The sequence below is a fragment of the Aphis gossypii genome, chromosome X (assembly GCF_020184175.1).
Source record: "Aphis gossypii isolate Hap1 chromosome X, ASM2018417v2, whole genome shotgun sequence".
NCBI classification, from domain to species: Eukaryota; Metazoa; Arthropoda; class Insecta; order Hemiptera; family Aphididae; genus Aphis; species Aphis gossypii.
This window is the reverse complement of record NC_065533.1, coordinates 39,489,723-39,630,082: the sequence shown is the minus strand read 5'-3', so window position 1 is coordinate 39,630,082 and position 140,360 is coordinate 39,489,723. Positions and strand designations below refer to the sequence as shown.

General features: G+C 26.0%; 5 protein-coding genes, 2 long non-coding RNA genes and 1 pseudogene across 8 annotated transcripts; 4 read left to right on the top strand and 4 right to left on the bottom strand.

Annotated features, from left to right (window-relative positions):
• Positions 1–19,812: 19,812 nt before the first annotated feature.
• LOC126552897 (uncharacterized) lies at positions 19,813–20,540 on the bottom strand. Its single transcript, XR_007606353.1, has 3 exons — positions 20,486–20,540; positions 20,171–20,383; positions 19,813–20,060 (listed from the first exon to the last, which is right to left on the bottom strand). It is a non-coding gene; the product is annotated as an uncharacterized LOC126552897 (long non-coding RNA).
• A 9,229-nt stretch (positions 20,541–29,769) lies between these two features.
• On the top strand, positions 29,770–80,040 carry LOC114127160 (cytosolic carboxypeptidase 6-like). The gene is made up of 13 exons (XM_027991309.2): positions 29,770–29,879; positions 32,194–32,310; positions 38,654–38,778; positions 39,357–39,451; positions 47,177–47,393; positions 51,368–51,497; positions 51,566–51,680; positions 52,105–52,216; positions 54,248–54,339; positions 58,195–58,305; positions 76,243–76,352; positions 78,599–79,036; positions 79,109–80,040. The coding sequence occupies exons 1-12, from the start codon at positions 29,861–29,863 to the stop codon at positions 79,033–79,035; spliced, it is 1,680 nt and encodes a 559-aa protein (XP_027847110.1). The 5' UTR covers positions 29,770–29,860; the 3' UTR covers position 79,036; positions 79,109–80,040.
• A 6,948-nt stretch (positions 80,041–86,988) lies between these two features.
• On the bottom strand, positions 86,989–91,841 carry LOC114127161 (protein cornichon-like). Its single transcript, XM_027991310.2, has 5 exons — positions 91,309–91,841; positions 90,414–90,482; positions 88,395–88,507; positions 88,159–88,302; positions 86,989–88,087 (listed from the first exon to the last, which is right to left on the bottom strand). The coding sequence occupies exons 1-5, from the start codon at positions 91,387–91,389 to the stop codon at positions 88,060–88,062; spliced, it is 435 nt and encodes a 144-aa protein (XP_027847111.1). The 5' UTR covers positions 91,390–91,841; the 3' UTR covers positions 86,989–88,059.
• A 6,461-nt stretch (positions 91,842–98,302) lies between these two features.
• LOC114127158 (lachesin-like) lies at positions 98,303–104,181 on the top strand. Its single transcript, XM_050206060.1, has 6 exons — positions 98,303–98,698; positions 100,895–101,136; positions 101,328–101,584; positions 101,656–101,919; positions 101,996–102,135; positions 103,158–104,181. The coding sequence occupies exons 1-6, from the start codon at positions 98,653–98,655 to the stop codon at positions 103,292–103,294; spliced, it is 1,086 nt and encodes a 361-aa protein (XP_050062017.1). The 5' UTR covers positions 98,303–98,652; the 3' UTR covers positions 103,295–104,181.
• Positions 104,182–109,567: 5,386 nt separating this feature from the next.
• LOC114127159 (E3 SUMO-protein ligase PIAS4-A-like) lies at positions 109,568–128,251 on the bottom strand. Its single transcript, XM_027991306.2, has 2 exons — positions 128,108–128,251; positions 109,568–111,221 (listed from the first exon to the last, which is right to left on the bottom strand). The coding sequence occupies exon 2, from the start codon at positions 111,195–111,197 to the stop codon at positions 110,025–110,027; it is 1,173 nt and encodes a 390-aa protein (XP_027847107.2). The 5' UTR covers positions 111,198–111,221; positions 128,108–128,251; the 3' UTR covers positions 109,568–110,024.
• On the bottom strand, positions 115,380–121,195 carry LOC114127157 (lachesin-like). Of its 2 annotated transcripts, XM_050206852.1 has the most exons (7): positions 119,518–121,195; positions 119,107–119,240; positions 116,695–116,942; positions 116,375–116,613; positions 115,991–116,254; positions 115,789–115,928; positions 115,380–115,554 (listed from the first exon to the last, which is right to left on the bottom strand). In XM_050206852.1, the coding sequence occupies exons 2-7, from the start codon at positions 119,150–119,152 to the stop codon at positions 115,520–115,522; spliced, it is 972 nt and encodes a 323-aa protein (XP_050062809.1). In that variant the 5' UTR covers positions 119,153–119,240; positions 119,518–121,195; the 3' UTR covers positions 115,380–115,519. The 2 variants fall into 2 exon arrangements, with proteins under 2 accessions (XP_050062809.1, XP_027847105.1); XM_027991304.2 differs by having other exon boundaries at positions 119,107–121,195.
• Positions 128,252–134,093: 5,842 nt separating the features above from the next.
• On the top strand, positions 134,094–134,665 carry LOC126552943 (uncharacterized; annotated as a pseudogene).
• Positions 134,666–136,265: 1,600 nt separating this feature from the next.
• Positions 136,266–137,880, top strand: LOC126552025 (uncharacterized). Its single transcript, XR_007605881.1, has 3 exons — positions 136,266–136,456; positions 136,716–136,809; positions 137,087–137,880. It is a non-coding gene; the product is annotated as an uncharacterized LOC126552025 (long non-coding RNA).
• Positions 137,881–140,360: the final 2,480 nt, after the last annotated feature.

Sequence of the window (140,360 nt, the reverse complement as noted above, 5' to 3'; positions counted from 1 at the left end):
ATTGACAGATTTCTACGACATAGTTACAACTCGCGAGATTAATTTAATATTTTATTTCGACCGTTTTTTTATTTTTGACGTTATGATAAGAAATATTATTTATTTGTTTATAAATATACGTACTTCAATTATGAAATGATGTATGTGTACTATATACATCATGTTGAATATATATATATATATTATATATTAATGACATGTCCATTGTGTTATGTTTTTCTTGTGGAATAAAAAATGTATGAAATCAATTTATTCATATATTATGCAATTTGAAACGCGTTCATTTGGCTCTCGTGAAATTTCTCTCTGACTAAAACTTGAGCGCATAAGACTTCCCTCCGACACCGCCGCCGTCACCTTAACGACCGTGCATAGACTCCCGATCCAAATCCCAAGGTGTATTTTATTCCGTATTGTTCGTACGGTGTACCCAAAGCCGCCATCACACAGCATGGCTTTACTTATAATCTTATACAAGGTTCCATAGCTACGTCTATGTTTATGATGCAAAATTCTTCGATATAAACTCGATAGTGCAACCGCTACACTGTTATTGTTGGTCGTGGTAGGTCAAAATTCAAATTTAATCTTATTGATTAAACATAATCGTGGTTATTTTTTAAAACAATGTGTTTTGCATAAAAATTTAAAACTGCTAGTATGGAGGTCGTAAGTTAATGTTTATAAAATTAATTAATTAATTAATTAATTTACAATTAAGCTAGTATATATAAATACACATATATTATTATATTATGTTTAATAATATAACTCCTAAACACCAAAACTGATTAATGCGTTAAAAAATGATGTTAAAAAGATGCGTAATATACAAATGTAATTTTTTAATAATTTTGTTATCATAATAAATATTTTTTTATAATTACATTCGAATCATGATGATGCAGACGTCTTAAATCTTAAATTTCGAAAACTCAAAAACTTGACATTCAATTTTTATAATATTCTTTTTGAAATTTGAGTGACACTCATAGTATATTAGTATCGTTAACTCGAAGATAAAATAATTGTAATAAATAGCTAAGCCAAATTAATATATCTGAGTATTTATGTGTGACGAAGTCACGGGGATATAATATTATGTTTGGGAAATAATGAGGTAGATATATTATTGACTGATCGTAGTAGAAAAACTTAATAATAACCAAAAAACTAAATTTCAAACATTCAAATGTTGAAACGTATTTATTAATCGGTTTTAATGTTGTAATCGACAGACTATTTACAGATAACGAAATTATAGGTATAAGTATATCAAATACGTTGTAGTAATGATTTCGAAAATTATAAAAATTATATTTAATCCGGCGCCAACCTTATAAACCAGGAGTGGCCAGCGAGAAGATACTCTCGAGCCACCAATTGTAATAATAAATATGGAAGAGCCAAAATGTATAAAAAAGGTCATATTATCATATAATACATAAATTCATATGAAAAAAATTTTTTTGTTAAGCTGTTACGATAAGATGCGTGCCGCAAAAGTCTATGTGGCGAGACGCGATTTGGCCATCCCTGTTTTAAGCTATTATACAATTTTCTGAATCTATTAAAGGCGTTACTCGTATGTATTTGAAGTAGTAAGAAAATTAAAAAAATTAATAAACAGCCTAAACGTCAAATATCAATAATCATATAATTTTTTTTTCTAATAAAAATATTTTATTATAGCACAGTAGTGTATGTTTTAATTTTTATAAAGGTACCTATCATAATTTCATTAAATAATATTTTTAATGTACTTTATATATATATATTTTTTGCAATTTTTAAACTTTTAATTATGTTATTCGAAGTTTTGACTTAATTTTGATAAATTCTATTTAATTATTTCGAACAATATAGCGATTTTTATCTCCCTTAAACTTCGAGTTACAGCAACTTAACTGTATATATTCAAATAAACTTAATTACTAAATGTGAAAAACAATTAGAGAATTCTATTGAAACGAGTAACACATTAAAATATACTAAATAGTAACACCAAACACATCTACATTCTATAAACAAAAAATAAACCTATATAGGTGGTAAAATATAAAAGTAACGGTTCCCGGGAATAGTAAAATTTTAAAACACATTATTCTTTGTGTTCAAATTCATATTTGTCATGTCATCTGTGTCTTTGCATCCCTAAACATGATATAATCTAATTTTTAAGTTTTTATACGTGATTCGTCAAGACTAATACCATTGAGTATAGATACTATACTATCTATACTCAATGCTAATACACTTCATCCGAATTTCCCGTGTTTATGAGTCGTGACCATCATAACGCTGAGCTTCAGATAAGTACAATGTTTTGATACTAATACTAGTCTTTAGTATGATAAATTATGTTACTTTAATAAACTAACCATTCCGAGGATTTTGAATACAAATGGAGGATATTTTAGATATTCAATACATACGAATTAATGATTGTAACAGTAGATGAATAAAATATAGGTAACTGGAATCACATATTATTATGTAAGATTTATTCAAATTTCATTCAAAATATATTCTCGATGATGTGAATTAAAACTAAGATAATAATTTGCCATCATTCTAAAATTATAACTTTCTAAAACGAGACAGACACAAATATTATAGTTATTACAAAATTTAGAATGAAAAGGGTGGGATTAAACATTTTTAAACATATTAATAAAAACAAATTGTGTTGATAACATGGAAATTACTACTTTTAATATAAGTATTAAATCTGTAGATAAATAAAATATACCTATTGTATTTCATAGTATCATGCCTTTATAAATCATAAAAAAAAAACTAATTAGACCTAAATCAAATTTTAAATTATTTCAGGAATAAAAAAATTAGGTAAGAAATATTTTGTTTTTATTTTATCGAAGAAGATAAAACAAAATTTATATTTGCGTATTAAGTTTAAAAATGTTTTAGATCGAAGTTTAATGATAATACTGCACGTAAAAAATTAGACCTTGTTTGAAAAAAAATAATTCTTTACAACTACAAAGGAATGGAGATAAAGAACGCAAAGTAATTGTAGTAGATAATTGCATTTTATTTCAAAATCCTGAATCATGTTACATAATAACGAAACGTCATAAACACTACAAATAATAATAAAAAAAAATATAAAATCTTTTGGTCACATTAAAAATAAAATTCAAAATATTGAAATTATAATGTATTGTCAATTTATTAGGTAAGTATAAAAAATTATGTAGGAACCAACTGTAAAGAATTAAAATTGATAGTCACATTCAAAATAATTACGGATTAAAATAATAAAATATTATGTTAGTGATGTTCAATGTTTACACATGTGTTCCATTGTAGATGAAAAAGAAAACATATTTTTTTTAATTTTTATAAATTTCATATTAATGAAATAATTTTCATATTAGTTACCAAATAAGTTATAAAAAGTATATCAACATAAATTATATTTGAATTATATTTTTAAACGCGTTTTTAATCATGTTTCGTTTATTTCTATAATCCTATAGGTATGCATATTTTATTAATTTTAAATCCAAAGACTTGTATTTTAATTGTAAATATTTTAATAAACATATTAAAATATAAACATTTTTGCATTAGAATTTTTATTTTACGATTTTCATCATGAATTGTTTTTTAAATGATTTTTTTTAACAATAATTAATTATAACATAAGTATAAAATACATTAGGTAGGTACATTTAAGATTATAACCTATAGCGATGAATAGTAGTTTTTTATTGATTTTAAAATTATGTTTATTTTTTTTTTTGTTTTGTTTTTCTTAATTATTAATAGTTTATTTATTTAGTCATTTCCCATTCGGCTCTCGTTTTACAAAAAGATCAATTTCCAACACAAATTCATTTTCATTTTATACAGACTAAAACTGCTTAAAAGAGGTGTGGTTAAACATCTGATGGTTTAATCTATAAATAAATTATAAAAATTAATTAAAAAATCATAAAATATTATTATATTGGGAATTTTTATTAAAATAACATTAAATTTTAACGTTAAAAAAATAAATAAATGCATATTTAAGTAGAATTATTTAAAAAACCATACATTGGGTAATTTTTTTTTATATTATCCATATATGTGTTATTTCTTTAGATGAAAATTCATCAATAATGTTCCTAATGAACTCTTATTTTTTTTAAAAAAATTTAGGTGTACTGGCGTGACTTAAAAGCTTTAATTTAATTTTTAATTTTTTTCTATGAGCCGTTTAAGAATTTGTCAATTTGTTAAATCTTTTTTGACGGGAGGCGTTTGGAAATAAGTAAACAATAGACGTGAGCCGTTTGAGATCTAGCGATTTATGTACTATATATTTATTATCTATTATCTTTTAAAATGGTTATAAATATATTAGATTTTCTACTTTGAGGTTGGATTCTGAAAGTAAATTTAATTTAATTTAAGTTTGGATGAATTAAATTGATGAATCAAAGAAAAACATTAAGTTGTACACAATAGCTATTGGTTTTTGGTTTTTTTTTGTTATAACTAGCTCTTTTTTTCATCAAAAATTATCAACGGATAAGACACGTCTATTTAATGTTTTTTTCGAATACATCATACTATCATAAGTTTTACATCGTAGTAACGACGGTAAATTGCATTAAAGGCAAGATATCCGTACTTTTTAGTAAATACTATCTTTATCTCACGGAATAAATAATTATTGATACATTAGAATGTATAGGAATAGTTGTATTTTACGAGTAGTTATAAGCATAAAATATAATACAGAAAATACTGCACTGTAACTTTTCGTAATGACAAAATTTTTAAATTTTTTGTTTCGGAAACAATAACCCTCGTCCGTCGGAAAAAAAAAGTTTGGAAAAAGTGGTTTCAGGGGAAAAAAAATTCATTCGAAAATTTCGATTCTGGGTAGCGGCGGGTACCGCAGTAACCTGTAGGTGATTAATGAGTAACTGTAATAGCAGTGTATTCAATTTTAATTGAATATGATATATTTATTAATATTTCTATTAATGTAATTTATTTTATTATTAGTACAGTAGGTTGATTCAGCTTTTGACAAAATTTAAAAATATTATTGTTTGTATAATAATAAGTATTGTCCCCGTGATTTATTTATTTTTTTTTAATTTAACAAAAAAAAGAATATCGTTATTCATTATTTAAATATGTATTTTATCTATAAATTTATAAAATACAATATAAATTTTTTAGATTTTTTAGTTTCAGTAAATCAATTACTGTATCATTTACTAATAAATGTTTACAAAATGTTTAGATTAATTAATTATTTATTGAATTTCAACCTGTTTAAAGTACTAACTAGATCCAATTTTCTATCTGAAACCACCCACAAAATTGAACATCAAAACATCAATTTGACTACTTATCGTACATAAAAATACACTAAAAACACACATCATTGTAAAATTAATATTTAATATAAATTAATGTTTGTAATTGCTTTTTTCAATGTAAAAATAAAAATCGTAAAAACATAATAACTCAACTTTAACTTACTTAAATTATATTTTTTATACTCAATTAGTCTTAAATAATTTAGATTCATTTTTAATTATTTATAGGGGTGTGTTTTTTTCTTGATAAAAAGTTTAAGCACAGCCAAGAAGCTTTAAAATATATTAAACATAATTCACATTAAATTGTTCTTGGAACAATTTAAAATTATTAAAAATATAACGGCACGATTTTATTGAAAATAATTTAAAGTTATTATTTTTTTTTATTTAACAAAAAAAAGAATATCGTTATTCATTATTTAAATATGTATTTTATCTATAAATTTATAAAATACAATATAAATTTTTTAGATTTTTTAGTTTCAGTAAATCAATTACTGTATCATTTACTAATAAATGTTTACAAAATGTTTAGATTAATTAATTATTTATTGAATTTCAACCTGTTTAAAGTACTAACTAGATCCAATTTTCTATCTGAAACCACCCACAAAATTGAACATCAAAGCATCAATTTGACTACTTATCGTACATAAAAATACACTAAAAACACACATCATTGTAAAATTAATATTTAATATAAATTAATGTTTGTAATTGCTTTTTTCAATGTAAAAATAAAAATCGTAAAAACATAATAACTCAACTTTAACTTACTTAAATTATATTTTTTATACACAATTAGTCTTAAATAATTTAGATTCATTTTTAATTATTTATAGGGGTGTGTTTTTTTCTTGATAAAAAGTTTAAGCACAACCAAGAAGCTTTAAAATATATTAAACATAATTCACATTAAATTGTTCTTGGAACAATTTAAAATTATTAAAAATATAACGGCACGATTTTATTGAAAATAATTTTAAGTTATTATTTTTTTTTATTGATATTTCATACACGAATTTCGTCAAATTGGATATTTAAACTAATAAATAACGATTTTAGTTTTTATGACGTAATTTGAAAAGTATTGATTGTACATTTTTTTTTGGTAAGTTTATATCAACTAATATATACCTATATGAAATAATATTATAATAAAATTAGTGATTATTGTATAACATATAAATATATGTGATTTGTTTTAGACAGAAATTAATTAATATTTAAACCTACCTATAAATTAAAGAAAAAAAAATTAGCTTTAAACATATAATATACTTAATGAAATATTCTTAGAAATATAGATGAACGCTAAAATCATTTTTCGTTATTATTTATGATTTAATTCAAATTGAACTTGACCTACTCAATTATAATGTATACTCAACATCTCCAACTATATAAAATAGTGAGTGTACCAATTTTTTTTTTTTTATATACCTATAATACCTACTATAGTATAATTAAAACCAGATAACTTGCTCTATTTTATTACAGTACAATATAGTATTTGTTTCGTGTACTTCATCATTGAATAAGACACTGTATAATTCCATTCAACTAAACGATCTGAGCGAAGCTTCGATATATAACACTTACATATAGTAACATACACATAATATACCTACATAACTAATGTACATATTAAAATTTTATTTAAAATTTTAGAGCTCGAATTTTTATGTTCTGAAAATGTGTTTTAAATGTCTAAATATTGTATGCATCCAAAATACATTTATTTTTTTTTATTCTTGAATTAACATAGTTTCAAGTAGAATTAATTCACGTTGAGAACTATATTATACATTTATTTTAAATTATACGTAAGTCTGATGTAATATTTTTTACTCTTTACATCTAAAATTAAACAATGTTAAGTGTATAAATGTATAATGCCTATTACCTACCTATGTTATAATATTTATGTAAATAAAACAAATACAGGCTTTAAAGTCTGAATATTGTAAGTTGTGAATTCATGATATAGTTACAACATTAAATCGTATATCGAGTCTTTTATTTTCTTCATTTGCGCAATCAAGTATTATAGATATTATTTAAAATTGCATTTGTGTACATTCTACAAAGTACAAACATGTCCTAAAACCATACTGAAATGTGCGATATACCTAGTATAAACGTTTAATATTATTGATTTGTATAAAGTAATTAAATTAATGTTTGTTAGCTTAGATACTCATAAATAAATCTCACGACTTACGAGCCAAAACCTAAAACATTTAAATGGAACAAATTTTGAGCCCTGTATACCTGATTATTGAAAAAGTACGTTAGTATAATATTATATTACATCAAGTCACACAAAAAAAATTATTTAATACACCAGATATATAACACATGTCTTGTATTTATCGATTGTCTATTATTTGCGATACGTTTCATACAATATATACCTATATATTCACATGGATACCCACGACCATAAATAAATGATTAGATCCATAAAATCGTTTTGTACAAGGGGCGCACAAATGTCCATACCTATGTGTGCATTATAGATACGCACCTTCAATATAATGTGATGTTGTTTCCTGTAAATACATTTTTTATACATGAGAAATATTTTTACATTTTTTGATCACTGAACGCGTTTCAAAGGTCACGATTTAATGAACTAAGCGACATAATAATATATTATACGTGTATTACAGTGTGAGCAGTGTGTCTGTTCCAGTACACACTGCACAGTATGCGTAAGTTCTGTTTTTTGTAGTTTTGTTTTCCGAAACCATAAACGATCACGACAAAACAAATCAGTGTAATAGATTATATGAACCTATACATCATTTTGATGTATAAATCAGTTATGTATGATAAGTTCAAAATATATATATATACATTATACAGGTTGATTCACTGAGTGTGTTCACCTTTTTTCTTCTTCAGTATAACGTAGTTATTCAAAATATAATTTATTTAATAGATAGTTTTTCTGAAAATGTTGACATATCAAAAATAAAATTATATCGAGTAGTCTTTATGTTCTTTAACTTTGTGTACCTATATTAAATATAATATTTCAATGATAATGGTTATAGAAAGATATGACAGCTATGCTAAATTAAAAATTGCATTGACTTATATTAATATTAATAATAATGTATAAACATAGTTCATGTATAATTAATATTAGATCCAATATAATATATCATCTAGATGTATAAGTATTACACCAAGTATTTAATATTTTAGTAAGAATAATTTTAAAAAACTTTTATTCTTAGTATAAACATTTAAGTACTTGATTTAATTATGAATTAGATATGTACATTAAAATTAAAAAATAAAATTACTCACTAAATAATTTACAGTAAAAAGAGCATTTTCATAAAAAAAAAAATAAAAATAAACAGAAATTTGTATTACCACAAAACGTACCGTAGGCTACCTTAAGTAACATATATTTTTTCAGAGTATAATATAGTCTTTAAATATATTTTAAAATCGGAATTTTAATTAATGCATTATTAAATAAAAAAAAATGGTGAAAAGTATACTTAATGAATCATTCTCTATAACATACATTTTGTGTTATATCTATTTGTTAATGCAAAGATACAAAGAAAACCCATATGCAGTTATTATAACGTTTTACTACTATTCCTATACTATTTTTCGTTATTTTCCTAAAAACTGCATTGTTAAAGATAAATATAATACAGCCCCATTGTAGTTTTGAATATTTTAGTGTGAAAACATTACAATAAACCGATGGTAATACTTAATAAAGATTACATGTAAAATTTAAAATTTATGAATTTCAATAAATCAACATAATTTAATAATTTAATTTTTATTACTGAATAATTATTTATTATTGATCTAAAAATTAATACAATTTAAATATTGAAAAAAAAATCTAGTAGATGAAATTAGTTATACATGGATCTTTATAATTCAAAAGGTAATCATTATCCACAATTAATTTTGATAAGCTATATTTGTATTTTGTACTATAATAATTGTTATAAAATGAATTTAAAATGATTATTTTATTGTAGGGTGACTCGTAGAGATCTTATTAAAATTTATAATATTTAAGTTATACATAACTATTTTTTTTTTACTTCTAAGTTTGACAACTGGTCATTTTACTGTAATTTTAAATCTAAATGCACAAAATTGAAATATATTGTAGTATGGTGTGAGTTACTTAAGCGTGCATGCACAGCACATGTGATTAAGAAATTTAATTTAATTTAATTAGTTTTTTTTTTTTTTAATTAGTGTCATTTATGTTAATATTTGTATAATAATTTATTTAATTGGACATTTTTTAAACTACTAAATAAGTAATTAATACTAAGTATTTATTTAGTACGTTTTAATTATATATTTGTTTTTCAGTTTTTCAAATTTTAGAAGTATTATTTATATTGTCTATAAAAGAGTGGTGTAACTAATTTATGAACATTTTTCAGCACAGTATAAATTTTAATACTTATTTGCTTTTGATTTTGATCTAGAAACACGAATATTTCACAAAATTGGATATTTAAATGAAAAATAACAAGTATTCCAATCATTTAATTATAATTAAAAAAAAATATTAATTCATCGTAGGAATATAAAAATGTCTAGCTTTCACCATTATAGACATGGATATTATTATTAAATATTGTAATTAGCAACGAAAAATATTTTACACCACGTGCTCCAGTAAAAGATTAAACTCTAATGAAAATTATCTAATAACTTTGTTGACGATTTCAATGACACTTATCTGGAATTACGGATATTAATATTCAATTTAACGATACCCTCTTTACTTGTATATATACATTTATATATTTTATATACCTATAATGTGGATACGGATGGCGCGTACACTTTAAACTGTAAAAGTTTAAATTGGATGGAAGTATTAAGTGCTGGCATAAAGTTTTTAATTGTATTACATTTATTTGGACACAGACAATTGCGTATTGAGAATAAGGAGCATTCTTAATGTTGTGACGCATGTTTTAGTGTTTCTCGACAATTTACCTACCAATTGCACCCACTTTAATGTTGGGTTGTAAATTAAAATTCTTGCGATGCCATTAAAAATTTAGGTGACTGTAAAACACACATAATCATATATTATATCATATATCCATAAGAGATTAATTGAGGGCTCAAAATATATTATAGTAAATAGTTGCTACTGTAATTAAAGTCTATACTCTATAATATACAAACGCTAAAGTCATTAATGTGGAAACACTAATTGGGATCTATTAAGCAGCATATACTATTTATGAAATTGTGTTTGTTGAAAAAGTTTGTTTGCTAAAAATTTTCCCATACTCACACACATAGGTCATTAAATTCCACAATAAATATATTATGCGCACAAACCGTGAAAAACACGAAAACTTCGCGACGACGATGATGAGTCATAGTGAGATGAATGCCCACTGGTATGTTATACTGTTTGTGCAGAGAGTGTCGTTTTTCCGAGTGTGAGCAAGAATCATAGTGGTGTGAGGCAACAGAAAAGTTCATATTTTATTTCACAAAACAATACTAACTGTTTAACGTGTTGTTTGGAAAATTTTGCTCGTTTTCCGCGTCATATAATTTACGAATGTTTTATGGTCGTCGCTTCCTGCAGTAACATATTGTTATAATATATATTATTAAAAGTAAAATATTATGTTCACAAAAGATTAAAACTTGCGATTTAATATCAAATACTCATTAGTTAAAATACACCGTAGAGTAATTGTAACAATGAGCAAAACGAATAGTTGCAAATTTGTGGGTTTGGAAGATAAGCTTGAAATAAGTATCATATTATAGAATTATTAAGGGATTAAAAACCGTTAACCTCTCTTTATTCGAATTAAAATAACTATACTTTAGAAGTATAACTACATATATATTTTTTGTAATATAATAGTATTTTAATTTACAATAAAAAAATATATACCTCTCAGGTAATCAGTTACCTTACCCTCGATATGCTGACCAGTTATACTAACTGGTAACTATAGTGTGATTCATAATGATATTATTGGTAAGTAGGTAATATAAGTTAACTATAAATACTTCATATAATTTCATTTGTAGATAATTGTAGTCATCCTCGAATAAAAATAAATAAATATTTGAATATATTATTAGTTTTTTTTCGGTCCAACTTGTCTATTGTTTAATTATATTAAATCAACTTCTTCAGTAGTTTGTACATTTTTTAATTTTGTTCCTTCATGAATATTTTTAAAAGGGTTTTTATTATTTTTTGAAAGGCTTGAGTAACACCATTTTCTCTCATTTAAACCTTTGGTTTTCTCACAGACTCTTAGATGTATACCTCTCTGATCCAGTAACAACCATCCATTATTGTTACATAGAGTTATTCGCCAAGAATATTCATTGCTCACCACCATTTTATCCTTAAATATTCCATTTATTTAAATTTTAATATTTAGAGTTTTTAAGTAGGTATATACTTTATACTCTATATACTTAGACCATATTTTAAGACACTTAGAATATTTATACTGTTTAAAGAGCGTCTGAAAGAGTGTTTGTAGTGATACAAAATTAGTTTTTCAAGTAAATATTATCCTTTTGACTGTGAATTTATAGTTACATGATTTATTTTTAACTTATACAAATTTGTTTTATTAAAACTTAAACAAGTATAGCTAAAATACACAGAATAATAATTCATAGTACATTTTATACATAAACTTAATTGATCATTATTTTGTTTTATCTTATATCATATACAATTAATTTATACCTAATAAAGTTTTCTCCAGCATAAGCTTAGCTATTTAACTATTAAAAGGTTCTTAAATATTTAAACTATTTTAAATATTGTATGGGATATAAATCGATTATTATTGTTGCAAAATAAATATTATCATTTTATTATTATTAAATTTATTAAATATAAAATAGATGTAATAAGTACCTATTCGGTTTAGTATAACGGTATAAGTTTTATTATACTTGGACAATTTTAACAAGTATAACATGCTAATAAATAATAATATTAAATCCTATAATTCTTAAAAGATTATAGCTTTCATCTAAGGCTAATAAAATTAACAATAAAGTATTCTTAGCACAAAACGTTTAATAACTCAGAAGTTACTATATAATTAAAATTTTGATTTATATAATATACAAACCAAAATTTATATTTACCAATATATATATATATATCAATATTTTCAAAAAAAATAATCTTTTTAATAACAATTTACAGCAACAAAGGATTGTTTTAATATGAAAAAAAATGTTTCAATACGAAACAATCCTTAAATGGATTATAAAATTCAAATACTTATTTAAAACAACCGATGTTTAAGTAGACAAGATACTTGAAAAACTCATAATTGTAATAAATGTATCATTGAATGAAAAATCAAGTAAAATGTTACTCTCCTAATATGCTTGCTAAAAGACCATACTGCAATAATATACAAACACATAAAATGTATATGTGTTGTTTACATAACGGAGATACGTGTATCCACATGCAATATACTAATTTAACACTTATTCATTTATATCGCTTAAAATTGTATAACATAACATTTATACAGCAAATATGAGTATTTTTTTTTTCATAATGCTTTTTTTAATGACAACTTAATAAACATTTTTAATTTCATAATCGGTAGCAACAAAATTCTTGTTGTGACATAAAAACAGGATATCGAAAAATATATCATGATATTAAAGCCAATAATAGGCTAAATGTTGTCATATTATTCTCCACAGTACATATTTGAGCTGTATAATATTATAAAGAAAATAAATTTACATAGATGTTTATTTTTTTAAGTGGACAACTTTTTAACCAGAAGATGAAATTGATACATGTGTACTTATTATCTAGTAGCATATTTTAGTATTATGAAGATTTTGCTATTTCCATAAATAATTCTTAAATTTACATTTAATACATAATTTAGCCTGCAGGTACTACTATCGTATGATACATTTTTTTGCAATTTTAAATAACCCATGTTTTATACACTAAATATTATTTATTTCTACGTTTGTGCATTTATGATAAAACATAAGCGCTGGAAGTAATGACTTGATGTAAATCCATCAATATTTATGCACTATGCATTTCGAATTCTAATCATAATAATGAGTTATATTAAATTTATATTAATATTTATTAGTTATTTGTTACTATTTACTAACATTTTTATTGATTTATCAACTCAATTAACTATTATAAGTACACGTTATGTGAGACAATTATAATTTATTATAATAATATGATTATATAATCAATACGTGAAATAAAAATGAATCATTTAGAATTTTCAAACGACATTATCATCATAGTAATGAAAAATTAGACTAAACAAGAGTTATTAGAATATAATCTGAGTATTCTTTTTTTTTTTTACAAAATTTATTTACAGTTTTTTTTTTTATTTTATTTACTAGGTATTTGGTTAGTGAATTTAAAATCGAAAACCTTGACCTGTTCCCCAAGATTGCTCTCCAAACAACGACTTAATCATCATAAAATTCTTCCAGCGTAACCGATACATTTCATTCGAATCCAATACAAATGCATTATTCTAATTTCAAAGCTCGAAGTTTTAATATATTTTTATACATTACACAATATTATTACCTCGATTCAGAGACGTATACATAGTTTTATCATGGAGGCGGGGTATATGTATTATGTACAGGTAAATCATGACAAACCAACCAATAAGGATCTTTGTAAAGTATATTTTTTATTTTTTCTATCACATAAAACAAATATTAATATAATTTTCAATAGTTGTAGAAATGTGTGCATATTTAACCGCTTATTTTTGTGATTGTTATTTTATTTATACTACATTAATATTAGTATAAATACTCATTTGAGGCTAAAATATTCTTAAAATAGTTGATAATTTTAGACATTTTAATACTTAACTTACTCTATGATTTAGATGTATTATGGAAAAAACTATAGGAAACTAGAACAAAGTTAGATAGGTATATCTACTTGAAAAGTATTTCAAAAACATTGTAAAACAAAAAGGAAAATCAGACATAAGAAATAAACTAACAATAATACAAAATGTGTTAAACAGTTTGATAAGAAAACTTTGTTATATCATACAATACATTCTTCAAAGACCGTGGTTGTATACTACAAAAGTTCTAAACAAAAGATAAATACTTTTTTCATTTTAATTTACGAACGTGCTATCTTTTCGGAGATATCCAATGACCAAATTACGTGTGGACTTTTAAACTTTTAATACCCAATAGACAAATATATAAAATTGATTACGATTGATATTGCACTATAACGGCCGATTAGATAAGATTGATATCAAGATTTGTTGTCTAGAAATTTTTCGAAAAAAAATAAGTTAATTCATCGCAGATTTTAACAGAATAATCATATTAAAGAATAATAATTATATTTATAATCAATGATTTTATATTTTAATATAAATAATTCCCCTTTTGTCTCCGTCATGGTAGCTAGAACGATAAAGTAAAAACGTATAATAATATAAAGTACCGGGTTTTTATGTATTTTCTCCGTAACTGTTATAAAAAATAAAATATTTCTGGTTCATAAACAATTAAAGAGGTGTGGGAGTGTAGCTTAAAAATCTTAGAATCTCTTCTGGGAAAAAAAATCAAACTCAATTTTCTCCCGTGATGTGTAGGTACCTATTCCTTTGCTTGATTTTGAACTTAAAAACAATCAGTGGTACTACGTTATTCTTGCAGTACACCGTTTGTTGATCTCACAGCCACGGGTTGATCTGCTGCAGACGGTTTATTATATTATGTACGGCGGCGTGCGATTGACTTGTACAAATATTAACAGGTAGGTATAAAGTCATTGCACGCTTAGAACTTTTTTATTTGCTGATCGCTTCTCTACGCTGTAAACGCTCGGTTTTTATATGATTTACTTTGGCTTACGGCGCTTATACGCACTCGTCAACAACATTCATTTTCGTTTTTCTAGCAACCATGCCATCGCAATAAATTATGTACCTCGTCGTCGTCACTGTTTAAATATTAAATTTTTTTAACAAGCTATTGCGATGGATGTATTCATAATACCGAGTAAACATACCTGTCTAATGGATATTATGTTCGATGTTGAGGAGCCTCGTTTAGTAAGATATTGTCTAATCGATTAAAAATCTTAAATAGTTAAAAGTTCCTATTAAAATAACTTAGACGTTTCCAATTAATAAAAAAATAAAAATAAAAACGATAACATATTTATATAATATATTTTATCTACCAATATTATAATACTGTGTTTAAATTTAAAAATCAATCTAATATGTTTTTTGTTTAACTTCACTGTACCTATGCAATTATTTTAAAGTACAAATATACCAATTGTAAAATAAGATTCGATTAAATACAATACGAAGTACTACTGTGATATTAACAAAATAAATTATACTAATATTATTTATAAAACTAATTATTTTGCCAACAAATGTATAGTAAATAATAATAATGTGATGTGTGTTATCTTAGGATTATATAATCATAATATGGCTGACACAATATATTAAATGAAACAGTTTACTTTTTGGTCATAACCAATTCATTTAACGATAAAATCCATTGGTTTTAACACTTCAGTTAAAATATATTATTAAAATATGGTTTTTAAATAATTATCGTCCATAGAATATGTCTATATTATGCTGCTGTATAATGTCAATGAGTTGTTTGTGCGACAATTTCGCTGAGCGGTTAAAAACAACGAACTGGATTATTACACAGTAAAATTCCCATAAAACGAACTTTCAGTTTAACGACGTATTCTGCTTAAAGAAATATTTATAAGAACCATAACCGAATTTAGAACTTAATTTATCAGATTCTATTTAACAGTTGATTTTTTTTTTTGCCATTACGAAAATTCTCAATACGGAAATTTCACTGTAAGTTACTGTGAATAGCTATGCATTCGAATCATGATTCACGAAACCATTAAAAAAATAATTATATTCAGTTATTGTGTGTATATTATTTAACGTAAATTTTCGCGTGTGTATAACGTGTCAAAACACGTGTTATTCTGCGAAATAATATACGTATTTACAAAATAAACTGACGTGCTCTACAACGTATATAATGTTTTAAATTATATGAAAACGTTTTAAAGTTCTTTCACAGACGTACGTTTTACATTACGTTTAATACACTTTAGTATATGTTTTCATTGCTGTATGACGTTAGACGATTTTCAGTCTTAAATACAAATTATGCGATTGTGATACAATTGTGTATTACATACATATTATTATGTAAAAAGCAGGACACTTTTCAGTGAATTTCACGAAGTCGTGTGCACACAAATCGGCGCAGGTCCTAAGTATAGTGTTGTATTATCACTTTAAATTTTGAAAGGAATGATTGATCGCTGTTTCAGAAAAATATATCATAATAGAATATTAATTATTTATAGTGCACTCAAAGCCTCAAACTTTATGTAGAAAAATTCATTTCTCCGAATATTTTAAATATAAGTAGGTGTATCAATTTGAGAATTTATAAACTTAAAAAATAATTGACAGTAGATTTATAGATATATATTATTTAATATTATTATAGTATTATTTCTATGTATAAATTCAAAATTAATAAATGAATTATTGGATTATAACACTATACAATTTAAAAACAATACAACTACTAAATAATTAAGTTATATTATTCATGAAAATATTAGCTGATGTGGTCATAAGAAAACTTTTACTGTTGAAAAAAAATATATATCATCGTAAAAGTACTGTTTTTCAATTAAAATCTCGTATATTATGATGAGGTGTATAATATATTAATAGTAGTCAATATTGTCTTTGAGTATCGTGTTTTACATAATATTGTTACTGCTTATACATTTAAAATACCTATAGATATGCATTTTGTATGAAAATTTGTATTTTCTCGGTACACTTATCAAGTCTGGCTATGTTTTTTTTTTGTTTACATTTTTTATCTCCTTTTTCCCGTTGAATAAAATATTTGTTTTTCTCAAAACTAGGCGTCAAAAACGCCCTTGCCGATTGGTCACGTGCGTCGTATCCGAATACAATATACACACCACCTTCAATGATCAATCGTTCGGCTGCCAAATCAAAATTGTTAATATTTACCGCAGTTATACAGCCGTAGAAGGGTATACATTACAACCGTATATGCCATAATATACTGCATGATGTGTAAAGTATACCATACTCACGCGTTGGACCGGATAAAAGGGGAGAAGAAATTATAAATAAATTCACCAGAGGCAGAAAACTATAAAACCTAACCAAACGTTTTTAAAATTGGAAGAATTAATATTCGTTTTCACTATACCTAATACAATTCCTTCAATAGTTCAATGTCATCATAACAATATTATTATCACCGCGTCGTTTTTTTTTTTTATTGTTTTACACATTGATGCAAATTATTACAATTAATAAACAAAATTGCATTAAAAATAGAAAAATACTCAAAATTTATTTTATTTTATTTTTCATCTATGGATTTGAATTCTATATATATATATATATATTGGTGCATATGATTATTTGTATGTCGATAACACAACATTTATGGAAAATTTTGAAATTTTATTTTTTATAATTAAAAGGGTTGAAAGACAGGCCTGTAGTTTGGTTGCTATTATTATATTTTAGTTATAGTTATTTAAACAGTATTTGGCTAATCAATAATCGCTTGTTGATAAAATCCAACAACGGAAAAATGAATGAGTACCAGGTACCTGTTTTAGTTAATATGTGACTAAATAATTTGATTTTAATTAATATTAACTCATTTTGAATATTTTAATTCCATATTTTTTATGGCAATAAGCGCATATTGCATACACAGTATATAAAATGCTTATTTAATTTAATGTCAAGCCCTTATAATAACATTCTCACTGCACAACATTTTAAAGTATGACACATTACAGCAAACACCGGTATATAATTAGATCGTTTGAAAGTAGTTATATTGTTTTTTTAATTTAATTTCTGTTTGTCAAAACGCTAAATAAAATGATTTCCAATATTTTATGAATTCGAATCTATATTATTGACCATTCTGTATTATAGCTTATGGGGGCATATTATGGTCAGTTATCTTTTTAGAGAAATCTAAATTGAGTTTCTGGTCTAACTCTTGTAATATCGATGCACGCCAAAGTATATATAAAAAAAAAAATGGATTTTGAGGATTAGAAAGGATTGTGCACAAACACCTGTGCTTGGGAAAATCGTAACGAATCGGCCACTAAAGTGTTAGTACGGTCGAAAAGTCGTTTAATTCGGGTTGATACTTCAAATTTACAGTCGCCAGTCTGCGCTGTTAACGAGTTGTATTTCACTCACACAATCAACGCACGAACAGACGGTTGATTATCGGTGAAATTGAAAGGTTTAGTTTTTAATCGAATTTTTTATTTTTATTTTTAAGTTATATATATTTATACGTCATGGTTCAAATAGAAAAATAGTCATTGTAACTACTGCCTAGGGATTGTATATTATGTTGCCCTAGTTTTTCAAGTCATGTGCTATCTACATACATAGACCAACATTGTATACAATGAACATTACTGAGTGTCAAGTGAAAAAATGCATAGTAAAATATATTATGCTTGACTACATATTATTTATTGAAGTTTGTTGACATTGATAATGTTATTCGGATAAACGATTATTGTTCAACAAATTAATAAAATTTAATATTGAAATGTTATATCTATGTATTATGAAAACTAATTTACTTTTACAGGTCTTACCGTTATGGTAGGTATTTACAATTCCTTCAGTTTTACACTTCCATCTCCATAGTCTTTGTTTCGTATTTTTGGACACAAATGTAATGGTCATAACCCTAGTCTTCTGACTCCTAGATTAGATAACAGCCAAGCTACTTACTAAATTTTAACTGATATAGAATACCTACCAAACAAACTTCTTGCAATTTTTAATTATTAAACTTAATATGTCCACGCAAATTTTAGCATTGTAAACAATAACTAGACATTAATTACAGGAAATACATATTTATAATTAAATGTGACTAAATATTGTATTAATTTTATATATACAATAATACCCATGACATTATGACATACTTATTCACCAAGACCGACAGGACCTTAACATACTATATATTAAGTGTACGCCATAACACGATTGTAATGATAACATTATTCTCATACATCACTGTAATGAGTTAAATTAAATCTAATAAATAACATTCCATTTATCGTGTTAAGGCTGAACGGTCATCCCCAGTTTAAAATGTGTACAGCACTAACGTAATGCGGTCAGCATCTGGAGGCCAACTCGTATTCATAATAACCTTCATCTATGCTGCCAGAGGGAACGAGTAGCAAAAAAAAGGATCTGATTTTTAAAACAAAGATAGTCCTATTGAATATATAAAATCCTTTATTATTTAAGCCTCCTACTCACTCTCCTCATTCTCTAGTCAGCATGATGGTATCATCCGATTTTCAGTGCAGGTGTACCAGCTATCTTAGCAACAACTCGTTTCTGAATACCAAATCCCGCGAACAACATCTGGTCTTATTTTAAATAGCAGTAATTAGTGTGTCTTTTTATTTTGATTCACATAACTTGAGTATTTGAGTACGGACTTCGTGCCTCCTATAGTCCTATTACAGCATAGCTTATAGCTGCTGTGTTTCTCAACCTAGAAAATATACAAAACATGATTTTATCCGTATATTTATTAAGAATTCTTAAATTGTGATGGTTTTTTAATACCTCTACAAATAATAATAATTTGAAGTATATACTTACAGTAGCTAATGTTAGATATGGTCACACGATTATCCGTCATATTTATAATAACTTTTAGTTTTGTATCATTTTATTGCTATAGTGGAAAATTTGTTTTCTTATCAGTAATTACTTTAATGACTGTCGATTATATTGTAGCTGTAGCATAGATGTGGCCGATGTTCATAATATGTCAATTTTCCATACTGTTTAGTAGTACTTCCGACTTCGATACTATGAGAACATAAGCTTATATTAGTATTATATTATGTCGATTTATATTTATTTTTTTTTCTATGAAGAGTATTTATACTAAAATATTTTGATTTTAAAAACCTTAATATTCATCATTTAGTGTTTCAGACACTGTTCTATAGGTAGGTGCAACTCTGCAAGTCAAATAAAACACATATTAAATGTATATTACATTATATATATATTAGTTACTAGATATAATTTTATTGAACAGTGCATTTGATTAAATTCTAGATTATAATATAACCTCGAAAGCTCCAAAAGTAAAGGTAATAGAATAGAATATTTTTAATATTTATACTTGATAAAATTTTCCGGAACTTAAGAGTGTAGGGAATAATCCCGGTTTTTACATAATTTAAATAAGCTTTATAAACTTATTGTTATGTTATTAGACGATAGTGATTCGCTTACCACTTCTTCCAACACCAAAAAATCTACAGTCGAAAATCACTTAGTTAGAAAGCGTCGTACCTGAAGTGGTGCCATGTTGTTAAAACTGAGTTTTACGAACGTATTATTGTATTTTTACCATTCAAAAAAAAGTAAAATCCCCGGAGAACGTGATGCGATCCATCATTTGTTGTCCCCAAGTATGGAGTCGCGTCATAGGATATCATAAAATACATTATTTTTATAATATTACACCCATAATTACATATATAAATGCAATTATAATAAAAGCACTCGCTACACGTATTTTATGTACACTAAAAACCACTAAATCACCATTATCTAGTTGTAATGCAAAAAACAAAAGGAATTATTGACAACTGTGGCTTGGGATTTTGAGATGTCAATTTTCAAAAAAAGATTTCTGTCTCTAATTTCACAAATTCTTTAGTCACTTATTTTTGATAATTATTATAATATTGCTGCCGGGTTCTGGTCTGAGCTTATACTATTGTTATTGATTCTAAGAGTTATAGTTCTAGTTTTAGTGATAACTGATAATATATATATCTAATTTGATAAAAAAAAATATTTTTAAGTGGAAATAAAATAATCGATAAGATCTAATACTATTTAAATAATAAAAATTAAAAACTGTAATAATTATAATAATACAAAAGTTAGCATTATAATTAGGTATAAACTATGAAAATCATTATACAATTCTAATTAATATACTAATATATTATAATAATAAAAACAATAAAATCAAATTTGATTATACCACATTACAACATGGACATATTTAGTATTGAATATCGCTACTGATTTTGATTTCATTATAGGCACATGTTGATGAATAATTAAATACTTATATAAGTACAATATATTATATACTCAATATTTAATGTAATTTTATAATCTATAAAATGATATTATTATTTATTGTATTGTTTAGTAATGTTATTATTATGCATTTAGCGTGACGAATTATGCAAAAAATCTCGAAAAATTTCTTAGCAGACACTAAATCATAAAACATTATCATATTAAGCAATATCATGAAGTAGGTACTCTCTGTGTAATTTAATGGTATAGGTACAGCGTGCGGCCTATGACGTGAAAACGATCTAACGAAACACGCCAGCTGCAGACTAATATACTTATTGCTGTGTTATTACTTATTACGTAGGTATATTACATTAACCAATACGAACCAAGTGCGATCTCAAGAGAGGAAAATAACTTTTTCGGAAGTAATTTTACTATATTACATAGAATCAGAGTTGACCACCATATACAGCACATGAATAGTTACGGAAACGTATGAAAAAAAAGGGCGTGGCAGTATATCGGTTGTATTTGCGGCAGTTATCGTCCCATTCGTTCCCCTTCCTAAATAATAAAGAGAGAGCATTGTCACTTCGGTTTAAACATAAAATTTTATACATACATTTAAAAAAAATAAGCTTTCTTATAATGTTTTTTTTTGTTTTGTTATTCTTTAAATTTTTGTCTGGGAAAATTACCATTATTGAAAACAACTGAAATATTTCGAAAAATGTTCATATAAGTTATACCTATTATAGGTTATATAATATAGCACGTTTTTTACTATACATTTTTTTTTAAACTTTTATGTTTAACTTAATTTAATATTCTAATTATTAATTATTCAGCTATTAAAATGTTTACGTAAAGGATAATATTCCATTAAAAAGATTTACAAAAATATGAAATAAGTTTAATTCTGATTTTGATAAGAAGATACATAAAATTTAAAAATTATGTGTTAAATAATTTACAGTACAAAAGGGAGGTTATCATTTGAAAAGCAAATGATGAGGAAAAATATGTTCCTCGTTCCTCCACGATACTCTTAAAGCAGTAAGAATTTAAAAATATGATCACTAAGCATATTTAAAAATTCCAAAAATCAGATTTTTAATAACTACGGTTTTAAATAAGTAAAAGAGGGTGAGCATGTTTAGCGAATCACTATGTTTATATTTAAATATTTTATATCATGTCTAACATAATAATATTTTAATATAAAAGTAAAATTATTTCTCAAAATATTTGACCGTTTTCTTTTTAAAGACTATTAAACAATATAAAACATGGATGTTATGTGATGTTTTTTCCCTGTTTTAGTTTTATAACAATAAAATGTAAAATGTATACATTATTAAAACTAATAAGTTAAACAGTTAAATATAAAATTAACCATTATTTTACTTACATTGTTTCAATTAATAAATTATCTATGTCATGAACTATTATAATGAATAGCTTATAAAAATGGTCTGTCAACTGCACTATATAGAACACACAACTTTACTATGAACGTTCTTTAAACTCGCTAAAATAAAATACATAATTTAATACATGTCATTAGTGTAAAACTGCATAATACTAATCACGTTCATAAGTGGATTGACGTACAATGTTTTCCATTTATGATAATTTTAAACGATATACAATTTATATATATATTTTTGATTCAAATCTTAAAATAAATCCATGTATTCTTTTTAAATGTAGTCACAAAATTACTATTTTGTTTAAATTGAGTTTTAAACCAATAATATAATATGTACGTTTTTATATTTCATTAACTTATGTGTTAAACATTTTTAAATCACTCCAAAGCTTTAAAATTAAATTACTTTATTATTATTTGTCCTTAAAAAACTTTAAGAGAATTATTATAATTATTATACTGTGCGAAGCTTCACCTCTCACTGTTCAGTAAATTTTGTTTATTGATTATCCAAGATTAAATTGGTCAAATTCCTGGGAAACTATACGGACGTTTGATGGAACTTTACTTTTGACTGTGCTTACAAACTATAAAAATTAAAAGAATTCCTGTTTACTGTTAAAAACAAATATATTGAATGATATTAATGTTGACGATACTACTGACATTTTTGAAAATAAAAAATAACATGTAATTTCTTTTTTAAACTTAATTTTATATTCTGTTTTATTTAAGTGTAAAATATAAATTATATAGTTTAATAATAACTGTTTTGAGGGCAACATGGTCTATAAAACTTTAAAAAAAGTTTTCATTTATACTCTAATAAATTACTAAATTTATTGAGGACGAGACAAACATAAAGTAATTTCAAATAGTTTTTCCGGTTAGAATTTTTTTCATACGTGCAGTCCGTCACAGTATAAAATACATACATGTTTTATTTAACAGACCCAAGGGTGTCGAAGTTCCCTCAAGTTACTAGAAGGTTTGCACATAGGCAGACTAAATTTACTGGTAATTGAGTTATCTAGGGCATTGTCGGTGCAAACAGTATAAGGATAGGGTAGATATGACTCAAATAAACCAGGTAAAGGTTAACTGGCTTACCCCGGTTCCCGAGTGGTTTGCTCGTATGATCTTATTCCAGAATTTCAGAACCCACGGACTCCATCTTACTAAACTTTTATACAACTTGTGTACCCAACCCAACTACGTGAAACTACGGCAACTACGTGGAACACAAATTCACTTAATTTTTGACCTGTTGATAATTATAAATCTTTGAAAAATGTATGTGTTTAATTCATAGCTAAGGCCTTACAGAGATTCGATTCCATCTATATTTTCTACCAACATAGATCTATCTTTACCAACTATATCAACGATCTTATTCATGGAATACAATTTCTGATTAATTTGTAATAAATTTGAACTTAAAAATGATTTATATATTTTTTTAATTGATCTCGTAACCCCTTTAAAATTAGGTTTCTAAATGTTGAACCATTAAAATATCAACAATATCGAATAAAAATAATAATTTTAAAACAAAAGAAAGTCGTTTTTAAGTAGGTAAGTCTCATGACGAATTCAAACATGTTTTAAAAAATGTTATTGACTCAATTAAATTGAAAAAATAATGATAACTTTAACAAAAAAAAAAAATAATAATAATATTTGTGTAGTGCTTTATAGACACTATGTGCGTGAAGGGAATTCGATACCAATCATTTTTAAAGGAATTTAATATAGATAATATTCTATGCGGGTCGTGGAAATGTGTACGTAGTAAGTTATCATTTATGTATGCGTGTGTGTGACTGTGTCTAAATCAAATAATGGATCACTTTCGCACGTGCACACATATTTTCATAATGCACTACACGAATATCAATAAATTAGTTTTATTTTTTTGTTTTTGATAGAAAGTAAGAAGTATTAATATCGCCAATCGCATTAACTGCTATTTTTTATTTAATTAAAACTTCTAAAAACATAATGGAATATTCATCATGAAATTCGCTTGTAAACAACTTTCTTGCATTTTAAAATTAATTTTTCTTCTTCGATATTATTAACATAATAATAACACATTTTTAAGAGTTTAGAAGTTAAATTTCAAAAAAGTATAAAAGTCGTTTTCAAGTAAACTTCATGACGAATTCAAATATATTTTCAAAAGTTTTATTCCGTGACTAAAATAGTCGATAAAATGTACATCATACAAATCTATTGGAATAGAAAACAGACCGAATTTCCCTATTGTTATTTGTCATTATATTGGGTTTATATATGGGGTTATAACTGTATAAATCTTCAAAAAATATTTTTTTTACAACCATATCTATAACAGGAGGGGGGCATACATAAACGTATTTATGAGCCACATGGATAAATATAATTATGCCAAGAGCCTGAAGAGCCAAAATGTTTATAAATAAATTTTATATAACTTGATAAATTTTAATAAACTTATCAAAAAATTAAAATGTATAACAATATAAAGTAAATTTTGATTTTATAAATAAAACGCGAGCCACATTTTGACCATCCTCAATCTATAAACTACGTACAATTAAATATCGGGTTTTATCAGATATGGTTTAAAAATATAAAAATTATACAATCAATCTTCTTCAGAGTTATGAGATTGGGTAATTTTTTAAATAAATATTATCGATTGTTTTTATTATTGGGACACCTGATACACGTTATAGTATAATAATACTATTTTATTTTTTTAATTATATGAGCGATACCCAATTTCTATTTATTTAACTACGTTTTAAAAACCCTCGATCTGAATAAACCTGTTTAATAAAAATAATTGTTAATGTAAACATTTTAAACGACTGAACTAAAATCACAAAAGCTTAACAATTATGGTACACTCACGAGTTATGTGATATCCGTAAAAAAAACAAATGCGCCAATCTAAGCAGCAAACTATGAAGCGGAAATACATTTAAAAACCATACGTATTCGATATATTATCATACGTTGTGTATATACCTATATCAAAATTCTGTGTACGATAAATCCAATTAATCCGTAAATGTATTGCATTCATTTAAATTGTTGATGATTAAGTTGATTAACCAATCAGACCACTCGAACAGATTATAAGTAGTATAAAAAAATTACGATAATTCGTGTATATAATAAATGCATTTATTGTCGATATAATTTTATTTCGTCCGAACCGCCAAGGATTATTTTATAAATAAATAAAAACAATACCGTTGGTACCTATAGATATATTTGAAAATTATTTGTCTATTATTTTAATAAATTTTACAATATACGAGTATAAGCACTTAAAAATAATAACTTTCAACTTCCATACTTTCATAAACTGTATTACTGTAATGGTTATTCAAATATTAAAAATAATTATCATTATAAATGTGGCCTTCTAAGGCGTCGGTTGCGGCGCAGCCGGTCGCTGGTTCGATCCGCGGTCACCGGGCGGCATTTTTCTTCGGGCAAGTCACGGTGTCCGGAGAATAAGTGCCGCCATCCCCCACCCCGGGGCATGGCAGAAACCTACGGGTGCCCCATTAGAAATTCTGCCACAGCACACACACGTGTTTCTCTCTACCGTCCCCAACCTTACAGTAAAAATCCGATTAAAAAACCTAACCCATCCCCAATGGCCTAAAGTTGCCGCGGGTGTATTAAAAAAAAAAAAAAAAAAAAAATAAATGTGGCCTACAGATAAACAAAATAATTGAAATAGTGTTATTAACTTAAGTACATATAATACTAAGTTTAAAAAGAATATTTTTGAAATCCAAAGACAGTTTAAATTGTATTTTAATATTTATTGAAGATGATAAAAATAGTAAATAATAATTATAATAATAACCAGTAAGTAAATATTTATGGTCTAAAAGCATTTTTTACGATTTAAATTATTTTATATACTGACATAAATAAAAATACTTTTGATAACCAAATTACATATTTCATGGTAATCGTAATTAACTATTTTTTGTAAATTGTGTACATAGCATTTATAACTGGTTCTAAACTTCAACCCGTAAATATGTTTAATTTATTAGAACTGTAAACGGTTAAAATTAGAACGTTTTTAACGATTTCCTAATACTTTTGTTCCAGAATCCTTATATAGTCATACTTAAAACTAAATAGTCTCGTGGTATTAAACGATAAAATATATATTGTTCTAAACAAAAACAAATATGAGTATAGGTATCATAGGTATCAACTATATTACCTACATAGGATTAAAGGAATTGTATTAGTGGATGGGTGGACAAGAGGGTTGCAGGCCATTAAGCCGAACGACACCATTATTTTTATAGATCACCTCAAGACTGTAACTAATAGGGTAAGATCCAACGACTATAACTTTGCGTAATAGGAGATGTTGAACTTGAGTGTTCACTAAGCGTGAAATAAAAAAAAAAGTGTAGCACCAAACTATATGTTATTATTTGTTTGTATTTCATCAATTAAATTACTTTTTTACGAATAGAATCAAAAATGGATACTTAAAATATATGTACTGAAAATTCAAGATTGAATCGTTTAAATCCCAACTATAAATTATTGATGATGATAGTTATCGATTATTGACAATTGACATAAAATAAACGAATAATTTAATCTGTTGATATATTATAAAATTAAACAGTCAAACTGAGGCATAGTTTTATAGGTATATAATCTGCCAAGAGGAGGACGAATATTCCCAAAGACATATTGTAATGTATCAACCAAGTTGCAGGTATTAAAAATAGTGTAGAGATAAAAATTTTAAATTTATAGTCTTCAGAAAAATTATATATTTTTTATATAGAAGTGGAATAAATTATTCTAATGGATATCACCTTATGATAATCAAGTGTTTTAAAAAAAAAAAACTATTTTTAATGCAGTTTCTTTCAACAATATAATATGACAATAGCTTTTTATAAAAATTAGATTTTATCTATGCTCGGTGTACATGAATGGCTTTCTTCTTAAATTTTAAGATAAAATAATTTTTCCATGAACAGTCAGCTACTAATTTCGTTTCATCAATTTGTGTAGCCTATTTACATCGTATATATTATACTTCGTTCAGAATGGATTACACAAGTCAAAATTGAATTACTATACAATTTCACTACCTACCTATACTTTATTTTCAAACCAATTGGCTATAGACACCGTTAAGTTAAGTTGATTGTATCGAACTTAATCAATAATTATCATTAAATGGTGTAATATTATTAATATTATACATAAGCAACAGCCAACAATGCACTCGAATAGTTGACAAGGAATACTAAATTTTAAATTAAACCTGACTATGTATTATATTATAATTAATATAATTTATATATTATGATAATATCGATATTGTCTTGGTACACTCTTAAATATCTATTGAGAATTATTTCTCATTCTGTTTCAATTCAAAACTGCGATGTGATAATTATTTTTGTAATATTTTCATATAAGGCAATAAGGTAAAACATTTGTAAATTATCAGTTTTTTTTCACATTACATCATAGCACATAATTTCCATTTATGTTAAGAAACTCTAATTCAAGATCGAAAGATCTAAAATATTGTTATTCTTAATAATTCCATTACCTACCTATTAAAATACCTTATTTATTAAGCTAATATTATGTATACATTTTATCGATGAGAAAGTGAATACGTAACAATTTAGTTTAACTTCAAAATATTATTTTCATACATTCCAATATGAAAATGTATATAATTTTAAGTTAATTTTAAATTACTATTCAATTACAGTACATTTTTCTTAACAAAACGTCCCAACTCCCAATCATATTATTATTTAATATATATGTGTTTATCTACCTTATTTTGAATGATTTTATTTCGTATATGATATAAAGATGTCGGATCGGGTGCGTATGTCGTTCGTTTAATACAGTACCTATACAAAGCATATTATACTCATTCCCACTTTTTTCATTAATAATTAATTGGTTCAAGATTTGAATTTTTAAATATACTTGAAGACAATACTTTCAAATACTTGAGATTTTTTTGTATTAGTTAATGAGTGTCCTATGGGCTATGAAGATATACAATTCGGGTTTTCAAATGACAACTTCCCCTATAATTCAGTAAATTATTCAGCGAATAATTTTTCTGAAAAATTTGACTATCATATTCGAGTAATTTTCGAGTTATTTCACTTTCTGTACTAAGAATAACGGGTCACTGAATAATTTATAATAAAATAGGGGGGTTCTTGTTTGAAAACAGAAGTTTTTATCGCCACGGGGCACTCCTTGAGTTTACAAGTCTCAAGAATATGAAAATATGGGATAATAATATACCTTACAACAGAATTGTAATACACTTATTATTAAATGAAAAAAAGGGGTGCGCATTCGTTGTAAACCTGCACCCTGTATAATCCTATTGTACTTATTTTTACAGTCACTTTACTCTACTAACCAGTAACCGATTACTATACGTGATATGTACAGGAATAATAAGCCCTTTCCTCCAATAGACTGTGGTAAAGAAACATAATACAACAGTATGGCATAGTACACAGGACGCTTGTTAATGCCGTATTCTTGGAGCAGGTGAATATTCGTCAGGCAACGGGTAACATGACAACAAACACGCGCTAGGTACGACGAGTAGGTAGCGTCGTATAATACTTACATTTATTATTTTTTCCGATCCTTTTCGTAAATAATTTTTGCTCGAACACGACGTTCGTTTTAGTCGTTTGTACGCGTCTGGACTTCATAGTAACGCGTCGGTGTCGTATAATCTGCAAACAACCCAAATGGCGGATTACGAGTCTGGTAATGATATCTATTAAAAAATATACTATATAAAATTATGCACTACACCAGCAAATGTAATACTCGCACCGTTTTTCCGAAATATTATTATTATCATCGTACAGCGTTATAGCGTAGGTAGGTACCTACTATAAATACGGTTATAAAAAAAAAAAAAAAAATGTAAGTGGACTCACTTCTGTCATATAGCAGGTTACGAGTGTTACCTCGTGAGTCGTCATTGAGTAGGGTCAATGGCTTGGTTTTTTAATATTATTATTTTCCTATCTACAAGTTCACTCGTATTATATTTCTGAATCACAGTGGAAAAAAATAGCCGGATAGAACACATCAACTCGGTGTCACTGAGTCACTCGCAACTTCAGCTCAGAACTCAGAACGATTTATATTATAATTATTATATTTATATTATAAATGTAAATTTAAATTTAAAACGAAGCTTTGATTTCAATAATTGATTCTGAGTAGAATAAACTGCAATGTATATGCATCAGAGAAATCTTAATCATTAATCAACTATTTATGGAGTAATATTGACGGTATTCAGTAGTTTTTTTTAGCATTGAGAAATTAAAGTAGAATATATGAAAAATTATTAAAGCAAATTAATTGACTAGAATGCTAGATCATCAAGTTTCCGATATTGAGTATAAGGCTTTCTTAATTATTTTTTAGCATTCCATAAATCCCAAAAATTGGCGATAAAAAAATAAAAACATATACATAGTTTGTTCAGAATTCATTAATGACTAAACCGAATACCTAAGTCACTCTGCTATATAAGGTAAGTTTTAAGTGTGCCTCGTCATTGAATAGGTTATTCAAATGGACGTTTTATATTATTTAATATAATAATTATAATTATTATTATATTAATAATAATTAATATTATAAAATTAATTTTTTTTAGTATTAATTAATATTAAATAATTTTAATAATAATATTTTAGGTAATTTATTTACCTGCTTACTATAAATACTTATCGTGGGTTTTACTAATTTTTGCTAAAAAATAACGCTTATGTTATAGAATGAGTAATTATTACTATGATATAGGTAATATTTAAATTTAATATAGTATATTGTTTAATTGTTATTACCTAAAGTCTACACCAACTTACCGCCGTAGAACGGCGTGAATAGTATGGTGGACAGTAGTGTGTGTGTATATATATATATATATATTAGCTAAAAATTATATAAATATTTTTGAACTTTAATTATAATTGAAAATAATAATAAACATCGGAAGAAAAAATTTTCATGTTATTAAAGTAATATATTTTTTTTAAACTACGAAAAAAATAACTAAAACCATTATTTTTTGTTCAAATAACCATTATCGTAAACATGTAGTCATTAAATGTCTGTAACCAGAAATTGCACTTAGGTATTTTTAATATGTTTAAATTCACGAAAAACAACTCGTATGGATCAATGTATTTTTTAATATAATAAAAATTTTCAGAAAAAAAACCAGTACATACATCACTTTATTTAGATTTTAAAATTAGAAAATCTCAAATTTTAATTAAAATTAAAAAAAATTAATTGAAAGATTAAAATAATTATAGTTTAAATACTTTTAAAATATAATTGTGCATGGGAATCGATAATATTCGTAATAGAATGATTCAAGCTGGTACGATTATTAATTTTGGATTACAATAAATAACCTAAAACTGTTATTTTTTGAACATATAACGTGAAACTTCCAAATTACCAATTAGATCCGACATGCTAATTAAATTAAAATTAAAATTTTTTTTAAAATTAAATAGTAAAGATCAGAATACTAATTATACTAAATAAGAAATGACATATTATTATAGAAACAATATTAACAATAAAAAGTTTGAATTCTGAAACGTGATTATCGTGATATATTCTGCAGATATAATAATTAAAAACTTTAATTCTTATTTTTCCGCTGAAAATCTATAATCTTTGATTTCAGTGTATTTAAAGTACAAGGTAGGACAGGTAGGTACATATATTTTATTATCATAAACAAAATTAAATATTAAATATAAAAACTCATTAATAATGGTAAAAAAAAATTCATTTATAACATTTTACAAAATATAATAAATTTGTACAAGGATTAAAATATTAATAGCTGCTGTTGGCACAATTACATTTTATAATACACGCTATACCTACAGTTGATGTTTGTAATTGCATGTTACACCGTATTAAGAAAACTCATTATTATATTGTCGTAGATTATATTCTACACTAATTGTACATATAGGTATACCTATGTTTATATGTTTATATTTAAATTGTGTTTTACTCGTGTTAATTATAATAGACAGTGACGAAGGTGAAGCCGGACTAGGAAATGTTACAAGAGTTATCATGAGACCGGTTGGTCATAGTGGCAAAGCAAAAAAAGGCCATTTGTGTTTCGATGCTTCGTTTGAAACTGGTAAATAATATAATAATTAATAATATTATTATATTTAAGCTAGATAACATTAAAAAAAGACAACATAGAAGAAAACTCAAATGACGATGAAATGCATGCGTTTACCTGACCGTAAGTCCACTCCCAAATCTGGATTAAAACCCCAGTCAACCCGACTCAGTCACGCAAAGCTGCGGTTCTTCTAAATTTATTACCAACTGAAATTGTACAATAATGGTTGTAGGTAAATATTATTATACTTATTCATCCTGCTCGTTCACTAAGATAAATAACATTTAATAAGAAGCACGACAAGTGGAGTTGGATGACTACTCAACAAGAGCATCTTAATAATTGGAAGCAATTATAATTGATGATATGTATTTTGTAAAATTATTCTGAGCTATTGAAGTAAATTTATCCTATCCAAAAATGACATATTTTGTAATAAAGTATGATTGCGTTTTTCATTCAAATATACAATAACAATTTTAACTGGAAATGTCTATATATAGCATTCGGATTTTTATATTTTTAAATTACTATAAAAAAAAGTTATGAAAGATCTTGAACTCAATTTTCAAGTTTGTTTTACCTACAAATAAAAAATAATTAAAAAAATAAAAAGTCTAAAACAAAATTTATCAATGCCAATAAATAATGTAAAAATGTAGTCTTAATGTAGGTATTGAAAAATCAAAGTGTATAAAAATAAAAATAATAATGTAAGTAACAAAACGAATGCTCGAGTTCTCTCAGTCTGTATTTTGGAATTACATCAAAATAACTAAAAAAAAAAAAATCATTTAATTCAAATCCGTATTTTTTTTTTTTAAATAAATCCAACAGCAAAATTTTTTTTTCAAACGCTCTTAAAATAGAATGTGACTTATTGACTTACATACTTTTAACTTCTTTTATTTTTATATTTTTTTAGGATGATTTATGAAAAATCTTGTATTTAATTTTCAAACGTTACGTATTAGAGTAAAATATTTTATAAATTGCATGCATGTCTTACAACGAAATGAATTCCTAAAATTCTAGATTTCTTCTAAAATATAATATCAAAGTTAAAACGTTTATAAAAAAAATGTGTGACTACTGACTATGGATATTTTATATTTTGTAACTGCTGTAAACCAACTTATTATGAACGTTATATTAAATTTTTAAGCTCATTGAACTATAAACAGACATTTTATTGAAATTTTATCTCTTAAAATTTATATTTTCTTTTTAGCTAAAATTATAATTTTTTTAATATAACATTTTTCAATAAACGATTCATCATTATATATTAATATTCATATAAATCACTAATGCGTGGGCTAATACTTAATAGGGTAGTTTGGTAATAAGTAATAACTTAAAACTTAAAAGGTTCAACTAACACCAAACAAATCATTTATTTCACTTTTAAATTTTGTAACTTAAAAATTTTAGAAGGAGGAGTCATTGCAATAGTCATTATAACATGGCCTGGTTATTAATTTCAAGTAAATAGCGTGTGTTTATAAGTAGAAATCATACATTAGGCAATTTTTTAAACCTAATTTTTTTTATATAACCCATGCGTGTGATGAAAATTTGTCTCCTAATGAACTCTAGTTCTTTTAAAAATTTAGGTGTAGGTACTGACATGACTAAGCTTTAATTTAATTGTTTTTTCTACGGGAGCCGTTTAAGAATTTACCTGTTTATAAGACTTTTTTTTGATGGGAGCCGTTTGGGATCCGACGATTTATTTTACTGTTAATATAAAGGTAGTAATAACGCTAATATCTAATCATTACAATAATTATACTGTTCATATTTTTTCTAGTTGGTAGGTTTCTTAATAGCTCGGAAGTACCTATAAAAATTAATTTATAGAAAAACGGATTAAATCGCAAAATCAGTTGTTGACCCAATCGATTTTCTAATTTTTCAAAAGTCTATCTTCAAACTCGTATAAAAATGATTGTTTTTTCATGCGCAAAAATATTTGTATGCGTTTTTGTTTTTCCTAAGTACTGAGAATTTTTGACATTGGTCTCTTAAAAATACCATCTAGATGAAAATGTCTATCAGACACTTTATTATTTCCATTGAAGTTGATGATCAGAGCATACTTTCTACTAGAAAAAGTGTCCTCAAAAACAATAGAAAAAAAAAATGTAAAAAAATATTAATGTAAAATCGATACATTTATCTCTCCGTTCAGAATCTAAAATTTTGTAAAATATAATTTGCACGCATTGCGCGTTGAAGTATCAAAATTAGAGATATATTTTATAGATGCTATTCGAAACGGATGTTATTAAATATGAAACTATTTAGCGATGTACTCACAATATTTTTCAGCGACCAACTGTATATTGTGCACCGTGCACCCTGTAACCGTCGTAAATGTGATGTGATCGTGTGAAATAATCGTAAATAATATAAATATAAATATTTAACCTATAAATAACGTGACATTAATTATACAGTATTCCGTGTAATATACAACTATCCGTATACCAATACCGGTAATACCGTAATTTGAAGTTTAACAAACAGCACATTATACAATACCGTTGAATATCTGTTAGGGGAAATATGAATAATATTATAAGTATTCGTGAATAAACAATCGATAAATGGTCTAAAGTCTAATTATATTCTTGCCAAATGTACAACGAGCTATAGACTTGATATAGAAAGGGAATAGGGATATGTATGAACACCGTGTACAGGGTGCAGATTATTTTAATGAAAAACATATTCTGAATTTTCAAATATTATATCTATAGTGACACGTTTTATATTAAATATTTTCTATTTAGAATCAATATCAAAATTTAGTTTTTATATAGGACCCTATACTCAACTAGACATTTTCGACAATTTGTATGTACTATGTATAAATAACGAACAAATAGATTTTTATTTATATACACATTGCACACGTCAACTGCATTTTCATAAACATATTTTGCTCTAGATCGTAAAATTAAAACTACTACAAATTGTTGTCACTTAAAAATGAGAATTTGGCAGTTATTTTACTAACATACTATGAGGTAGGTATTGATGGTAGCGTTGTATTAAAGTATTTAAGCAAAAATGTTTTATTATTATTACTTCTTTCTTTTTAAATATTTTTTCTATCAAGTATACTATTCAAGATGTACTCAAAATAATTATTATTTCAGGTATTCAATATTAACCTGTGTTAAATATTTCATGTTTTATTTTCCCTCATTAGATGGCATTAAGTCTGCCTAGTTTTTTGTAATCATTTCGTAAATCGTGATTTTAAATTTCCCTAAATATATAAAACCTAGTACCTATGATAAAAAAAGTTTATAGAATTAGTTATATTGTATAGATTCGGTATACACTCAAAACAAATAATTTAACTAAACCGTTAGCGTAGCAATGTCGTGTTCAAAAGTAATTTGTTATAATAATAATCAATTATAATGTTAAATAAATTTTAATTTAAGTATTATATTATTTATTTTAAAATACCTGTACAAATTATGTTGGATAACATATATTAAGTACATTTTTGAAGAATTATTTAAAATAAATTTAAAACCATTGTAGTTCATTGACTAAAATATCACTGAAAAAGAGAGAAAACAAATAATTAGACATACAAAATAAAGACTGCGCATTTTTTATATTGTTCGAATTTTTTGAAAAGGTTAACCATGTTTATTATATTTATCGTCATAAAGATAAAATAATCATTCTATACAACTATGGATTTATAATAATATTAATTTGGTATTTAGGTAATTAGGTACCTATTGTTAATTTTATTTTTATTAAATATAAACAAGAAGTAATATAAATGAAATGGTTACTATTGGAACAAGTATATTTCATCGATTTTTTTATTTGATAAATACAATATATATATTTGTTTTGTTACAGATAACTATGGATAAGATACTTATAACATTTTACATTATACATAATATCCTAGTACAATTTTAGTGCGTTGAATATACTTCTGTTTAAATTAAATGTCACTGGCAAGCCACAATGTAAATAAAAGGGTTAATATAATTCGCACAATAATTATAATGCCAATTACTCCTAGTATATTCACGTTTTTACCAAAAGATTAACAAAACAGTTAACTGTTTAAAAATTAATTTTGTCAAGTCTAAAACGATAATAAGTTTAGTTATTATTTCACATTTGAATTACTCATCTCGGTCAAAAATATAATATGTTATACCTAAATGTGTTTGCCTTTATGACTTTGTATAATCGCGATTTCTCGTCGTTAACCGATGACATTGTCCTAGCTAACTGTTTCAGCACAAACATATAGGTATATATAGGCTCAGCAAGGTAGGATATTTCAAAGAATTTTGGCTCTCAAATATTTTCTCATTCTCCAAGTATAAATTAGCTAATAAGTCGGGAAAAAAGTTTTCTTCAATGTAAGTGCAAAGTTGGCTGCTGTTGCGCTTTTCAAATTAGGCTATCTCCAATAGTAAAATATGTGTTGTCACTTTTTTAAAGAATAAAATATTTTTTAAAATACACTTAAAATTAATAATTGATTAAAATTTTTTAAATTTATATTTACTATAAGCCATTTAAAATTATTATTTTGCACATTACTCTAAAAGCCTATAGGCATATATGCCGAGCCATATCAAATAATTACAATATTAGGACTTAATAATAAATACATTTCACGTTATTTCTAATTATATATATATATATATATATATATATAAAGTAGGTGGTTAAGAAGTATGATATGCGTTGTTTGATTTTTTTAAATGAACAGTAAACCAGTAGAAAACCTATACATCTTTTTATAAAAATTCAAAAAAATATTTAGATAAGAAGAGTACCTTGCATAACATTTATATTGTGTAAAATGTTCATTTTACCTCTTGTTTGCTCTTTAACATAATATTTAAACAATAAATAATAATGTAAGTACCAACTCGTTGTTTTTGAACATATTAAATTATAAGAACTCACAAAACAATACAAAATGTGTACCTTAGAAAAATAAATATGTAAAACATTACCATAAAACTTTAATTTAAAAAAGCAATCTCGTAACAAATAACTATTACTATATAACAAGTAACAATGGTTACATCAGGAGTAATTTTGGCACAGTAACTATATTATCATTTGCGTTACGCTATGCCAGAGTACTGCGTAGTTACTGATTGTACGAACATTGACGTGTTGTTAAGTATAATACGTTTAAGGACAGAGGATGCTACAATCTGCGTGTATTGTCTCCCGTCTTAACAACGTACGGCATACCAAATTCGTGTTCAGCAGCAGATCTGAATTTTTAAACAAGTCATATAAGTATGTAAAATATTAAAATTCAAAATTGTTCATAACTCGTTTGAAAATTAAATTATCGCAAAAAACCCACACGAAATAATGTTTTTAATTACCCTTTTTAGTTTGATAATATGTAGCGATAATATTATTCATTCTATTATTAAAAGTTTTAAGTTATATTTGCTATAATATGTTATACGCTTGTGAAACGGTGAATACATATTAATGAGGGTGTGGCGTCCTCTTAAACATATACGAATACGATATTAACGTATAAGGTTGTGGATTATTTTGCACATTATTACGTATTAGGTGCCGGTACAGCGTACCGCGCCTGCATACTATTCCAAGTCCAAAATTTCGGTGATTGTAAACTGCGCCCAAAATACGGGTAAACACAAAATCACAGATGTAAACTGCGCCCAAGTTTTATCAAGTGTAAAAAGGTCACATTTAAACTGCACCCGGGTAAAATTTTTAAAAGCAATAGCTGTATTTTTGTAAAATTAGCTTTAATGTATACTTAATTCGTTACGGCCATGATTAGGTTCGGTTTATTAGGAATTAAAAAAATATATAATTTTAAAAAATAAAAAAAATACAAATACCTATTACAAATAATAACATATTGTTGTTAAATATTCATCAATTGAAGTTTGACCACTGTTATATTAAATTTTGTAATTTTTCTCGTTTTTTGTTGTTTTTTTTTTTTGTTTTAGAACTTAAAGGGTTCATTTATACTATTTAGTTTGATATATGTTTCTATTTGAATTTCAATCATAGAAACTTAAATTAGTCAAAAATTAATAAGTTAATAAGTCGTGCGCAGTTTACATTATACCTTTTTAACATAGATAAAATTTTGTTCACAGTTTACAAAAAAAAAAGGTCATTTGGGTGCAGTTTACGTATACCCCAAAATTTATCGGGCTCGATTGAAAAATCAAATAAAATATGAAACACTATTGCGGTACGGTCATCAGTCGTAGCATTTAGCTTATCCGTTGTAATACTAGATTTGTATTGCTATACTATATATGTACATTTGTCGCAGGCAATTTGGGAAGGATCGATTTGGTGTGTGAGTACGAATACGATCTGTTCATACGGCCAGACACCTGCAACCCACGGCATAGATTGTGGTTCAACTTCGTCGTGGAAAACACAAGACAAGATCAAGTACGTAACCCGCATTAATGAAATAAATAACCCATTCATCAAATACATAAAAATCTAAATAATATTGGATTATTTGGATTATTATACAATTATTAAATTGGACGATAAGTCACGATAGTATTTTTTTATTCGATGAGACAAAAATAAAATTGGCAAATAAATAAATAATAAATTGGTATAAACGATTACGATACAGTAACAGTGTTTCTAAATTTTGTCTCTTCTCAATATTTACTAACCGTAAAATATGTGTAAATAAATATGTCAATTTAGCGCAAAATCGTAAGGTGTTGGAAAGTTAGAAATAAATCATTTAAAATACTAGTAAGAACTAGTAGTATGAACTAGTAGAATCAAACTAAAATTTAAATTTATTAATTAATATATTGTATGTATATTTATTGGAAGCAAATACAAGTAATATTATACTTAATTGTTTGAGGGAACTTTTCATGTAGATAAATAAAGAAAAAATATTAGGTCAAACAGCCCCTACCCTGGAAAAAAATAGCTCTAGTTCCACCTATGACTATATTCCATCGGAAATTAATTAATTTAATGTTCGTGTATGATTTCAGAACGTTATATTTAATATCGTAAATATTAGCAACAAAAACAACCTTTTTAAAAACGGGATGACTCCCTTAGTGAGAAGTACGAGCCGAAACACGTGGTATGTACTATTTTATTCTAATTTTGATTTATTTTATCTAAATAATTGAATTTTTATTCTATTAAAGGAATATTCTCCGATGATATAAATTTCTTTTTTAAATATGGACCATTAATTTTTTATTGTAATTTAATAAGGATATATAATATATATTAAACATTTAATTTAGTGCATTTAAATTATTAATATAAATTTATAAACGAGTATTTTTTTTTGAACTATTAAACTTTAATTATTAAGGATAATATTCTAAAATAATGGATTTGAAAGATATTGGGGAATTGATAATTTGATAATTATTATATTTATTATTAATAGTTATAAAAGGTATACATTTATTCACATTTTATAATATCAGTAAAACTTATTTATTCTCTTGAGTACAGGTAATTAGTACCAGAGTAAATGGTATGTAAATTTTATATTTTATTTAAAAACCATTTATTATGATGGGCTATTGTCTAAATTTAATAACTTTTAAAACAAAATCTCCCTATCGACAATTATTTACAATATACAAAAATATGGTTCTTAATTTCAATAAATACATTATTAAACGATAAAAAACATTATTCAATTCATAAAGAATATTTGCCCCGCTTTATTAATTACTTTGTACGCATCGATCGCACATATATTCACTGATAATATTAGATAAAAATGATATTGTACTTATGGTGTGGCATCAAAATCGTGAAATTAGCTGCGATAAAATGGACAGATGACTGCGACATCGCATCGTCACAGAGCTGCAGCCGCCGATTGCGTTCAATGCAGTAGTGCATAAAACGTTGATGTATAGCCTGTACAGTATAGGTACATGATATTATTTTCATTGTTGTTCTAGTTGTGCAACAATATGCTCTATTAGCTACAATATTATAATATGCATTATACGTCCAATATCACGTACGTGTCTTCGCTATGTTTTTATTTTGTTATTGATCGATTACTAATGCGCATCTACATGGATGGCAATAGTTAAATTGCCTTTAACTGAGAAACTGTTATGCGAATATTAAAATATCTATGGTTAGTACCGAATTGATTCCTCAGCTTCTCACCGGCTGAATTGGTTCCATTTCTGTTTAGATATATTATTTGAAGAAATTTTAATAATAAAAAAAAAATGGTTCGGGTTTTAAATTTTAAACAATTTTTCGCAATATGATGAAATCATATACTAACATAAATAAAATATTTGAAGAAAGTTTATCTCAAATTATCTCCCTAACAATCTTATAAATGTTAAATAAAAATAAATTCCGCGAAAAGCAAAAAACAACTGGAGCAGAAGTAAAAATGTGGAATAAGTCATCACAACTTAAAACGGGAACCAATTCTTATGACCTTAATAAAATATCTTTTTTCGAACAACCATATATTTAACAATTATGTGAACTAACTCTAGTACAGCGAAATTTATCATAATGCATTCATTATAATCAAATTGTATAAAAATGTATTTTCGATGAAGTATTAGTTATCTTGTATTTCACATTCATACAATATATTATGTAAGTATCAAATTTATCACTTGTGCTTTTTGTTAATTTATCATTTAATAATTGCATAATAATTAATAATATAATAAACATTATACTATAGCATATTATTACACTTTTGTCATTATACAAAAATATAAATAAATAAACTAAATACCATAATTTTGAATTTTATCTTATTTTTATATATTATACTTTTTATACTTATCAAAGATAACAGGATCCAAAAACAATAAATGTATCAATATAGATTTTATTACTTGTACTAACATTTTTTAAATTTATTTAATCATTTATATAATTAAATTATTAGATTAAATTATATACACTATACAGGTAACAAAAAATAATAATAATCTAAAATACCAAATTGTATATGTGTGTCTACACCCCTACGATGCGTATAATATATAATTATATACTCGTACATTATATTATAATACAAGCAGTTAGTTAAACATTATAGAGGTAACAATATATTGTTTTAAGGGATGACTTTGGATTTAAAACAAGGTCTATTTTCGTGAGGTGGGCATTATTGTGATCTGTTTTCGTTTGGCGAAATTCCAATTTGCTATCGCCAAAGTTATAGTCATCGCACAACATTTTTCTTTTGACTGTGACACTTCAACTTAAAAGTAATTTAGTGTAATTTAAAAACTACACGAATGAAACTAAATCAGAAATTTGGCTCTAGTGTACTTATTACATTTTTATTGAACTATACATTAATATAAAAACTTTTTTTTCGAAAACCTGAAATGTTGGTAAATATATTTTTCACCCAATTTTAAAAATATTAAATTTGCATCAAAAAAAAAAAAATGAAATCATAGCATGTAGGTAAGCTCTTGGCTATAAAGTATAAGTTTAAGAAATATCTAAAAAGGTCATTGTATATATAGAAAACTATCATTTATCTAAGTAACAGTGGAAGTTTTCTAATATTTTATGAATAATAACAAAAATCCATAAAGGATAAATCGTTATGATAAATTTGAATATTTACAAAGTCATCAACATTTGTACTTCAATACTGTTTGCATATAGAAAATTATTGTGAATACACTAAAATTTTCTTTTTTCAACTCCCAGTAAATAAAGTTAAGATAAAAATATTAAATTAAATTGCCAAACTATAGGTGATAAAGTTAAAACTTTGTGAATTTTATGCTACAAATTTTCGTGATTTTGATGAAATTTATAAAAATATTAATATTGAAATATTATAAAAAAATAAAAACAGACTATGTATTCTCGATAATTTTTATTTTCTGTAAGTAAAACTTACGAAGACCATTGCGTAATTAAACCTACTAATATAAATTTTCAAATTGTTTTACTACTAAACAATATAGTGCATCATACAAATAAACATTCTTGAAGAGTCGAAAATAGCACACAAATTAATCAAGTATTTTAAAATCTATATAATATTATGCCCAATAAGCTGAATAATAAATATTTTCACTTTTTATCTCCTAAAATTACCGGCTATAACCAATTTCTAAATTAATGTCAATAATGAGTATTGAGTATTATATATATATATATATACATATTGTATGGATATTAATGTTTTAATTTTATACACACATAATAATATCGACTAAAATATAAAATGTCGACTTTATAATATAATCATATCAAACACAATAATTTTATTTTTTTTATATAATTCAAGATATTTATATAGTATAATATAAACATAAAATTTTATGTATCTTGAAAAAAGATAAAATATAAATATTTATTTGATATGCATATCAGCCATTTGCTATTTGAGAATCTCCTAAAAATGTATAGGTATCACAATGTACCTATCCCATCTCATAGAAAAAAATACGCACATATTCAAAGCAAAAATACCCGTAAAAATATTTAGTATCAACTTACCTGTAACTATATATTGAAACGCTCTGTATAATAATAGTACCTACCTATGGTATATACGTATATCGTATGCAATATAATTTACTCGCGTCTATGTATGCAACCGTCTTGGATTGTAATTTTAGTTTCTAATTTAATTTATTTCCACCCTACGAGACACAATTAAATAAACAATCATTGTTGTATACTCGTTATAATAATAATAACAACAGCAATATAATAATAATAAATAGAACGAACAACGTTGTCTGCGACGAGCGTTGTCGGTTTAAGGACGAGGCGGGGAGGTTCGACTTCACCTGAAATCCCCTTCGTATATTATAATATTATTATTTATTATGATAATGCCCTCAGTTTTTATTAGTTCAAAGTTTTAGCGTTTTGGCTGTAAATTTATGGATTTAATGTTTATCCGTGCTGCAGGTACCTATACCTATAATATATGCATAACTCGCACGGGCCGGTGTACGAGTGTACGGAACAATGTTGTTACATTGTGTTTTGCTTACGATTTATACTGCGCTTTTCCGCGTAAAGGTTTCACGTGTATACCTATACATATTTTAATAATTAGAATTTCCACTTCCGTTTGTTCGATAGGTATTGTACTATTTTATATATTATTATTATTATAACACGGCGTTTAACGCGTAACAGCCGTCGCATAGCTTACGGGCGGGATTACGGCGGCGGCGGCGATGGTATAAGTTCTAATAAATTGTTTGTGACGCGCTGCAGTTAAAACGTCGCGGGCGAATGTATAATGCTTATTATTACTATTATTACTATCATTATCATCATCATCGTCGTCGTCACCGTCGTGTACACTGCCGTCCGTGCTTCGGGCTTAACCGACATTGGCGTCACTGTTGCGTTACACTGGGATCTTTGAGTTTAATGAGCGAGCGAGTCCTGTGTCAGTCGTGGGAAGGATGTGTGTGGGGATGTGTGAGTCTGTGGCTATTCGAGTGATACCGTTGTGCGAGAGGGACGGGTGGCGAGGAGGCGGCAGCTTCGTCCGACACGCCTCAATTATTCGCATCGCTGTGAATTATTAATTAACAAACCATATTATTAAACATACACGCGGTATAGGTATATATTATTTGCGTATTAAAATATTATACAGTTTGATCATAAATTACACTGATAATACGGCTTCCAATTTAGTATAATCATAATTGACTACCTACCTATACTTACAGTTATTATACGAGTATTGATACTATATACGGCGTGCCGAATCGTAAGGTGCGGGCACCTTATATATATACTTTATATAATATTACAGCTGATGCCTGATGTCGTTTCTCCAAACGTACTCGTTCTCATTTTTTTTTTTTTTTAATTTGATAATGATTTTATTGAAACAGATATTTTCGGAATTATTAAATATTATTATACTCAAAGACCGTGTAAGTACGTTTGACAAAACGATGTCTTGCCCGAGTTGAGCGCGAACGGTTGATGTTCAAGTGATACACAAATGCATGACATTTAAAGCTTAAACACAGCACATACAACGATAGTGTGTAACTCGTACGAGCGATTGGTATCGTCATCGGTGATCGGTGATCGAAGAGTACACACGATAGGCTAAGCTAAAATAAATGGTATCAGTGGAATACGTCCAGAGAAATAAATATTGATAAAGAGCAGCTATATTGGAGAATTTTGTCCCAGTTGTATTTCATTGCGCCAAGTGAATAACTACGTTTCCAATAATATTTTTATTGATGTTTAGATTTTTCGGCTATTAAATTTGATGCATTTGAGCCTATCGAATTTTATGGTAGTTTATGTATATAGACGTAATCTATCCATGTACACAGGTGTTTCATAATACGTTTTTTTTTATTTATTCAAAGACAGATTTATCAGCGAGAAAAATAATTTTAATTGACGGTAAATTTTAATTCCTTAAACTTTTAAAGGTGTTTTTTGACGTTGGAGCTGTTCTTTTAAATACATAATTTAAATCTTATTTTAAATGCGAAAACAATTTTAATATATATAATAAAATAACCTAATAGCATGACCACTTAAACCCAGACTATAAACTATTAAATCTACAACACATTAGTAATACTCTCAAAATAAAAACTACTCATGATTATTTCATCAAAACCATCAAACACTTGTACGTGCTAAATTAAAAAATAATAACGTAGAAACAATAACAACCGACGATGTCGTATTAGAATTAAAAGATATCTTTTAATTATATTTATATATTTATATTTATTATGCACATATACATCTGCAGTTCACACAAAACTGCCTAAAGGTATTAAGTTCAAACGGTTTAGTGATATTATAAAAACAAAATTCACTCAGCTTTAAAATAAATAGTAGAAATTTCAATTACCGACAAAATAAAAACGACTTTATAGTTTAATTTTATTCGTAAAATAATAATACGTTAATAGTAAACTCGAATCCTATTAACAAAACGTTTCACAAAAAAAAAATAATATTTTCTCCACTGCATGGAAAAACATTAAAACATGTAAAATGTTTTTAAAATTATGATTAAAAAATTGTATTAACGATGTTACTATGGTAACATACTTATATATTTATATTAATCATCGGTTAATATAGAGGTTCTCTTACAAAGATCACAGTTAAAAAAATAATAAAATAACAACAACACTACAACAGAGGGCATATATTCTAAGTAGGTATACCAGATTTGGTTACATTACAAAATTGGTCAGAAAAAAATCTATCCAGCCCAAAAACATCTACTTTCCCAACTTTTACAAATGTAGGTCTGTCTCTACTCTATAGCATACAATTCTATAGAAGTGTTTAAACAAATTATTTTATCTTATTTTTGAAATATTTGATTAATGTGTGCTATACGTATAGGTATAATATATAATTAATTTGCTTAAAATATAACAATATTTTGTGTTATGGGGGTAAATAGTAAATAATATAATTGTAATAAAATAAATAATAATAAAATGTATAATTCATATTACATTCCTTGTTTATAAATAAATAAATATAATTAATGACTAATTTAATATCTTATATTGGTACACATTTATGAAATAAACATTAGATATACGAATATATATGAAAATTGTGCTGTTTTGTCTGAAGTTACATGCATTCTGTGATTCCCTTTGCTATGTTTCTCTTATTCTTTCATTTTTAATCCTAAAAATATGAGTAGGTACCTACTTATTGTTTTGATACAAGTTTCACATTTAATATTGAACAAAATGTTTGGATTGGTTGAATAAAACATAGCGTTGAATTTTGAATGGAAATATGCACAACTGTTAGTGGTCAGGAGCCCATGAATAATGAGGTACATATTAAAGTGAGATAATAAGAATTTTCAAACACTGAATTTTCTAAAATGTCATTTTAATCGATAATCTGGAATTAAAATAGAAACTAAGACATCGGAAAAGTAATCGTTGACATTAAAAATCCAAGTCTAAAATTTGTTTTTAAGTATTTACCGATTTCAGAATTTTAAGTTTTGTATCATGTAATTAGATCCATTTATTTAATTTTTCTAAACCATGTTTATCATAGATAAAATCAACAACCTTTAAGTAATGCTAATTGCTGAATTTTAGATACGACATCATATCAAAAATTACATAATTATCTTATAATGTAATTATGCTCTTATTTTTATTTTTTTAATGACAAAAATAATAAAAAATTATTCAACTATACGGTTTTCAGTGACCTTAATAAAATATCGATTAAACAATACAAACATATACATTGTGGTTTAAGTTTTAACTTTTTTATTCCAATAAACGGTCGGTTCTACAATCCAGAGATACAACTTATAGAAACTCGCAACTTGAACTAGGTATAGTTGCAATAACTGTCTTTCGACATGTACTTAATAGTCATTTGTCCCACAAAGTTTTAACTTTAAATATTACTGTAGTGTATATTGTTAATAGGTACTAATAATTATCAGAATTTTACCCCCTCCGTTCCCACCACAAACAAATCAACAGACCATTGACTTCACTTGTGAAGTTCAATTGTTCTATAAACGTTATACGAAGTAAATAAATAATTTTGTTACCATCCTCTGTTAATAATACACATATGCATCCAAACTTCACTCGGAATATATAATGTCATTAATTTTAATAATAAGTTTATGCAATTGAAAACTTATTACTATCTAATGTAACCGCACGCAATATCTCTACATTATACGGGCTAGGTGCAAAATATAATTGTTGAACTTGAATCATGAGTCTAATAAGCTCTAAAGCTCGCACCAAAACAAAATATAAAACATTTGAATGTCTCAAGATGTATTTGTTTATTTCAGGTATCGCATACCGATTTACAGGGTGCACTACCACCGATCGTTGTACCACGACAACAACTACGTTCTCAGCATATTATTTTCGTTTGACAAAGACGACGATAGCTATCAATTTTCATACTCGTATCCGTATTCGTACACTCGGCAACAAAACTATTTGTCGCTGATTGAAAAAAAGAAGTTGCCTTACTTCAAACGCGAACTACTAGGACAATCGATCGTAATACATTTTTAAAGTTTGATTTAAACACAGTAGATTTGTGCGTGCGTGTGTGCAAGCGGACTCGTATTTAACACGATTTTAGAAATAATCAAATTATTACCATAATATGCTATCACATTCAGCAACCGTATATTTTTTTGAATATCGGGACTTGATTAAAATATGGAAAATGTGTTGAAAAATTGATATCACGTCCAACAGTAGTAAATTTTTATATATAGGCCGGAACTGCGTTGAAAATAATATTGAAACGTGATGTATAATGTATATATATATATATATATATACATACCTTATTAATATAAGTAGTTTTCTAGCTAAAAGCTATATATTATTTTAATGTATACTAGTTATTTGATGTCGATAATGACATTATTTTTATCACTATAGTGCCTTACCTTAAATGCATGACTTTAAATATAATATGATTTGCATACCTAAAAGGAAAGTTCAACTAAATTGCTTATCGCTTCTTACTTACCGCTATAAATGTCAAATTTAATTTCAATGAAAAGACACAAAATTGCTTACAGTACTTTAGTAATACATAATATATATGTTACCAAAAAATATGATAATTTAGGAATGATCATGATTTTTCAGGCTTTGTTGAAAACGATTGGAAAGAATAGACAATATTGCACATAGGTATCGTAGTTTCATCAACGTTTCCGTATTATATTAGGCCATTTTATAAATTCTAATCAAAACAAATATAAACCTCTTTATCGGTATTCTATAATGATTAACTCTGTAACCAGTTTTATTGCTTACAATTTATAATAAAATTGAAAAATGTAAAATATTAGTACAGTACTATTTATGGATTGACATAGTAAATAGTGAAGTATTAATAATTTTATTTAATAATCTCTGTTTCAAAATGGATTTAAATGAAATGTGCTTAAAATTGTACTAAATGTGCTTGCTGTGCATTTACTAGATTATGTAATTCCAAGTGTCATAGTAGTTTACAATGTACTAATAAGAATGATGAAATATAAAATATTGACGTTACAGAAACAAAAACAAAATAAAAAAAATCAATGTAATAAAGAATATATAATAAGATTAAGATTTATCCTAAATTATAGGTTATATATTTTATTATTCGGTTTTTAATTTAATTTATAATTTACATCAATGTCTTCTTTTATTAAGAATTTTCATCAATAACTATAGTTATTGACGTTAATTTCTTACTAAATCAGGCATTAACGATATTGTCTTAATGTCATTATTTTCGGTAACATAAACTTATATAATATATATGTTTTATTGAAAGCTTTCTAAATAATATGTTGAGTTTATAATTTGTATTTTTTATAAAAAAAAATTTTCATTGTTGATACTTTATTGTTACAAAAAACTTGTATACGAAATCATAAAAAAACAAAATATAAACATTTTTGTTCAAAGTTTTTCCAACAAATCTGTTATTACTTTTATTTCATACCTACCATATTGTTTATAAATACTATTATACTCGTAATAATAATATATAGTATTTATATCAATTGTCATAAGCGTTTTGAAATTTAAAATAATACTTCAATAAAAACAATGATACCTATCGACTTAAACTGAACAGTAATTTGTTTTTAAAATGTGTATCTCGGTTACACTGTAAACAAGTATATTTTTACCGCATTTTTCAAATTTTAATTTTGGCACGGTGTTCACGAAATGATTACATTGTGACGCATCTATATATCATATTCTATGGTGCCAGTGCGCTACGATTGTATAAAACAATATGTTTATGATGCGCATTACAGTTACGATGAACAATAAAATAATACGTTTCCCGAATAAATGGAAAATATTCATACTGCAGGATTCAATGTGAAATTATGATAAATCTATATGCACATAGCCATTTCGACGGCGTTCAAACATAAAATCGCGTCATCAACCGTAAAAAAATAATGCCGCACAACACGCCAACACGAGCGTAAAAATGTTCAATCGACCACGTATTAGGTATATCGAATATATTATAGTAACTTTTGTATTCAATTTTCTATACATTAGCCTGAAATGTCGTCAACGTAGTGTGTATTCATCGGTAATCCGAGAAATGGCATCAAAAGACAAGAGAAATACAATTATAGCGGAAGAAAAGGTATCGTTTGACGTTTAGCTCCCCACGCCAAGTTTTAATTTATTGAACATCGACCAGTTTTGTCTTTAATTTTTACGCTTAAACTTTAATTTTTTGTGTATGTTTTATGCAATCACTAAATTACATTAAAATATTTATCTAATATCTTATAAAAACACTTAAAATTCTGCTTACTTTATCATGAATAAAGATTGATTAGATATATTTTTTTGCTAATTTTATAGTTTACAATATTCCATGGGTTTCTATTATATAACGTTGAAATGTATAGGTTTATTATTGGTAATGTATTGTATGTATTTTAGTTTAGAAGGAGAAGTGAAGGGTATCTCATCACTATATTTTTTGACACATTACTGCATAAGATCAAAATATTTATCATATTTTCCCTACCGCCAAAAATATAAGTAAGAAATTCTTACTTCAATTGGTATATTATTATTCATCGTGAATTCGTGACATCATTTAATATACTATACATTTATAACATACTAAATATACTTTTGATTATCTTAACTTCATATAGATTTAGATAATATTTGACTAACTATCTCAAAAAACATACGATTTTCAAAGCAAGCATACAAGCATAGTAAATATTAGTCCATGTAATATTATCTTCTACGCAACGTGATAAATACGATGAATATAGTTGAAGTTATTTATTTACTTTTAGTTATTTTATTTTTATTTATTATTTTATTATATAAATACAGACAAACCTTAAAATATCTCTATACCTATATTTAATTAAAAATAAACAACAAATAATCAAAATATTAATCTACGATTTGCGTGAGATCTTATACGATTAACTATAACTATTAACTATTAACTATAAACTATTAACTCGAATACTTCGTCGAGTAGTCTGTAAATCCCTTTCAATATTATGTTTATCTTTAAACGACCGTATTACCTTTGATGAGGATTTCAAAATGTTGATAAGCTTAACCTTTCAAGTATATTAATAGAAATCTCATCAAAATAATTGTATAATAACTTATTATTTATTAGCCATTAATAATTATATTTACATTATATTACATATATGTACTCAATAAAATAATAACTTAAGTTATATAACATTAAAATAATTTGAAATTATTATTGCTTGAGAACTGTAAATTGTGTATGAACTTTCTCTGATACTCCTAAGATTTATTGATCAGAATTATATGCTACTAAATTTCATTAAAACAAAAATAATATAAAATAAAAATATATCAAAATAATAATAAAAAAAAAAACCGGAAAATGATCACAACACCAAGATGTAACCAATTTGCATAACCAAAACGCCGTGTAGCCATAATTTACTATTAAAAGGCAATCGAAAAAAACACGCGTCATATGATAAGGTAATAGAAGATTAACCCATTCAACAATAATAGTACAATATTCAAAACGAAATAAGGAAAATAATCACTACGTCGAAAACGCGCACCGAGTGTATCTAGGTCAGCACATGGAGAATGAAATATCACGAATTCAGTCAACCCAGTCTGAATGAAGCTATTTGCATAATATCACACAAATATTTTCTTTGTACATTCGTAATTTTAAAATTATCATAATATATTTTTATATTTTATTCAATTTTAATAAAAAAAAAAAAAAAGAAAAAAACCATGGGGTAATATACTATTCAATTTTGTATTCTAAGTTTCTACAATAATAAACTAACCATATTATATTATGTTTAAACATAAAATAAAATACACTGACCCATATTATATAGTTAAATTTCTAAGTTTTATTTTTTTTTGTCCATCTTATTTAAAAATAATCATACTATTAAGCTCTTTAAGTTATGTTTTTTTAATTTTTTTTTTTTATATTTAAGCAAAACAAAAGATTAGACTTGGTTACTATAACTAATCCGAAAAATATGAATCCAACTGAAAAAGTACATGTCGTTGTGATATTAGGCAGAGTTCACGGGTGCGAGACGCCCAGTTCCTATGTCTGTCAAGGTAAATCTTTCATAAAATAAGTAAGTATAAATACCAGATCAATTAAAAGTATCAATATTGTGCGACAGGAATTATTGAATTTTTGATTAGTAACCATCCAGCCGTGGTACGTCTTCGAAAAAAAGTCGTCTTTCAATTAATACCGATGATGAATCCGGATGGAGTAACTTTAGGAAATTCTAGGTAAGTAATCATAATTCGTTAACTAGATATATTACAGTCCATTTTTCTAAATAGTAATCACCATTGATTTTTATCACCAATAGATATATAAATACTATATGTATGAAGACAATGGTGTGTTCATCGGGAGAGAATGTCATATCTTCCTCCCCTTTGGCTTGTTTTTTTATTATAACATGATATGAGATAAGAAAAAAAAATCCATAACCCCTCCAGTAAAATCTGAACACACAACTTCATGACTATAATTTTAGAAATTAACACAACAAATACAAACCATTATAATATGATAAAACAAACATTACGAGTTAATACATAATACCTAACACGTAATCAGACCAAAAAAAGCAAACATATTTATATAATTTTAAATAAAGTCTTCTTCTTTATCAGAAGAAAGTATAAAAAAACACGTTCGTTATAGGACTAATTTACTGGGAATCGACTTGAACAGAGCTTGGCACAAGATATCGCAATGGGTTCATCCGATATTGTACGCCGTCCACAATCACTTGATGGAAATCGAAAAACATGAGGTAAACCACCAATTTCCAGACAGTAGAGTAGTTATATGGCTAAGGGAAAAAATAATAACCTAACGCTTAAAGAATAAGTTTAAATTTTGATTATAAATTGATTTATACACCAAAAATTTAAACGATAAAATAATTTTAAATTTTTTCTAGTAATACAATAATAATAATCGTTAGTGTTTAATATTTTTGACAAACGATAACGATCAAATATTTATGTTTCATAAAAATATATTATTTACTTATTCTTCAAAACGTTTTACGTTGCACTGAACAAATTCATATGGGATCCCATGAGTTTACAATTTGTAATAAAATATTTAAAATATACAATAAGTATGAATTATTTAAAAAGTTTTTTTGAAATACAGCAATCAAAATATATAATAATATATATTGTACATTGTTGATTACAACGACATATTTTTTTATATCTAAAGAAAACCTGAATAGAATAACTCTTAAATTTAAGAAAATTCTAATATACCCAAAATTTAAAAATATTGCCTTTTAATATGTGTGAAACATCTTTTAGATTCTGAGTGGAACAATGAATGTATTAATTCTACAATGATGTGTGTTTTTTCTGTTTGTCATCAACTTTTAGTATATTTAATAAACCTTTTTAACTTTGGGTTAATAAATTTCTGGTACTTTTCAAAATTACCTACAAAAGCAATATGTAAATTCAGAAAAACAAGACTTATTACACAAAACTAGAATTCGACAAAATTAATTTTGTTTTTCTTTGGTGTGATTCAAAAAGTGTTTATGTTAGCATTTATGATACATAGTATGATATTCTAAATATTTTAACTATTTTTGAGCTATTATTTAAATTTTTCCTATAAATGTCAAATATTTCTTACTCCATTAAAACCTTTAAAAAATTAATATTATGTTCCTCATAAGTTTTTTTATAACTGTAAAATAATATTAAAAATACATAGTCGCAATAATTTTTATAAACATTTAAATTTAAATTGGTAAAATTTGTAAAATCTAAATAATTTGCAAATTGTTTTGTAGTTATAAATTTATAAAAAAAATTATTTTTTATCCAATATTTAAAAATGTTTAGTTAAAAACAATAATATAATAATATTGTATAAATACAAACCATTATAGATACTAGCATTGATTATGCAATAATATATTATACATTAACCAATGGTTCAATGGTACTAATTAAATATTATAATATAATAATTATTACGATATTTTCAGCAAAAATTAAATCAACTTGCCGTAATATTAATAATAAAATAAATTTATTTAATACCTAGTATTATATATTTATATATGTATATAAAACACATAGGTATTATAAAATATAGTTAATGATATAGACTATACAACTGTCTCTGCTTAAAATCATTTTATGTATAATGATTTTCCATTGTATTCAAATTTAATAAATCCATTCCAATGACTTACTTAACACCTACTGTAAAGCAGAGCATTACTAGTTTGCCCATATTTGTCTATATTAACTTAACGAATTAATTATATTACTATATTTTACGAACCTTGTAGATACTGCATTAATATATTAGTATATTACAGTGGCCAAAGTCTTCTATGACATATTATTATGTATGGACTTAAGTTTTTATTTTTCATAAAATCATGTTTCCACGAATGAAATTTTGTTCATTGCACGTAGTAAAATGCCCTAAAAAGAATAAAATCGTACTTATACTCTTTTAATAATATATGAAACGAATTTGTAACAAAGCCAGTACCTATACTTATATAGCTTTGAAAAACATTGTAAAGTGCATTTAAATCCCTACCCCACATATGTACTATAATCAGTTTGAAAAAAATTGCCATCCTTCACCACAGTTAAGATTTCTTACTACACCACTGTTAACAGTACTACGCTCTTCATAGCAGTATGGGCTACATGTCATCATGCTATACTTATATTAATTAATATATTCATAATGGCGTGGTAAATCATAGTTTATAAATAAAAATGTAATTATGAATATATTTTTTACACACACATAATATTATGTTTTATTTCAGAATATGGAACTTGATTTGGTAATCGACATGCACGCTCACTCGTCTCTTCACGGTGTATTTACTTACGGGAACGCATACGACGATGTATACAGGTTAGATGGGGTCTTCTCTAAATTAAATTACACGCTCCGCAGCCCATAAGCTGTTTTAAAAACTTTCTCTGTGTCTATATAAACTTTCGTGACTGTGAGTAAACCCATATAGTTGAAGTTTCAAATTTATACAGGGTGCATTTTTAATGAATGCCGAGACAACAAAGTTCATCGAGCATTCTTTGCGTTCAAAAGTAAAACTTTACACCTATACACCAGACGTATTTCATTTTGCTTTGAAATAACGTGATACCGACCTCTTGGAACTATATAATATGGTGGCATTATGTATTGTTATACTGTTACACTTAAGCCGTAAAGCAATAATTCCACCGAAAAATCTCTACCGAATTGGTCATAAAAATAAAAATTGTAAATTTAATACATACAGTAATTTATTGTACTATACCTAACTATAACATTTTTAATACAAATGTTTACTCTAAATAATACATTTACGGTGAATTAAAGATGTATAATCATTATTATTGTAATAAGTATCCTTTTGGATATCAAAAATGACATAATAAATTATACATATAAGTTAGGTTGCATACTGTGATTACATTTTGTTCGTGTTATAGTAAGTGACAGATATATACGTATACACGTATGTAATATGTGTCATAAAATATTATCAATTACCAGAGGATTAAAGTATTTGAGTTAAAGTATACTTATAAGTGGTATTCATGTAGAATATTTACAAATTCTGAAGGGTTTTTGACATTGGTGTAATATGTATCAATGTGTCATTTTCTTGAGTGACTGGTACTCTGATAACACCTTTAAAAGTAAATTTACCCTATAGTAGTATAGTTGATACTTTGAAGGACAAAAGTAAATAATTTCTAGTACCTAGTTTTCAAAATAACTGAGAAAAACAATTAAGGAAAAACGGAAATTTTTTGTTATAATGAAAAATGAATAAGTTTAGACTTGAATCTGTCAACAAATATCTTTATTAAACATTTTATAAACTTGATAACATTTTTTAAATATTTTGGTTCTATTATATGCCATTATTTGACTTTTAAATTTTCAACTCTTTTTAGTATTTTTTCAATTTCTTTTTTTCTTTTTAACGTTTCACACATATACTTTCCTCCACCCCAAGAAACTATATAAACAGTTTTGGGGAAGATTATTATTCAATACTGAATAATCGACGGTTATTTAAAAAAACACGGCAACATTCTGCTTCATAACTTAATTTTAATTTGCATTATTTTAATACAATTTACAAAAGTATAATCTTCGCAATATTTTTGTTAGTTATTTACATACTTGAAATAAATAGGTTCAGTGGTTTGTCAGTTAATGAAATACGTACAAAAACAACGAAATATACAAATGGGTAAACTCTACTTCAAATATATTACACTGTCGCGACGTCACTATTTTTTTTTTTTTTTTTTACATAGCTCTCGTAGCTCTGAATAAATATATAATCAATTATCCTTAGAAATATAGACTGACATACCGTCTCCGCTAAGAATCTTTTTTCGTATACAGTGATTTATCATTGAATTTAAATTTAACACATCCATTACAATGACTTACTCAATTACATGGTATACTCAACAAATACTATGATGTAACAGAGGAACTTCCTCAGTTTTTTTTTTATATTTTTATTATAAACTATTAAGTATGTGTTAAATACTTGTTATTGGGAGTATTGAATAATTTTGTTGTAAATAATAAATTTAATAAATTTTACTAAAAAATGTTAATTTATCAGTTTGTTTAGTTATTATTTGGTTAACATTAATTTTATCCGAAGAACCGTTCTAATATGTATTCTCTAAGCAAAAGGTACCCGTAAGTAATTACTTAGTAAAAACCTCTCAAACTTAGATTCTTAAAACAAATTCTCATTATAATGATTGATAAAACTATGACTGGTGAAGTTCCAACTCCACGTTTACACAGAATTTTCGATTTTAATACTTCTATTCTACAAATAATAGTTTTACTTCAGAGGCTGCAAACAATTTCTTTGGGGCATAATGGTTAGGTTAAATATTATATCTGGTCATAAATGATATATTTATTGGTATTTAATGCATCTATTCCAACTCGATTTGATTATAACCCAAACGCTATAATATATACGATAGTACATATTAACTTTGTAAACTTTAGAATACCCATTATACATATTTCATTATCAAACCCTGACGTATAATTATTACAAAATAAATCAAAAATAGTAAGTGTAATCGGTTGGTGATATTAACTCGTGTATTAATTTAAATATTCATCAACAAAAATATTGAGATTTACTTAACACGGATCGATTACCATATATAAAATTTTGTTGAATACATATTTCATAATTTTGAGTTCTTCTATTTTGTATTTTTGGGTTCCAAACTTTTATTAAAACTTGCACAACTGTTTCAGACAAATAATAATATATTTTTTTGTTTAGATGATTTAAAATTTTTTTTTTTAGATAATAGGTACATTCAAAATTAATATTATATACCTATGTAACTAATAATAATAATATTAATACCTAATTAACTTTAAAATTTGAACCTTTGTTTAATAATTCGCGCAAATCGATTATCCACGCCTTTCTTTAGTTCCTATTAGTGAAAATAATTTCCACTTTATTGTGTATAACATTTTTTTCTCTAGTCGTTTCGTCTATTAACGATGTTTCTACGGTTATAGTCTATTAAAAATAAACTAAATTATTACAAAATATCAGAAAAAAACTAAAAAGCTCATCGAACCATTCTATTTCTATAATATCTAGGTATTAACTATATCATATATACCCACTTCAAACAGATCGTTTCTGTACATTTCGATTCATCAGAATTAACCCTAAAACTTCTGTTGAGATCGATGAGGTAAATAATATATAATTAGCTGGTAATATACTTATATAGGTCATTATAATATATTGATTTTGCTTAAATAAACTATAAATTATATAATCAGAGAACCATAAAGTTAAACTGTTGTATTTCCTTTTAATCCATTAATTAAAAAACTTTAAAATACGATTTTTTGGATTTACGCGTTAATTGGTTAATTAATTACGGATTAATAATTTAATACCTACGTGGTTCTAAGACAATAAGTGAAAAAAGACAGAATAATCGTTCACTTCAGCCCAAATCAGTAATCAGTATTGTGTTATATAGTATTTAATTTAAAAGTTTAATTTACTATTAAGTCCGTAAATGTTCTTAAATTTCTTAGTGTTAATTACTGTCAAGTGGATTTTAAAATTTCCCGAACAGTTCTAAAAAATAAAAATAATAATAGTTTTAAAAGTACGCCTACAACCCTACCTAAATTTAAAATTCGTAGAAATGGTTGATTTTTGATATTAACACAGATAACGAGGGTATACTATTTAAATACAAAAACAATACGAGGTAACTTCTATGTAAAACCAATACTAAAGTACTATAGCTTTGTTAAACTCTAAAAATTGTCCCAGTTAAAGATAAAATATAATAAATTTATATTCTTGGACCTAATATCAGAAATTCTATTATTTGAATTTTAAAATCCGTTTTCGATACTTTTTACTTATTTATTTATTTTTTTTTTTTTTTTTTATATTATATTAAATTATGCAATTTATGATTTTTCATTTAGTTATTTCATATTAAATATAAAATATGCGTCAAAGTGTTAACTATTTAAAATACTTTATTTTGTTCAGTTAAACATTAAAAGTGTTATTTAATAATATTTAATAATAATAATTAATAATAATTAACTAAAAGAACAACTACTTATGATGCACGTCTTAAACACAATAAATGTAAAAATGATATAATACTAATTATTATCAAAACTAAAAGCTATATGATTTTTTTACAGGTACGAAAAACATATACTATTTCCAAAATTGTTATCCCAACATATTGAAGGTTACGAACAAACGCACTCAATTTGCAACAGAGATTTTAAAAAATGCGGAACGTCGCGGAGGTAAATTTATTATATTATACAATATACTTATACCTTTCTTTACCTAACTGAAAGATATTAATATATTTTACTAAACATTTTATAATTTTATAATTTAATGATTTCATTCATTAAGTTAAAACACAACATTAGTAATTAGTCTTAGTTTGTATTTCAGATAAATTACGGTAGTTGATACAGCATAGTTACCTTTAAAAAAAATAAATCAACTTGTCTTTACTAACCAAAATTGATGTAACGTAATTACATTAATATTATATAATATACTTACTCTAAAAATAAAATACTGTTCGTTTAAAATTTTAAAACATATATAAATATTACGCAAGTTTTAAAAATCACAGAAGTTTTAAAAAAAAAGGCATATTAATATTGTTATGCTTATATTGTTTTTAATATTAAAATATTTACATAACACGTCAATATTATAGGTGTAAGGTAAAAATAAATAAAAATTGATAACTCAAGTTTTTCTGAATAGATTATAAATAAAAGGTACCTTCGTCCAAGTCTGGATAGAAGCTGTGATGAGTACTGGGTTCGACTCTGTGATCCAGACTATATTTTGTTAGATAAGTATTGAACTTAATTATTCTAACCCATTTTAACGGATTATGGGCTAGTAAAAGTTCTAAGCCTCCCCCAATATGCAGGTATACTGACTACGTCTAAAGCTTAATTGAATAATTATTTTGTATATATTTTGAGTGTAAAATCGGTCATCTAAAATATTATCTCAAAACTAGTATTTGTAATTTTAAAGCGTTGACGTGACTACGTGAGCCTCTTATACAATGAAATACATCATATTATACAGTATTATAAGGGCAGATTCAATGGAAGGAAAAATATGGGCAAATGCTTACGATGCGATAAAAATTAGGGCTGATAATTAAAAACGCAACCGGAAAAGTCACACTGCTGTCTCATCTAGGTCACTGTAATGGATGTATTAAATTTAAATTCAACGATAAATCAATGTATACCGAGATGAAAAATGATTCTGAGCGGAGACTACACTAGGCCTGTCAGCTTATACTTCTAAGGATGTTTTATAATAAATTTATACTGCTATTAATTATTTATTTTTCTATAAGTGTACAGTGAAACATGTATTTAAGGGACAGTCTAGGAACAATTAAAAGTGACCGATGTAGACATGCTTTTAGTATATTTTTATTTTTAGTCTAAATAAAATACTTATATATTTAATAAGATATATTGTATTATTAAGGAAAAATAAACCAATAATAAATATCAATACATTATATTACATATAGGTACAAACTACACACGTAATCAAACATACGTCAAACATATTAATTATAAATATACACAATTAATGTAATCGTTAGCATTATTAAATGTCTAATCCGTATACGACGGCGGACCAACAACACTGTAGCCTAGTATATTATGTACATACATGATATATATACAGTTAAAGGTAATAGAAAGGGTTCGTTATAGAGTATAGACAGGTCAAAATGCATTGGAATACCTACCTTTTGTCAGGACTTTATAATTTTATCATTAAATCAAGTTTTAATGTAAAAGGTACGGTTAGTTGAACTAATTTTTGACAAAAAAAATCCCATATACAATTATTATAATATTACTTCATAACAGTTTTTATTAACTTATTAAGTCAATACTACAGATCAGCGTAACTGCGTGACTTAAAATGAATCAACTTATTTAGAAAATATTATTAATTAGGTAGTAATTATGTAGTAATATGTACGAAGTGAAAAAAATATTAATATCATAAAAATATTGATTAGAATTGATAATAAAAAAATCATGCATATAAATTGTTGCTATTTTTAAGATTTATAAAATAAACATATAAAGAACCTTGTATTCAATTATCAAGCCTTATATTTTATTTTTAATTAAAAATAATTTACAAATTTAAACTTCAAAATGTGTCTAAATTTTTCTTCCTTATTTTTAAATTGCTTTGATCAAAACTCATGTAAGATATTTTATTAAATTGTCAAACTTTAATCATTTTTATAATCACTTAAAAATAACTAAACAATTTAAAAATAAATAAAAAATAATGCTTTATATACATCGTAATATTTTAAGATTCTAATTTTATTATTTTTTTAAGTGATAATAAAATAATAAAAATCATTACAATATAAATATTATACTTTACGTGTGACTATCCAATTTCGTCGAAATTTTAAAACCAATCACCAAACGATTTTATTCTTTATAAAGTGCTTTTTTTGAAATTCAAATAGAAAAAATATATAAGGATTATATAGTATTAAATTTTCAAGCTGTTTTACTAACAAACGACAAATGCATCATACATAAATCCAAAAAAATATCAAATATCTACAAATAACACAAAATATGATTACATTTATATCATATCAAGAACATTCTAATATAAATATTTGATAAAATATTCAAATCTACAATTATGTATTTTTAAACCACAACAAAAAAGAACGTAATTGATTTTATCAAAATCTGGTTTTACAAAAACATCCACGTTTTTCACTAATTTAATTTTTTTCCCAGATTATTTTTAAAGGCACCAGGAATTTTTTTAAATTACAAAGTACCAACTAGATATAATTTAATACGAAAACCACCCTAAAAATCTGAATATTAATTATTTCCACTCTGAAAGCTAGTGATAGACGTAAAAAAAACATAAATACATTATCCACACAAAATCTAAAATGTGTGTAATCATTTATTTTTTATTAAATTATAACAATAATTCAGCAATTGTTTATTATTTTAGTACAAAAATATATATTACTCATTCACTTTCTTATATTTCTGTATTATACATATACATTATACACCGATTATAAAGTGAGCGTAGTTGTGGTGGGGTAGATTATTTTTGGAGCCGGTTTACTTTTATTTTTGCAAGTCTGGCTAAAATATGGAAAATGTTTGGGGGATACTTCTGCCTGACTACCATGTAAAATATGTCGAGTACCAAATCCAAAAAATCAATTTATTTTTCTCAGTCAAGTGTACGATAAAGTGGACCCATTTCGAACAGAAATTTCACCTCTGAGAAATCAAATTATCTAAATATAGTCTTCAATCGCTGGTTAAGTTATAGAACTATTAAAGCCTTCGTCCTTCGAATTTCATCAGACATCAATACAAGGAATGCGCATAATATTACTGCTGTATTTGCATAATTGTGAACTAATTAATATTATATATAATGTATACTTGTGACCGCTGTTTACTTATTTACAATATATAAAAGGAGTCGTAGTATAAACCCACCCGTACAAATATATACACTTGTGTGTAGGCGTATGAGACGACATGAATATTATATTATTAGGTCAATCTAATCCTTATACACAAAATGCTATAGGTACGTATCCACGAACTTTAAATCGTATGTAAATAAAATATTCGTCCCGTCTTTGCATAGGCGTATCTCAAGTCACGTGGGATTTACCTAGCAAATACCGGTAGATACTATGTATTATACTGTAATGTATAAAGCATGCTTCTGGCAGTCTGTAGAAGTACCTATGTAATATTATGTGTAGTTAAAAATAAATCTCCAGCCGTAAGACTAATAAGTCTTTCACATTAATGTGATAGGAGAAGGTGACAGGCAAATTGGAGATGGTAGTTGGATCACCCCGGGCAGCAAGCTTCTGAGAAAACTAATATTTCCAAGGCACATTTAAAGCATCCTAAGTTTTACAATGTTATCAGAAAATACAAATTTTTTAAAGATAATTGAAACAGTGTATATATAGATATAGATATTTGTATTAATATACAAAGTGATTCAGCAAGCATAATCACAATAATGTAGTTATTCAAAATATAATTTTTATAATTATTTATTTTTGCTATTGATTATGTTTTTAAATTCTTAACTTTTTTTTAAATTAAAATTTCTGTTTTACTTTTCAATAAGAGTCCCCTTTTCTACTGTAAATTATTTAATAGATATTTTTTTTAAAAATGTTGACACATCAAATCAAAATTCAAACGAGAGATTTTAAGTTAATAAACTTTGTGTAGGTACTGAAAATATTATATCCATAATAATGAATTTGGAAGATATGGAGCTATGGTAATTTAAAAATTTTAGTAATTAATATTAATAATAATTAATATGAGATCCAATATTACATATATTTTATGTTTTTTGTAAAATCATTTTTAAAGATTATTATTCTTAATAAAAACATTTTGATAACTGAAAATTTATACTCGTTTGAATATTTAATTTGGTACACACGACAATATTTACAAAAAAATCATCCACTAAATAATTGAAAATTACCCATTTTCGTCCAAAAAAAAAAAAATAATAATAATTATGGGTACAGTCTATTTGTGAAAGTTAAGTATTTTCAAACGACCTATTTGCATTAAATTTACCTGTGTAAATATTTTAAAATAACGATATTATTAATATGTTTTAATAATACATTTTAATTTTTAATTTTAACATTAGGTATAATTATTGTGATAATACACATTTTTTGAATCATAGTAAATATTACGATTTTTTAAAAATAACTATGAATAATACATATTTTTTTGAAACAATAATCACATTAGGTACACATTTGTCAGTGTTAGTTATTCAATCAATATACAGCAGATTTTTAAAATAGGCGTAATAAATTTCTTGAAATTACAAAGATCATTGATCTGCGCATCAACATCGTCAGAATAATTCACATTCAATGTTAATTGTTAATTACACAACCTGACAACATGTACTATTAATTGTATTTATTGCCATGGAAATATTATTATTACTATCTACTTGTGCATGTTTTTTCAATTTTTTATTCGGTTTTATTCGACATTTTCTCGTCAACAAAATATTTAATGGCTCCAGTTTTAAACTTTCCGACAGACGTAAGAGAATATAATAAAGGACTGCACCGAATGTATTTTTCTGTTGGATGCAAATTTCTCAAAAAGACTTTTACGCATAATAATTATTACGCTAAGACTTACTTAAATAAAAGTAACATCGCCACATGCATATCATAATTTATGTATTATATGGGACTATAATTATAACAGTCTATTTCACTGTAGGTATTATTTTTTTTTCTCAGGTAAAACTTTATATTTTAAATACAACATTGAATTCAAAAAAAGTTTTTATTTAGATTTTTTTACTTTTCAATGACTCCTGCCGATGAAATAATTAAAAATTGTAAATAGTCTGAATAATTATTACAGTAACAGTAATACTCGTATTACATGGTATAGAGCTCTATACCTTTTCAGTACTAAATACAATGTTTTAAATTTGTTTTCCCAATTATAAAAATAGTATTGTTAATTTTAATCCCCAAAGAATAAATAAGATCCAATTTACTAGGTACCAAAAACCACCACCATTCTTGAAAATCAAAACATTTTTACGTCTATAAAAGTCTATAAAATGTAACATTCTAACACATAGGTGCATTACAATAGCCCAATTTACCTAACTACTGTACAGCAGAGGGATACCCATTTTCCTTCTTTTATGTGATTTGGGATGTAAGTAATTTTAATTTTTTAAGCTGTACCATCATTTGAACTTCCCGTCCAATAATCCAATAATAATATTGACGGGGACAGAACACAGATGATCAGATTTCATGGTAGGAGCTGACCTTAAGTACACACGTTTCTTTAATAATTCGAAAATATATAAGAAAACAATATTATGTATGATGATCAATAGATTAACACAATTCGTTAATCGTTAATTAGTTGTAGCCTAGAGAGGGGCGGAAGAGGTGTGTTGTAAAGTGTAGAGGATGAAAGTGGAAGTATAGACTTGAAGTATACTACTGTGTTATTTGTAAATCGGTTTATAATATAATCTAACTATTTAAGCTATTAAACCACAACCGCAGAATGTCGCCGGTTCGTCTAAACCACAATCATCTAAACATTCTAAACCGTGCAGAAAACCCGCCGCAGATGCTCAAGTATTATAATGCTACTATAGACGAAACGATAATACAATACGTGACGAACTTGTAGAATAGGTATTTTGGACATAACGGGCATGCTTTTCTGTGCAAAAAGTAGAGCGTCAGTCAATACGCTCAGGGGAAGTAAAACTTATAATAATTATTTAAAATGTACCTATTTAATTTTATTAACTTGAAATATTGGGGGGCACAGAAAGATTTGTTAATGACAGTATCGAAATACTTTTATAATCTCACTTTTTCTTTCCAGCATTCATTTAAAAACAAAGCATCGTGTCAATAGTTTTAATTCATGTCACGTCAAATTATAATATTAAAAAATGTCTTACCTTATTAATTGCCTCTATGCATGGACAGATTTGATTGACAACTGACTTAAATTTTTTAATGTAAGCCAATCAACACGTACATAAACTGCCACTACAGAATCGCACTTACAAAAATATCACTACAAATCTACAATACGTTAGACACTCACGCATATATACTTCATATCGACTCCCCTAATGAAAAAAGAAGGTATCAAGTAACTCGAATTTTATAATTTTTGCTTTTTGATGAAATCTGATAACGGAATTTTTTCTCTATCTCCTACAAAAACGACAGTAACTTAACTATTCTACAGAGGTTAGAAATCCTAATATTAAAATATATTTATAATCTCCCATGATAATGTTCCCGGTGAAAAAAAGACGTATCTTATATTACTTTTATTTTTAAATCAACATTTACCATTTTACCAAGATAATGGAAGTAACTCATTTTCGTATTTTTAAATATAATTATAATTTATTATTAATTTTAATGCTTATTTTATTTATAGTTTTTAATGATATCAATGATTATTGTATTGTTATCTCAGTAGGTAATAAGATAAGTAATAATATACAATTCATAATCTTATTAAGCTCTTGACTGTTTTTACGTGTTTATTATAATATATATTATTATTAATTATTATACTTATACTGTCTTATTTTCTTTAAAACTGTTGCTGTTGCTCACTGAACTTAATATTTTAAATATAATATTTAAAGACAAACCAATAGTATTAACAATCATGGTCAACAAAAAAAGTAAGTTATTTGATTTTGTAATATATAATATTAGTATTTTATAAACATTGGAGTAAAATAAAATTAATATGAAATAGCAGTGAATAGTAGCAACAAATAATTACTGATAATTTAATTACATTATTTGCTCTGTCGCGCTTATACCAATATACAATATAAAATATAATATAAATTTTATAAGCTGGATTTTTTTTCACGATTTCCCTCCACCATAAAATCTGTCATTGTAGTCTAGCGTAACGAAATTTTTAGGTGATCCACCCTTACAAAAGAAGTTTTACTTCAAAAATATTTTAGGTGTACAACAGTACAAAATTATACGTAAAATATTTTGTAATATTAATAAGTGTTAGTATGTAAAATAAAATCTACGTACGTTAAATAATTTATCTTTTAATTAAATCCTTGACAAATTAGACAATAAGTAATAACGTTCTAACAAACGGTAAAAAATAATTTTTGGATTATAATAGATCTAAGAAATCCTTTACACGATGAGCTTCGCCGACGGAGATAACATGAGAGGTAGACAAAGCACTCCCGTGTATGCATAGTGCGAGGTACACTATGTACACCTACATCACGTATTACGCTTGTGTACGTATTTTTAACTTTTTTGGTGATTGTTCGATATAGCCCTCGGGATAGACGACCACTTATGAAATTTAAATTATTTTATGTATATTTTATCTTTTTACAATTGTCCTCGCAGACCTCTTGTTTTTTTATGTTAATTTTAATTTATGTTACTAATTTTTTTTTCATACTAAATTATTTTAATATCTAAGGTTTGAAAACATAATATAAGGTTCCTCATAAGTTTTTAGAATTCAAAAATTTTAAAAGTTTATTCATACAGTTTTTTAAGCATTTGATGTTCAAATTATGAAAAAAATTGAATATTCAATAACTTACTAACTAAATTAGATAATAAAATCGTTATTTGTTGTTATCAAATTTATTAATCATATATTCATTTACAAACTCAATACTTTTCATCACTATATAAATTATTATGTTCTATACACAATGAATTTTCAAAAATATTTAGACAATATTAAACTATTCATATCACGAATTTATTCATACTATTGTATGGTATGCCGGTGTATTGACTTAAGATTTAAAAACAATAATTACCTATATTGCTATAATAAGAAGTGGGAAATTTCAGTAAAATTTAGTTAACCATACGGTAGTACACAATTACGACACATATATTACTGATAAGTGATAGTAAAACGAAATCCCAATGGACAAATCCTATAACCACTCCTTCCACATCTCTCTCGGATTAATACCATAAAGAGGACTCAATAATCAATATCCGAATTTATTGTTTTCATTTTACATATACACAGTATGACGTGTTCAGCAGATCTAAATTCATTTTTATATAATATTCAACTACATAGTATGTGTACTTTAGCCATTGAACGCATTTTGTACAAAAAGTTATATGTTTTCGAGACAGACAAATGCATAAGTTACGTCCACTATCCTCTACGTATAGTACCGTATAATTATTACCCTCTGTGACACACTTGACGAATTTCATTTTTTGCTGCTTCTTTTTGTTTCATTTTATGCGTATAATTTATCTAATCTTATTGTATTACATTCTTATGTATTGATCAAAATACTGAAATGCTATATTTTTTTTAATTATTGAGTCTAAAGTTAATGAGTTCTAATAGCTATTATATAGCTATACATTTTATACACGCAAAAATAAAACATATAATATAATATTTATATAGGTAATGTAAAATTAGTAAACACTAATAAATAAATATCAGATATTTACATACTGCAGTATGTCATTTTTGTTCATTATACATTTAACACATTTTACATTATGCATTGTGTACATTTACACTTAATTCTAATAAAACTTTGAATAATTTATAAGAAAATAAATTTTATACCAAAAACCAATTTGATTTAACACAAATGCACCCCTTACTTTCATGCACCCTTGACAACCACGCATTTCACCAACCTCTAGTTACGGCACTGCCTCTACACTAGTGACAGATAAAACTTGAAGTATAGACATTTCTTAATAGGCGAGTTCATGTCAACTTCAGTTACAAACATACATGACAGCTGCATACAACTGCATAATATTATACCACTAAAATAGACACGAAACTGCCAGTACGGCAATAGTATTGCAAACGTAAACGTTTTATTTATACACGCGATCACAATCATTTTCAACGGTTTTTAATACTTAAGCACCTTCGTTTATTATTGTTATTATTTTGTGAAGTCATCATGTATTTTTTCAAAAATGTAGGGAGGAGATGAATATTCATATATTTTCTGCAAAATACCCTAAAACGAACTGTCAATAAAAATAAACACATACTGTTATTATACATGTTTAGTATCAAATTTATCACAATATAATATTATATACATTATGGCCTATATGGTACATTGACGTGAAATATAATTGTAGAGTTGCATAAAAAATTGAATAAATTTAATGGTTCTATATTCAATACAATTTAATGGACCAATCATTGGTCACTAAATCGTGTTTAAAAGAACATTAAGCTCAACTTTAAATCGTTAAATTTAATGTTTATTGATTTTGTTATGTAATCCACCATTAATCTTGTAAAGAATACAATTTTTTTGTAATCATGTTACATATTCCAATAATCAAAACAAATATATAGCAAACCGAAGAATTATATTATTATTTATTATAATTATTATACATTTTGTTAAGTAATCTAAACATAGTTATACCTATATGATTGAACTCCATGATAATACATAATGAATGTAAAATGACATATGTTTCTAGCCGTCTAAGATATAATACATATATACCTCATATTATTATATTATTATTATAAATACAATGTTTATAATAAATACTATAGATATAACAATTTCTATTTATATACATTTTGTTAACATAAACCCAACACACTAATCTAAATCCATTTCATTTTTGTCACTTATTTTAAGTAAAATATACAATTTTTAAGTAAACAGTTCAACAATTTTTGAAGCATATGAGGCGAATATTAGAATAAATAACGTCAACTACGATAGTAATTAAGTTGCGAGGAATAAAAACCTACGAATAAAATGATAAGGATTATTATATTGGTAGGGACCAATATTATGACTTTATGTTATTAGTTTAATATTCAAAGTAGAAATATATTTACGGTCCAAGTAATCGGATCAGTGACTTTCAACGTATGTCAATTTCGAGAAAACACTAATTAATCTGAAGTTTCTAATTTCTGGGATACTTATGGCTTACGAGTTATGAAACAACTATCTATAATATTTGATAATATTGTCTCTAATTATTTGTAACAATTCGTTATTTCCTCGAACGCCGGTCAAAATTAATACAATATAAATAATATAGTATTAAGTTTCTTATAAATAAATGGTAGGTAAATACTATTAATGTGTTTTTCTAGGAAAAAAAATCAAAAATATTATCAAAATATTTATTCATCACTTATAATATAAAACTTATTTCTTAGGTACTTACTTTAATCGCCAATTCGTTCAACATATTTAGATGGATAAATTGAGAAATGAGTAATGGACTCATTTCCCAATGTTGTATAAACTGTAGGTCTTATATGTTTTATTTAGTTGTTTTAATATTAAATATAAGGATAATTTTAGTTAAATTAATACAATGCTTAATACTTACAAAGATTTCAGATTATTTATCTGTTTGGAAAAAGATCGAAAATATATAAATTTCTGAGAATTATTATTAACAAATAACATCTCATTCATACATTATATTTTTATATGACTAGTACCTACCATTTTTAAATACCTATATAAATAATTATTCCACTTATTCAATTTTAAATTATAAATAAAACAACATAATACAAAAATTATAAAATAAAATATGGGTTAAGTAACTAGTAAGTAACCACTCTGCTCAATCTGTTGTACAGTAGATGTCGAATATTATCAAATTACCTAATCATATCGAGGAGTAAGTAACTGTAATATATTTCTTAAATTTAAATTCAATGATAAATCATATTTAGTACACAAAAAACGATTCTGTACGAAAACAGTTTGTCAGTCTATATTACTAATTACTAAGTATATTTTATGATTAATGTACCAAATTGCTATCAAAATAATGTAAAATTATTATATTATATTATTATTATTTTATATTTTTATTTTTCTATTACAATAAACTAAATTACTCTTTTCCGAAAATACTGTTTTTTAAATGACACTATATAAGTATAGAACTTTTTTTTACTTATGAATGAATAACTTAGAAGAAGCCTAACCTAATCTAACTTAGAGGAAGAACACCAAAATTAGTTTTCAAAATTTAAATTGAGCTACTGGAAGTATGTTAAATGTATAAAAAAAAAAAAATGTTTACTCCAGCCCCCTTAACATCAATACAAGCCACTCGGAAGAATAAGGATGTATGTTTACTTATATAGTTATGTAATATTACTCAATTGTTGTATTAGGTATTAAACAAATTAATGATTGCCATTATTTTTAATTCTGTAAAATGAAATTATTTGACTGTTGGCAATAATATACTTACTTAGTCTAATAACTTTTGTTATTATATTTTCCATGAACAAACAGACTCGTCTCTACGCAGTTTGACATTGTCAGTTTTCAGTATTTCCTTTGCTCGGAAATTTTATTTATAACATCTTACAGCGTATCTCTACGTCGTTATTGTTCGAAGAATTCGGTCACCATTCACCACTTATCATTATTACACAGTGATGATTCTTATTTCATTTCATGCAATGACAGAATAACTCGGAAGTGTTCACTAACCACTGCTAAGTATAGGCGAATCTATTTATTAAAATGTTTGATAACTTTTGATATATCTACCTACATATTATATAGAGTATAGTCGTATAGAGCATCGGTTACCAATTGGTTGTCCGCGGACCCCCAAGGGTCCGCCGCGTGTTGATGTTTGGGAGTCCATGGTTATGTAGTACTGAAGTAATATTTTTATTTTATTTTAGTCGAATTATTAAAAAATTAAATGTATTATATATATATATATATATATATATATACATATACTATATATTATTCAAATTATGCTCCACGCAGAGTTACACTGGTTTTTTTTTTCATTTTTATAACTAAACAAAATTGAAAAGTAAGTAATCACAAATAACTAATAAGGGGTCCCCCGTACAATTTAAGTTTTAGCGGGGGTCCGTGGCTCGATGCTAATTAGGAACCACTGGTATAGAGTATAAACGCACGATATTCACTTCGTCGAATCTATAACTATTACAATATTAGTACATTGCGATGAATTTCTTTATTAAGCTGATGCATACGTCTCCACACCAGTAGTGGTTTTTTTTTAAAAAATTCTGTAGGTTTTAATGCAAAAGAAAATGTTGAGGCCTATTATAAATAATCACCAACGATACTCATACTATATTTTAAATTTTTTTATGCAATATTTAACATTTTAAACAAATCTCTAGTATTAGGCACCTACTAGTTAATTTTTATTTAAGAATTAAATAAATAATAATAATCTCTATCCGTCCATATATTCCAATACATTATTCAGTCTTCTGCACACGGTAGTGCAGTACTCTACATGGTTATTGCTTACTATATTTATGGCGTTTGTGATATTTTTATATCCATAATATCGGAGTCCCCGACGTAAAACAACGTTTGCACCGGCCACTTATTCCAATAACTGCTCATTACTCAAGGTTTATTTCGACCAAAAATTGTCGAAAAATACATAAAACATTGTACATTTTGTGACTGCTGTTTTCGATGAAAATAATAATAATTGATTAACGTGAATATGTGATTTAGTATCATAAAAAGCTGCAGGCAAATTTAAGATTTTAAAGGCTCCAATATGAAACAAAAATACTTATTAAGAGTTCAATAGTGTTATGTATAACTCGTATAGACGTATTCTATGAATACATAAGTATTTCACGAAAAAAATATTTTAGATTTTACTGAAACAAATTGTTATATCGTATATAACGTGTTAATTTCCTATTACGCTGATATTATATTAAATCCCATGAAGAAAATTAAGAAGTATGAAATTTTTATTTTCAAAATCAACATTTTTTTTTTTGAATATTTGTATTTCTATACGGGTTAAACGTATTATTTATTACTTATTGCGTATTCTATATTACACGCAAATACGCAATATATAATAATTAATAAGTAATAATTATAATATTATAAATACGAGTATGTGGTACTAAATTAAAAGCCCTTAAAATATGTCAATTCCGCTAGTCCGAGTAGTTAGCACTCCCTCCATAAATCCTCCTCATCTAAATTTTGTTCCAACTCAAAAATGATGTGTGTCGTTACCGATGAACTACATTTTAGATTGGTATTCCGTTATTTTTCTAGATTAAACAGATATTTTTATAGTTTTCAAGCATGTCAACGGCGTAGTAATAATAAAATAAGTAACGAATTGATCTATTGGCGAATAGATGAGAAACTTTTCTAATATCCCAAAAATAAATCACGATTCGCGATCACCAATAATTAGTATTATTGTTAATGATCACAGATTATCTCGTATTAGATTTAGTAGCTCCACAATGTTTTCAGCCAAGAACCGGAAAAACTCTATAATATATTATCTGCGGATAAAAATCGATTTTATTAATAATTAGAAAAATATAATAAGAAATTTCTACTAATTTGAGTAAATTTAAAAAAAAAATTAATTATAATACTATTATAATATCCATTATATCATCGATATATTATCACTTATTTATTTATTAGTCGTATACACAACCGCTAATTAGGTATAACAATTTTAATAATTTCTTTTAACCTGACTTCATCTAGCGATAACCTGACATTTTGTAATTAGGGCTTTATTGATATCTACATTCCATCAAGATAACTTCAAATATTTCCATAGGTACTATTTTTAAAACCTTAATGACTTGACAGTTGACAATTTGTTATGATTATATTTTCAATTATTTTATGATATGAGTTATTATCATTATGACATTATGTAATAATAAATGTTCGATGCGTGGAAAACGTGTGTCAAATTGCTTTATAGCGTTAGGTTAGATAATATTAAAGGAATATGTTCAAAATGAGTTATTTATAAGTCACATTATGTTCTTCATTACATATCAAGTATATTATAGTCGTGTATAGAATCATTGTATGCAATTTGTCGGCAACAACATTGTCCTTTATATAATAATTAATAATATTATATATTATAATATACTATATTTATATACATATATTATAAATGAATAGGTATCTATATTTTTTAGATATCATATGAAATTCATTATCGCGATTAGATTGATTATTATAATCGATTTTAAACTATTGGTAAGTTATAAAAACAAATTAATTTATTGATAATATAAACGATGCAACTTGTCTTGAGTTAAATTTTAATAATAGTTGATTGATTTAAATTGTGCACTGCGGATGATTAATTATTTTTTGGACCAAATTACTAGCAAAAATTAGGACGCCCACATAATATACCTACCTACCTACTAATGTAAAATTGCTAGCGAATTGGTCGGCTTTGATTTGTGTATTGTGCTAGTCCGTAATGTGTTGAGTATTTGAGTATAATGCAAACGATAAAACCAAATCCATGTAATCCTTAAAAAATTTCTACAGTACATTGTATAGTAGAGTTATCGATAATATATTGTTATTGTCCGATAAATGTACAGTCGAGTTTTACGTGTTTTCATTGAAATGTATTATGTGGGTTAATTTATTGTAAAATTATTTATTGGTGAAATAATAGCAAAACATTAATAATAAAAAAAACTACTGAAATTATTATTGACTAATCAGTGACAGCTGACAGGTAATACGAAGGTAATTAATTGTTATTTGGATACGAATTTCAATCTTGCATGTGAATGTAGAAAAGAATTAAAAATATAATATTCTAGTTTGAAGTTAGTAAATATGGCGTTTGCTTAACCACATCATTTTTTTTGTCTAGTTACGGCATTGTGAATTTATAAATACTTAATAGTTTTTAAACCATTATTTTTTTGTTATTGTTTGGAAAGTTTATTAATTTGTAATTACAAAATAAACAAAAGGTCTGTCAACCCATATTATTAAGTTTATTTTTAAGTATATTTTTTTATATTATTATGAAAGTTATTTAGTCCAAATTATAACTTAAAGTATGCTTAAAAACAAATGTTTATATACACATACTTTTTAGTTATAGTACCTACTTATGAGCTATTTATGAAAATTTGAACTTCAAGTGCGTATAAAAAAAATTTAACCTAACTGGGTATAATTTTAGTATTTTTTAAATTGCCATAATAATAACTTATGATGTACAATGTATAAAGTCATTTTTATAAGTAGGCGCGTCTCTACATTAAAATAGATGTTTATCAAAGCAAAATAAATTAGTTTATACTTTTTAGTGTGGAACTAAAATAGCTTCGAGATGAATAAAATATGTTTAGCGGATGTCAGCACAGGATATCGCAGTTTTTTTCTGGCCCACCACCCGCACCACCTACTCACAACAAGTCAACATAGTAAAAATTATTCAATAGATTCAACCTTGTGCTGTGTGGTTAGCCTTACCATTAAAATTAATTGACCTGTTATCAAATTTAAAGTGAAGAACAGTATCATCTATGTTGGTACATGAGATTTTTACGATATTTTAATTTTAAATTGAGGTAAAAGAATTTTTAAGTCGATTATTTTGCATATTGTACATAATTAGCGGAAAAAAAATTAAATATCGCAAAAATGTACAAATTACTCCGACGTATAAAATATACAGATGATGGTATTATTTTTAAGTATGATATTATGAGTCAATTCACTCTGATATTAAAGCTGAAAACACAGGTTTAGGTTGGTTCTGTTGAATGCAAAATTGCCGTGTCGAGGATGTTGCGCGTAAGATTAGACGCTGACATAATCCTCTTAAAATATTTTTGAAAAAAAATAATAGCTTTCATACTATATGGACAAAAATTACCCTAGCATGTTACTAATTAAGAATTTATATACGTGTACCTATTGTACCTATATATAATATGTAAAGTATACCTGCAGTATATGCATGTATAGTATTTTTATACATATACAAACTATATTACCTATATGTTATACCATACAACAGTATTTTGTTGTTATACCATGAAAAACTTAACTCAAGTGCATTTTTCTTTTCACCTTAATTCAGACTATGTATACAAAATAATACATTATAAAATCTTAAGGCTGATGACCAAAAATAAACTGGGTTCTTCACTAGGGTAGAGTAGCATTTATCATTTTCAATTATGAAATAATAACCTATAATGTCCAAATGGATTCTTGGGTGAGTTTGGCGTTGTGTAGGTTATATTCACTATATACACTCAACCGTGCAGTTAAAACTCTGTCAGTATACACTGCAGTAGTATATGTTATGTATTATTTTATTAGCTATGATTATTTATACTACCTATAATTTATTTTCTCACTTTGGCGATAAATCAAAATAATTAATATGTCAGTTTTAGTATAGAAATTTTAATTAAAAAAAAAAAAGAAGTTAATTTTACGAAAATATAATTTATCTATTCCAAGTTTCTATGTAATAAAAAAACATTAATTTTTCTTCATCTTCTTCTTTTACGATAGGATATAAGATAGCAGATAATTTTAATGTTATCTTTAGTATAAACATAGACGCAATTAGGGGGGCTTGAGGGTCTTAGCCCCCCAAATATTTGACTAGCCCTCAAATATTATTATTATTTCAGATATTATCAATGTTGCACATTTCATAAACAAAATATACACGCATTGCATTTGTTCTAGCCCCCCCTCCCCCCCCAAAAAAAAAAAATTGACCCTAGTTGCGCCAATGAGTATAAAGATCATAACTTACATTCTGAATCTATCACGGCGTAATAACGGTTGTTTACAGTTAATTTTTAACTTTTACATTTAAGATCAATACAATTTGAGCTAAAAATACATTTCATTTCATTTCCCTAATCTAAATCTTCAACCTCTTAGGGGTGGCAAGAGCAACTGAATCATTATCATGATACAATATATTAAACTTTATGAACATATGGTAATATATTATATATTTATTGTGAGGTCGTGTGAAACAAATGCAGTGTATCGTATTAAAATATTTGAAAACCGTCAAAAATAATATAAAAGTTATACAGGTCAGTGGATGTTTTAACACTGAGCACTGGGTTATATATTACATGGCTATTTTATTAGGCATTTACATTTTGTTGTAACACAAAGTTATTATTTTTTTACACATTATAGATGGTGAAATGTGTAGGTGTAAAACGTTCAAAAAAACATACATATTTATACACGGTACAATACTTACAGTAACAAAATAAATACGTAATGTGCAGTATAGCAAATAGGGTAACTATTATAATATAACGTGTAGTACATATTTTTAATTTAGTTTTTTTTATATTTATTTAACAACTCGCTGTAGTAAGGGTGATTAAAAATGATTATAAATTAAATTGTATGAACTATTTAACAAGAGTTACGAACACAAACTTTTAACATAGGTACACGCTTATTATAATATGTATAATATACAGTATACACATTATGTATACATTCTTACACGTAGGTACTTGTAAAATTCTCCAATCAGTTATATAAAAAATGTGTATGGAGTGTAATACAGGAAAATGTAATAAAATATATAATCGTAGTGCAACAACAAAATACAAACATTTTACAATAGATAGGTACAATGTATAAGCCACAGATCAGTCACTACAGTTATAATATTATACCTATATATAATACGTTGTTAGACCGTGGACTTTGTGTTGCAGGTTTTTGTGTCAATCGCTGAAGGAGAAAGTCAATTGTTATACGTTGTTCGTATCGCAGTATGGCTTCAGTGTTTCTCCAAAAACCATGATTCCGTTCACTGAAGATTCCTGTATCCTTTGTATTTGCTTTGGGGTGTGTTTTGCGATAACAATATAATATCTGCACCGAGTGCTGTTTCCGGGAAAATTCTACGGGCACATACTATATATATATATATATAGGTACACTTATATATATATATATTATATATAATACCCATATTACATTATTTACAGGGTCAGAACTCTGGGTAATTCACTAAGAATACTCACTCCTATTGTTTTTCTTTAATAATACATTTACTTTTATTCTGATTTTCGAAATTTTTAAATATAGTTACTCAGACCAGACTTTCAAAATCTTTGGAATGTTTTTCTTACTTAAGAAGTATCCTGTTGTGATACAAACTTCTGTAATTCAAACGCGATATTATATAAATACTCTAATAGTCTAATGAATTGTTTTTCTGTATTTAAAATGTTTTTGATTATTATAAATCAAAGTAATTTAATAAACATATTTTTAAAAATAAAGACAAACCGCTATATTAAACAACAATAGACATATTCATACCGTGTATAAAATAGTTAAATCAATAACAAGCATGGGCGCCCATTGGGAGGGGCAAGATAGGGCACTTGCCCCCCCTGGACAAAAAATATTAAAAACTTGTAACTCAATAAACTATTATCTTTACATTTGAGAATTGTTTATTTTGACCCCCCCTAAAATTTTACTTATGGGCGCCCATGATAACAAGTAATGATTTAATACAGTATGTATCCTAATATGCACAAGACATAAATATATAACATATTATATAGTTGTATAACCGAAACAATCGTAATAAATTTTGTGAAAAAGTTATCAAAACTTTACTTTTTACCAACTCATATTAAACTATACCAATAAATTTAATAAATAACATAAAATATTACAAGATTTTTATTAATAAATTTTGAAATAATTTAAATGTAAATCTATATTCAGTAATTTATCATCATACCAATAGATACGAAAAACAATTTTTAACACACCCATTCCAATTAACCACTTGATACCTAATGTATAACAGAGCGGTACCAATCCACTAGCCCATCATATGTTTCTATATTAACTTAACTTGACGACTAACAATTTAAAAAAAATTATTTAACTTTTTCAACCTTGTAGGTACTGCATTATGTATATGTATTACGACGATCAAAGCATCATATGAGTTATTTACCCTGATGCGCCGTCTCTTCTAGTAACGTATTTATGCGCCTATTTATTCTATAACCGACGAATCATAATTGTTTAAGTTTTTGGTTTATATTTGCGTAATTGCATGGTCTACATAATATATAATTCGATTCGCATAGATCGGGCGAATTGTTTAAACACCAGAATGATTTCAATATAGGCCAGATTGATTAAACAGGAGTAAACCTACCAGAAGTTGTGTGTACAAACATTTTGTAAAGTTTCGAGAATTTCAACAAATACCGCCACTGATGTTGTGAGGGGGAGATAGAAATTAGCTATGGCTATGTCAACCGAGGACGATGCCAAGCATGAGGCGAACTGGAAAGTTGGTATAAGTATGCAGCATAACTCGAAATTCTAAATTTAAACATTCATTGTGGCATGTTTTATCATCTGTTTTAGTTTATAATTTATAAAGTTATTTATTCACGGTTTACGTGAACAAGGTATACGGTGCGGTGTATTATGTACTATTATATATTTTCTATTTGTCTAATTATATAAATTTGTGTGTGTGAGTATATAATATATAAACGGATACAGAAGTGCAATATCAAGTATTTAAACTAGAGGTACTTAAACTACAAATTGTTTTTAATTACCTAGTCTTAGTATCATAAATTATACCATGATGAATAACTTTATCCCTCCCCCAACCGTTTAATAATTGCTTTTTATTTTGTTCCTAATGTATACATATAATTTATTTATGTTATACAGTTATTAACATAAGAACAATACGAGAAATAATTTACCACAAATGGTATAAATTATAAAGTTGTTAATTTCAAAACTACTTTTTGAAAAAGCACCCCCCCCCCTTAAAAAGGTCTATTATGTACTTCTATGTAAGCACATAACAAATAAATTATTACATATATATATATATATATATATATATATATGTGCATACGTCACGTATTATTAAGCAACGGCACATCTATTCTGTAGTACCATAGTTAAGTACCTATAATTTAAAAAAATACCAATATTTCCTCTAATGATTTAAGACAAACAAACAAACGGTGCTCGCGTATACACTTTCCTTACATACGAGTCACTTGACAGTTTACACCATCGGCCGGTGCGTGGTGCTAGCATGTTCCGACTACTTCAAATCGACCGGCGTGCTGACGGCGCAGGACGTGGCCGTCAAGTGCATCAAGAAACGAGATAGGAAACGAAAAACCGTGTTGTACCGGCAGCGGGAGACACACCCGTTATTCAAGAGGAAAATCAAAAAAAAATCGCTGGCATTGAAACGGGTGGACATTAAAGATACGTTTCGCAGCTCTCTAGCGAGCTGCTCGGGACGCCCGTCCGACGACCCAAACAGGACGAACGCCAACAGGCGGAACATGCGCTTTGTGAACCCGTCGAAAACCGTCGACAATCGGCGGTCATCGAACACTGCAGATCGCGAAAACGTCACCGCCCCGCACACGTTTTCAATCATAAACGTCAACGACATCATACGAGACACGGACGCGTTGCTCAAGTTCTGATGTACGACAATGTTTTATGAGTACCTATACATAATATTATACAATGTCACATACTCATGTGTTTATTATATAGACACCTAAATCTGCAGTATCGGATCTTACAGGAGAATGCTCGGGGAGGGACTTTTCTTTCAAACGTCCTTACCGAATTTCCACTGACATGTGCGTTTTTCTTTTTTAAGGACACTTTGATCGTTTTCTTTGTAATACTTCTGCAGCCCTTCAGGACATGTCTGAATACAAGGTATAAATATGGAGGGGGTATTTATTGAAGTTTTTTTTGTATAGATTTAGTTTTTTTTTTAAATATTTTCAGAATTTTTCAGTACAGTTATATAATAGTTATTATGATTAATTAACTATACACGATAGTTAGATAAATAAGAAATTTATAATCTATATAGGTAGAAACAATTAAAATGAATTCATGTAATAATAAAAGTTTGATTATAATTTAATATTTTTCAAATCATTGTCAGACAAACATTTAAACGTTACGATTTTTTTATATTAGTATTAGTTGAATAGCTCATCTGGATCTGCAGAAATATTGAATCCACTACTGATTTTAATATGATATAACATCCATTTTATCCTGTGTAATAATAATGATTTTAATTTGTAACGATTTTTCCTCTATTGTAAATTCTTGAGATTCCTTTTTGATTATAATTTATTGTATACATGTCACACACTCACACACTTGTAAAATCAATATTTTCAAGAAATGTATTTCCACTTCAGAGATGTATCCATATTGTGGAGACTAGGTTATAAGAAGTAGTTAATCTTATTATTTTTGTTAATTATTATATTTGAACCACGTGTGTAAAATATTTAACTTGCAGAATAAATAGGTGGGTATATAGATAATTTATTAATTAAAAATTAAAAATTACTTATTTTCTTACAAAATATCTACTACAATTTTATTCGAGTGGTGTAATAATTATATTTCAATCGTGTATACTTAAATGTTTTACCTACACATTTATAGTTAGGCTAAGCAAAAACTACAATTTATTGTTTTAATATGATAAAGTTTTTAATACGTTGTTAATTTAATAATATAAAAATACAAACAACCTTTGTTTTATTTTTTAATTTTGTACTCTTCCTAACCATTTTCTTAAAGGGTAAAAATTAGATTTTCGTTGTGGTTTATACAGCATGTATATAATCGAAAAGTAGAGCCAAAAATTATACATGTAAATAAAATATTTTGAAAAAATGTATTATAAAAATAAGAAATCTAACACGAGAAAAGAAATCTTACAAAAAGTATTATTGTTTATATTGTAAAAAGAGTGATTAACTAATGCTAATTAACCATTTGAAAATAATAATAATCGCATTGATGGATGTATAGAATCTAAATAGTACTTCGTGTTCATGTGTTCTTGAAAATTTTAAAACTGCCCTTCGAACAGTAATATTTATTACCTGACAGGAAAAAAATATTGTTGTGAAATACGAGTACGTAATTGCAATTATATATTATATATTATATATTAATATATACATATATATTTAAAAACTGTAATAAACACGCAATGTAATTAATTAATACTTTTTTTTTACTTTGTACATTAATATTTTATGAATGAGCGACTATTGAGCGTACAAGTGTTTGAGTGTTTCTAATACAAAATCTAAATTAAGACTAAATACAAATCATAAAAATAGAATTTAAAAAGATATATTATAAGAATTTAATATAATTTAAACTGTATCATTAATATTATTAATAATGTATTTTATTTTGTGCCTATTGTAGGTACCTAGCTTGTAAGATACATTATGTAGAATAATAATATATTATTACTCAATGTCTTAAGTTTAAATAGGCAAATACTAAATTCCTATTGTACATAACTACATAACTAATATACTCTTATGATAAAAAAAAATTATATTTTTGATTATGTACCAAAAGTAGGTATACATTATATGTGTAATATTTTCATTGATGGGACAAGCTTTAACACTCGAAACTGAAATGTTTGTATTTCTACTTGATTCTTATACCTTCTAATCTCATGGAATGTGGATATCCGGGTGGAAGAAGGGTGATAAAGGCCCACGCGAGTTTGTGAATTATGAGTAAGATCAAGATACATAGGTCAAAAAATATCGGTCCTCTTGGGAATGTTTTCAAGCTACGTGCCTGGGCTTTTAAATAAGTAAGGGGCCACAGTTACGAATATCAAAAATTCTACTTGTGATATAAAAAATAAAATAAATAATAAAGGTTAGGTACCTAGCCACAAAAAAACAGCAGTGCTTTTTCTTTGAAGTGTGTATAAATCTAATCACCATCAAAATATATACCTATACAGGAATAGTTGTCAGAGTAATTGAATTGGCTCCCAAATAAAGGTATAGGTAATCAATATTTTTCTCCTTAAATGTAACACTGAACAAGCTCTTAAATTATGACAAACTAGTTGAATCTCAACAATTTTATAAATACGTTACTTACAAATTACAATATGGTATTTAAAAAAAGTTACAGCACAAATCATCACGTTTGAATATAATAATACAAAAACGAAGAATAAAAAATCAGGAAAAATCAGAATACAAGCTTCACATGTTGCCAAAAAAATGTTTTAAAAAATAAAGTAAATTACATTATAAAAATTTTATGTTAATACAACAAATATATATTATAGGTATATATATTTGTTAGTTAATATCTAAATAGTGAAATTATAATGCTGAATATGATTTTGATTTTTTAAAATTTGTGTCTTAACTAAAATTTATTTCTTTCCGTTATCTAAATTTGATCACACAAAAGCTTCCTACAAGCTACAATTATTATAATATCTGCACGAACACTTAGCTATATTATAATACGATTAAGACCAATACTTTTCTTCTTTTAAAATTAAACTTTTTTGGCCAATTAAATTCACAGTGCTTTTTTGAAGACCAGTTGTTAAATTATATTATTTTATGATTTTAGAAGATAATTCAAAAAGACAATTCGTCAAAATCATGAATATTTGCAAATCATTTTGTAATTAACATATAAAAAAAATGTTGTATAAGTAGCTAAGAATTGAAAATTGAATACAAGATTTTCCATGAGTTTGGCTTATGATAATTATAAAAGAACTTGAACTTTGCCGATTAGAAATATGTGATCTTTAGTTTACATTTTTACGATATCCAAAATTCACTCGTAAAATAACGATTTATTACCAAATAATTTTTTGATTTTTACTATAGGTAGTTAAAAATACTCTAGTCGTAGAAACTTGAAACATACATCCCAGTTGTTTAAATCGGGATTGTCATCTGTACATCATGATTTAATTTTGGGGTATTCAGGTTATTAAAACATAAATCACCTTTTTGCCATCCATTAGAAAATAATACATTCTAGGTAGAAAAATCGTCTCCGTTCAGAATCGTTTTTCGTGTACAATAATGCAATGATACTATTATTTCATTTAAATTGTATAGTGACTTATTATATATCCGAGGTCCACTCGATATCTATACTGTATAGTGGAACGTTACCCACTTGATTTAATTTTATTGATACTATTTCGACAAAATTAAATAATAAACTACATTATTAATATATATTATTATACTATGCTGTTATATGTGTATATTACACTAGCTACTTTAATTACTATTATATAGTGAAGACACGATGAGCCCAATCAATGTCAGTAATCCGATTATTTATCATTATTGCAATTTAGTATGTCTACACAACTACATACATAAATAAAAAATTACAGTTGCTATACTGCGATACAATTATTCTGTGCAATTTTATCCATATTTTTTTAAAATACATAAAATAGTTCACTTGGTAGGTAGCTATTATTATAGATAGTAATAATAAGTATACATAAGTACACCTTACGACTTACATACTTAGTAAATATTATTTCCATATTATTATGTAGATATTATATAAGAAAGAATAATTTATAGAGGTGGGTTAGCATAAAAAATGTAAAACAAAAACAGTATTGTAATAATACTATTTATTATTCTTTTATATTGTATACAATTACCATAATGTAATGTACCTATACAATATTTAAACTGGAAAAAATGTTAAAAAAAAATAATAATAGATAATTAGTTTTACTCATTCAGACCATCTCTCAATGTAAATTTCTATCATAGCGTGTCGCGTGGATAAACTATTATTTCAGGCAATAAACAATAATTATGGAAGTTAATTAAATTAATTTAATTAATTAAATCTCTTTTTATTTTTTCGTAAAGGATATAAGTAGGTACTTTAAGAAATCCAAATACAGAAGTAGCAAAATATTTTTTTAGAGATGAGAAGTTACCCTCTTACTTGGTAATAATAAGAATCAGTTAATTTTATTTGAAATTAACAATTTATTATTTCGCAATTCTATTTTTTTTTATTTTTACTTTTTTTTTTGTAATAGCATCTTCAGAATTCAAATGATATATCATTAGACATTTTATTTCTAAAAGATAATCCTTATTTATTAAGCCATCTGGAGAAGCAGTTAAAAACGGTAATTAATTATCAATAATAATTAATCCTGTTGATCTTACAGGTTTATTTAAAATGTGTTAGAAAACGCTGACTTCTCATTTTCCTCTTATTGTATCATATATTTTGTTGAGTCGTTGCTAAAAAAAAAGTTGTATAAAATATTTAATACAGACTTGGCTCGTTACGTTTTAGACCCAAGTTTATATATTTTCCAAACTCAGAGGCGGTCAATCTATTTTTGTTATGTAAATTCTACTCTATTCTTTAATTTTGTATTTAAAATTAAAATGTATATTATGATAAGTAAATTATTTTATTTAAATAATATAACATGATTTATATAAGTTTTTCAATTTGTTCGATTAGGATTAAATTAATTGACGTTTACTTCTCTGATTACTATTTGAACTCAATCTTGAAATACATTTTTTAGTACATGGACCATATATAGGACTATATTTTGAAATATTTTTATGTAAAAAATGCAAACGTCTAAGTCCTACATTGAAAAATGTTAATGCAGCGCAGTGGCGCAACCAGGATTTATTCAAGGGGGGGGGGGGGTCCAGGAAAATTTTTTATTTATTATATATTGTTTTTCTGTTCTCTTCTTGAGTATATACTATATACATTATAAATATATTTCATAACTCGATAAATACAATTATATTATTATACCAACTCTAATAATAATTATAATCAATACATTTTGATGAAAACTTTTGGGTAACTTTAAAAATATAAAATAAAAATAAATACTATGGCATGATCCAAAGGGGGGGGGGGGGTCCGGACCCGGGGTCCACCCCCCTGGTTGCGCCACTGATGCAGCGTTGAACCGTAAATTATTTAATTATATGATCCACGAAGATATCGTATGATATATCTTGATGATCTATTATTTTTTCTATGCTTTACAGTTTCTATTATTCTACACCTATAAGTCTGAGTTTTTAATTTATTTACGTTATCGCAAAATATATAGGTAGTAGGAACATTTAATTTTTTCTATTACAAAATTATCCTCATACGGTTTATAGCTAAGTGTAGTCTTTTCATCACACTACTATCTCCGTCCCTAGAAATTAAAATGTGTGGTTGAAAATCGATCACATTTTTAACGCTCAAAATGTATTTTATAATACTTATTATTGATTTCATTTTTTTTTTTCATATTATTTATTGACACCAAATTTATACAAAAATAATAAGTACATTTATTTATTATTTTTAGTTTTAAATACGAATTCTTCTGTTGTAAATAGTGTAAAAATAAACCAATTTAAATAATTACCTATAAGTTGAAAGTATATCAGATTATGTTATTAATACCTTTAAAACCTTCAGCTTTTGGCAATAATATTTGATTCCATAGCGGTCGAAGACAAGTTTCAATTTTAAAATTAAAAGTGTTCTTTAGGATCCGTATTAATTTTAGATGCTCTCTAACGAATACAACAATACTAATTTCTTACGTGAATGAACAAAACTTTTATTGTATTAACTATGCAAGCCTACAAATATTTAAATAAAGATAATTTAATTGATCGCACTATTTTTAAACTTATCATAAAAATAAGGTTAAATTGTATTTAGAAAATAACGTTGTTTATGTATATTTTACTGTTATGAATAGACAAAAACTAATCAGTAAAAATTATCTAAATTGCTAAAAAAATGCCTCGGGTAGGTACTTTTTATTTTATAACAAAAAATAATCAGTTTTTAATAATTTTTAGATTGGTTTTCGTTTAAATTTGATACAATAATGGATACGAGTATTACGATTACTTCTCCTAAAAAACATTACTTTAAAATACGTAAAAAAAATAAATAAATAAATACACATAATATGTGTAAAAAAATATGTTTTTTACTTCACTCAGAATATAAAATTATAGGAGACGGTTTATTCATTTTCAAGTGTTATTATAAGTTTTAATTTTACTGTAATATTAAATAAATTATTTACTTACAAATAAAAATTGCATTGTATTTCGTTTTGTAAGAGCGTTTAGATCAAGCAATCACTGCTACATTGGTATACCATTGGCATCAATTTCATTGTTTTGAATGGCAATCTTTACTTCTTCTCAACAAATGTCATTAAAATATATGCAGCAATTTCGTTGTACAATAATTGGTATTTATTATTAGACAACAATTATGTTGATAATATATTATAAAATAATACTAGTTACTAATACTTTATTATTACCTATATAGTATTATACTATATAATATCACCAATGATATGTTCCCAATTCTCCTAACTGCGCAAATCGAATAAACAATTTACAAATTAGTAATTATAAAGTGAGAAAAATCATCTGTATGATTAATTGAGAAAAAATATCTTGAATTGAATCACAATCTGTGATATACCTATTAGATATATTATAAATTATAATATTTTTATTATTAATTAATTAATTATAATTATTTTATTTTTGATTAAATCATCCGCTAAAGAATTTACCAAACCAAGGGTGATCTTATTTGATAACAGAAATTTAAGTATTTTAAATAAATAAAATTTTAATAATTAATTTTCAGTAACGGAAAATAAGATAATCTTAATATTGTATTGTAGATATATGTTAGAAATAGTATATATTTGTTAATTCGATTTTTTAACATTTTATTTGTTATTGAGTCGTTTATAGGTAAAGGGTTTACAAACAGGTAATCTTTTAGTTTATAGTTATTTTTATTTAGAATATTTGAATATAAGCAGATGTTACTATTATAAGGATTATGTCATAAGGGATTTTAATTTCTTGTTTATGCCCTCACAAGCTTATAATGTTTATAACACTAGTAAAATGTTAAGTGAAAAATTTAGTGATTTAGATAATATGATCTCAGTTACCAAAATGTATATTATTGTCAGAACTTTAAACAAGAACAATTATTTATCTAATATAGCCTTGGAGAAAAATGTTGTTGTCAGTCATATATTAATATGTTAATTATTATTGAGGGTAACGCAGTTGGTTAGAAATTGTCGTAGAATCGATAGTCATTTAAAAAAGGTGTGAAACTGGTTACAGACCCATCAAAAGGAAATATCCCAACAACTATCATTATCATTAATTATCACTAATCCGGGCTTATTTTATTATAAGAATATATGTTAATATAATTGGAAGCCAAAGTTGGATGAAATTAAAGATAGATTATTATTATTTTTTCGTATGACTTAAATATAACATTTACCATTTAACACAACACCACAGTACAAAATTTAAAAAATAAAGTAATAAAATGTATTATATAATTAGGCAATTAAGTAAATTAAATAAAACATTTAATACAATAATACAGTACTTATTAGTTATTACCAATGCCATGTATTTAAGATATCAGTAATAGTAATAACTAATAACTAAGATATTTTTGATCAAAACAATTTATTTAAAATTAAACACACAAAGGTATTTCAATATACAAGTATAGATAGGATTCACAGAGACATTAGGTAAGATTTGTAAGTAAAATATTACTATTACTATTCAGATAATAAAAAGTTTCTCTAATTTTAATTATTTCCATAATTTACATTTTTGATAATTTATTTATGTTGAATATTATATTATTTTACTGTACAACAAAATTAATTTATGACATCAATAATGTTAGGATTACTTACTTACTAATAGTTATTTTTATATATTTAGATGACATAAAATATTGAAACGGTTATACCACAATTACTTCTAGAGAAATATTTATGGTTATCAACTTACGCATAAAAATTATTTCTAAAATTCTATACACCTACATATCAAAACTCAGTAAAATTGTATAAGTTAACTTAAACTATTACCTTTCATACAAATATACATTTATAAAATATAAATTATGAGTAATGACTATTATTACAGTACTAATTTGTTATCCTTATAAAGTTGTAAACACTAAAAAAAAAAAATCAGACTGCCATTAAAAATAGTATAAATAGTATTTATAAAAAAAATAATGAATTTAAAAATTTCCATTTATAACTAGTTGTAAGAATTAATGTTAAGTCTACATTTATTAAATAAATTGTAATATTATTGTGAGAAATATAATTTTGTTATCATCAGATTAATATATACTGTGGACTTACTCTTGTATTAAATTATATCAAAGGAAAATACTACTATTATATAAGTAGAAAGGCAACAAAATGAATAAATACTATTATTTATTTTTCCTTACATACCAATAATATACACAGTAACATAACTATTTTTATATCTATTAAAAAAAATTAAATATTGTAAATATAAAATATTTTACAATACATATTATAAAAACATTTTTTATAAAATATTACATTTTTTTCCAGTTTTTTTTTTTATGTTACCAAATGCAAAAAAACAAATTAAAAATTGTGCTATTATGTAGTTATATCCTGTTAATTTTCTATGAAGTATATAAATACACTGAGGTAGACTTAAATAAAAAATTGCACCTATGAAAAATGAACAAGTATGTACAAAATCATTGGTAAAAGCGACTTTGGTTTAAACTGTTATCAATGCTCGTATCATTCTGAAAAAATCAATTCATACATATTGATATTACTACATCTATTTTTATAAACAAACAAATCAGTTATTTACCCATATAAGTAATAGAAAAACGAAAACAGATAAAATGCTAATTTTATCCAACCTTCACGTTGATATTTATACAATTTATCAGCATTCATAATACTTGTAGGATCATAAAGACCAAAACCAGACATAACTGGTCTGTTTTGATACCTATTAAAAGAAAAAAAATTAGTACTTTTAAAAAAACAACACTACAGTTAAAATATAGTATATTTATGATACTTTTTTAAAAATATTATTACTTTTTTATATGATAAGCCATTAATGGTATATTAATAGCCAATGAAATAAACTGGCCTCCAAACAAAAATAAAAGATTGAAGAAGAAGTGTAGCATATACTCAGGAATCACTAACTATAATTAAAAAGTAAATAGTTTTAAACTTTTTTAACAATATTATAGTAAAAATTATGAAAAAAACTAACTATAAAAAATGTACACTACATATTGAATATATATTAGGCTGGACAAGTTATGATTAACTTAAAAGCTAGTAGCTACTATATTCTGTTCAGGTTAAGAGTGCCCAAACCCCTATGCATACTGAGCCGCCGACAGCTGTCAGACCCCCAGTCAACATCAGACGCCCTGTGATTGATCGGAATTGCACGATATATGCGATACATGCACAAACAGAACTAGTTTTGTCCGAGAAACTGGGCACTTTAAACCTGAACAGAGTATATTATTAAATTTTTTAATGAAATTCAAGTCGTTCTAATTCTTATTTCTTATTTTTTTAATTATAAAATGTATAAACTTAAAACAAAAAATGCAGTTATAATTTTTCTTGAACAAATAATCCATTAAATATGTAACTTTTAAGTACGAACTTAAATGCAAAGTTAAGTACCAACTATTGATCAAAATTTTTGTATTTAATTTTCTCTAAAATATTTTCTTAAAAATTTCTAGAATGGTAATTTTGTATTATTTAAAATGGTAAATGGATATTTTATAGCTGTCAATAAATTGAGTTTGTGAATATTTTATACCCAATGAATATCAAGATAGATAGGGCATTTGATCCACAGGAGTTTTTAGACAAAGGACGTTTGGTCCAAGGTATTTTTATTATAGGATGTTGGATTCTATCCAATTTTTAAATCATTACTAATATTAATTAATACATTTTTTTTCAAGTTTATTATTTCATTAACAATTAATTTACATTCATAGGTATTTTTAATACGCAATTTTATACTTAAATGTCAATAATATAAAATTGTTCTTAGTTTTTTTTTATCAAAGACTATTTGATTGACTATTTACATTTGTAAACTCAATTTTTTGAAGGAGATGAAAGTCATAGACTAAACATACTAGAAAATTGTATCTATGTTAACAATTGATTATGGAACTAAAATAAACAAGAACAATCTACCTAAATAATATAAATACAAAACTGAAACATAATTATTTATTATTATTATTGTACTTATAATAAAGAATAAAATCGTTCAGATTAAAATTTTGAATTTCTATAATATTATAAGTGTTTTTTTTTTTATCATACACATTACACAAGAATCATACACAGAGCTGTGCCGTTAAGATTTAGCGCCCGGGGCAAAATTAAAAATATTAGCCCCCTTATATTCAAAAAAAAATTTTTTGGCGCCCCCTTTAAACAGTTTAAACCATGCGCCCGGGGCACATACCCCCTAGGCCCTCCCCACGGCACGGCTCTGATCATACAGGTAATTATTGTCAGCTGAAAATGTATTAAAATGAAAACTAGGTAACCATTCTTTACATTCAACAACATTTAACATTTTTTTTACATTATGACCATATTTATTTAGAAACATTAATCTAATTTAATTTACAAAAGGTACGTAAATATTCAAAACTACACAATCACATAAGTATTAATACTAAATCTGTGTTACCATAATAATATCATCATATACTTATTTATTTAAAATAAATTAATAACCATAAGTTATTAATAGCCATGATTTTGTACACAATATACATATTACTTTTGAATTGTTAATGTATGTCAATAATAATTGTAGAGCATATTTTTATTACTTCTATCATTCTTCATGTTTTGTATAACAAAATGTATACTTAGATAAATCAATATAATTAAAAATTAAGGTAGGTACATAGTTAAATATTTTCTTACCTATTTATTTTATACTTAGGGCCATTCTTATGATGTCCGGTTAACTCATGATAAATTATTCCGGTTAATGTTATCAGGCACTAACTGAACATTGTAAGAACAGTCCTAAGTTTAGTTTATACTCACTGGATTTAGACTGTTACATTGATCTATAGGATTTTTGCTATCAGTTTTAAGTTCATCAAATGCAATAATCTAAAACAAAAATAATTTTAATTAATTAATTTGTGTTTAATTTCATTAAATGGCCTATAATATAATACTATATATATTCTTTAAACATATCTAATATTATAATCAGGTCAAAACTAATATTTAATAAGAACTGTTAAAATAGATGCAGGTTTTTACTGTAGATAAATGTAAAAGACGAAACTATACCTACTCTGTTCAGAGTTCAAACAAAACACTTTGAACCCCATAGATTCGTTACTACTACCGGTAAACAGATTGCTGCCTTTACTCACCTGTCATTATCTACCAACAAAAGTAAATACAGATTTGGACACTTATTCTAATTATTCTGAATGATCTATATGATAAATAATGACCAATAGAAAGCATATATAACATAGAATATTTACAATCGGATAAGACATATTGAGTTTTGTTAATCCAAGTAATGGAGCAGATAAATAATTAAAATATTTTACATTTTTATTGAAACTTTTTTTTTTAACGAATGACAATAGGTAAGTGGGGATAACCTGAGAAAAAATTATCATTAGAACTAGAAGAGGAATAGTATGAGATCTTTATTTAATCACAAAATATGTTTGATGAATTTCTTGATATCATATAACTTTGCTATGTATATTTACACATTTTTACCTAATTAAATACTATATCTGTAGATCAATTACTACACACTTTTTTATCAGTAGATTTCAAACACTACTAGTATATATTTTAGCTTTAAACAGTAAAGGTAATAGTTAACTAGGTACCTACCAAGTAAAATAACTAATAGGTACCTAATTATTATTTATTTCTAAGTATATTACATTATTACAGTACTTACGTGGAATATCGAAAAAAAAATTAAAAATGCATCTGATATCATGGCCACGATATAAGTAAATGCTGAGAACGTGAAAGACATTGTAGTAGTTTGTTGTACTTGGTTAATTTAAAAGCAAAAAAGTCAGTAAACAAATCAATCTAAAATATAACTATAGACAAGTATTCTAGAAATACTATTAATACAAAGAATATCAGTTTATTTATTTGGCGACAATGATCACTCCCATTTACACAAAAAAAAAAAATAAATAAATAATTGTACTAAGATAATGATAGTTTAAATGTTCGATTGGTTAGATCTCTGGCTAGTCGAAATCATATCGAAATATACATAATAATTACTGTGATAGATATAATATTACATAAACATTTAAAACGATGTTATAACTTATATTACAATATTGAAAATTAAATTAATAAACAAATAAGAATGATGATAAAATATTATGCGTACATTTTAAAATATTATATAATAGGGCTAGTCCGTCGAGACTACTCGAGACTCGATTCGTAAATATCCGTAATCGTTTATCGTATTAAGATAATCGTTACCTATACAATTGTATTGTTGATAACAGCCGAGTGCTAGCGATAACAGCTTTGGCGATTGGGCATGGTTCGATATGGAGCTTAGCTTATATACATGCAAATTACAAATTACAATAAACTCTACGTTCAACACGTCTTCAACAGTAGGTGGATACCTGCGTAGTACGTGGATAACAAAACATATTTTGCAGCCTCTAATAAAGTATTATAATATAAAAATATAAAATAGTATGTAACATCTAGTACCTATCTGTACAAATAATAGATTAGATTTATTAAAATAAAGAAAATATTTAGGTAGGTATCTAATAAAAATCATAGTGTTTTATATTTTTATTTCGTTATATTATCTATTGTTTAAGAAACGATTTACGATATTAGGAAAAAAAGTCAGAAAAAAAATTATTAAATGTAACATATTAATTATTAAATTAAATAAAATTAGTTGATTACCTAGTTAGACAATTATTAAACAAATATGTTTTATAATAAATCGTTATTTTTCGTTAAAAAATCCAACTGTATGAAGTTTTAAAGACTTTAAATTTCAAATATTTAATATAAAGAAATGGTGCCTATGTATTTTCAAAAATACTGCTATAGGTAATAATTTTATTAGGAATCCTGTACTGATTCAATTTTCAATAAAAATACATAAATACATACACAGAAAATTTTAATTCTTGAAACATTCGTAAACAACATAAAACTATAATTATATTGAATAATAATTAATAGGTTAAATACATATAATAGGTAATACACATAGGTTATAGGTATGTACTAACATAATATGTACATAATATTATTATGCAGCAATAAAATTATTAAATTATTATTGTAAATTATTAATTAATTATAAAAAAGAAACTAATCATAATAACCTATTATAATATTATAATACGATATTCTAATTTATTAAATGACAATAATAATAAAACACTGTTAGTTGTCACACGTTTTATAATTATTTTTACTTCATTAGTAGTTATATCAATGGTAAGTATTTATTATTTTTTTGTGTTCTGTGGTAGGCACATGGTGCAGATATTTGAATGCATTTAAATTAATCAAAGACTACACCTACTGTTTATACTTTATATTGTATTCTATATTTCTATGAAATATGCAAATATTTTAAATTGATAATGGGCATACTTTTTTACAAATTTCAGGTCTCGACAGGTCACAGACTATAAGAGAGTCACTGTAATAGTACCCACTGTAAAATTTTTACAATCACAGCGTCGTACACTAGGTATATATATATAATATTTTATTATACATACAATATTCACCCCTCGTTGGAAAAGCTCGATCGTGCACACGCACACACACTTGAGTCACGAACTAACGCTTTTCCGTTGGTTGTAATTATTGTTATTATTATTATTTCAGTAATTATTATTATTATTATTGCGCCGTGGTTTATACATTGTAAAAAATGATGAAAAAGACATTCGTTTGAAGTAATATAATACACGCGTGTCTAGCTACCTATATAGTTATAACCCACATCGTCAGCCTATAAGCAACCACCCTCGGCGATACAATACACAGCATGTGGGACAGAATAAGGAAATAATGAGCTCTGTATACGCACCACAAAACGTGCAGATTACCGCTTCCGGTAACATATTAATAGTATATAAAGTATGCATAATATACATCATAAGTTTATACATATATATATATAGCACCTCTATTATAATATTTTAAAGGAAATGTATTGCATGTATACATATAGTGTATTGTAAACTTTAGTAAACTACCTAGGTATCTCAGTTCTCACAATACCTACATCATGACGAAAACTAAATAATATTAGGTACTCTCTCCTCGGCGAGAATTGTTTTCAGAGATTGAGTTTTGATTTTTTTAATTTTTTCGTTTATGTACTTACTGTTTACGTAGTAGTTCGTCTCCCTTAATGACTAAACACACACACACACACACACATATACATAGCAGGCATAAATATAGGGTTGATATTTCCCTATCTTTGTGTGTACAGTTGTTGTAATGATATATCGTCGTATATACTATTAATACGACTCTACGCCCTTGTTATTGCCAATCGGTAAATTATACTACATAAGTGAATATATAAAATACATATATAGGTACGCTACGAGGGTAGGTTTTGATGCTTAGAGATATAATTTATATTACATTTGATCGCAAAACAAAAACAGGACTGCATATATGAACTGATTTTCAATAACGAAATCTTTTATATAACGAAATGAATCACTCAATCCCTAGTTGTTTTGGATATATACTAATATTTAAGTCCTATAACATTTAAAACATATACCTAATACTAATTGAAACCGTGTTTTAATAGTATAGTGTCGTTGAACTTTTATTTTAAATCTTCTTTTCCAGTTTAGTAGATTTAGGATTATTTATTGCGAAAAATTCTATATATGTACCTATGATTATAATATTTTAACAAATTAACCAAACATAACACGTATTTTTATTCAAAACTTTACATCATTTTAACGTTTTTTTTTTCAAGTTATTTGTCCTATCAACCAATATACGCAAATAAACCAGAAATTTGCAAATTATTTTTATTAAATTGAAAAAGTAAACATTATTAATCAAAAATTAAATTAGTATTTTTAAAAGTAAATCGCGTATTATATAGTTACTAAGTAATTTATTATTTATTACAGGTTTTTTTATAGTATTATTCTACTCTTATTTACTATGAAAAAAAATGCATAAAATCATAATAATTAGTACATTTTACTAATTTGTAGACATAAAATACATAAGCATAAATCTATTTAATTTTTTTTTTTTTACTTAGTATTAGGTAGTAGATACCTATATTTAGTTACAATTTTTAACATTACAATATAATAATATCAATTGTTTTAATATTTTAAGTTTACAGTGTATATAGCTAGTCTATATAGGTAAAAGTTATTTTATTAATATTAATTTTATTAAATATTTTAGATTCTGAACAAAGTGATGAATGTATTGATTTTACAATGTGTTTTTTTTTTTTAAAAAAAAAAAAAGATCTTTTAATTAAAAGAAAGAATTCTCCAAATAGTTATTGTAACTCAAAAACTTATCAATGTAATAGGTACTTGACATTTTCACCAATTGCATGTATTAGTGTTATCTGTTAATATACCTACACAATTAAATTTTCTAAATATATTATGACTTTTTTAAGCTATTAAATATTTATAGACAACTGAAATTTTTGATTTTTTTTAGTGTTTTTTTTTTTTTTTTGAAAATTTTATACAAGGTTTCTTATAATTCGTTCTGATTGTAGGTAAAAAAAAAAATCGAAAATCGTTAATCACAATTCTTTTTTATACAAACGTTTAAAATTTTTACAAAATATGTTAAAATTTACAAGTTATTTTATAGTTGAAAATTCATAATTTTTTTTGTATTTACATCTAAGGTTAAAAAATTAAACATTAAGTTTTCCTTCAAATAGCATTAGAGAAAACTCGAAGCGTCATTATAAAAAAATATTATGAGCGTTTGAATTTCAAATTTTTACGAAATCGCGTTACAATAACGATTTATAAACTTTTTAAAGTATTTTTTATTATTCAAAAAGTATAGGTAAGTCGTAGATAATTGAAAATTTCACCAGTAATTTAGATTGAAATTTTCTTAACATAATTTAATTTTCAAAATATTATTTTAATGCTATTTATTGGCATTTGAAATATTTGTTTTTATTTGGTTTTTTTTTATAAATATCGATAAAAAAAAAAAATACGAAAAATCTTGGATTAAATAATATTAGGTAGGTATATAATTATATAAATAATGTGATTAACAATTTATAAGTTTTAACATTATGGTTGTATATTTTCTGTATACTTAAGCTTATTTAATAATTTTTAAATATTTTATTACGATGTTATATATACCTATATAATATCATTACATTCACATATACCAAAAACATTCCTATTTATGACTAAATTTAGTAGTACCTAAGTACACATACTGAATTTTTAATCAATACCATTAAAATAATATCATTTGCTATTAAATAAACTCAAGAGTCAAGATCAAAGGTTAATTACTTATACTTTAAATTCGAATAAAAATATTGTACGCCATTACATTGTAATTGCAATACACATACACTATAAGATTTTCTGCGTATGGCATAATATAGTAATAAATAATAATTAGTAATAATTTCTGAATTAAAATATTAAATTGTATTAAACACATAGCGCTAATATTCATTAATAATAGGCACTGAGAACTTAAAATAAATTAGCTTTTTTAATTAATATACAGCTATGATGTTATTTCAATTTTCAACAATAAAGTTAGGTGGTAGATTTTTGTGTTAGTTATTCAAATTAATTATGTAAGTACGTATGACGTATCTACTTATTAACTACTGCTGTGTACTGGTAACAGTAGGTCTGCAGCACTACACGAACACAATGATATAAGTTTAAATGTTTAAAACATATTTAATACATATACATTAAAATAATAGTACATAGGTAATAGGTAGGTATATACAATAATATAGTATATACCTCATATACCTATGCCGGCTATTACTATAATTATTAATTAGGTACTAAAATTATTTAGGAACTAGGTATTTTAATTAGTATAGATAGATTCTGTAAATATTAAATATTTGATATTTTTTTTTATGTTGTATACTTATTCTGATAATTATAAAAATTATAAATTCATTATATATAACATATATAATGTATATAATATTTATTTTTATTATTTAATAATTATACATTTTATAAATAGTTAGAACAACAAATTAAAATGAATCAGTAACTAAGACTTGGTATCAACATACATATCTGTTATTTATGTATTTACTTATTTACATTAACTTGGCGTTCTATAGTATAGAAAAGAGATTATAGTTATTATTATTATTATTTGTTATATAGCAAAGCCGTAATAGAAAAAAACTATTTATAAATTTGTTACATAAACAATAGACATTTATTGTTTTTAAATACCTAGTCAAATAAACCATACCTTGAACATAAGATATGCCTACTAAAGACCTGCACGGGCCGGGCTTACCCAGCCCGGTCCGAAATTGGCCCGGCCCGGACGGGCTTTGGGCCGGGCCGGGTTTCTATAAAATGCAAGACGGGCCGGGCCGGACCTTTAATAGGACAAAAGTTACGGGTCCGGACCGGGCCGGACTTTCCCTAAATGGAAGGCGGGCCGGGCCGGACTTCCTTTACATCAAAGGCGGGCGGGCCGGGCTTCTACATTAGAAATTCACCAATATAAAAAATTTTTTGTTTAATATTTTTAGGGGGGCTTTTAGGCTAAAAAATTATTTTTTTTCGGGAGAGGTGCTAAGCTCCCGTACGCCAGACATTTTGTATTAAATGTGTTAAATATCCTGGCCGAGCAGTTTTTAAAATTACGAACCAAACGTACATGGTTCGGCTTCCTCACCAAATGGAAAATACTATTCCTGGGCCGGGCCGGGCTTTCTAAAAATTTTAACGGGCCGGGTCGGCCCGGGCTGCCAAAATATATTGTCGGGCCGGATCGGGCCGGGCTTACTCACAATAAACAATTCCCGTGCAGGGCCGGGCTGTCAAAAAATATTGTCGGGCCGGATCGGGCCGGGCTTACTCACAATAAACAATTCCCGGGCCGAGCCGGGCTGTCAAAAAATATTACCGGGTCGGGCCGGGCTGTAAATTATCGGCCCGTGCAGACCTTTAATGCCTACCTAACGTTTTGTTAAACATTAATTTTTTCGTGTGGCATAATTTCTGTTAAGTTAATTCCGTAAAACAATAAGCAATACTTATAGGTATTTTAATACTATCTCCTTAAATACGAGTTGTAGGCTTATATTATTTACTGGTCCTACTACTCCTACAGATAGGTTACACTGGTTGTAGTAGGTAATGTTAATGCAGTTCTTCAAACGTAAGCGGATCACAATAGCAAAATAAATACAAATAAAACGTGCCTATATACCTATTATAGGCTACAATACTAGCCTATAATAGGCTATATTAGGTATTATAGTCGTATATTATACTATTATATACCTACCTACCTATCGACAGATTGAAAAATCAAAAATGATCGCATCTAATAACGTTCGACTAGACGAAAACGGTAATGAGTAATGCAACTAATACCTACTTAAGTAATAACACATAATATTATTATTGTCGTATTATTCGTCTTCATCAGTGTTCAGTAGGTACGTAATAATATGTTTTAAAATAATAAATAATACAAACCAAGCGCCGCCCCTCTCCGAAGTTCGAACGCTAGCCAAAGGACGACATGTATCGTTTTTCCTCCACGTCGTCGCTACCTCCAGATACGTCATTATCAGCCGTAAACAAAAGAATTAGACAGCGCCGGAGGTGAAGCGGGTGGCGTGACAACACTGACAACGTTCATGTGCATTCCACAAGTGGGCAGCGCTCGTTACAGAAGACGCGTCTAGTAGTTTGGTACCCACTACACTACTACATTAACACTATAACATAGTCTATTGTAACTAACCTGCCGCCGAGACGGCCAAACGACGCTCATTAGTCGTTCTTCGACGATCGTCGGTCGAGTGATATCAATGTTTTTTTATGTTTTAGTTCTTTAAGCGATTGTGACGGTTTTTGTTTTTTTTTTTCATTAAAATATTGTGTTCTCGTCGTCCGTTTGGCGTTTGATCGATTGACGTTGTCGAATCACGGTATTCTATTCCCTACACTTCGTCTACCGCCCGTGCGCGGAGAAACAACCGCCATTTTCCAAGATGAAGTATGTCTACAGCGTTCTCGTTGTGCTATGCATAAACCTCGGTGAGTACCATTGCACATATCGATAACGCCGTCGGTGACAGGTGGACGGACAGCCCGTTTACGAATTCCTTGTCGACCGACTCGGGTTGGACGTTCGCACGATCTACTGCAGATCGGGCGTGGACTCGATTTCGAATCAAGGAGTGGCCCTCCTATCGATATGATTGTCTTAGCATCTAATAGCCTAATGTAACCGTTCGAATGGTGTTATTTACCAAATCAACCATGCGAGGCGGTCGGTGTTGATATCTTGTGTAATATGTATTGCAATCATAATTCAAAATTTTTATTTCTCCAGACTTTGTTACTACCTAGTTCTGGTATGGCACTTTGTTTGTCTATTAAATTCTGTGTTTGGTGCTCTAACAATGACAAACCTATAATAGTTATTTTAAATATTATCAAATCTTTATAGTACGTTACTTTTGTCACTCTTTTTATTATTTAGCTCAAATTGCACTGTAGTAATTGTTAAGTATTTTTAAATATATATTTTTTTTAGAAAAGTGATCACCTTTGTTTTGTGTATGAATCGATCTTAATACTATGTTAATTGGTGCATTAGAAAATTATTACAGTACAATATACTACTGTGTGTTTAGGCAAAATAGTAATAGATACCTAATTGTTTTACTTTTTGGACTGAAGAAATTAAAGTCCAATTACATTAACTTACTATAATTCTCATTACTAGTTACTGTATTTATATTAAATGCATTACAGTTTTTTTGGTGTTCCTTAAGTAATTATTCCTAAACAGTGAAAATTTACTTATACTAAAGTTTATAAAGAAAGTTTTTGTCAAATTAAGTTAAATTTTGACAATGATTTGATGATACTTAATTTATGAGTTATGACTTTATGAGTTTTATGAGAGACTTATTTTAATTTTTATTTATTAATTATGTCTTCAATTTTAATATTTAAATTTATGTTTAAACCAATTATAATATGTTATTGGGATTTGAAGTAATTTATTGTTTAAGAAATCTTCTAGATTTTAATAAAATCAATTTAATTCAAACTGGGCGGTCTATAAGTAAATGCATGTTACCTAATTTAAACAATATATTATTATAGGAAATTGAGAAATCTAATGAGCTACAGTGATTTGCCCTTTCAGTTATTAAATTATTAATAAGGAGTCTTTATTTTTAATAGTAACAGTAATTCTATTAGATTTATTTAATGACCTAATGTGTTTTTAACAGTTATAATATTTTATAATAGTAGTTATAACTATGTATCAGATAATAATTTAATATTTATAGTTGAACTTCAAACCACTAATACCTAATTCAGCATAATGTTTCCTGATACTTCAAATATTCAATTAAAAGACTTTAGGTTATTATTTTATAATATAATATTTTATATTATATACATTAAAATTATTACAGTTGTTTATAATAAACGTTTCATAGTAAGAATTTTTTTCATTTGGTAAATAAAATTTTTTTTTATAAGTTATTAAAAGAATCATTATAATCATTATTTATTTATGTATTTAAACATTACTTAAGCATTAACTTTGTAAAAAAATAAAAAATGAATAAACAAACAACCTATAATAAAACGAAAAAGTATTATACTATATTCAAAGTGCACTAACTTTTTTGTCCGTATCTAGATTTTAAAAAATTTATGTTGATTGTATTTTATTAGTTTGTTCACTTTTTAGTTTTTTTTTTTTTTTAAGTAAACAACACCAGCATTTGACCAGACAAAGTTGTAATCATATGTTTTTGAAATTTCTTTTGTCAACTGGAACAATCATTTGTTTTCCTTATTAAGTAAATCATTGATATATATTTTAACATTAGAAAAGTTAGTCTGTAAATTATTTACAATTAACAGATTTTTATTTTCATACCATAATTTTAATGATTTTATAATACAGTTTTTAAAATCGTGGAATTGAATTTGATTATTATTTTATCATCAGTATTCAATCTATAAGTATCTGCAATATCTTAATTTTTAATACATTAGCAACTGATGTAATTACATTAGCTATATTTTCATCAGGAGTTTTGGAATACCAGTTATTTCAACATATTAATTTAGAGAAGTTTGTTGTTTCAATTTATATTTTCTTAAGTATAAACTTACAGTTACATATTTGTTACTCATAACTTATATTATAAATATTATGATGTTGCATATTACAATTATAATATTTAATTTTAATTTTAGCCTTTTCTCAGAGGACCCCCACAATATCTCATATAACTCAAAAACCTATAAAAGATATTGGTGGTACAGCGGAGATGACATGTTCAGTGTTATATGCCATGGATTTCCCTGTTTTATGGGTTAAGGTTGATAAAGAAAAAATAACTGAACCTGTTATGCTTTCATCTGGAAGTACACTGATTATTAAAGATTCAAGATTTTCATTGAGACAAGACATTGACAGCACTAGTTACACACTACAGGTATTTGATTTAAATATTTTAAATTAATTTTTATCTTAAATTAAATGTAATGCAGTTGTATTGTATTTAAATATTAACCAATAATTTATGCATTTAGGTACCTACCTACTTTGTCTTGTTTTATTTTTTATAAAATTTGGAAAAAATGTATTGTATAAAATAATAATAATATTTATTTATACAATTTTCAGATTAAGGATATTCAAGAAACTGATGCTGGTTATTATCGCTGTCAAGTGTTGCTTGGGTTGAACAACAAAATATCTGCTGATGTTGAGCTAGAAGTACGTAGACCTCCTATCATTTCTGACAACTCAACTAGATCATTAGTTGTAAACGAAGGTCAACCGGTGAAACTTGAATGTTATGCTGGTGGATTCCCTAGTCCAAGAGTTTCCTGGAGACGAGAAAATAATGCTATTTTACCCACAGGCGGTTCAATTTATAGGTACTTACAATAACAATATAATATATATATATATATATAGATAAAAATTGAGCATACACTTAATATTCTAGAGGTAACATTTTGAAAATTCCGGTCATAACAAAAGAAGATCGTGGAACCTATTACTGTGTTGCTGAAAATGGTGTTGGAAAAGGTGCCAGACGTAATATTGCCATTGAGGTGGAATTCGCTCCAGTTATAACTGTACCTAAACCTCGTTTGGGACAAGCTTTACAATATGACATGGATCTTGAGTGCCACGTTGAGGCTTATCCTCCACCAGCCATTATTTGGATAAATAATGGTATACAACTGTCTAACAATCAACATTATAGGTAAACTTAGTTTTTGAGTACTTTAATTTGTTTATATTTTGTTGAAAATATTTAATTTATTTTTATTTTTACTTAGAATTTCACATTTTGCTACTGCAGATGAATTTACAGACACAACAATACGTATCATCACAATTGAAAAACGTCAATATGGTGATTACATTTGTAAAGCATCAAATGTATTAGGAACTGCTGAAGTTACAGTTAATCTTTATGGTAAATATTAGGTTTATTAACATATAATGTTTAATATAGTATTCAACTTTCTAATCAAAACTTAGGTTTAAGTTATTATAATAAAATGAGAAAAATATAAAGCATAATTAAAGTTAATTTTAATGTAATTTTTGCTACTTGAAGTATTCCTTTTTTTTTTAAATGTTTCTTTCTCTTATTTTTTAGAATATTCATTTTTAAAGGCATTCTTGATATTTCATATATTTTAACCAATATCCAACATAACCTAATGTAACTTACATATTTTGTTAATCTTATTATTAAAAGGATGTCTATCTGTATAATATATATTTCCATCTTAAAAATTTACAACATACCAAATTTTATATTTACATTAACCCATTATATTCTGTTATTTTTAAAATTAGTGTGAGTTGACCTATTTTAAAATTTAAATATATGATTATTATTTTGGGCATATCAATATATTTCTTTAACCTAATTTTATCTTTAAATTATATAATATTTTGTCAATTCACTCTAATTATTAAAGTAATAGAAAAAAATGGATTATTATGAATGTATAGTTTGCTATTTTGTACAGTTGTGAAATAGAAACAATTCATGTGCATGTGAAATCTTCTTATTGGTACTTCTAATATTATTTTATATTACCATTCATTATAAGTGGTGCCGATCACTATGTATCAGTAATGCAAAATCTAATTTTGGTGGATGGTGTTATGGCGTACAATGATAGTCCATAGGATTTAGGTATATAAGTTATAAATATTTGGATATAACTATATGATTTTTGTCCCATATTTTAGTGTAATAAATTTTTTGTTTGTTTTACCTCATATTTTATTTTTATGCAATATCATTTGAAACTGATACCGGTGCCACTGTAAATATGTAATTAAAACAACTTATAATTACAATAAAGAAATTTAGGGTGTTATAATACTTGTTATCGATCTATTTTATATTTTAACTATAGTTTCCAATTTTTATATTAGTTATAAACAAAATTTAACTTTTATTATTTGTTAATTTTATAGAAACAATAATACCAGTATGCCCACCAGCTTGTGGCCAACCATCTTCACACTTAAGAAGCTCCAGCATCAAAACTGCTAGTGTTAATATTTCTTTCTTGATTGCTACATACTTATATTTTGTTCACCTATATTTTTAAATAAGTTTTCTACCAAAAAACAATTCACCAATACAGTGACGTAACCAAGACGAATTAAAAACCTATTCCCTAAGTGCTTGTATCATCACATTTGTTTGAGAATCTCATTTTTAACTTATCTCATGCCATGCCACTGTATGAATGTATTATCATTACAGCTGTTAGTGCTTTTATTTTATACTTTATTACTGATTAATACGTAAATATAATATACTTAAAATTAATAATAATTATTCCGTCCAAGAACAAATTATTAATGTGTAAGCACTATTGCTTAGCTATTGTTACATTCCTATAATTTTGTTCACTTTTATTTTTAGAGTATTTACTGTCCGTCCATTAAATATATATTATACTTGATCTTATATGTTTACTATTATTTAATGTATTATCATTACAGCTGTTAGTGCTTTTATTTTATACTTGATTACTGATTAATACGTAAATATAATATACTTAAAATTAATAATAATTATTCCGTCCAAGAACAAATTATTAATGTGTAAGCACTATTGCTTAGCTATTGTCACATTCCTATAATTTTGTTCACTTTTATTTTTAGAGTATTTACTGTCCGTCCATTAAATATATATTATACTTGATCTTATATGTTTACTATTATTTAATGTAATTTTTATAAAAAATTTTATAAATTATAATTATATTTATTTTAATTAAATGTACATGTATTACTTTAATTTGTTTATTGTAGCTCATTAAGATAATGCGGTAATATTATCAAGCACTTGTCATGTGTATACTTGGTATCAACTTATCTACTATTAAAAGTTACAAATAACAAACTAACCTAATTGTTGTAGACATGTGTATATATTATATATGCACTACATTACAGCATTTGTTGAATAGAGATAATTACAAAACTATTTTTTTATTTATTTTATCTAATAGTATTTATGAATATCTACATCATTTCAATGATTCTCTTAAAAATTGTTAATTCAGTACATATTAAACATAAAAATAGTCAATGATGTATAATATAATATAATGTATAACATTATACAATCTATTTTTTATCAAAATCTTATATTTATTCACATTAAAATCAAATATTTTACTCATTTATTTTGTTTACTTGAAAATAAATTAGTTTTACACAGTTGATTTAGAAATGTATATTTATATATAAAGGTTTGAAAAGTCAAAGAAATGTTGGATAATCAATACATAATATAATATTCCATTATTGAATAAATTATTAAATATATAACTATATAAATAACATATATTAAGTTAAAGATGTTTAAAAATAATTTTTCAGAATAACCTATGAAAAATGTTAAATTATTAAAAAAAAAACCGATCTATATATTATTGTGTAATTAAACAAACAATTAAATTAGTAGTTGCCTTTTTATAATAAAAAAAAAAAAAAAAATGTTGATATCTTTGTAGCTATAATATTTATTGAAATATTTAGGTTTTTAAGACTATGTTTTGAACATAACAACCCTCTCTATAGTATTATTATATATAGTTTAATTTAACAATATATAAAAAAAATAACTTGTAGTATTGATTAACAATAAAATGTTAGATATCGAAAAATATTATTTTGGATATTGATCAAACACTAAACAATTTATGAAAATAAATTCATGGATATTTAATAATAAAAAATATTAAACCAATCAAAATAGTCAGGTGGTTAGTTAATAAATAAAAATAAAATAACAAATGCATTGGTTCAAAAAATAACAAATTCAAAAAATTCAAATCAGAAATATTAATAGTTTAGATAGTAAAAGAAAAAAAAGGTTTTATGATCAATAACAATTATTTTGAAAAATATTAAGCATTAAATATTAAACAAATAGGATTATTATGTTTATCGGGTACAGATGATACAATTCAACACTTATTATTTCTCAAACAATTTTGGCTCCCTTAGCATCACATTATTTATAGACAATTTGAAATAATGAGAAGTACTTTATTGAAAAAGACACAATATAAAATATAACGAGAAGATGATCATATAAGTATATTATTCTGAATAATTTAACATGAACAAGAGGTTTATGGAACTGTTGAAGTAGGTATGCAAAATTTTTAGAACAAAATGTTTCTTCAAAAAAAAGATTTTAAAATTTTTAACAATATAATATAGGTTTATACTTTATACTAAAACTGCATTAAAAAAATAGCAAAACTTCAGGAAGAGAAATAAATTACCTATATTATGTGCTAGAATGCTAGATGAACAGGAATAATCAGTGAATTTTAGTATACAATCAAAAAAACAAAAAGCTCTGTTTTAGTACAAAATACACAAAAAATATTAAATATAGGTATAAATGGTATATACAAATTCACAACTAGGTATTAGGAATAATATATTTCTTAATTAATGATGAAAGGACAGAAACTAACAGTTTTATATTTAAAAACTTGATATTCTTAATTTTTGTAGTAACGAAATAGAAAAAAGTCGGCAAGTGGGTACCGAATAAATTATAATTAAATATTGTCATATATTCTATTTTGAAACAAATATTCCGATTTCATAAAAATTTAAAACTCAAACGCCCAAAACATTTTTCCTATAATGACGCTTAAAATTTTCTTTATAGCTTATTGAAGCAAAACTTATGGAAAACTTAGTGTTGAATTTTTTAACGTTAGATATAAATATAAACAATTTTATGAATTTTGAACAACAAAATAATTTGCAAATATTCATGATTTTGACGAATTTTTGTCAAAATTTGAACTTCAAATGCTAATAAAAAAAAATTGTGCCTATGTATTCTTATAATTTTTTAATCACTATAAGAATAACATATGAGGAACTTTGTATAAAATTTTCAAGTATTTTTATAGGGCCAAAAAAATTTTATCGACACTTCAAAAAAAATTTTTCAGAAAAATTGAAAATTTCAGTTGTCTATAAATAGCTCAAAAAAACTCAAAATATTTTGAAAATTAAATCATGTAAAGAAAATGCCAATCTAAATAACTGGTAAAATTTTCAAGTATCTACGACTTATACTTTTTGAATAATAACAAATATCAAAAATCGTTTGAGGCTAAACTGTTATTTAACGCGGTTTTGTAAAAATTTAAATTTCAAACACTCATAAAAATTTTTTGTCTGAATCCGGTAGAGTTTTTTTTACAGATATTTGAAGAAAAATTTATGGAGAACCTTGTACCAAATTTTCAAAACTTAGTTATAAAAGAAAAAAATTTTATGATTTTTCAACTTCAAAATTACTTGCAAATTTTCACGTTTTTGACAGATTTCGTAAAAATTTGAAATAAAAACGCTTATAAAAAAAAATTGTGACTAACGATTTTTAATTTTTTTTAGCTACATTAAAAACAACTCATAAGAAACCTTGTATTAAATTTTCAAAACTTTTTGGTCATCCAAAAATTTTTTATCGACACTTTAAAAAAAATTTCTCAAAAAAATCGAAAATTTCAGTGGTCTATAAATAACTCAAAAAAAGTCAAAATTTTTTGAAAATTTAACTATATACAGATACCACCGACATTAACATTTGGTGAAAATTTCAAGTATTTTCAGTGATTAGTTTTTGAATTACAACCATAAAAAAAAAATCGATTTGGTCGAAAACTGGTTTTGCGTGAAAATTGCCGTTTTTCCGTCATTTTTTTTCTGTTTTTCTCGATTTTTTTGAAAACTGTTGGAAAATGTTAACTTTTTACCTCTATAATGCACCAAGGATATTCACTTTTACATCGGAAACCACCCCCATAGTTTGAAATTGGAGCATTATTTCGACTAGTTATGCTGTAAACAGACACAACAAAAAAAAAAACAAAAAAAAAAAAAACAAGAAAAAAAACATACATCATTGTAAAATCAATACATTCTTCACTCCGTTCAGAATCTAAAAAAGGTAGGCAAGTGGGTAACCCTACTCTCTCTATACTCTCTAGCTATTTGCGTAATATGCATTGTTCGCGACCGGGCTCGCAATTGCCATAAAATATTTATATAATATTTTCATTATTATTATTTATATTATTAATCACCGCCACCACCGATCGGCTTATATACATAGATACCACATACCTGTTTTGTGTCTGTATACTTGTGTTATTAATTTTTTTTTTTTTATAATAATTTTGTGTCGTGTGTGAATTATAGAATAATAGGTATGCAGATTGGAAATGCGTTATCGCATGCCGCCGCGTCGGCTGCACAATATTATTATTACCTATTTAATGTTATTATTATTATTGTTATTATTAATTTACACGGCCGCCGTACCTTGGTCTTTTCCCGTCCGTCGTTAGTTCTTTCTCCAGCGTTGACGCAACAACCTAAATTACGCTCGATAATCGCCGTGTGCATGTTTTTTTTTTTTGCAAATTTTACGAAGTTCGTGTACACAATCGCCACAAATTTTATACATTATTAATTTCTAGGCGCTATAATCACCATCATAATTTTTATGTACTACGTTATGTGAGCGCGAATCGCCACATTTTTATTATTATTATTATTTAGTCGTGTTGCTTGTATAGTTGTGTGTGGAAATTGTTTATTGTATTTAGGTATATATAGCAGCTGGCCAGCCGTGCACCGACTTTACTGCAGTGAGTTATTTTTGTATTATTATTTTAACTGTTTTATTATTGTATTAGGTATGTATATTAATAATTATTATTATTACTATCGGCCGTGTCAAACCTTAAAATAGTTCAATTAATGATATAGATAAAAATATTTCTTATACACCTGGAAAACCTAGTAATGAGGGAGGTGAAGGGCGTCATATACTCATATAATATATACTTGTGTATTAATCATTCATATAAAAAAGTATCAATATAAATATAGGTAATCACTAATCAGAAACCATTCAGTTACAAAAAAAAAAAAAAAAATAACAATAAAAAATTGGAAATATTTGTAAAAAGACTCGGATTGAGTGACTGCCTGGCTTTCGTGAATATTAAATCTCATTGGTATCTCAGACGACGTTATCGATAAACAACGATAATTTTGCACTGCGATATACCCCAATCATGCGTTTTCATTAACGTTACCAAACAGTCATAACTACGTTATGTCATCGTCCGGACCGGAAACGGACGATCATCATGAACTTGGATCATCGTCGACGAAGAAAGCGCTAAAAAAGGGGGGCCATGCGCTCAGAAAGATGCGAGTGTCCATACTGAGATCAATCAAGTCGTTGGTCCTCGACCGTGTGCCGGCCCACAGTCGGAAGACCATAGAGACGCGTTACGCAAAACTTTTGCCTCGCGTGTCCCTAACTTTGGCGGCTGTGCAAGGAGAGGAAGAGACACCGACTGTGCACACAGTAGAGGCCGATGATTCCAGACGTACGCTGTTGCCCCCGCCTCAAATTATGGTCGCAGCCGTTCTGCTAACAGATATTTATCATCTGGAACAGCAACTAAAAGAAGTGGACGAAGAACGTGACCGATTGACGACGGCTGGCAGTGAAGATGTGTTTGGGTGCCAAATTATATAATAACCTAATTTCCAATGTTAATAAATTACATGAAATAATTTATACGAATAAAATACATCGAGCAGCGAAAGTTTTGATGAAAACAATTTTTGTTGTATTTTTCATAATATGAATAATTAAATAATATAACAATAAGTTCTACATTTCAAGAAATAAATATTATTTTCTATAATGATAAATTGATTCAAATTATAATTTTTGGAATTTTTAAGTACCTATAACAAAGGACCATAATTTTATTTATGTATTTCGTTTTTTTTATTTCACTATTTTATATAATGCTCTAAGACGATATAAACTTTTTTTTTTTTAAATGGAGGACCAATTTTTTAATTTCATTCTTATATTGTGATGAAATATAGAACATGATATCTTAGAAACGAAAATAACTGTAACTAAAAGCTATTATACAATTCAGAATTCCAATAATAATTTTGATATATACCTATTTGTTTATATAAGTAAATAAGTAATAGTACAATATCTATAATAAAATAAATAATAATAATGTATAATACTACAATACTGTAATTACTGTTCAATATTTGAACATTTATTCTGATGAGAAAGAATCTTAATAGCAAACAGACACCATCATGTTCAGCAGTACCTATACTGTACTGTGGACCTTAACATTTGAAAAACCTATAGTACTAAATCAGGATCATGTGGTTTATCTTGGTTTAAACTTGATTAAACTACTAAATTACTAATGACATAAAATATAATGCATTTAATTATAATTGTATAAATCAATAACAGCTATTATTATGTTTTTAAAATAGATTTAGTTTTTATGAAATGATAATATACAAAGTATTAAAATCAATACCTAATAATTTAAATACACAGTTAAATGTAATGTTATAATTTTAGAACACTTACAACCGATCTGTACTTTATTTGTATTACATTAACTACTTCCAGAGATACTTGCAATGCAGTATTTTTCAGTCTTTAAGTTCCATTATTTTTAAGGTTAACATTATTTAATGTACAAGTAAAAATAATGATGGATCAGGTTTATAATATTTGACATGATTCAATTAGTTGAAGCTGATGCTCTTATTGTGTTAATTTTTTTGAACAAGGTCATTTTTCACAGAATAGTTGACATTAGTTTTTACTATATTGTACAATCTATTGGTCTTGAATATTCTTCTTTTGATAAAATGTTTACGTTTAGATTTTGATATTATCTCATTGTCATCATTGATATTGTATTAATATCAGTCTGTATCTGACGGTATAATTATTTCTTCATTATTCACTGTTTGTACCTTTGTTCTTAATTCGTTAGTTTTTTCAATCCAAGTGCCATCTTTTAATAAAATAATATATTTACATTCTTCACTTAAATTTGAACTGTGAACTACGTTTAAAAAATATTCATCAATTTCAAGGTTTTCGAATTTAACCGGTTTCTGACAAATCGGACACAACCACGTTTGCTTTTGTTCATTCATTCGTAAGAACTCTATTGCATCAAAACATTGCAAATGTATACATCCTACACCTCTAGCAGGCAGTTTCATTCGTAGGTTAGATAATGGATCCATAACAGTAGTAAACACGCAGTTTACACCAAAATCAGCTTCCCTTTCAAAGAATTGTTTAATGAAGTCCATAGTTTTTTCAGAGGCACGTATTATTAGTCTATTTTTAAATTCTATAAGCAGATTTTCCCAAGGTAATTTTTGAACCACAAAAACAGAACTTACATAAATATATGGTTCATTTGACCATGTAATGTTTAATGTGTTCTGTAAACATGTTCTTAAATCTGTATATTCAGTTATATCTATAGGAACATTGTGACGCCATGGAGTACCCACAGTTGAGATGTTTAACTCGGGTAACCTACATTGACGACCATTTACAGAAACATAAATATTGTAAGGTAAACGTTCAATGAGTAATTTCTCACCAAATTGTTCTATTCTTAGAATTATTTTTAATTTGTACTCTTTTCTATAATTATTCCATGATTCAATTACAGAATTTCTAGTACTTTCTGATAGATAATAGTAACCTACAAAGTTGAAAGAATCAGCATTAAGCTCAGAGTACAAGGGCGGTAAAATTGTCTCTAATGTTTTAAAAAATGGTAAGTTATGCGCAAAATGTATTGTTTCATCTGGGATTTTATGAGTAGGTTGTATAAAATATGGTATTTGTGGTCTTGGTGGTCTACAAATCGGAGGTTGATGCTGTAGCTGTACTGATCGAGACTTATAGACTTCTAAAATTTTTTTTTCAATAAAATTTCTTTCTGATGAACTAGATGATGTTAACAAGTATAAAAGATGGTTGCGTAAAGATTCTTCGTTACTAAATATTACCTGATTTGGTAAACTTCCTAGAATATTCCGTAGTTCATCTGAATTAAATGCATATACCATCTTATGAATGATACTTGTATTCTCCTGAAACCAAAGAATAATAATTAATTAAAATTTAGCAAATAAAAAGTATTAAACAATAATTAAATATTTGATGTACAATTTTAAGAATTAAATATTATGTAAGTAGGTAGATATTATATGTATCATACAATTTAAAATTTATAATACATTTTATATATGATAATCTACCATGTTACCATTATGTTTTTGTATACAAAGCCTATATACATTTGAAAGTTTTTACCTAATATCTTGTCTACCTAAAAGTTTAAGATTTATGGATGAACTTGATTTTATATGTGTAGGTATTTTTACGGACCCCGTACTGTCAGTACTGATATTACATACAAGGTGGTGTGATGGCACATTTTATATAAAATAATCAATACAGGACACAAGAGTGTGAAGCATCTTATTAATAAAATAATTTAACAAATAAAGTAGAAACACACGTCTCTTTGATAAAAAGTCAAAACTCGATGTCTCTTCAATAAGAATCGTGTATAAGAATACACAAGCAGTCTTCTCGGCACCCACTCCTATATTATTACTTATTTTAAATTCTCTAGACTTGTTTTTTAAATTTATATTATATTTAAAATTGGTATTGGCCTTACTTTCTTTATTTTGTTCAACCTTTTTATCAAGTGGGGAATTTGAAAAGTTGATACTCAGTAAATGCTCAACCATAACATATGTGCCCATGATGAAAGAAAATAAAAATATTTAATAAATCAAGTATTGTAAATTTGTAAATATTAATAACTATACCTACATCATATACCTATAAGTAGATACCTACAAAATAGTAAATACTTATTTTATAAAGTGTAAAAAAGCACATCAACAAATGGCAATACCAAACGTAAAATAAAATAAGCAAAGAACAGAAAATGAACAAAAAATTATTGATTATGATCATGTTAATATAATTTATGATAAAATAGATATTTGTTCTATCTCTGTGCCACGAAATAGGGTCGACGATAACAATACAAAGATAATATTTTTATTCTGTATCTATCTTTCAATTTTGTAAGTGCCATCACTGGTTTAGTTACACCACAGCACGGATAAAAAGTACTTTTTATTCGTGCATCACAGACATATATAATATAATAATTATATAAGTCTATGAGTTACACTAAATGTTGTTATCAGTGCCGTCATTTCAGGTTTTGAGAGGAGGGGGGGGGGCAAAAGTTTTGACCGGCCAATACTTAAAAAAAACCACTCGCTAACAATTTCATTTTGATCTCATTACAAAAAGCCTTCTTACATAATTGTATACATACTAGTTAGTTATCTGAGATAACTGTGGTTACTCTAGGCATAAATAACCATAGACCTTATACTAGTATAAGGTCTATGTAAATAACACATTTTTTTGAAAGATAACAATGACTAATTAATATTTAATACATAGGTACATAAATTATGATATGTAGAGGGATATCCAATATTACCTATTAGTATTTAGCATTGAGTAAACAATATAGTCTCAATGTTAATAGCTACTATATCATGGCCGAACACAAACCGGTTCCGCATTTTAAATTAATCAGAAATTTGGATTTTTATGCTCAATAATATAACCTATTTACTTATTATTTATTAGTATATAATATACTTATACTACTTAATATATTAGTTATTCGATAACATTTTAATTTATAATTTCACAATAATATTAATAAATATATATTTTATACGAGCAGCGGTCCACAGGGAAGGCGGGAAACCCGGTATCCCGCTCGTCCAGTTCACCACTGGACATACAGAGATGTCAGATATCTTATACTTATTTACATATTAGTACAAGCCACGAATCATGGTTATATTTTATTTAGCAATGACATGAATGTAATGAATCGTGTTTGCGGGCTTGCTGCCCAAGACTAGCACCATATATTCGGCCCAGGCCGGCCGGGTCGACATTTCTATAACAATTTTCTCTTAAGTATTTGTTGTAGGTAGGTACTTACATTAACACGACGCATTAAGTTAAACATAGTTTTAGATTCAACAATGACCGGCAATCCCTTATGAAATGTTTTAACATTCAATAAACAATCATCAAATTGTTTTTTGTCCAAATCTTCACTAGATTAACAATTGGTACCTGTAAACCCGAACCTATTTGAAAACCGACTATGACGTATAATGTTGTAGTATAATGGTACCTATGTCGTTTATGATTGTGACGGACACTGTGATTGTAACAAAACTATGATAAATTTAAAACTAAATTTTATAGTTAAGTAATACACTTACATATGGATACAACTTGAAGTGTTTCGTTAAATGAGATATAAACCAGTTAACATTGTACACATTGCTGTTAACCGAACACGTCATATGGCAAAAAAAATATTCATATCAGTATCATGGGAGAAAAATTAAAAAAAAAAAACAACTAACCATATTACCACTGGTTGTCGAATTTAATGCCTATTAATTAGTATTCAAATTTTTTATTTTGTTAAATATTAATTATTGTATTATATTACCCATTGATAGATTAATTAATTTAACTTATTCAATATTCATATCTCGCAAAATGTCGATCTAAGAGATGGTTGTAGTCGTCCGAAAAATGATAAGGATAAAATAATAAAATCGATCTACTACATCGCTTACCCAAGTTTTAAATAATTATACTTAAAAACTACATATCCGAATTTCGATTTTATACACCGAAATATTCTTAAAATTTTTTCTCAAAACATAAAATTAAAAACTTAAAAATACTGTTTTACTTTGACGTAAAATTTAAAAAAAATGTATATATTTTAAAAAACATTAACAAAATTTAAAATACTGAGTGTTATTTGATAAAAGAATTATTTAGGATTATAGTAAAACACTATTCGTTTACAAGTATAATTATAAGAATGATAATTATTGTGACTGAGAATACAGTAAAACTTCTTTATAACGGAATCGGTTGAGACCAACAATTTATTCCGTTTTAAGGAGGATTCTGTCTATTAGAAGGTCCGTTATAAAGATGTTTTACTGCTAAAGAATTGTGCAATAATCTTGCAATAAATTTTATAAATACAAAAAATTGTGTACATTGAATACTATGAGCAGAATATTAGTATTATCAAGTTGATTATTTGTTCTTTTCAAATAATATTTAAATATAATTTACTTACCCTAAATAAATATGTTTTTATAGTAATAATATTGCTTATATTAAATTATAAATTGATATTATTCATGTTAAAGATTAAATACAATCATTGAACAAATGACAACATACAACTATCATTCATAAACTAACATTTAAATATAATATAGCAACGTATGTTTGAAATAGTTATAAACTATATAAAAATAAATAAATAAATAATACAGTGCACTATCACCTGATATTTGAGTAACTTAACCCTTGAGGGTAGAATATTTAAGATCACAAGAGGAAGAGTACAGGTTGAAAAATTTTATAATCATGATTTATAAATAAAGTAGGTTATTATCAATGGCACCAAACTTATATGTCATGTGAAATGCTCGCTTTTAAATTGGTTTATTATTATCTTGCAACCAATAATAACATTTTTAAAAGTTATAACCAATGTGTAAACGTGTAGACACTATAGAAAACTAAAAACTCAATTAAAAAAATCTTAAAAAAATAATTAAGTATTTTTATATAATATTAGATATCTGCAGTTTTATAATTTTGTTTTACAAAAAATGTCTGAGTTAAGTGCCACTGGTTATTATAATTATAGGCAATAATAGTAAAACAATTAAAATATTATGTTATAACAATGTAAAGATGACTACTAGTCATCACTTAACAATTCAATTAACGGCCTAAATATTTGCAAATATCATAAACTGGAATTTTTCAAAATTGGCTTTAAATAAACTTAAATTATTCAAGCTTATCCTAAAATTCTAACTTTTTAAGTGTACACAATAAATCTATTTCAAGGATAAAAAATATTTAGTGTAAGAAGTTAGAAGAAAAAATTTTGATGGTTTCAGTTTTTTGCTGTAACTTATTTAATCAGTTGCAATATTATAAAAATAATATTAATACACCAGAACAACATAATATTACAAGCTTATTATATATTTAATTTAGACGTTAAATGAAAAAGTATCTTTTTAAATTGTATTATAAATTTAATTTAAATTGTACAATATAAAGGGAAATCAATATTATGTTATTTTAGAATTATATTATTTCATCTTTAATACATTGTTTTTGGGTAGAAAAATAATAATTAAATGTGTATAAATATAAAAATGGAAAATAGCTACTACTAGAATAAAACAGCAGCTTGCGTGGTCGATTAATCTTAACAAACAGGAGGGCACTGTGGTAATACCGTTTCTGTAAAATAAACAAATATAAGAAGTTATTAATTATATATTAATTGCCGAAAAAATAAAATCGTCATTAACCTTGAAATAAAAAATTATTTTTTAAGTAAAAATTAAAATAATATAATCAATGAAAATAAATGTAAAATTATATTAATTATAAAACCTTTTCATATTACATTATTATCTATACAACTTAAGCTAATCAAATTTAAATGAATATGTTTATAAAAATAATATTTACCAAAAACAGTAATTGTTATTTCAGCAGTTCCTAAAATATTTGCTGCTTTGCAAATATAATCACCATAAAGATAATTTTTAATTTTTATAATTTGTAAACTACTGTCAATTTTGTCGTCAGCAGTAGTCAAATCTGATATTCTAAAAGTAAAAAAAAATGACATTAAATGTTATTCCATCAATAACAATAATTAAGAGCATACAAGTAATTTTCATTATTGGTTAATTGTACGCCATCAAATATCCAAATGATGGCTGGTGGAGGATTCGACTCAACATGACATTCAAGATATACGTCATAATTTACAGCTTGTCCCACTATAGTTTGTAAAGCAGTTACTACTGGAGCAAATTCTACATCTATGGAAATTTTACGTTTGGTACCTTTGCCAACACCATTTTCAGCTATACAGTAGTAGTTTCCATGATCTTCTTTTTTTATAGCAGAAATTTTCAAAATGTTACCTCTAGAGGATGTAATGCATAATTAATTTATGTAATTAATCATTAATAAATTATACTTAAAATAATGTTTAATAAGTTTATGTATTTTGTATTATTGTTGGTACCTATACATTGATACTCACATAGTTAAAATTGCATTGTTAGGTTTCCTCCAGAAAATACGTGGAGTAGGATATCCACCAGCAAAACATGCAAGTTGCACTGATTGACCTTCTTCTACAACTAATGATTTGGTGGAATTATCATAAATAAATGGTGGTCCACGTACCAATAACTCAGTGTAAGCAGATATTTTGTTATTAAACCCAGTTATCAGATCACAGCGATAGGTACTGGCATCGTCTTCCTGAATATTATTAATCTAAAAATATATATTATTTCCAAATTAGATTGTTATTCAATAATAACATGGGACATAAGTTTTTTTTTTATAACTAGTTACATGTATTATGTATCGACTGCTATCTTGCTTTATTTCTGTTACCAATGAAACTCTTGGATCTTTGACAATAAGTGTACTTCCAGACGAAAGTACAATTGATTCATCTGTTTGATTTTTTATAACCTTAATCCATAAAACATTGAATTCTCGGGAATGTTTGGTTGAACAATCCAAATCCACTTCACTCCCAATATCTCTTACAAATTGACGTGTAGTATGTGATATAAATGGCATTTTTTGCGAATAAGCTAAAATTAAAATTGAATCATTATTGTTATTAATTACATTATGCAACATTACAACTTTTGTGAATAATGTGTATAATTATTTATAATATAGAAAATCTGTATCATGTATGATGTTTTTATAGGTATGATTGTAATATAGTAGTTAGTAATTATGTTGATAAATATTTATTAATATTTTTAATCGATAGGTATTAAAGAAAAAAAAAATTACATTAAATTTGAATTAAGCTAAATTTATTTTGTGTTGTTAATTTTAATATTGAAGTAATTTTACCTAATATAATCGTTAAAGGTAAAAAACATTATACGTGTTTTCTAGTAGATTTTCTTTGAAATTTTAATTTTATAGCATATTATTACATGCAAAATATAAAAAAATATATAATTGCACATAACAACATAACTCATATAAATATAAAATATAAAAATAACGTTTAGTTTAAAAATCAAACCTTTTAATTCGATGATGGATAATTGACCATAATATAATAGACAACATAAAATTATTTTGTAATATATAAATATACTATGTTTGTAAGAAAAAGACAAAATATTATCATTGATTATAAATACTAGCATGTATTATCTTCATAATAAGTGAACTAAACAAAATACAACTTTTAGTGGATTTTATTTACTTGTTTATTTATAAAAACTGTGATTTCTCTTTGTTTAATTTGAACAGTGTAAGATTACCAAGTTTTTTTAATACTATTTTAAATATCAAAATCATGAAAAATAAACATATTTAAAATAAGCATTCAACAGTTTATTAAAAGTATTCAAAAATAATGTTCATTCTGTAATTTTTTGTTTGCCGTTAGTGTACAGTCACCAATAAAGTGATAAATATTTCCATCGTGTTTATTGGCTATTATTCTTACTAACTAGATGTGTTAAGCAGAACTAGTATAACTTGTATGTCTGTTGTTCATCAAATAAAAACCTAATTACTTTTAAAATTCTTGAGATGGATTCTAGGAGTTTTTAGGCAAGAGTAAAATTAATAGTAAGTTAACCACTGGACTAAGATATAATAAGTAGGTAGGCATAGGGTGTATTAAATGTTTTAGTGCTTATTAAAACTTTAAATATAGATTGATACCTACCTTCATATATTATATTATATCTATTAATGCAGTATATATTATAAATAAGCATAAGTCACTTAAGCGCTATACAATATTAAACAACTCTTATAACTGATAATAATGTATTAGTAATTTATTGATAGGTGTTTGTCATAGGGAGGTATTATATTTGATAAACCTTTATTTGTGATCTGTATAGTTGATAATTAACTTATATAGATGTTATGGACAAAGTAAAAAGTTGGGCACTGTAGATTAAATATTGAATACATAAAAAGTTAAATAAAACATCTTACAGAAAATACCATTAACTTGCACAACTTTTTTGATATTATCAAGTGGATTGATATGAATAAAATACAATTTATTATTAAATTACAATTATTTTGATAATTTTATTTTAATTATTGATTATTACTAAAAAATAATGAAGGGCTATAGCATTATTGTACATTATTTATTACCACATACACCAATATTATGGCACTTACAGTTGCTAAGTCGACCAGATTTTTTACATTTACAGATTTACACAATGTATTGCAAATACACCTATCGTACGCTTGGCTACCTAAATTAAAAGATTTTTAGAGATAATTAGATATTAAAATATCTAAGTATAATTTTGTAGTGATATTTATAAGTATAAAATATGAATGCAATTCGATACAAATGTGTGTAGCGCGCTGTATTTAATTCACTTTGCCCACTTGAATCTGGGCAGGGTAGATTCAAGATTGTCCGGGCAATCTAGTACAATGCCCGGTCAATGTATGAACAATTTGAGTATTGAAATTATCATTCATACATTGTCCAAAATCTTCGGGCATCGTGCACAGTACTGTATAACAATGCCCGAATTTCCTACTTTGCCAGTAACATAGACATGTTTGTGATCATAGTATAGAACATAGGTAATTAGTACTGTAATAAGTAGTTCAAGTAAGAAATAATAATAATAATGAGGGATATGGCTCCTAACCTCTCTACTAATTGAGTTGACAACAGGTTTAGAATCCGGTCTAACTAACGTCTCCTCCGCCATTTATGCGGTGTGGTAAACAGGTACTTACCGAGAGTGATATATAGCAAAAGAAGTACGCCATAGATGTTCTTCATTCCGAAATGTCAGCAGCAATATTGATTTATATATTTATTAATAAACTCAATCCTCTTTTATGAAGTGGCAAAATTGCTGTTAGTTCAGCTAAAAAAGACAAAAAGAAAGAATACAGATAAATGTTGTTTGAATAAGTAGTGCACAGGCTAGCTGTGTCGTTGGTGGTTAGGAATAACAGTGTATCCAAAAAGAGGGAATCAAAATATCAGTGAATAATGTGTTTAGACAATTTCTTCCATACCCATACACGATTACTTAAAATTACAATGACTCTTTAAACATAATTCAGTGGTTCATAACTGTTCCGGTCAATTTAAATGAACAATAAAATATGTAACTACCACAGATATATAATACAACTTACTAAATAGTCGACTTCCTGCACCCGTAGCATAAAATATTCAAGAAGGGTAAAAAAATGAGGAGTGTTTAATACAGGATTTCACCGCTCATGGAGCGCACGCGCAATATGGTATCGAGCGCATACCTTACTAGATAACAATGATAACGTGGTGATTTAAAATTTTGTATTTATTTGATTTATGTCTTTTTTCAAATGGATTTTTCTTATAATATTTGTAATAATAACTTTTCAACTAAATATTCACTAGAAAGACAAAAAAATTGTCCATAAGGTACAAAATATTATTTTAGAAGAATCATATTTTTCAAAATTTAATATGCAATTGCAATGATTTTAATCTTAAAAAGAAAACTTCAATTAATAGCGGGAATTCGTTATCTAGTTCCATATAGAAATCTGTGATTTAAACACTCCTGTAAAATGACCGACTATCTTATCAAAGAAGTACTCATTTACATTTTGTTCAGTATCATTTATAAAAACTAAACAGAAGTAAGAAATGAGAAAACAATTTCAAAACATTATAATGTTAAACGAATAAACTATGTTCTACGATATAAGTATTTAACTTGACTATGATGAATGAAAATAAATAATAGGTATACAATTTCAACTGTTATTATACTGTTTTGTGATAATTAATTAATAATATAATAATATTCAGTTTAATTTTAAACGCTAAACCACGAACTAAGATATACATGATATATCTATATCTATCTATAAAATACATATTTATAATTTTTCACTGATGCTTCGCTCCTATTGGTCGCAGCGTTATGTTATAGAGCTTAAAGCCTTCATCGACAAATGGACTATCCAACACAAAAAAAAAAATTAATTCGAACCGGTAGTTCCTGAGATTAGCGCGTTCAAACAAACCAACAAACTCATCAGCTTAATATTATATTAGTAGGTATAGTTATATGTATAGATATTTACCTATATCTTAGTTCGTGCGCTAAACTTAATAAAATAACAATTTCTCCAAAGTGGGCATTAACTAGTTAAAAAGTTAATTCTTTTTTAACTTTTTAAATTAAGTAGGTAGTTAGCTTATTTTTTAATCAACGATTTTCATTATTGGTAGATGAAATACTTAACTTTTCACAGTTGGTATAATAATAATCCATCAATTTAAAATTATTTTTCTATTTTTCGATTACACGTAAATCTTTATGTATAAAATGACTTGTCTAGGGTGATTCATTAACGCCCAGACCAAACCGTTGGGTCTAGAGACTTGAAATTTTGTACAGAGGTTTCTTAAGCAAAGTAGAGACGCACCAAGAAAGGATTTCTCAAAATTCGCATTTTAAAGGGTTGTTCCAACAGGGATTTATGATGGAAATTTTTGTTTATAAATTGTTGCTATAACGACCTTATGACCTTACGATTTATGTGTTGACATATATTTTATCACTTTATTATTACAGTTAATTATTATTATTAAATAACGCGTCTTCATATACGCACACTTACAAAGTTTTTGTACGGTACTACAGTGACGGTGACTATAGTTTTTTCTAAATATTGAAATGTATTATAATATACTAAACACAAGTTGAAACCACATAAGTATCGAAAAGTTGCCAAAAGTCAGCTGAAAATGTACAATCTCAACATTTTTTTTTTCAAACTGTAGGAAATTTTTCAATATAAATAGTGGTTTGGTATAAAAAAAATGAAAATGTTTTAATTCAACTGAGTATAAGTGCATAATATTATAGCAAATATTTATGAAAACAGAATTAAATTGATTAAAAATATTTTCAAAATTCGATTACATTAAATTTTAAAACACATTATTAACTTAATTTAAATTATTCATCACGTTTTATTAAATTTCTAATATGTATTCAGTAGCCACCTTAAAAACTCTCACATTTGATTTTATGTGAGTATTGAATGAACAGATAAAATGTGTTTAATAAAATATAAAAAATATGGTGATTAGAAAAAGTATATTTTAAACAAAATGTTAATTTCAACTTAAAAATGTCTTTAATCTTAAATAATTTCAGGAATTTCTATATTTAAATATATCATTATATTTTTTAATCTAAAATTATTTGCATGAACAACACAATTTTTAGAAATAGTTTAAAATTCCAGTTTTATTTTATATAATTTTTATTGATTATTTATTAATCAAATTTTAAATGAATATATGTGAGTGAATATAATAAAAAAATTGTATACTAATTTTCAACTGCATAATTTGTAATAAAATATAGAAGGTTTGCGTTTTTCAATCATAACAAATATATATCATAGATGGAACATCTGGGAGAAATGAGGGTGAGTGGTGCAGTTTGATCTTAGATCTTAACCAGTATATAGTATAGTGAGGTATTTAATATATAAAGACACCTAGAAATACATAGGAGCGTTAAACTTTTTAACTTCCTCCATATATGTGCATTGTGCATGTGTAGTAAAAATTTAAATTGTGTTTAATTTCAATAATTTGCATTTGAAACCATATTTAGGTAGGTTTATTTTTTTAAAGTAGTTTAGACTACTTGATTATGGCTATAAAATTAGAATTATCCAGATGAAACCACTTCAAATTTAATCATAAATACATTGATCAATGCTTTTGGTTCATATTAAAAAAATATATGGCTTGCATTTCAAACTTTTACAAAATCATCGTCTGGAAAATAATTTATCAAAACATGTTTAATTTTAAGCTAACCAATTCAAAAAATTATATTGCTACAATTAACGAGTTTCATAAAATTTAAATATTCTTTTAGCCATGTATAAAATTGAAATTTTGGCTGATTTAGTAAATGATATTTTTATAAGCTAAATTGTAATTTATAAATAGCTAACAATATACATCAATATAACAATAGTTGTAATTTATTTTCTTACAAAATTAAGATGATAGAAAATGCATTAGACCTTCTATAGTAAAAGATATTTTACATGGTTTTTTTTTTTTGTTTAGTTTCATGAAATATTTTATTTAAAAATATTAATTACTTAATTTTTATTTTGTACATGAGATAGTTAGCACATTTTTAAAATAAATAACATTAAATATTTAAAATCATGTAAATCCAGGGATGTTCATCAGAGATCGATCAAAAGTCTATAAAAGTTAGTTAACCACCCCTGATGTAAATAATAAGTTCCAAAAATGTAAACTGGTATTCAATAAATTATATAAATTAAAACTTAAGTGAGTTCTGCTTAATGTGATCTCTCATTTATAGAATCAAAAATAAAAATCCCAAACCAAATTGTATGTGTAATGTTGTAAATGTTTTATAGAATCAACCAGTTATAGAATCAAAATGATCTGCATCAAAGTGATCACATTAAGTGAAACTCACTGTATTTTACAAATTAATTTCATATCATTCAAATTAAACCATACCATATTAATAATTAATCAAAATTAACACTCCATTTTCAAACTTCTATAGTTTTAATCTAAATAATTTAAAATATATTAATTACTTTCTTACTTTCTTTAAGAATATTAAATTATCAAAATGTTATCGTTAAATTTTGGATGAATGGTTTTAATCGGTGTTAGTATTAAATGCCTAATTAAAAATAGTTTTAAGCTTAGTATCTAATTTGCTTTATTTATTTTATTATTTTTATAATCCATCGATAACCTATTCTAAATATATTATTTGCTTTTATTGTTTCAGCAAGAAACTCACAAGTGTTCAATGACAAACGCTCACAAACGGATTAATTCACCAAAAAACAATGTTTATCATGCATATTAAAAAGTCGATTAAAGAAAAAAGGAAGCAGTGGTCTTGGGCTGAAAACATTCATCCTATTGACATCAACAATAGTCATGTTAATCAAATTTTTTTTTTTTTGGAACATCCCAGATGTAAACCACTATCTAACCACCATACTTAAAGCAACAACCCATTCTGCTTATCTAGATTAGGAGAACAACGTTGGCTTCAAAACATGTCTTTCCAGTTAAAGTTTCAGAATTAGAAATTCGAGAAATAAATTCTTTTTGTGGTTTGAAAAATTTAGGAGCAATATGTTACATTAATAGTTTGCTCCAGTTATGGTTCCACAACTTACAAGTTAGAAATACCATATTAAAATGGAATCCTATGGAAGATGAGACTGAAAAACATAACCCAACTCTTTTCATTGAAAACAGATATGAACCAATAACTTCTATTGGTCAATTACAATTAATATTTGCATAAATGCTAAAAGGGAAACAAAAGACAATAAATCTAGAAGCTTTTAAAAAATCATTAAAAATAGATACAAGAATAGAACAGGATTCAGAAGAGTTATCTAATTTATTATTAATAACACTAGAAAATAAATTTAATGAACAAACAAATGTATCTGTTAGAAAAATGGTGGAAAACAATCTTTTAGGCGGATATCAAAGTATAATTACAATATGCTTGACGTGTAACATTGAATCTACAAGTCATTCTACATTTAGACATCTAAACTTAAGCATTGAAGGTCATAAAACTTTAGATGATAGTTTGAAAGATTACTTTAAAGAAGAACTTCTTGCTGGAGATGACCAATATTATTGTGATCAATGTGAAGGAAAACAAAATGCTACACATAAAATGTATTTGAATAAATTACCTAAAGTGTTTAGTTTTTAACTAATGCGGTTTGTTTACAATAGAAAATCAATTCAGAAAATAAAACTAAACACATTTATAAAATTCCCACAACCTTAGACATGGCACAATATTTAAGTTTAACTAATAAACATAATACAACTTCAAGAAAAAATTATAAGTACAACTTATATGCAGTACTTATTCAAAAAGGCTCCAATGCTAATTGTGGTCATTGTGTTTCACAGAAAGCTAATTATAAATAAAGGTTTTAATTTATGTACTGATGATGAGCTTAACAAATTTAAATCAATGAAAAAATATCAAAATTCACAATGAAGAATTACAATCTACTGATGCATACATATTAGTTACTAAGGTTAGCTTATGCGTTTTTAGTCTGAATTAATTTTGTTTTTATTCATATTTTATTATACAAAAATTACCACCTATATTCGAGTATTGTTAACTTTTTACTGTAGCAAATGGAATTGTATAAGTAGTACATAGAATGTTATCACTTATTGTGTATTATTTACTTAGTGCATTTTCTTTATGCATTAAGTTTTTTTGTTTTAATTTAAAAATAAATAATTTTATTTCTTAGAAAAATAAATAATTTACTATAATGTGTATGTCTATTTTTGTTGATTTATGTTCGGTAATATTTATTTTTATTAATTTTTAAATATAAAATACATGAATTCCGTATAGTTTGTTTTAAATTTTATATGCGATTTAAATGTGCAGATATTTTTCATAATTATAATTTTGTATATTCCTTTTATAATGGTGTGTTTAAGTTAAGAAAAAAAACTATTACATTAAGTATAATAATTTGTATTCTATTCAGATTCAGATAAATACTTTTAAGCACCATTAATGACATTATATTTACTATTTTCATTGTGCTAAATATATTATTATTATTATTTTAATTGTAATACATACAATGTCATACATTATTATTTTAAAAAAGAAACTTAATGTAATGATATAGTTCTAATTTAATTCATTAAAATTAATAAGATAGGTACTTATCTTCTCAATAGTATCAGTCAATACGGTAGCTAGGAATTTACCACTGGAGGGATTTAATGACCATTTTCTTTTTTTTGCTCTTCAGTCATCACTAAAAAATATTACTCCGAAGCAGAAAACTGAAAGTGCGCCGAAAATCGTTAACCGTTCACATTAGTACTTTTTTTCGTAGGTAGTGTACTAATGTGTTATCACTGCATCAATTCAATCAGACTTGTGTCGATGGCCATGTGACAATAGTACTACAAGACATAAAGCCACTTGCTCACTAAAAAAAAAAAACATGATTAAAAGTATAATGATCGTGTCAAAACGCCGTTATAAATAATATTGTGGCGTGTAGGTGTCGTAACCTGGAGGTAATGTTTGCAAGATGTCAAACAGCACTTGCGGTCAACATGTCGTCGTAGGTATGTTTTGTTCGACTCCGAAGCAGAAGGTAAGAGGTGTTCGGACTGGAATGACTGTAGCGACACATAACTATTTTTTTTTTATGACGTGAAAGAGACTCGCTTCGTTGTCCCGCGTGGCTCGATCGAACACGCCGTGAGCAAAAAGTAAACGAAGCTTTCGAAGTCGCCGGCATCGTGACATTCGCAATTGTCGCGGTAAGCTCGGCAGTCGGCGGTGGAACGTATTACATAAACCTCAATGGGCGTAAAATAATACAAAAACGAATACAGTACAAAATTAATTACGAATATAAAATAAAGGTAAACTACGCGTTGCAAAAAATGGTAACGACGGTCGATCGTTCGACCCAGTAAAGTGGTGATGCGACCTTGTACCACCACAATATAATATAGGTATGATAATAGTTCGCGCATGAACGCCTCGAACACGATTTTAAATATTTAAATCGCCTCGAATTTTATTCGCTAGAACACAAAGCTTGCACACTAGTATTACCTAAATTTTACGTGATTAAAATTCGCTCCAAGTCGGTCAAAACATCGTATTTAATTTTAGCTGTTTTGGGCGATTGTTCGCCTATAGTCGCAAACGATAGCGGATATTATGGTGGACATTATGTGAATCTTACACAAGCTGTTTGATTTAAAACGAACGTTCCTGGCGAATTATAATCGCATCCATGCGCGAATTATTCGCCTTGTGTAGGTACCTTAATAAACGTTATAAAGCTGTATAAATGTAATAACGTTATATTTTATAGTGTTTGAAAATTTCATGAAATTTAAAATTGTGAAATATTTTGTAATGCATGAAATATTTCAATACTACAATAATTTTTTTTTTTTTTAAATAAGTTCTATTTTTATGTAGGTATAATTGTTATAACTTAACTTCACCATTTTATAATATTAGGGAAAACAATCACTAACTACTCATGAGTGATGGTTTTCTTTAATATACATTTAAAATGGTATTCAACATGTTTTTTTTATTGACAAAAAAGCATATAAAAATGTTAAAATGATCCAATGTTATACTTTTATACTAAATTCTCACATTACTTCATTGTAGACTGTAGTACTGTATATTAATTGGTATACTATACTTATACATTTATTATTTATTTATTTAAATATATAAATATAAATGTGATATGCCATGTAGAAAATTTTTTAATAGGAATATAGTCTATCAGTTTTTGTTTATTACACAAATACCAACAGTACACTTGCTATACACTTGCCTATAAGGAATTGATAATATAAATAATAAAAATTATATAAATTTTAATTATTTAATACATCTTATATTAAATTTATAGTTTTAAAGATAATAAACTTAATAAACTACATAATAAACTTTTATGAATTAATCATATTCATAAGTTCATCTATTTCAGTACTGTTTATATCTGTGTTTGAGTTATTTTATTAATTATATAATTAATAATTGATAAATAACCATAATTAATATTTGTATTAAAAAAATTTCAATGTTTCACGTTTTTGTGAAATATTTCATGATAATATAGTGAATATATTTTAATATTACTTAATTTTATAGATGTAACCAAACCATAAATATATATTAACTTTAGTAGGTAACAAATTAAATGATGTAGCTTTTTTAAGCAAAGGAGCAGAAGCTTTGAACCACCAACTCCCCCTAGGCTACACCTCTGTACTATTTTTTTTCTATTTAATTTTAATTTCATATAATGAAATACAGGGCTTTACTGAGAAGACTCGTGTGGGGGGTCTGCATTAAAAAATAGTACCTATTTCTTATTATGTTCTAATTTTTAATTAATTTTCATAGAACTGTCAAGTATTGGTAAGTGTATTTAAAAATTGCATTGCAATTAAGTATAGTGTTTTTGACATCATACATTTTTTGTAAAAAGCTTTAATTATGCTTCAAAAATATTGAGAACAGAGCTTAAAAAGCCGCCCACCTAAATGTGCAGGTAATAAATATTGATAAACTATCAAAATTTAGGTTGGATTTATATTCTCTATAAATCCTTAAAATATGATACTTTTATGTTGTTTAAAATAAACAATACGCTCTTAATATTGCTTTAAAATACCAGATATATGGTATTTTAAGTCTTTAAGAATACAAAATGTTCTTTCATTAAAAAAAAAAAAGTATTCAATTTAAATTTATTATTTATAAACTTATATTATTAAACTGGTTTACAATAGCCAATAGGTTAGGTTAAATTTATTAAATTTCATTAATTTTCCAATAACAATCAATAACCAAATATTGGCTCAAAATAATTTTTACGTAATGCACTTTCATCTGGAATATGTTTTCCAGTATATTTCTCCCAAAATGTATAAAATTGAGAGACTTGCATTTAATACCTAAGTACATTAGTTGCTACTAAACCAAAATCTTTGTAGAAATCATTTTTTTTTTTATTGGGAGTAGCTTCTGATAAAAATAATTGCTTTGACGACGTATTTAGCATTCTTTTAAACCATTTTTGTGGACAATCGAATACATACAGCCATGTAGGTACATGTTGTGTTACTTACCTGTGACTTTTTGGTGCACGGAATATTTTTGTCGTAAACTTGACAAAAAATATTGTACCATCTGTCGTGAAAAACGTTTGGTTGGTTTTTGTACGGCGAGATCCAATTTGCAAATAAAGTTTTTAAACTGCTTGAAGTTTTGATATATATTTATGTATGTATACGAATGAAAAAACCATGTGTAAGTAATAATAAATTATAATAATATCGCACTGAAATATCCACACGCACCACGACTGACGACTGAACAGTCGTGAGTTGTGAGTTGTGACAACTAGGCCAGATAGCGAAACAACCGATGGTGCTATTGTAATCGATAAAGAATATCTGGTGATTAATTTTTAATAGAACCCAGAAAATAAATCGTACACTGTACAGTGAATATTATTGTATTTATCAAAGTGGTACTCGTTTGTTATCGCCACGCCATATTATACTGTGCCGTTGTAGTTCCTGGAATTATCGTATTTAGCTCGTGATGGATGATCTATTTTAGGAGACAGAAAAACTAAGTGCATTTTATATCGTAGTATATTAATACGTACTACTACTTTGTTAGCTTTCGTTAGTTTATGACCTTCTTCGTTTTAAAACCAACACGAAAACGGAAAAATTAATTCTAATGAATTACTTGCAGTTGTTTTTAACAATGTTATTGAAATATTTTTACAAAAAAAAAAAATAATACAATTAAAGCTAGTAAAATATGTAAAAATGAAATATTGTGTTTTCCGAGTCCACGTATTAACAGAGTGTTGACTGTTGTTGCCCTACAATTTACAAAGTAACCAAATTTTAAGTTGAAATAATTAAAAAATTCGTTAAGACGTGCAAATATGAATTCGGCTACTAAAAAAAATCCTGAAAATTTTTTAATCAATAAATTGATGATTTAATTAATTTTTTGCTTCAAACAAAAGGAGATTGTCATTACTTTTTGAATAAAATAATAAAATATAATGTAATACGTGAATTCAACTAAATAAAGTTGTTTTTTGTTTAAACTTTATTATGTTTTTTCTTATAAATATTAGAACTGGTTTTAAGTAAAATTTAAGTATGTTCACAGAAAATGTTCATTTAAATAATGCTTTAAGTACCCAGGAAACATACACATAGGTAGTATATGTGATGCCTATGAACGGGCTGTAATGTCTCTATAGAATATAGAATATACGTCTGTGCAGTATACGTCTATAATGTCTACGATTTCTTGTATTATAATAATTATAGACGCAAGACGCATACAGAATGTCTATATATTCATATGCAATTTTTGCATCTTTGGTTAGACCTATATTTGATAAATATTTATAGGTACACGTAGATGTATCATAGATATCCCTAATTGGATTATTTTATGCACTTGTTTGAATATTATATATTATGTGTACAAGTAAATTTTACGTCTTTATAAGTCTTAAATGATTAGTTTGTGTCAAAAATTATATATTTGCAGCGTATATAATCTACTGTATTACTGTATATAGTTGTAACTAAATTATATAATTTCCAAACTTTTTATTTTACTAATCTTAATGTCAGGTATATATTCAGACTATATTCAGACTGAACACTGCTACATAAATACACTACTGCATAATACAATATGTCAATATGTGTTCGCGCCAGGAACGTTCTACTATAACCTGTGAGTCCGGCTGCTTATATAATTTATTACGCGCACGACCTTATGTAGACACTAGACATGTATTGATGACTGATGTATATATATTATATATTTATATGTATATGTATATTTAAATATCTATATCAAACAAACTAACGGATTAGATGATGTTGTTGGTGTATTGCCGAAAGAAATATACCATCTGTGTAGTGAATAATATATATATAATATAATAAAACGGTATAATTTTCAACGTATGTTTAGAATTTAAAATAAAATAAGGAATAATTAATTATGACCCTTAGGACTCAAGCAAACAATTATAATAAAGACTACGGCCCTTCTGGCCAAACATGTAAGAATAATAATAATATTTGCCTGTTTGGGACGACCGAACAATAAATAAATTGGTAAAAATAAATAATAATAATAACTTACAAATTAGTCGGTGCACCGCTGGCCAGCTGCTACATATTGACTATGATAGATATATAAAAAATCTTAGGTATTTACAAAGTAGCTATATATGAGTCATAATATAAACAAAATGTATAATTTATTGTGGCATAGATTATAATACCAATAATAATACAATAAACAGAGTACAATTTCACTTACTATAGCTCGCTGTATTGCAGAGCTTATACTGCTTATAGTGTGCCAACCATAATATACTCGTAAAATAATAAATTACAATTTAACTATTATAGCTCGCTATATTTAGCGACATATTTACGATATAAGTACATATAAAACAGTATTTTAAAGTTTTTTAATCTTGCTTCTGCATATTTTTTGTTGTTTTAAATGGTTTTTAAAAATAAATATTTTTAATGAATCTTTATAAACTATAAGAGTCAATAAAAGTTAGGTTTGGGTAATCAATGCTGAACACTGTAATAAATTCGTTTTAACTATAAACTTCATGGGTCTTGACTCTCGAGTTTTTAGTATTTAGTATAAAAATGTATGATACCTATTGAACATTTCAATTTAAAGTGCTGCCGTGCTGGTCGACTTAAGAATTCCGTCCTTCTGCAATACATTATGGCGCAGGTAATCAGACTGACTTTATGATTCTTTATTTTATGTTCATATATTTTATTACATTTTGTTACAAGTCTGAAGTCACTACTCAAGAGACACATGTGCACATATTTAGTTTTTATTTAATATATTAAATATATATATAAGTATTATACAATATATAATACAATTTTGATTATTATTTTAACGTAAAGTAATAATAATAAATTAATAAAGTAGAAAAAAATTTGTTCAAGGGTACTTTTAAATTATACCTATATTAATTACTAGGTACGGCATTATCATTTATCAGTCTGTCCCTCATAATCTAATTGAGTATTATTCATTGATCTATCAATTATAATTTAAACCCTAGGTATTGTGGTATGAAACTTACCGATGACTAATTACCAATTAGAATCTACATGACTACATTAAATTATGTTAATGTGTATCACCAAAAGATAAAATCAAAATATATTTGGGCATTTCTATTCAAAGATTACTTTTTTTCATTAATTTATGTTCAAAATATTAAGCCATTGAATTGGTGGTTACTAATTAATAATTATAAATATAAGTATTTTGTTTAAATATTATAAATACTATAGTACTTATAATCAATGATATTATGTATAGGTATATAAAAAAAAATACACTACTGTAGTATCATATAATATACTGGCAATGTGCAATTTAAAAAAAAAATTATCTGTTTAAATTTTATTATGTGTGTAAACATACCTACTTCAATTTAAATTTGCTAATAAATCATAATATTTTCATACACTTTATACCTACTGTATTTTTTTTGAGATTTTTAGGGCGTTAAAATCTCAGCCTTAGACTTAAAACTATTTGTTGTAGATATTACTGTTGCTGTTTCAGTTGTGTCGTCGCGTAAGTTGTCGTTCTGAAATGAGACTCAAAATTTACTAGGAACCTATGCGGCCGAATATTATGTCATCGTCGGTATCCGAACAGTCCGGTGTTTGGCGGCGCTGCCGCTCTCCGCATGAAAATCGCAGAGGCAGTCATCGCCTCCGACTAGGCTCCTGGTACATGAATTCGGTCGATCGACCCCTAAGAACTAAACAGCGATTGGCGTGGTATTACAGCAATAATATTTCAATAATATTATAAAATATATTATTATACTTACTGATATTGTCGATGTCGATCAACATTTCTTGGGGTAACCGATGGAATTACGACCAGGAGTCTAGCCGGAACGACGAGCGCCGCCGTAATTTTTGGACGGCGAGTGCACCGCCGCCGAACACCGGTCTCTTCGGGCCGCGATGATGACGTATTCGGCCGTATAGGTTCCTAGTAAATTTTGAGTCTCATTTCAGAACGACAACTTACCCGACGACACAACCGCAACAGCAACACCAACAATAACAGATCGTGGCAACAATAATAGGTATTGATTGTTGTTGTTAATGTTATTGCATTCCGTGTACAATACACGACGACCGTGATTAAAATTTGCACCGCATTCTTGAGGAGTTATAACCTCGCCGTTTTCCAGCCGAGTAAAAGAGAAACAAAAATAGAAAAAAGGCCGAACGATCACGATTCACGACCGTATCATTAACGTAATAATGGTTGGAGGTTAGCAGGGATCGTGGGCGTTTTTTTTTCAAAATTATTGTAGTTCAATATTATATCAAATATATTGTACCTACTTCATTGCGGTATGGAATTATTAGCACCGTATGTAGTCCTGTATGGCTATACCGCACTATGAGGTACAACACACTACTGCGTGGACAACTGCTTTGATTTGCAGTATTATTCGGTTATAACTAGGGCTTGATGCCCTAAAAAATCTCAAAAAATGCCCTAAAAATGCAACAAAAAAAAATAAATAAATAACTTTAAAATAGGTACCTATAATCAGTATCACCCAAAACGCATTTTATGCATTTTATAAAGCAAAGTTTCGAAACACCAGAAAAAAAGATGCCTTTGCATCAAAATTCCAGACCTAGTAATAACATAGACATCAAATTTAAGAGTTGCATAATCGTATAAAACACAATGTTTTTTAAGATTTATAAATTTTTTATAACATCATGCAATTTATTGTATAGATATACCGCAATGACGTAGTGTTAAGTATTTCAATCTAAAATGCTCATGTAGGTATATAAAATGTACATTAATATACGTACATCGCTTTTGATATTGATTTGTCGTAAAAAAATAACCCAATGTACGAGTACAGTAAAAAAATTTCACTGCTTACATATTTTTAATATTATAGATCAATTGCAAATGTTATGGTTGAAAGTAAGTTATAAATTAATAAAAAAATTAATTAACAATTATTTTATTTTTAACACACTCGAAAGACACTTTAGCCACTACAGATTTGCAGAATCCATAAACAAGCATTGAATGAAAATTTGTCAAAAACTGTAAAATTTGTATAAGGTTCATCCATTGTATGGCTTACATTTATTATGGGTTTATATATTAGATTCTGAGCGAAGCGATGAATGTATTGGTTTTACAATGATGTTTTTTTTTTAATTTTTTTTTTTTGTGTCTGTCATCACCTTTTAGAATAGTAAAAATGCTTATATATTCTTCAACAGTAGCTTTTCTGGTAGGAAAGTAAATCTAGTTGGTATATTGCGGGGTGTAAATCTAAAAAATATATAAATACAGTGATTTTTACTGATATTATAAATTCAAATTTGGACAAAATTACATATTAAAAGAGAGAATAATAATTTTAATTATTTTGTTCGAATTTAAAAATATTATTTGTTGGTATATGAAACTTTAAGACTATATTATAGACTGACTGACCGTCTTTTCTCAGATTATACCTGTACATATTTTTACACTTTTTGTTTGCGAAAGCTCTCCTTTAATTTAATTTAATTTAATCCATTACCTATTATCGAGTACACTCCTCTGTACCATATATTCCTTTTCCTTGCATTTTCCAATCTTTGTTTTCATTTAATAGCAAGTCAAAAGGAAACAAGCTTGGATTTCTGTGGTGTTGGAGTTCCAGGACCAAGCACAGAAATTACTGTTGATGATTTGAATGCAAGTAAATGTAAGTAATCACAATTGTTTATTTATTTGCTAGTTACCATAATTTAAGATAAATAGTTATGAATTTCAATTATCCCTCAAAAAATAATAAAACAACATCATAAATAAATAAATTATACTAAATGAGCTTCTTTCTGTCCTATAATAAATTAAAACTTAAAACTTCTAATAAAATGATTTCTTATTTTAGATGATTCTAATGAAAAAGATTATTTAAAGTTTGTATGGAATAGGTCATCAACTGAATGCCTCATGAGTACCTAAGTCGAATTTGAGAAACATTTTAATAACGGTAGAAAAACAAAAATTCAAATATGGAATGATATTAGTGCTAAACTCAATAAATTTGGATTTTCTGTAACAGGTAACAATAAAATATCTATAATTATCACACTGAAATTTATAATTATTTTCTCATGTAGGTGAAATGTGCCAGTGAAAATGGAGGACACACACCACAACATATAAAAAATATAAAAGAAAAAAATTCAAAAACTGGTCGTGGACGGGATCATGGGAATATTTTGATAAGATGGAGTCTATTTTTTCTAAGGATCCTAGCTACACTCCATTAGTCACTATATCCTGTGGCATTAAGTCAGTAGAATGCCACATTGATTCTTCCTTTATATTCAAAAGATACTGGAGCAAGCACAGACTTAATGCCGCCAAGATCACCTGATGAACCATTAACAAAAAAACAAAAAACAAATAAAAAAAAAGTAGTTAGTGATCATCTTGAAAAAATAGCTAATCATATTACTGAATTTAATGAAATATTTAAAAATTTGGTTCAAACTGAATCTGAAAAAAATGATCTGCTTAAACGGTTTTTTAAATTTTTTTAATTTATATTAATTAAATTATAAATTGTGCAAACATATCTACAGGTAAATTTAAATTTATATTTTTTTTTATATTTTATTTATAAGGCACATTAGTCTTTACATTTTTAAAATATGTTAAATTATGAACTATAGGTGGGTACAATAAAAACAATCATCAATCTAACAAAATAATAAAACTTTTAATGATTATTACGGATTTGAACTTAAAAATGCAATAACTAAAATATATGATAGCCAACGGATCAATGACAAATGTATTAATAAGATAGGTACTGTAAACATTTATTATAGTTTTATGTCCTAAATTGGTACTCCAACAGGTACTATTTTTATTATATTTGTACTATGTAAACACACCATTTCCTTTTTACCTAGTTCATTTTAAATTTGCTAGTTAAAAAAAAAGTTTTCATTTGACACAGTTGAAACTATAATCATTAGATTCATTCTTAAGTGTAGAGTAACTATAATATAATTTATTGAATAAAATGTTTTCATGAAATATAAAAAATATAAAATATTTTTAAAATAGTCTATTTTATGTTTGTACAGTGTAAACACACCATTTCATTATTATATTGTTAATAGGCAATATAAACTTTCATATCACAAAGACCACAGTTGAAATTATGACTATTAGAATCACTATTAAATGTAGAAAAATTATAATTTAACATTTTGTACAAAATGGTAGTATTAAATTTAAAAAAAAAAAATATAATATTTTTAATTGTCAATATTATGTTTATACTGTGTAAAAACACTATTTCCTTTTTTTATTTTATTATTACGATTTATCTAAAGGAAAAAAATATGTTGTATAATGAATATATTCCAATATTTTTTATATATTTTTTTTTATATTAAAAGAATCATAATAATACAATCTTATTAAATACTGCAGGTCTGTTCTAAACAATTCTGCATACTTTTAGTCAATTTATAAAATTGTTTTATACTGCAAGAAGTGCAAGGTATAGAAGGTTAGAATTAGTTTTAGTTTATTTGTATAAATTTAAAATTATTTATTAGATACCTATATATTAATATTAATTAATAATTATCATTAAGACTGTTTAATAAATTAAATCGACAAGGTGTTTATAGCATCTTAATATTTTATTTAAAAAAATAGAAAAAAATAAATACATTAAAACCATAATTGTTATTATAATACAAAATTATAATTTCAAATGGAAGAGGACTGAATTAATAAATAGCACCAATATTATATTTTTGTTGTCTATTATATTTTTAATTTTGTTATATTGTGGCAGCTGATGGTTTATTGTTTTTTTTTTTACTTTTTAGTAGTATGAGATAGATAATTTACTTTTATAAGCATTTGAGCAAATATATCAGCGATTATGAATGAAAATAAATAATTATTTACAATTCGCTCTGTAAAAACGAAATGTTTTATCCATCGATGGTGGCGGTAACGCCAAACGCGACTGCTCGTTTTTAAGGTCGAGTCCGCGCTCCAGTATATCTTATCCATTTCAATGGTAATACGATATAAAATAGTGAAAACTGATAAGTGATAACTGATAATGATAACAACCGGTATATTATATTAAAATTTTAAATAAAAAACCGACACGACAATACTAGAAACAAATAAAATAAAATAAATTATAATCTAAAAGATTTATGAGACAGTACCTGATCGCCTAAAATACATTTCAAAACGTTAAATCAATGCCATTCACCAATCATGAGCAACCGTGAATAGTTGTTGTGAAGTACAGCTAAAATAAATAAATGGTAAGAATATTTCAATATATTTTTATTGTTTTGTTAATTTCGATAAATGATATTCTATAGCCGTCGTTGATTATAGCCCAGGCTATAATACATTGCACTTACGGAATTAACATACGAGGACTCGGATAATATTATACAACAATTAGGGACTAGACTGTTTTTAATTTAACAACCTTAAGATTAAAGTCCATAATATGATAAGCTATTAAATTAACTGAAGGTACAAGAGTGAACACAAATTAATCATATTTAATTTCAGATAGAAAAGAGGAACAGCTGAATGATTCCGGTACAACCGATAACAGCGAAGCAGTAATCGAAGAAAAAAACCGCCGAGCAGCACCTATTAACAAGTACAATCGCCATAAAACAAGGAAACTCATCACAGTTGAAAAAGGAATTGAAGCAATAGACGGAATATTATTTAATTTTTTGATACATAACACATGTTAGATTAGCAAAATAATTTTGTATTAGCAGTCTATACAAAACATATCTTTTAGATTTTGGAAAAACTAGTGCATCGCACCAAAACTTTTCTCAACTCTCCGAGTTTAATTTCTATCTTATTATTATTACATTTTTTAGGCCAACAAAATTAAATAACTCCTTGTATTTTATTTATTATAGAATAGCAATAACATGGTATACAAACACAGGAAACCCAATAAATACCAACATCACCTACAGAGAGACACAAGAACTACAGCAGTAACTATGCATATACTATCAAATGTGAACTAAATTTTTCTCACAAGTTTCAATCTGAAGACATAAGTGAACGTAAAATTAAATGAACAAGAAGGGACTAGGCTGATTTTTATAACTTATTGGGACACGAGGGCACAAAAATTAATCGTTTTTTCTTTTAGATAGACAAGATAAAATGCTGGATAATTCTAGCTAAACGTCAATAGCAGCAAAGGAGATACAGAGGAAATAACATATCTTGCAGCACAAATCCACAAGTACAAGAGAAATAAAACAAGAAAACCTAGAGTGGAAGCCATGATCAAGACAACCAGCTGAATATTATTTTATTATTTTGATATAAAACCCGTAACATTCGCCATCACCATTTTAAAAATTATTTTATATATAAACATCCCTGTAAGAATTACGTAAAATCAAAAACCAAATTCCATATAATAATAATTATAATGTGTGGAAATAAACAACCTCAATTCAGCATCATAATAAAAAACCCATTTTTCATCGAACACATTTGCAATAACTTCCATTAGAATCAATTTAAAAAGAGAGTAGATAATTAGAGTAAAACATTTTGTACAAAATGTTTCTTTCGAAATTTGAAAAAAAAAAAATATTATAAGTTTACATTTCACACAGCATATACAATAGCCTTTACAATTTTTAATAACTTTAGAATGACTCTAGCAATACTTTTTAAATAAAATGATAATGAAAAAAAAAAAAATACAATCTTCTTTTTATTTTAATATGTGTATATGTGTAAACATACCTACTTCAAATTAAATTTAATAATAAAAAAAAAAGTTTTCAATTCACACAGTTTATTCTATAATCATTAGATTCACTCTAAAGTGTTGAGTATTCATAATACAACTTATTGAATTTACTGGCAATGTGCAATTTCAAAAGTAAAACAATTTTCTTTTTAATTTTTAATATGTGTGTAAACATACCTACTTCAATTTAAATTTAATAATCAAAAAAAATGTTTTCAATTCAAACTGTTAAACCTATAATCGTTAGATTCAGTTTTAAATGTAGAGTAACCATAATATAACTTATTGAATATACCGGCAATGTGCAATTTAAAAAAAAAAAAAACAATTATATTTTTAATTTTTAATATGTGGGTAAATATACATACTTCAATTTAAATTTGCTAATAAAAAAAAATGTTTTCAATTAACACAGTTTATTCTATAATCATTAGATTCACTCTAAAGTGTTGAGTATTCATAATACAACTTATTGAATTTACTGGCAATGTGCAATTTCAAAAGTAAAACAATTTTCTTTTTAATTTTTAATATGTGTGTAAACATACCTACTTCAATTTAAATTTAATAATCAAAAAAAATGTTTTCAATTCAAACTGTTAAACCTATAATCGTTAGATTCAGTTTTAAATGTAGAGTAACCATAATATAACTTATTGAATATACCGGCAATGTGCAATTTCAAAAGAATACAAGAATCTCTTAAATTTTAAATACAAGTGTAAACATACCATTCTCAATTTAAATTTGCTAATAAAAAAAAATGTTTTCAATTCACACAGTTTAAACTATAACCATTAGATTAATTGTAAAATGTTGAGTAACTATAATATAACTTATCGAATATACTGCCAATGTGCAATTTAAAAAAAAAAACAATTATCTTTTTAATTTTTAATATGTGTGTAAACATACCATTCTCAATTTAAATTTGCTAATAAAAAAAAATGTTTTCAATTAACACAGTTTATACTATAATCATTAGATTCACTCTAAAGTGTTGAGTATTCATAATACAACTTATTGAATTTACTGGCAATGTGCAATTTCAAAAGAATACAAGAATATCTTAAATTTTTAATATATGTGTAAGCATACCATTCTCAATTTAAATTTGCTAATAAAAAAAAATGTTTTCAATTCACACAGTTTAAACAATAATCTTTAGATTCAGTTTTAAATGTTGAGTAACCATAATATAACTTATCGAATATACTGCCAATGAGCAATTTAAAACAAAAATCAATTTTCTTTTAAATTTTTAATATAAGTGTAAATATACCTACTTCAATTTAAATTTAATAATAAAAAAAAAAGTTTTCAATTCAAACAGTTTAAACTATATTCTTTAGATTCAGTTTTAAATGTTGAGTAACCATAATATAACTTATAAAATAAACGACAATGTGCAATTTTAAAAAAAATCAATTTTCTTTTAAATTTTTAATATAAGTGTAAATATACCTACTTCAATTTAAATTTAATAATAAAAAAAAAAAGTTTTCAATTAACACAGTTTATACTATAATCATTAGATTCACTCTAAAGTGTTGAGTATTCATAATACAACTTATTGAATTTACTGGCAATGTGCAATTTCAAAAGAATACAAGAATATCTTAAATTTTTAATATATGTGTAATCATACCATTCTCAATTTAAATTTGCTAATAAAAAAAAATGTTTTCAATTCACACAGTTTAAACAATAATCTTTAGATTCAGTTTTAAATGTTTAGTAACCATAATATAACTTATCGAATATACTGCCAATGAGCAATTAAAAAATAAAAATCAATTTTCTTTTTAATTTTTAATATGTGTGTAAACAAACCTACTCCAATTTAAATTTAATAATAAAAAAAAATGTTTTCAATTCACACAGTTTAAACTATAACCATTAGATTCAGTTTTAAATATAGAGTAACCATAATATAACTTATAGAATAAACTGGCAATGTGCAATTTAAACAAAAATCAATTTTCTTTTAAATTTTTAATATAAGTGTAAATATACCTACTTCAATTTAAATTTAATAATAAAAAAAAAAGTTTTCAATTCACACAGTTTAAACTAAAATCTTTAGATTCAGTTTTAAATGTTGAGTAACCATAATATAACTTATAAAATAAACTGGCAATGTGCAATTTTAAAAAAAAATCAATTTTCTTTTAAATTTTTAATATATGTGTAAACATACCTACTTCAATTTAAATTTAATAATAAAAAAAAATGTTTTCAATTAACACAGTTTATACTATAATCATTAGATTCACTCTAAAGTGTTGAGTATTCATAATACAACTTATTGAATTTACTGGCAATGTGCAATTTCAAAAGAATACAAGAATATCTTAAATTTTTAATATATGTGTAAGCATACCATTCTCAATTTAAATTTGCTAATAAAAAAA

Bases quoted from the DNA above. Each gene is read 5' to 3' on its own strand.
- LOC114127160 (XM_027991309.2), top strand. The intron at 38,779-39,356 runs GTACGTAACCCG...GTATGATTTCAG, and splicing joins AAAACACAAGACAAGATCAA to AACGTTATATTTAATATCGT. The intron at 58,306-76,242 runs GTAAATTTATTA...TTTGTGTTGCAG, and splicing joins AAATGCGGAACGTCGCGGAG to GTTTTTGTGTCAATCGCTGA.
- LOC114127161 (XM_027991310.2), bottom strand. From the start codon at position 91,389: ATGTCTTTCACGTTCTCAGCATTTACTTATATCGTGGCCATGATATCA. The intron at 88,508-90,413 runs GTGAGTATAAAC...TTTTAATTATAG, and splicing joins AATGTAACAGTCTAAATCCA to TTAGTGATTCCTGAGTATAT. The intron at 88,303-88,394 runs GTAATAATATTT...TTCTTTTAATAG, and splicing joins ATGGCTTATCATATAAAAAA to GTATCAAAACAGACCAGTTA.
- LOC114127158 (XM_050206060.1), top strand. From the start codon at position 98,653: ATGAAGTATGTCTACAGCGTTCTCGTTGTGCTATGCATAAACCTCG. The intron at 101,137-101,327 runs GTATTTGATTTA...TACAATTTTCAG, and splicing joins GCACTAGTTACACACTACAG to ATTAAGGATATTCAAGAAAC. The intron at 101,920-101,995 runs GTAAACTTAGTT...ATTTTTACTTAG, and splicing joins TCTAACAATCAACATTATAG to AATTTCACATTTTGCTACTG.
- LOC114127159 (XM_027991306.2), bottom strand. From the start codon at position 111,197: ATGGTATATGCATTTAATTCAGATGAACTACGGAATATTCTAGGAAGT.
- LOC114127157 (XM_027991304.2), bottom strand. From the start codon at position 119,152: ATGAAGAACATCTATGGCGTACTTCTTTTGCTATATATCACTCTCG. The intron at 116,614-116,694 runs GTAACTAGTTAT...ATATATTTTTAG, and splicing joins GCAGTCGATACATAATACAT to ATTAATAATATTCAGGAAGA. The intron at 116,255-116,374 runs GTGAGTATCAAT...TACATCCTCTAG, and splicing joins AACAATGCAATTTTAACTAT to AGGTAACATTTTGAAAATTT.